Below are 115,586 nucleotides of genomic sequence, written 5' to 3'. Positions count from 1 at the left end.
GTCCACGAATGCACGGACACAGAAGACGGAATGGCAGTCACTGGGGCCTGGGGAGGTGGGAGCCGGGCCTTCGTGCTAGGCGGGGTTGGGTTTCTGGTTGAGTGGGTGAGAACCGAGTTGGAACTGCTATTGTGGTCGCCCAACGTGGGGAATGCACTGGAAGGTACTCTACCGTGCGCCTAAAGACGGTAAACAGTCCGTTTCTTCTTAGGGATATGTGTATATGTATATATGTATATATATATATATATATGTATATATATATATATATATATTATGTATCATGAAAAAACTGTATTTAGAGTTAGCCAGCTGGACTCAGTTTAGATGATCCCAATTTTGTTGGCAACATCCAAAGCATCACAGTCAGGGGCCAGTCCAACCTATGCCTTCTTCTCTCCATCAGGCCTGATTAAGGTGTTGACCTTGGCTACATCCATGTCATAGAGCTTCTTCACAGCCTGTTTGATCCGGTGCTTGTTGGCCTTGACATCCACAGTGAACACAAGTGTGTTGTTGTCTTCTGTTTTCTTCACGGCTGACTCAGTAGTCGGGGGGAACTTGATGATGGCAGAGTGATCAAGCTTGTTTCTCCTGGGGGTGCTCTTTCGAGGGTATTTGGGCTGCCTTCGGAGACGCAGAGTCTTGGGTCGACCGAACGCAGGTGATGTGCGGATCTGCTTTTTTTTGTGACTGTGGACGCCTTTCAGCACCGCTTTCTTGGCCTTCAAAGCCTTTGCTTTGGCTTCGGCTTTGGGAGGGGCAGGGGCTTCCTTCTTAGCTTTCGGCGCCATCTTCGTAAAAGGGATTTTCCCTCTTCTTAGGGATATTTTACCACAATTTTTCAAAACACCGAAAGAGACCTGGGCCCTGACTCTGGGCAGCTTCCTCCCCTGCAAGTGAGAGTTCCCACCGTGGATTTCAAGGAATCCAAATGGTGCCCCAAAGGAAGGCCTCCCTTCCTATGCGAGAAGCCCACGGCGGGGGGGGGGGGCACAGAATGCGGTGTTCCCTACCCAGCTACCACCCGCATCGACGCGGAAGCTTCTGGAAGCCCTGCGGCCTCACTCAGTACAGCGGGCGGCCCTTGGTCCCCGACGGGCTGTGAGTTTGAGCCCCACATCTGACACAGATTACTAAAAATAATAATAAATAGGGGCGCCTGGGAGGCTCAGTGAGTTAAGCCTCTGCCTTCGGCTCAGGTCACGATCCAGGGTCCTGGGATCGAGTCCCGCGTGGGGCTCTCTGCTCAGCGGGGAGCCTGCTCCCCCCCACCTCTGCCTACTTGGGATCTCCCTGTCAAATAAACAAAAATAAAGAAATAAAAATAAAACAAAGTAAAATGTTCCTATATTTTTAAAAGGGGGCATATATTTGTGACTGCGTGGTCCGTTTCTGAGAGAAGACACAGAAACTTTGGTAGCGTGGGGGGCCGTGGAGCGGCCGCACCTCTGAGGCTTCAATATTGCGCAAGTGTCCGCGCACATCAACCTGAGTGCACGTGAACAAAGTCCAGGGACCTGCTCCAGCAGGCACACGCAGGGCCACCCCCCGAATGGGGCCGCGGGCGGGCCGGTCGGAGGCGAGTGGCCAGGCGCACAGTCCCGCACCATCAGGACCTCGGCCCCAGCGCCGCGCAGGTGGAAGCTGGGGGCGGGGCCTGGGCGCGCGGGGGCGGGGCCGGGGGCGGGGCGCTCGGGGCCCCGGGGCGGCTCTCGGACGCCCCCTGCAGGCCGGCCGCTGTCGTGAGTGCGGCGCAGCGGCTGCAGCTGGCGTGTGTCCACGTGTCCGTGTGTCCCGGTAGGGCGCGCGTGTGCGCGTGCGCGCGTGTGCTGGCGCCGGCCTGTCCGCCCCTGCCTCCCTGCAGCTCTGGCGCGGACTCCGTGAAAGCACCCTGGGAGCTCCTCCGTCACCCACAACCCTCCCCTCCTCCTGTCCCCACTGCGCCCCGAACGCGCTTCGCGAACCCTAAGGGCAGCAGGCCTATCTGTGCCCCGTCGGGCGGGTCCGGCTCTCGGAACCCCGCGCGCGGCAGGGCACGAGCCGAGAACGCATGCAAGCGCGCGTCTGCGGACGTCCGGCGCGGTGGGACAGCTCTGTGCGCGCCGGAGGCTGCGGGGGCTCTCGTGACACGAAGCTGAGGCCTGGATCCTGTAGGCCCGCCGTCCCTCCAGCTCTGTCACCCACGGGCCACCTGCTCAGGGCTGCTTGACCCTGGGACAAAGTGCGGAACACCCCTCACGTGATGTGGTCACTGTGGACCCAGGATCAGCCCCAGGGCTTCTCCTCTTTGACCTCATTTCAGGTCAAAGCTTTTGGATAGGACAGGGGCTGCTTTGGGGCACCAACCGCACTGCCTGTTAGCTCCTCCCGGCTTGGATCTCTGGGATTCTGGTCCTCCCAAAAGGTCTTTGAGTGAGATTGAGATCCCCAGGCCAACCTTAAACATCCCATGTCCCTCCCCAAGCCCCAAGCACAAGGCCTAATCCCCCGATCCCTAAAGTCTACTACATTCCCTCTGGTTACGTCTTTCAACTATCTTTATTTGTTTTGTCTTCTATAAACAGAGCCTAGGATTCCAGGCTCATTCTCTCCTGTATGTCCTTCCTGCTATCTAACCTCTTTCTGCTCCACTCCGAGTCTGAGGGTCGGAATGGAGGTTAGTGGTTATGGCTCGGCCCTAGCAACCCCACTGAGTCTGACTCCCAGCTCTGCTGTCCACAAGAGTTTTAGCCCCGAAGTATATCAGGCAGGGTTCCATCAGGAACCGAGGGCTCTCTCAAATCAGATGCACTGAGTAGTGTTTCCTAGCAGGGTTATACCCCACGGTGTGCGCAGATGCAGCTAAACCCCGAGGGGTACAGCATTACATAACAGTGGGCTTAGTACCACCTTTAGGAGCCCAGAGCATGGGGAGAGAATGGGTCCTAGAATCTGGAGAGGGTCCCTGGCAGGAGCTGTGACCTCCAACAACCTGGCTGGAAGAAAGAGAGGGAAAATCCCCAGCCTTCCTCTTGTCTCGTCTTCGATTGGTGCCCCTGGCCAAGCCCGGCAGAAGCCCGGGGCAAGGCCTTCAGCCTCCCAGCCCCAGACAGAGTGGACAAGGGTAGAGGAAGGATCTGGACTGGCAAAGACGCCTAGCCCACTCTCCTAGCCTCGGCCCCCTCGCTGTCAAACCAGCTCTCAATCCCCCTTTCCTTCCCGGTTGTCATGGTGATGGAGAAGCTGCCGGGGGAGATGGAGAACAGGGTCCCAGCCCGCCGCAAGCGCTGTCCGCCTGTTGATTCTAACGATTGATTGGCATCTCGAACGTAGCCTTTCTAAAGCTGAAACCCTGCATGTGTCCCCCGCAAACCTGTCCTTCCCCCAGGCTCAGTAAATGGCACGGCTGTCTACCCCGCTGCTCACACCAGACCTGTCGGCGCCCTCCTTCAGGGGATGGAAGCCTCTCTCCCCCGCTCCCCGCATCTGTCCCTCTGCCCTCTGCGCCTTCTCCAGAGACACCTCAGATCTGTCTCCCTCTCACTGTGCCCACTGCTGCCTTAAGGCTGTCGCCTCCGGACTAGATCACTCCTGCAGCCTCCTGTCTCGCTGCTGCTCTGTGATCTCCACCCGCCAGCCGGAGGGATCGGGAGCACGTGCTGGGTCTTGTCAGTCCGCCGGCTGAACCTGGTGCCCTCCGAGTTCCTGCCTCCAGTCTCCAGCCTCCCAGGGACCGCGCCCCCGAGCCTGCCGCCCCCTCCCTGCAGGCACCCGTCTCAGAGCAGCCTTCTCTGTCTGTCGCACCGGGGCTCTTCCCTCCTCAGAGACGCCGCGGTAGACCCCTAAGCCCACAGAAAACTGCTCGCTGCACGCTGTCCCCACTAGATCCCTCTCGTCCTTCCAGTCTCAGCTGAAATACGACCCCGTGTCAGAGGCCTCCCCAAACGACCTCTTCTGCAGCACGTGTCTCTCTCCTCTCCCAGGTGGCTCTGCTGTTCTGCACCCAGTCAAGTCCTTAAGAGCACTTACAAATCTTGTGCTTGAGGGCACACCTGGGTGGCTCAGGCCCGGGTCTCTTGTGAGATCACAGATCCCTGCTTCCAGCCCTGGCTCAGGGCTCAGCAGGGAACCGGCCTGAGATTCTCTCCCTCTGCCCCTCCCCTCACACACATGTAAGAACGCTCTTTCTCTTAAAAAAGAAAACCTTAGGGGTGCCTGGGTGGCTCAATGGGTTAAGCCCCTGCCTTCAGCTCCGTAGGGATCCCAGAGTCCTGGGATCGAGCCCCACATCAGGCTCTTTGCTCAGCGGGGAGCCTGCTTCTCTTTCTCTCTCTGCCTGCCTCTCTGTCTACTTGTGATCTCTGTCAAATAAATAAATAAAAATTTTTAAAGATTTTATTTATTTATTTGACAGAGAGAGAGATCACAAGCAGGCAGAGAGGCAGGCAGAGAGAGAGAGAGGAGGAAGCAGGCTCCCTGCTGAGCAGAGAACCCAATGCAGGGCTCGATCCCAGGACCCTGAGATCATGACCTGAGCCGAAGGCAGAAGCTTAATCCACTGAGCCACCCAGGCACCCCAATAAATAAAATTTTTAAATAAAAAAGAAAAGAAAAAGAAAACCTTACAAAAACACCAAGTTTGTGGTTGTATGTTCATTTTTTTGGTGCTCGTTTTATTTATTTATTTTTTAAGGTTTCTATCTGTCATCTCGTATTCCCAACTTGGGGCTTGAACTCAGGACCCTGAGATCAAGAGTCGCACGCTCTCTATGGAGTCGCTCTCTACGGAGCCGGCCGGGCGCCCCGTGGTGCTGGTCCCTTGTCAGTGTCCCCACACTGGAAATCCCTTAGAAGAGTAAAGGCCCCGTCTGTTTTGCTCACCCTTGCGTCCTTGGGACCCGGCACAGAGTAGGTGCTCCGCAGATACTGGCCAGAGAGCAAATGGTGGCCTAAGTCACAGTGGCAGTGATGCTGTCGGAGGCCTTCCAGAGAGTTCCACCACACTGCCACGGTGCTCCCCGTCCCCTTCCTTCAGGCTCCAGTCCCCACCGTAACCCCCTCCTCCCTAGATCCATCTAGGACTAACTTCAGCAAAGTACAAAGGAAAGGGGGCCGTATCACCAAAATCTCTATTCAGGCTGATGACAGCATGAATGAACTGGAAACTTACCAGAAAAAATGGATGACAGAGGGGGTATGCCCAACGATGGGGCGGCGAGCCAGCAAGTTGGGGGGTGGGACTCTGTGGAGACAGGGACAGCCTGCTGGGTGTGCCCCTTTTCTTTTCTCTGTCTGCCTTAGATAAGGCCAGCAGTTCTGTCCTCCTCTCTCCCCCTCTCTCCACAGCCTCTCGCTTTGTAAGCATGTCCAGCCAGGAGAACATACGTGCCCAAGAGCTTTACTCAAGGATCTCTAAGTCCCAAAGGGACTTAGCAAAGTCCATTCTGATCGGGGCTCCAGGAGGTAAGGAAAGGGGAAGCCAGTGAACAGGTGGGGAATGAGGGTCAAAATCAGGAGCAGGGGTGGGGACACACGGGACCTAGGCCACTGGCCAAGAGGGCCTCGGTGGTGGGGGTGGGTGTCTCTGCTCACTGGAGTGTCCCCTGTGTTCAGTTTTGGGCTCTGGTCCGAGCCTCTTTCTCAGCCTCTGTAGGCGGGGCGGGGGGGGGGGGGTTGGTTGTCCTGCAGCCTGGGAGCCACGGGGCACTCCCGTGTTGCCTGGACTCTGGCCCCTGGTCGTGACATTTTAACCAGCACCAGGACTGCTCCCTTGGCCCGGTGTGCCTCTCGCAGCCCAACAGCGTGGAGCAGACCCCCAGGGACAGGGGCTCGGGGCCATGGAGGGTACGGCCGGGACTGGGGCTCCTCTGGGCGGGGCCGGGGCAAGCCACAGGGATCCCAGGACTGGAGCAGCATTGAAGGGACTGGGGAAACTCAGACGAGGGGGTCGGGAAGCCAGCCAATTGCAAGGAAGAAAACAGGGAGCTTAGGAAAGGGGACAGGGCAAGCGTGAGGAGCAGCTCCGGAGTAGATAGAGCTGAGGCTGCGGGAAGCCAGCAGCTGAGGGGCAGGGGTGGGGGCTGGGAGGGCGCGGAGAGCTGGCTGGTCCAAACCAGAGCGTAGAGCCGGCCGGGCCTGGACGCGAAGCCCCTCTCTCGGATAATGTCTGTGTAGTGCCCGTCGCCTAGGAAGGGCTCCATGAAACCTGGCACGGAGAGAGGGGACTTGGGGTGTGCTGAGGTGAAGGGAGTGGGGTGCGGCCGTGGCCCACACAGCCCTCTCCTACCGCAGGGCCAGCGGGGTACCTGCGGCGGGCCAGCGTGGCCCAGCTGACCCACGAGCTGGGCACGGCCTTCTTCCAGCAGCAACAGCTGTCGGCCGCGATGGCAGACACCTTTCTCGAGCACCTTTGCCTGCTGGACATCGACTCGGAGCCCGTGGCGGCCCGCAGCACGAGCATCATTGCCACCATCGGTGAGTCCCCCCAGCCCAGAATAGAGAAACCCTCAGAGCACCCCGCGAGGGCTTCTCAGGGTGCTTCCCCACCTGCTGTCTCCTCTGAGACCACTCTGTGTTTGACAGGGTCATTCATTCAGCAAATACTGGCGGGGCGTCTGTAGCCAAGGTTTGGGTCCCTGGGCGCTGACCGGTGATGTAAATGAAGATCCCCGGCCTTGAAGGGCTGACTGTCTAGCTGGGGGAGACAGTAAATACCAAACATACTAACTTAAAAAGAAAAGGATCATTTAATATGTGAGAAAGTGGTAGGAACTATGGAAACAAGGAACACAGCATTGTAAGGGGCAGTAGGGGCTTGGGGAGCAGGCTGCCATCCCCTGTGGGGATCGGGGAACCATTGTTCAGAAAATCACATCTGAGCAAAGGCCTGAAGGAGATGAGAGGAGGCTGCACCCAAGGCTGGGGGGGTGGGTTCCAGACAAGGAAGCAGCCAGTGCAAGGGCCCCTAGTCAAAGAGGCTGGAAGGGTTAGAAACCACCTGGGGGAAAGAGTAGCAAAATGAAAACGTTGTAGGGGAGGAGATCAGGTAGGGCTTACAAGCCATTCTTAGAGTTTGAGTTCAGTTTTCCTCTGAGAGAAGGGGGAGGGGGCTGCCAGTGCTGGAGGGCCAGTGACTCGCTCTCCTGCTGTGATGAGCTGCCTGGGGAGAGGTTGAGGGTGGCCCTGGGGACCAGAGCAGGAGCGGCTGCTGTGACATTTCTGGCTCAGACCAGGTGGGGGGGCAGTGGTGGTGGTCAGACGGGTTTGGACATGGGCAAGGGGAGCAGAGAGGGGCCCAAGGCTTTCAGCGTGAGGCACTCACTAGAAGGACGCATTACCAACGGAGCAGCAAAGAGCTCGGTGCAGAGGTTTCGGGGGGAGATCAGGAGCTGGACTTCGCAGGTGCAGAGCTTCAGATGCGATCAGAGGCACAAGTCTGGGTTTGGGGCAGAGGTCTGAGCTGGAGACGACATGCGGGAGCCATCAGCACGTAGATGGCACTTAAAGCCCTGAGACTAGGTGAGGCCACCCAGACAGTGAAGGGAAGACGACAGAGAGGAGAATGAGGCAGCTGATGTGGGGGCCCCTTGCAATGAGCTTTGCGGCAGAGAAGAGCAAAGGATAGGACTGTGGCTGGAGGGGTCCTGAGGCTCAGAGACTAGGTCATGAGGAAGGAGCCGCGGGGTCCGTGCCGATGGCGGTGATGGACAGCAGGGCGCCCGCTGGTGCACAGGCCGGCGCAGCGCCGACTCCGTCTTCCAGCCGCTGAGAAAGGGCCCCACGCGCGCTGGCTTTGGGCAGGGACTGGAGAGGCCCGCGGGCTCGCAGCGGCCCGGCCAGCTCCGCGAAGATCGCCCCTCCGGGTCGGCCCGGCCTCTCAGCTCTGAGGGCCCAGACGGACCCGGACGCCCTCCCCGGGCACGGTGCCTCCTGCGGTGCCCCCCACGCGCCGGGGGTCAGGACGCCCCCCCCCCCCGCCCCGGGCACGCAGGCGCTGGCCGGCCGGTGCGCGGAGGTTGCGTCCGGAGCACAGGCCGGGCGGCGGGGCCGCGGACGGGCGGACGGCGGTCAGAGCGGCCTCCCCGCTGCAGGGCCGGCCTCGCACTCGGTGGAGCGCCTCAAGGAGATGATCAAGGCCGGGATGAACATCGCGCGCCTCAACTTCTCGCACGGCTCCCACGAGGTCCGGGGCGGGGCTGAGGGGCGGGCGGGGGCGGGGCTAAGCTCGCCGGGGCGGGGCTAAGATCGCCGGGGCGGGGGCTAAATCGCCGGGGCGGGGCTAAAATCGCCGGGGGCGGGGCTAAGCTCGCCGGGGGCGGGGCGGGGGTCCTGGCCGCCCTCCCCGGACATCGCGGCCCGCTCGTCCCCAGTACCACGCTCAGTCCATCGCCAACATCCGGGAGGCGGTGGAGAGCTTTGCGACTTCTCCGCTTGGCTACCGGCCGGTGGCCATCGCCCTGGACACCAAGGGACCGGAAATACGCACCGGCGTCCTGCAGGGGGTGAGAGCCCACCCGGCCGCGGGCAGCCCGAGGCGCCCCGAGCTGTGCGAGGGGCGGGGCTGGGGGCGGGGCGCGGGAGGGTGGGGCACGGGGCGGGTCTCAAGGCCACTCTGGCCCCGCCCCTAGGGCCCGGAGGCGGAGGTGGAGCTGGTGAAGGGCTCCCACGTGCTGGTGACCGTGGACCCGGCGTTCCGGACGCGGGGGGACGCGAGCACCGTGTGGGTGGACTACCCCAATATCGTCAAGGTCGTGTCGGTGGGGGCCCGCATCTACATAGACGACGGGCTCATCTCCCTCCAGGTCAAGAAGATCGGTGCGGATGAGCCCTTGCCCCAGCCAAGCGGGGCCGCGGGCACACTCCCTTCCCTGGGTCCCCTAGCCCGGTAGACCTGCTGCCCTCTCCCCTGGCCAGCACCCTTCCCCTCCCGTCCGCGGAGCTCCTGGGGTCCAGACTTGTGGGCTCAACCGCGGGTGGGGCTGGACTGCCGGGTTCATCTCTTGGACAGACATTCCCCCGGGCCTGTTCCATGCGCAGGCCTGGTGGAGGGTGGAGAGACACTAGGACGTGGGTTCCTGTTCTCCTGGGGTCCCAACACCGGGGCTCCCTCTCTGTGACCATGCCCCTGGCTCACCCACCCCTGACCTGAGTGGGCTCTTTCCATGCCTGCAGGACCAGATGGGCTGGAGACCCAGGTGGAGAACGGAGGCCTCCTGGGCAGCCGGAAGGGTGTGAACTTGCCAGGTGCCGAGGTGGACTTGCCGGGGTTGTCTGAGCAAGACGTCCTGGACCTCCGTTTTGGGGTGCAGCATAACGTGGACATCATCTTTGCCTCCTTTGTGCGGAAAGCCAGTGACGTGGCTACCATCCGGGCTGCTCTGGGGCCCGAAGGACGCAACATCAAGATCATTAGCAAAATTGAGAACCACGAAGGCGTGAAGAAGTGAGGCTTGGTTTTTGTCCCTAGCAGGCCCTAGCCATCCCCACCACCTTCCTCTTCTCCAGTCTTTCTCTCCCTGGAATCTCCTGGCTCTTCCCCAGCCCTGACTCCCCCAACCGCCCAGGTTTGATGAAATCCTGGAGGTGAGCGATGGCATCATGGTGGCGCGGGGCGACCTGGGCATCGAGATCCCAGCCGAGAAGGTTTTCCTTGCCCAGAAGATGATGATCGGACGGTGCAACTTGGCGGGCAAGCCGGTCGTCTGCGCCACACAGGTCTGGAGTGAGCCCTCAGGGCCCCGGGCCTTCTCTGGGTGTCGGGGATGCCTGAGGGCGGGTGCCCACACCTCGGGTCTAAGTACGTTCTGCTGTGCAATGTCCGATCCTCCAACACGAAGTTGGGAAGAGATTCTGTGAGCCCCATTTTCAGATAAGGAACCAGAATGGCATACTTTGTGACCATGACCCTGGCTTTCGGGGCCCTCTGAGGGTGGGAGAGAAGTAGCTGGGGCAGGGTCCCAGGTCAGATGGGAGTTGTAGAGCTCTGATACCCCGATGTCCCCCAGATGCTGGAGAGCATGATCACCAAGCCGCGGCCCACCCGGGCAGAGACGAGTGATGTGGCCAACGCTGTGCTGGACGGAGCGGACTGCATCATGCTGTCGGGGGAGACGGCCAAGGGCCTGTTCCCAGTGGATGCAGTAAAAATGCAGCACGCGGTAGGAGCTCCGGGGGCTGGGGCCACGCCCCTCCCAGGCCCAGGGCCCCGCCCCCAGCTGACTTCCTGGCACTTGCAGATAGCCCGGGAGGCAGAGGCCGCGGTATATCACCGGCAGCTGTTTGAGGAGCTGCGCCGGGCTGCACCCCTGAGCCGCGATCCTACTGAGGTCACCGCCATAGGCGCCGTGGAGGCCGCCTTCAAGTGCTGTGCGGCCGCCATCGTCGTGCTGACCACGACTGGCCGGTGAGATGGACCCTGGCGACACCAAGACACAGCTTTGGGCCAGGGGCAGGCTGGGATGGGCCCCAGGCTTGGGTTTTGTCTTGACGAAGGAGACAAAGAGCTTCATTGGGCGGCGAGAGAAGAGGTAGCTGGAGGCCAGGAGAGGCAGACCTTGGAGCATAGGGACGTGCTACCAGTGAGCTCCAGGGGGCTGGAAGAGAGCCAGGACACTTTAGGGCCCCTGCTTTTAGCCTACAAGCCCTGCAGTGCCGAGGTGTTGCAGAAGGGCCCAGAAGGCCTTAGTCCAAGTCTTTGCTCTGCAATCAGCTATGATCCCCTGCAGATCTCCGTTTTCTCACGGGGTTTCAAGGATTAACAAGAGACATTTGTGAGTTAAGTACTAGGTCTAGGTACTTTCTCAGAAGGGTTTATGCTTCTCAAGAAGTTTCTTATTATCTCCTCTGCTCTGTCCTTCATTGTCTCTGATCTGCCTTGTGTGCTGAGGAGGGCAGGCGCTCTTACGCCCATTTTACAGGTGGGAAAAGCAAGGCCCCGAGGACTGTGATCACCCAGGGCCGCACAGCTTATTTGCGACTCCTGGGGCCCGAAACCCAAACCCATTTTCCAGTTCCACACCCTTTCCCTGTTCTGAGACCTTCTCCACCCCCTTCAGCTCAGCACAGCTGCTGTCTCGGTACCGACCTCGGGCAGCGGTCATCGCTGTCACCCGCTCTGCCCAGGCTGCTCGGCAGGCCCACCTGTGCCGGGGGGTGTTCCCCTTGCTCTACAGTGAACCTCCAGAGACCATCTGGGCGGACGATGTGGATCGCCGGGTCCAATTCGGCATTGAAAGTGGTGAGCCGTCTGCGTTTCCTTCCCTCCCCTCCCCGGCCCTGGACTGGCATCTTCGGTCCCCTGACCTCACCTTCCACACCCACTCAAAGGGCCTTGCCTCTCTCCTCTGGTGCCGGAGTCTCTCCGAGAGGTTTGCAAAGACCCCCTGGCCTCCGGGGGTCGGGGGACAGGCTGGGAGGAGGCAGAGGTGGGGGACAGGCTGGGGAGGAGGAAGGGGCCCCGGGGGGCATGTTGGGGAGGGGGCAGTGGAGGAGAGGTCAACCTGGCTGCTGCCCGCACAGGCGGCCAGAGTAAGAGGTGAGAGTCCAAGGGGGACCCGCCCCCCCAGGCCAGAAGGAAACTGATTTCCTGACTCCGGTCACTCCCCAGCTCTTATTCCAGCAGAACCACAGGGTGGACAGCGTGGCTGCTTAGCCGCATAGCCCACGCCCGCCCGGGACACGCCTGCAACTCTAGCGTCCTCCAGGGGTCCCGGTCCCCACAGCATCACCAGGGCCCCGCAGGGCGGCCCTGGAGGAGGTGGAGGGCGGTGGCGGGTTCTCACAACAGGGCCAGCCTCCGTCCCTCAGTGTCTGACTGTCGCCTTCTCTCTATGCCCCTGCCAGGAAAGCTCCGCGGCTTCCTGCGTGTGGGGGACCTGGTGATCGTGGTGACAGGCTGGCGACCTGGGTCTGGCTACACCAACATCATGCGAGTTCTGAGCGTATCCTGAGACGCTCCGTGAGCCAGCCCCCTCCCCCCACAGACTCCCTGCCCAGGCCACGCTCGCTCCTCTCCCCTTCACGCAGGCCCTGGAGGGCTGTGTCCAGAGAAGCACAGGACATCTGGCAGCGCCAGCTCCTGCACCCTGCGCTCTCAGCTGGGCCCTAAGATGCTCTGATCCCCTAATCCTAGCTTAGCTGCTTAATTCAATTCCCCTGGGCTTCCTGTACCCAGGGGTGTGTGGGGCGAGGGGCACAGGGCAGTCCCTGCAAGATCACCGTCATGCATTCTGATATTCTCTGATGTGGCCCCCATGATGATCTGAGCACCCCCCCGGGGACAGCTCCCCCTCTTCCTCCATTGTGCCTTGCGGTCCCGATGCCCTGCGGCCTTGTCCTGCACCCAGAAACTCCTTCATGCTGTGCTCCCCCACACAAACCAGGAGCCTGAAAGAGTAGCTCTAATTTCCTTTTCAACCCAGCTGTTTGTGAGCAATTATAAAACCCCAGGACACTACACTCAAAAGGAAAGATTTAGGGTCCTGGCCCCCGGCCCCCATTCACTGATACTGTAGAACAGGCATGGGGACAGAGGAGAGGGGCAAGAGATTTCTCTTGGTACTGGCTAGCCGACCCTTCCCCAGGCTTGGATGCCTCGGGTCCTCCCCTTACTCTTGCACCAGCAGGAAACTCAGAAGGGGCAAAACCCCTAAAAGTAGCAAGAGTCCTCCTCCCCGCTTGCTGGGGCAGCTCTCCTGCTGCTCCCGAGGTCGCTCCCTCGTTGGGAGAGGGCTCAGGATTGCTGCTCGGCGTTGGAGCTGAGCCAGGCATGGGGGCCCTGCTCCTTCCTCTGTCCCCATAAGGAGAAGTGGGGAGGTGTGGATAAAGGAAGGCTGAATAAAATGAACTCATGATAAATGAAACTAGCAAATGAATAAATACAATTATGTGATTGAATAATAATAAACAAGAAAGGAAAGGAGGGAGGAAGGAAAGAAAAAATGCCATCTAAGGATTTCAGCCCCTTGCCCCCCACCTGGGGGGATCCAGGCCAGCACATTAAAGAGGGAGGAGCTGACCATCCCTTGGCCTCGAGGGGGACCCCGGCCGGACAGGGGCACAGGGAGGAGGTGGCCCCCGTCTACGAAAAGACAGTTCTAGCCCGGGGGGCTGATAGTGCAAGGGACTTGACAGGAGACATGATCCCCCTTGGGGGGTGATGAGGGGGAAGCCCGCACATGGCAGTGAAGGCAGAGGCCAGACTGGGGAGCCAAGACGTCTGTCGACAGTAGCAGAGGCACGGGGGGTTGACAGTGCCCGGCTGTGATGGGGACACAGAGGACAAACACAGCCCACAGCACCTGCAGGGTCACTGGCGGGAAACAGACGCGTAGTCGCTTGGCAGTGACTGGTGGCAAGGAGTTGTGCTTGGTGAGTTGGGGGCCTGGGCCTGAGCGCGCACCTGGCAGGACCATGCCCCGGGAACACCCTCCTCAGAGGCCTTGGAGTCATTGTACTTGGCAGTGAAGACCAGTTCTTGAGCATGGTAGGCGCTCAGTACACTTGATGAGTGGGCGAGTGGGTTAGGAGGACCTCAGACAGGCTGCAGGGGGCCTGAGCTGAGGACAGAGACCATCTTCTCGGTAGCAAAGGGAGATATTTCCACAGGGCCACATTTTAGGTCTCCTTGGCCTTCCCCAAGAGGTGTCTGCCCTTGGGTACCCACCGCTGCCCCCAAGAGCTCATTCAGGGGTTTCACATGTTGGCAGAGAGCTGGGGGCCCCGAGGAGCAGCTGGCTCAGGCACCGGTGACCTGGGGGGCTGGGCCGTCCCCGGAAGCTTGGCCAGGAGCCCTGAGGAGGACAGGCGTTCACTTCCTGAGCCTTTGCGCCCAGGAGAGCCGTCCCCGGCTGCCCGTTGAGGCAGAGAGGGTTGGGAGGCTGAGAGTGGACGGCCCTGAAGTCCGAGTCGCCGTCCACCTCCTCCTGGGGGGGGACCCAGCAAGGACACCTGGGAGCGCCCGGCCCGGGACAGGCTGGCATGGAGGGTTCGGGCAGGTGGGACGGGCAGGCGGGAGGTAGAGGCCCACGGGCCCCGGGCCAGCAGGGCGCCCACGCGGACGGGCACTTGTGGGGAGGCTGGGGAGCCTGCAGAGCGCCGAGCAGAGCGGGCAAGGAGGGCGGCTGCAGAGTCAGGGGACAGGGGCAGAGGGCCCCGCTGGTGGGTCAGGGCGATGGCCACACTGGAGGTCCCGGCGGCTGCCTGCAGGGGCGCGTGCACCCCTGGCTCCCACAGCACCGGCTTCCCACTGAGCCGGGCCCCTGTGCCCGGGGCCAGGCCCCGAACACCCCGGGCCACGTCCCTGTCCTGCTGCACCAAGTGCTGCTCCATGGTGCCCCCGCTGCTCCCCGGACTGGGCTCAGAACGCTTCCGCTGCAGCACGGAGTTCTTCTTGCCTAGACGGGGTCCCAGCGGGAGGAGGAGGAGAGGGAAGGGGTCCAAGGGGAAGGAGGAGAACAAGACGGAGGCAGAGGAGGGCAGCAGGGTCGGGGTGGGGATGGAGAAAGAGGGTCAGGGCCGAGAGTACAAGACAACATATCGGAGATGGTGCGGGTCGGGGACAGGTACTCCGGGAAGGAGGACTCTCCGCACGGGGACTCCGGGCCGAATCTCCAGGGGCAGGAGACACTGAGTGACAAGGACAGTAAGACACGGTGTTGCAGGTCTCGTGGGGGCATCTGCTGAGAACAGGGTGGGCTGGGGTGTGACGCCGATGCCCTAGAGCCCGGACCCTGGGACGCGGGGGCGCCTTGCTATGGGGTGGGGTGGGGGCAGGCAGAGCAGCCTCACCGATGCGGCGCAGCCGGTCCATGGCCACGGTCTCGAAGGCGCGCCGCATCATGGGGAACTCCTCCAGCACGGCGTTGAAGTGGTCCACGCTGAGCGAGTAGAGACGGCAGTAGGTGTCCGCCCGGACGCTGGCTGTGCGGCGGCCCCGCGTCAGCAGACAGATCTCTGTCCCAGGTGGGAGAGGCCCTCAGAACCGCCGGCCCCAGGATTCCCTCTGCTCCTCAGGCTCCTCCCCGCCCACACCGGGATCCCTAAACACCCCAAGGGCTGTCTTTCTCCGCACAGGGGCCATTACAATCCCTCTCACTCTCTCCAGACTGAAGCTGACTAACGCGTGGGTCTTTCTGGCCCCCACGCGCCTGGTTCCTGCTCCATTTAATTCACACCCACTCCCCTGCTCTGGCCCAAGGGGCAGGCTGGGGCAGCAGATGAATTACAAGGGCAACCCAGGAAAGCAGTGCCCCAGGGCAAAGGGCGACCCGACGGGGGCCAGAGGGCGGCGGGTGTTTGGGGTCCGAGACAGGGCAGAGGCTCAAGCGGCCCCGGGCAGCCTCTGGTGGAACGACTCCCAGTGCCATGGCCTGACCCTTGCATGGTGCCGTGGGGGCACTTCTCCCGGGAGCTCCCGAACTCAAGCCCCTGGACCAGCAAGCTCTATTCCTGTCTTTCCTCCATCTCCTAGGGTTCTTGGGTTTCACTGCTTTGGGGTTCTACAAGGCCCGCTGGCCCAGAAACCGTGAAGCTGGCCGCACACCGTGCGTTAGAGTTAGAGTTAGTTAGAGCCGTGGAGCCCCAGGCCCCGAGACTCTGGGTAAGCGGGCCTGGGATTCTGCACACAGCCAGGCAGGGACCCTGATCCGGGGGAGCAGTCGCCCTCTGGCTTCCGCTCCAGTCCCCCCGCCCTCCCCGAGGCCTGCTGACCCCCAAAGTAGGATCCGTCAGTGAGGCGGGTGTCCCAAGCGCCGCGCGCCAGCACACTGAGCAGCCCATGCTGGATGAAGTACATCTTCCTGCCCACGGAGCCCTCACGCACCACGAGGTCCCCCGGCTGGAAGACCTCAAAGCGCAGCTTGGTGAGCACGGCCGTGACGAAGCTGGGGTCGGCGTGGGCGAACAGCGGCATGTGGGCCACCAGGCCCCGGCACGTGAAGTTGATGATCTCCTGGGCAGGGGAGGGGCCCGTCAAGCTGGCGGTGCCCCTGCTCCGAGGTGCCCCCCTTGAGCTCATGCGTTCCCAGAGGCCCCACCCCTGGGGTCATGGTCTGCCAAAGGACGGGGACGCTGCGGTCAGCCTAGGACAAGCCCTAAGCTCCTGCCTTCAAAGCTCTCCCATAAGCCCCCGCAGGACCGTCCCCCCAAAACAGAGATCCCTGCGGCCCCTCCCCATAAGACCTTCCAGAAAGACCCTAGTCCCCATGGGCCCCCCACAGTCCTGGCTTCTGATGACGTCCTCCGCAGGCCCCGCTCCCTGCAGGCGCACCTGCGGCCCAGCAGCCCCAGCACGGAGGGCAGCCCACAGGCCCCGCCCCACCTCCCGAAGCGGCTCGCTCAGCTCGCCCAGGATGCTCTCCTCGTCGAACATCTTTCCCTGGTAGCGGTGCTCGTAGTACTCGTGGATGCGCTGCCGGGTGTCGGCCGGCAGCTTGTGGAAGGACATGTACTGCTCCACCTGCTTGTACTGGAGGGCCAGCCAGCGGCCCGCGGGCGGCGGACACAGAGCCAGGTGTAGGGCAGGCCACGGGTGGTGGGGCGGGTCCGCGGAACGACGACCCCAGGCATCGGGCAGATCCGGAGAGGTGAAACAGAGACACAAGGGCAGATGGCGGGCCATGGGGAAGACACAGGGCACAGTCCCAGGAAAACCCAGACATGGGCGGAGAAACGCCCAAGGACAGGGACATAGGTCCAAACAAGGAAACGATTGCACACAGGGGCATGGCACAAAGGGACACAAGGCAGGGAAGGGACATGGAGACCGAACAGGGGCATGTGTCAGAACCGGCCTCAGGCGGGGCTGCCCACCTCCGTGGGGCTGCCATGCCCACCCCTCCCTTCTCCCGCCCCTGCTGACCTTCTCCTGGTACTGGCGTCGGGAGGAGTCCAGGGACTGGATGAGCGCTGTGGCGTGGCCGATGAACATGGCGTAGCACGTGGCGCCCACGATCATGCTGAGCATCGTCAGCCAGACGTCGGGCGTGCCCACAGGCGCCTGCTGCCCGTACCCGATGCACAGCATGTGGCTCATGGCCTTGAACAGGGCGTGGGAGTACTGGCGCCCCCACGAGTGGTTCTGGAGGGCAGAGCGCATCACGCAGCTAGGCGCCCCGTTCTCCTCCTGCAACCCCCATCCTTCCCTCCTTCCGCCGGCCCTCCCCCCCCACACTTGGTTCTGGGGGCTTCCAGGGCAGACGCGGCCTCTCTGCAGCAGGGGGAGCCCTCGGTGGCTGCTCCGCACAACACGGAAGCACCTCCTCTAGGTAGTCTCCCCCTTCTCACCTCCCCGCCTCCTGACTCCGGACCCTGGCGTCTGGGAAGAGCCCAGAGAAGGCCCACAAGCGACAGCTGCAGGGAGTTCTCACCACCATGTGGTTGATGGCGACCCAGCAGTCGGGAGGGAAGTCCTGCAGCACGGGCACCAGGAACTGCAGGCAGCCGTCCCAGTGGCACAGCAGCAGCATCATGCCGATGAGGTTGCCGATGCGCACCACGGCACTGGCCAGGTCGTAGGTCATGTGAAAGATCTGAGGAGTCCGAGCAGCGGCTGCTGTGGGCAGGAGCCCCCCCCCCCCGCCCCCGTCCTCCTCTTCTGCCTGGCCCCAGCCCCCACGGATTTCCTTAAGCGCAACTGTTACTGGTGCTAGAGAGCCCCCGGCCCCACGGGAGTCACTGTGTCAGTGCGCTCATCTCAGATACGGAGCCCGGGCCGGTCCTGTGCCCAGAATCACAGTGTCACAGCAGAAACTCAAAAAACTCTACTGCACAAGCTGCCCAGGCTGTGCCCTCTGGGAGAGAGAAAGAGGGTGTTTCTCAGCGCAATGCCCCCAAGGCGTGCACGCGGGCGTCCACGCTGACAGCCGCCTTCCCTCCCAGAACGCCAGCGGGGAACTTGCCGGCGCCCGGCCAGGAGCTTTCCCCGTGTTACTGCCTTGAATCCTTACAACCTTCTCCTGTGTAAGTCTATTGAACATCTTCACTTTATAGAAGAGGAAACCGAGTCTCCTACAGTAAATAGTCAAAGGGGTCAGGATCGCAGGCAATGAGATTGCAGGGCCCACTCGGAGCCACTGAACTCTGCCCCCTTGAAGCTGCAACTCCAGGCCCTTCAGCAGCCTGCTCCCCTCCCGCCCTGCCAGGGGCCGGCTACCCCGCAGGCCTTCCTCCGCAGCTGTGCTCCACCCTCCTCCCCTCAGGGGCGTGGGGGGCCCACCCCGCACCCCCCTCCCCCAAACCCTCCTTGTGCCCCGCGTCTGCCCCACCATCTGGAAGGAGCCCGCCCGGCCGCCTCCCCCCATGAAGTCACCAGGAACCCCACCCGTAGCACCGTCCCAGAGGAGTCCGCCAGCCCCCCCTGCCCACCTCCCCGCCCCACCTCCTCCCACTGGTGGATGTAGCGGATGAGGCGGGAGAGGCGGAGCAGCCGCAGCAGGCTGAGGATCTTGGTGAAGCGCACGATGCGCAGGGCGCGCGCCGTCTTGTAGACCTCGGCGTCCAGTCGCGGCTCCAGCTCCACCACCAGGAAGATGTAGTCCACTGGGATGGAGGAGATGAGGTCGACCAGGAACCAGGTGCGCAGGTAGCGCGACCGGATGGCCCGCGGGGCCAGCAGGATTTCAGCGCCCTCCTCAACGACGATGCCCGTGCGGAAGTTGAGCACCAGGTCGAGCAGGAAGAAGGTGTCCGAGAGGACGTTGAAGACGATCCAAGGCGGGGAGTTCTCCTCCTTGAAGAAGGTGATGCCCACAGGCAACACAATGAGGTTCCCCACCATCAGCAGGAGCATGATCAGGTCCCAGTAAAACCTAAGGTGGGGGCGGGACGGGCAGTGAGACCACGAGGTTGCCCCAGCCGCCAGACGGACAGCAGGGAGGCCGGCGCTGCCACGGCTAGGGGATGGGATGACCCTTCACAGCTGGTGGGGGCGGAAGGTGGGACCACCGTCTGGGAAAACAGTTTGGATTTATCTAATAACTTTACACATTTGCATTCCCTGCAACCCAGCGCTTCCATTCTAAGTAACTGACACTCCAGGGAAGCACGTGGTCCAGGAGAGACACACAGGGATGTCTGCAGCTGCATGAAATCTGGAATTCATCCGAAACATTCACTGGTACAGAAATGTGGAGAACCAGACTAAACAGCGTGGAGTCATAGACAGTGATATGCTCTTGCCCCGGGGGGACCCACAGCCCCAGCGCACAGCCCCAGCGCACTGCACTGCTCTAGTGCTCAGCGAAAGAAAAGACAAAAGGATACGTACTGGGTGATCCCACTTGTGCAAAGGTCAAACACAGGCAAGACTAAACTGCATTATTTAGAGATTCACAGAAAAGTGGTGAAACTATAAAAAAAAAGTAAGGACATGGGTGTCACAGAAATTAGAATAGTAGGTTAGGGCAGGGGTTGTGAGAGCGGTAAGGGAGCTTCTGGGCATGGCCAAGGTCGTCTCTCCTTGTTGGGCGGCTGTTACACGCGGGTGTGTTTTGTGGTTATGTATACATGCGTGTGTGTGTGTGTATGTGCATGCACGCACACATATTTTGAGTATATATGCAATAGAATATTCCAGCATACACTGCACCACTATGTAGATGTCCACTGTATCTGTACCGCTGCTGGGAAGGTGTCTCTACTGTATGTATCCCACTACACACACACATCTCTCTAATATGTATAACATTTATGTGATGTCTTACCACGTGCGTGCTTTATGTCACTATCGTTAAATATTTTTAAAGTTAAAAAAAGATAAAGTACCCCGTGCTAACGCCACAGCGCTGTCGAAAACATACCCCCTGAGGCAATGGCTAAGACAGTGCTGTACGAGCACCAGCTGGTTTGGGGACTCACCCACCTTTTGTTCCCAGATTTCTGAAGAGGCTGCTGCTTCTTCCGTCCCCAGCTCTCTGCCCATTCCTAGTCTAGGACCTCACGCCCTCCCTGCCCCAACCCTCCTTCCCAACACAGCTGGACCCATGGTTCCTGGCTCTCTGCTGGGATCTGCTCGCCTATGTCCCTGGGTGGGGTGGTCTGCTGCTTCCCCTCTGAACTGAGCTTTATAGGGTTGGTCCACGCCCCCCAACCTTCAGACAGGGTTGCACCCAGAGAGGCTCCATAGGAGATCCTGAGGCAGCAAGGCTTAAAGCTCTGCACTCCTTTCCTTCCCTAATCCCCCCGTGCCTGCTAGCGCTCTGGCTGAGCCCACGCAAGGGCACTGGCGGGGAGGGCCACATGGCTGCGGTGGGATTGTGGAAAGAAGAGGTCAGGAGGAAGCTAGGTGAAGCCTTCATTCAGAGATCACTGGACCATCTAGGGCCCCATTAGCTACGGTGGTTTTATTTCTATTTTTAAAGATTTATTTACATACTCGAGAAAGAGAGAGGCAGGGGGAGGGGCAGAGGGAGAGGAAGAGAGAGTCTTAAGCAGACTGAGTGCGGAGCCTGATGTGGAGCTCGATCGCACCACTCAGATCACGACCTGAGCCGAAACCAAGAGTTGGACGCTTAACTGGGGGCCACCCAGGCGCCCCAGCTATGGTGGTTTTAACTCCAGGACACACCTAATCACAGCATCAAACCAGGGCCCAGCCCCTCCCGAGTCTGACTACAAAATCAATCTTTTCAGCTTCTGAAAGAAACACGGGGGCTCCAAAATGCAGGCCTCCAGGAAGCCCCTCAGAATGTGTGTTTTCCATCAACAACAAACCCTTGAGCCCCTCTTCCTCCACCTCCTGGGCCACTGGAGAAATCTGATACTGTGAGCTTGGGGAGGAGAGGAGAGGAGGGCTCGCCCAGCCGTGGAGCTTCTTCACAGCCTGACTCACAGGCAGTCACAAGCCTAGCGGGTGATGCAGGAGAGAGGACGGGGAAGAAGCATGATAATAAGGGGGTACGTGGCTTCTGGGGTTACATCTGAGGGTGAAGCGGAGGAGGGGAGGGAGACCACCGGAGGCTAGAACAGGTGCCCCGGTGAGGTGGGAATGAGGCAGTCAAGAGGGGAGAGGAAGGAACAATGGGAGAAAGAGGAGCATTTAGGGGGAGTGTGTGGTTGTGGACTCGAAGTGCTGTCCAGGTCTCCTACTGTGTTCCCAGGCTCCTGATTCACGCCTCACCCTTCCTGCTCATTCTGCTCCCCACCTTACATGCTTTGGACACATCCTTGCCTCCTCCAAAAGCTGTCCTTCATTTCCCCCAAGGGCAGGGCTGCTCTCCTCCCCTAGCGACCTTGATGTAGAGGTACAGCCTGCTGGGGACTATGAAATAGCCCCACCTCCACCGTCCGTCCCTACGTCTCTCTGATCGTCACCTGGGAGGGCGGCGGTGCCCCAGCGCTGCCTCCTCCATCGCTCGGAGTCCCGACCCTGCCCCGCAGCATCCCGCCTTCAGCACCAGGGACAGCGACAGGAACGGCTGCTGCCCCCGCCCCTCCCCCCCAGCCTCCCTATTTTTCCCGGGTCGCCTGCCCTGCTGACCTGTGCGGGTGCTGGGGGTGCAAGTGCGAGGTGGGAGATGTGGGAGCTCGGCCTCTCCCTCAGGCTGACCCCGAGCCGTGGAACATGACATAATTTCCCAGATCCACAGCAGACAGGACTGCAGGAGGCAGTGGTCCCTAACTCGCGCAGATCCTGTGGTCCAGGGGGAGTGCCGGGTTCCCGGTGTCTGCTCTGGTGTCAGGGCACTCAGGGCCTCCGGCTGGGAATCCCTCGCCCAAGAATTCCCGGGCTAGATCGGGGGAGGCGACTCTTGTCATCCCACCCCAGGACCCCTGGGCCGGAAATGGAGTGTCCGTGGAGGGGGGGCGGACCCTGCCCCCGTGTTGCGGGCCCCTGGGGTGGGATCTGTGTCCCCCGCCCTCCTTGCCGGGCCCCCAGTACCGGAAGTCGCTGTAGGGGTGGATGATCCAGGCCCCCGCTGACTTGACCCTCTCCTGCTCGATTTCCACTGCTTTGTGGCTGCCAAACACGCGAAGGGAGAACTTGTTGACCGTGGGCTGGAGCAGCGTCCCGAGCTGCCTCCGCTTGGGCTCGGGCCCCGAGGCGGGCCCGGGGAGCGGTCCCGAGGCCGCGGCCGCAGGCGCGGGGGCAGCAGAAGGCGCCGCCTCCAGCCCAGGGGTCGCCCGTTCGTCGGCCCCCGTCGTCGGCCGCTGCTCTGCCTCCATGATACCCGTTGGCTTACAGGCTTGGCCTCGTAGACCCTGCAGCGGCCATCCGGGACCCCGGCCCCTCCCGGAGTACGGGCTCCGAGCTGCCGGCGCGCCGGGCGGAGGGGGTGTGTGCGCCAGACTCGCCCGCCGGCGGCCGGCGGGTTGCGCGGCACCCCCTGGCGGGAGCCGCCTCCCGAGGGGGCGGAGCCAACGAAGCCCGCCTCCTGGGAAGACTCCGGCGTGGGCGTGGCCCCGCAGGTGGGGGCGCCGCTCTAAGCGCAGGAGGCGGGGAAACGCTGGCCGAAGTCACGGAGGGGGCGGGGCCTAGCGTCGGTGGGATTTTAGCCAATGAGCGCCAGGGAGGCGGAGCCGCCCGAGCGGCGGGAAAACCCGAAGGTAGTTGAAGGTCCCAGGGCGAGGACTTGGGGACCAGTGGAAGAGGCGGGAATGGCCGCCCTTACTCACGGACTTCGGGCCCTTCACCGTCCTTCTCAGCACTCTCCCAGGCACATTCCTTTCTTTCCGTCTCCTCCACCCTCCTCCCCCTAGTGTTTCATTCCCGAGGTCATCGCGCCGGCCTTCACCACGAGTGACCCGGGTTACCCGTCACGGAGTGGACGCTGAGGACACAAAGATGAATGCCCGGGTCCCAGCCACAAAGCCCGTCTCGCCCATGCCCGCATAGAGACACAAGAGCTAGAAGCTCCTAAACATCTCGAATTCCTCCCCCCCCCGCTTTGATGACCCCCTGGGAAGCCGGGCTGCGCTCTGCCTTGCCCCCAGCCCTCTGCAAATACCCTTCTGCGGGGCATTCCTGCCAGCTCCTCCTGACGGCTGGCTCCCGGGGCAGCGCCTCTAGGAAACCAGAAACGCGTTGCCAAGTCTCCTTTCCCCAGCCGGGGTCTGGTCTAGGCTTCCTACAGCACGCCCGACGGCGGGGACCACGAGGCTTTCTCTCCCATTGCACCCGGGGGCTCTGAAGAACAGGGGCCTTGCGCTGGGCACAACGCCGGACACCTGCCGGACACGCAGTCGGTGCCCGCTGTGCGCACGGACGGTCTGGGCGGTGTTAGCGGAAGAGGGAGGGACCCTCCAGTCTGTCCCGTCAGCCCCTTCATTACGCTTCCTCTCTTATCTTCGGGAGCCTCCCCTAAACCACTTCTGGCTAACTCATCTCATCGCCATCGGACTATCCGCCATCCCGGTCCCCTCTGATCAGTCCCGACTTTCACGTGGTCATACTCGAGCTGTGCCTGCTTTCTTCTGTAAGATCGTATTCTTCATTTGACAGTCACGGCGAGAGAGGGAGCGCAAGCAGGGGGAGAGGGAGAGGGGGAAGCAGGCTCCCGGCCGAGCTGGGAGCCCGATGCGGGCTCGATCGCAGGACCCCGGGATCACGACCTGAGCCGAACGCAGACGCCCAACGACGGGGCGCCCCTCGAGCTAGGCTTTCTTTTCCCTTTGGGACTGTCTCTGCTCCAGTTTGTGTCAAAGTCTCCTTCTCTTTCCTTTTTTTCCTTCTTCAGTTCAGCCGGTTAACCACTCGCGTACCGTCGTGTGCGACGTGTGAGTTGGGGGCTAAGAGCTGTCGCGGGACTTCCCCTCCCAGCACCTGCTTCTCCGTCCCTCCGTCTCGCAGCCTCTCCTCCACGGCTGCACCCCGACCCTCACGGGCATACCGCTTGTCCAGGGCAAAAGCGGGGAGCCCCTGTGCTGCGGTTAGGTGGCCCGACGGCTCCGCGGACTGGGTATCTGCAGCCTGGGCGGGAGAGTCAGACCTCACACCAAGCCTCAAAAAGTGTGCGGAGCGCCGGCGGCCCCTGCACCACGACGTCCGGTTCCTCTCCAGCCCGCACAGCGCGTGGAGTCAGCGGCGCAGGGTCCCTACCAGGGCACGCACCCGGGACGGAGGGAAGCTAGGCCCGGAGGCCGCCCGCCCGCAGGATCTCCCGCGCTCCGCCTCCTCGCCCCGCCCCGGCGCTCCCACGGCCGCGCCCGCCAGCTACGCGAGGACGCGGCGGCGTGCGCGCCGCCCTGGGGGCGGGGCCCGGAGGGTCGCTGGGAGGTAGTGCGTGCGTGCGTGCGTGCGTGCGTGCGTGCGCGCTCGCGGTGGCGGCGGCGGATCGGAGAGGCCAGAGCGGGAGACCGAGCTGGGATCGGGCCCCGGGCGGGGGCGGTGCGAGCGGCGCCGAGCGGACCCTGGGGGCGGGGACGGAGCCGGGGCGGGCGGGACTGGAGCGGAGCCCGGGAACGAGGCGGGAGGTCCCCGGGTCTCGGGGCGGGGGGGTGGAGCCGCACTTCGTCGCCGCGGGGGTGCCGGGACTCCGGCCGCAGTGCCGCCGCCATCACGGACTTCCTGTGGGACAAGCGCACGGGCCTCGCCGCCAGAACGGTGAGCGCGCGGGCTTGCGGGCCGCGGGGCCGCGCGGGAAGATGGCGACCACGGAGCGGGCGGGGGCAGAGTGGGGTTGGGGGCCCGGCCGCGGGGCGCGGGGAGAGGAGGCGGGGAGAGCCCTGCGGGGCGGCGGAGGTGAGGAGCAAGCCCGGCCTGCCCCGAGTGGACCCGGGAGGCCCTGTGGGAGCCCGGGAGGGGCCGGAGTCGGAGGGGGCGACGGAGCGGGATGGGAGGGGCTCCAGAGACGGAAGGGAGCGCAGCCCCAAAGTTGGACCCAGGCTGGGGGCGAGGGGGCGCCGCCGGGGTCCTGGGAGCGCCGCAGAGTTGGACTCGAGGAGTCGGTCCCGGGTTTTCCGAGTGGGAAAGGAGGGTGGGGGGAGGCGTGGAGTAGAGAAAGGTCAAGTGCAGCCGCCTCGGGGTGGGGGCGGCTGTGAGGAACTTCGGCGCGGTGCGTGGTGCGGCGAGACGGTTAGGAGGCTGCGCCCCGCCAGGTGGGAGTACCCGGGGAGCCCTGCGCCCGCACCTTCGCTGCGGGCCTAGTGAGACCCGCGCCGGATCAGGTGTCCCCTCCTCGCTGTTAGGTCGGGCAGTAGCGCCCGGCATGAAAGCCAGACGTTGGAGTCATTAAGCCTTTCCACACCTAATGGCCCCCCCAAGACTTGCGTCCCTGGGTGTATGTCATTTTGTTTTGTTCTCATATCCTCGTCTTCTGGATTGGGAGGGTGATTTGTCTGTGGTTTTTTCCTTCAAGGAACAGAGCGCTTGTGCACCGCGGCCTTTCAGTTTCAGTAACGAACTGGAAGGGGGCCTGATGCTAATTAAACACGGTCGTTCAGTAATTCCTAAACAGGGGAGGAGCCAGATGGGAAGCCCACTGCAGCTTGGGGGGTATTGCAAACTTTTAAGGGGGAGCTGTCCAGTGATGTGAGAGGTGATGAGGGCAGTTCAAGAGGTCAGACGGAAAGCCCTGGAACTTCCTTGCATTTGGTGGATGTCGCTATCTGCAGACGCCCAGTAAACTGCGTTCCTGCCCACAGAATGCCGAGTGGTCTGCTTGGGAAGGCAGATCCGGTCCTAATAACAGTAGAACATTTTTCACGCTGATGTATCCTAAGATGCTGCTCTGTCGAGCTGTGAGGAAGTGAGCAGTGGTACAGGTGTAGTCTAGCTGCCAGCCGAGGACACCCTGGCCGTCTCCGTCAGTTACACGGCCTCCCCTCTCCTGAGCTGTGGCCCAGACCTGAAGCTCTTCCTGGAGCCCCATTTGAGGAGAGTCGGTGGAACAATGAGATGAAGGGGCTGGCTGGGGCGGGTGCTCCCGGAGTTTCCACCAGCGCTCGCGGACTCGCGGACGGTCCGAACCACACTCCGCCCGGGAGAAGTTCTGAGCACAAGGAAGGCGGAGGAAGGTGCAGGTTGTCAAAGGAGGAAAAGGGCTCAAGGCAGCTCAGCATCTCGGGAACAGCCGGGCCTCCGGGTGGAATTCTGAAAACTCAGATTTTCCCCACTATTTCTGTTTTTCCTTCCCTTCCAGATGCCTCATCCCCGAAGGTACCATTCCTCAGAGCGAGGCAGCCGGGGCAGTTACCACGAGCACTATCGGAGCCGAAAACATAAGAGACGAAGAAGCCGCTCCTGGTCCAGTAGCAGTGACCGGACACGGCGGCGCCGGCGGGAAGACAGCTACCACGTCCGTTCCCGGAGGTGAGCTTTCAGGAGGGGAAACTCGGGTCCAGGGTCACTCACTCGTTGATTAAACGAAGATTTCGTGGTTACGCGCTGAGCAGTCGGTAACGTGATGCCCAAGACCGTTACCAGGGGAAGCCGGTTGTGCTGCGCGTGCGTAGAGGAAGTAGACGGTCGGGGCTGGGGAAGCGGCCAGCGGGTCGGATGGGAGCGGGGCAGGGAGAGTAGTTCTGGGACGTTCCCTAGAGAACATGCCATCCAAGCTGGTCTGAAGGACAAGGGAGAAGTGTCTCAGGCCAAGGGACAGGAGGCCCCCACAGAAGGCTAGGGTCTAGAGGGAGCTGCTGACCTAACGGAAGAGACGAAGTCAGGTCTGCATGGTTTCAGTAACAGCGTGTTCTGCAGGAGGGGCAGGGTAGGGCAGTTTGGAGCAGAACCGGACGTTAGGACAGAAATGGCTCTTTGCTCCATTCGTTGTAGGGGAGCCGAGGGGAGGCCCCCAGAGGCGATGGTTGTGTCGGAGTCTGTCCAGAGGTCTGGGTGACATGGCGCTGCGGGCTCCTCCTCTTCCGTCTCTGGTCCTCGGTCCTCAGAGTGGCTGAGAGCAGGTTTTCTGGCGTCGCCACTTGTCCCGTCCCCTGTGAGGACCGTGGCCAGAGCCGGCGCAGCTAGTGGCTGTGTGTTGTCCCCCAGCAGCTACGACGATCGCTCGTCGGACTGGAGGCTGTACGACCGGCGCTACTACGGCAGCTACCGGCGCAACGGTTGCAGCCGAGACCGGGGAGAGGCCTGCTGCGAGCCCGACTACCGGCCCTCGTACGAGTACCACCGGGAGGACAGCAGCTACCGCAGCAGCCGCAGGAAGCACCGGCGGCGGAGGCGGCGCAGTCGGACTTTCAGCCGCTCGCCTTCGGTGAGTGCTGGCCCGGGCCCCTCCTGTCCCCACCGCTCTTCAGCCCTCTAGGACCCCGGTAAGTTCTCGGCTGAGTGTGGGGGCATGAACGCTGGCGTGGGTGCTGAGTCTGCCGCCTCTCTTGGAAGCCCTCCGGCTCTTGGAGGGCCCTGGACCTGCTCTGGCCCTGGACGGGCACAGAGCGTTGGTGAACCGCAGTGCCCTCCTTGGCATGCTGGGCTGACTGCGTGGGGGAGTGGCTCCTGCGTCCCGGAGGCTTCTGCTCTCTCGTGGGGACCTTGCCTGTGAATAGCCTTTTCCCCCACAAGCTCTGGGCTCTGTGGCCCCCTCAGTAGGTGGGCTCGGGTGGGGGCCGAGGGAGATCTGCGCCTGTCTGGAAGGGCGTTGTGTAGAGCATGCGGTTGTGGGTGACATTGGCCACGACACCACTTCTCGGCTCTGCCCGTTCCTCTCCCTGTTCCCGTTTCGGGTTTGGGGACCTGGGATTATGCGCCGCTCTCTCTTCTCACCCCAATCCGCCTTACCGCATCTGACGTGTTCCCTTCCGCTGTCCCCCATCATCGTCTGTCCCCCCTGGCTGGGCGCCTGTGACCGGTGACCCCTCCACCACCCACCCCGCCTCCCTCCGGCCCCCGCTCCGACACCTGGCTTGGTCCGGCCCCCCCCGCCCCCCGCCAGCAGCACAGCAGCCGGAGAGCCAAGAGTGTAGAGGACGACGCTGAGGGCCACCTCATCTACCACGTCGGGGACTGGCTACAAGAGCGATGTACAAGCCAAATCGTAACGATCCTATAGCCTGTAACGGTCCCATAGCCATCCTAACGTCCCGAGCCAACCCAAGTCACAGCCTCTTGCCTTTCCTCAGTGGTGGTGTTTATCTGGGTGGTTGGAGTCGCTGTTGAGAACTGACCTCTGCTGTCCACTCCCAGCTCTCATGGCCCTGGGTTAAAGGTGGTGGGAATCACGCAGGGGCGTTCTCCCCCGTGACCGTCTGTATCTGTTCCCCTCTCCTTCATCTCCTCACCCCAGGTTGCCGTACCCCTTTTTCTTCCTGCTCAGCTCATCCCCCACCTTCTCTCCCTCCCTCTCCCCGACCCTGCTCTTTTTCATTTCAGATGAAATTGTAAGCACTCTGGGAGAGGGGACCTTTGGCCGAGTTGTGCAGTGCGTCGACCATCGCAGGTAGCTACAGCTCCTTCCCTCCCCGCTCCGTGTCCACGAGGCCTAAAGAGGTAGCGAGGGTCATCTGGGGCTTTTTTGCTGATTAGCCAGAGGTAGGATTTCTTAATCCCCGGACGGTCGCGTTCAATCTGAGATGTTTCTGACGACCCAGCAAATGCCTCTTGTGCCGTCCTACAGGGGTGGGGCTCGAGTTGCCCTGAAGATCATTAAGAATGTGGAAAAGTACAAGGAAGCAGCTCGACTTGAAATCAATGTCCTGGAGAAGATCAATGAGAAGGACCCTGACAACAAGAAGTAAGCAAGCAAAGGAGTACGTGGGGAGTCTGAGAGGCCCCGCTCCTGCGCCGGAGGACCTTCCCGGTCTCGGTTAGGCAGGCAGGGGAGTCCTAGACCTTCTCATCCATCCGGTCTTTGTCCATCATCTTAGACCAGTAGAACGGTGGGGCCGGAAGGGAGGGTCTGACGTGCTGTAATCTGCTCCCTTTGTTTCTGGGGCGGTCAGAGTGCTCTGCGGTTTGGGCCAAGGCCAGGATGGCCTCTGTAGGGCTGCGCCCTGGAAATGGCCCTGAGACTGGGAATTCGCATTTCTATCGAAAATCATTTGAGCTTTCTGTGCTGATGAGGCCCAGACATTTGTATGTACTGTTTCAGTCCACGGACTTGGGTAAGCTGAGTAGAGTAAGGGCATGAAGCACAGACACGAGAAGACAGAATGAACGTGGACTCGCTAGTGGCGGTGGTCCGTGAACTCGGGAGTGGGAGCTGGGGTCAGGGTTTAGGAATGACAGTTTGACAATTCAGGGTCCACGCTGGAGCCTGGAACCCCACTCTTCAGCCAGGGGAATCGTTTTAACTATTTAAAACGATGCAGGAAGATGGTGTGAAGTTTGGCAGGTAGTACCTCTCTCCTTGGGTCTGCCAGAAAGGCCGTCCCGCCGCGGAATCGAGTTTCACTGGTGGCGCGAGCTGTCATGTTTTCACACGAGTGGAATCAGCAGCTTCGCGGCCCCTCCTTGCCGGAGGGGTGCTGGGCACGTGGGAGCCCAACAGACCTCCCCCCGCCCCGTCTCTCTTCTCAGCCTCTGTGTGCAGATGTTTGACTGGTTTGACTACCATGGCCACATGTGCATCTCTTTCGAGCTTCTGGGCCTTAGCACCTTCGATTTCCTCAAAGACAACAACTACCTGCCCTACCCTGTCCACCAAGTGCGCCACATGGCCTTCCAGCTCTGCCAGGCCGTCAAGTGTGAGTGCGGCGGGCCAGGGTGGACTCGGGGCAGCCCTTCCTTCTGCTGGACCTCCTCGGTGTCCCTTCACACCGGCGGAGGCCTGCACCTGTCGGCCCGATTATCTGCACTTCTCTTACTGTCGCGTTGACAGCTCCCTCACTTGACTCCGTGACCCGTGTCCACACCATCCCTGATGAGTCTTATCCCGCTCCGGTCGAACAGGAGCTGGGGGAGAAAGCTTTGGAAATCAAAGCATTGAATTACGTCTCTTTTTTGTTCTCATTTTCCTTCCTCGGGAAAGTGTTCAGTCAGGCTGCGAGCGCAGAGAGATAGAGACTTCCACGCTCGAGGTTTGTGCTTGTCCACCCTGAGGTGCTCTCCATTTCCAGCAGAGCAGGTGGCAGCAGGGACTCCTGCGACCAGGGGGCCCGGTGGGGGATCCAGACAAGTACCTGGTTCCTCTGGGGTTTTCACGACTAAGCAGTTTTACAGAGTTGAATTCACAGAATGTCAGGCACGTACGTCAGAAGACGGAAACAATGCGTGGCAGACCCGTGTGCGTCAGTTGAGGATGACGTTCGCGTCTTAGCTGAGGAGCGCGGGGTGTCTTAGAGCAGGCGCCTCACCTGGAGGGGGAGCCGACAGCCGGGCGGCTCTGGGCCTCTTGGTCAGACTTGGGATCGCCGGTGCCGCCCAGCCCCGGCCGCCCGCACCAACCCTGACTTGGTCTTCTCCCCTGCAGTCCTCCATGACAACAAGCTGACACATACGGACCTCAAGCCTGAGAATATTCTGTTTGTGAATTCAGACTATGAGCTCACCTACAACCTAGAGAAGGTGAGAGGGGCTGCAGCCGTACGGCTTCTTTCTCATAGCCCCGTTCCCTCCCTCCGCTTCCTCCCGTGTTCTGTCCGGGTCTGGCGCCGGGGAACCAGAGTACCGGAGCGGGGTGAAAGCGAGAAGTCGCAGAAGACTTAAATTGGAGGAGAACTTGGGAGGAGGACCTCTGCTAACCTTCCAGTAGAGGTCAGGTGCTTCTAAGATCCTTGGCTGAGACTTTCTTCTCTGTGAGGGAAGCTCAGTTCTCTTGACCTATTTTCGGAAACGCTGTATACCAGTCGCTCGGGAAAAGCGCGCACGCACAGGGGCTCGCGTGCCATGTCACGAGCATTCCTTAATCCCCTCCCATTCTTAAATGACCTGCGGGACACGGGGGAAGCTGTGAAGCGGATTCTCCGGTGCGTACGGGAGCGAGCAGGAGGTCAAGGTGCTGCTTTTAGGTCTGAAAGCACTTGAGAGAATTGTGGTAAGAGTCTTGGTCCAAGGTGGCTGGGGCCCATCCCCTTCCTGCTCTGCTCCTAGAAACGAGACGAGCGCAGCGTGAAGAGCACGGCGGTGCGGGTGGTGGACTTCGGCAGCGCCACCTTTGATCACGAGCATCACAGCACCATCGTCTCCACGCGCCATTACCGGGCACCGGAGGTCATCCTCGGTGAGCGGGGCGAGTGGGGGACCATGGTTGTCCAAGTAGGGGAGTGCGGGTGGTGGGGAGGGGAGGGCAGGGCCCCCTAATCACCCTAACACCTTGTCCCTCCTGTCCCCACCCAGAGCTGGGCTGGTCGCAGCCTTGTGACGTGTGGAGCATAGGCTGCATCATATTCGAGTACTACGTCGGCTTCACACTGTTCCAGGTCAGTGGAGGGCACCTTCCGTAGCCCCTGGCGTTCTCCTACCTGCTCTTGTCTGCCGCCTCCACCCCGCCTGCTGTTCTGGAAGCTGGCGCTCAGCAGCCTGTTCCCAGTCCCGTGCTCAGTTCTGTCTTTGCTTCCCAGACCCATGACAACAGAGAGCATCTAGCCATGATGGAAAGGATCTTGGGTCCCATCCCTTCCCGGATGATCCGAAAGACAAGGTGAACGTTGCAGGGAGGGTGGGGAGGACTCGAAACTCTTTTCCTTTTTCTCCACAAAATTGCTCTGTTTCACATCAGTTTCTTTTTCCTTTGAAAGCTTCCCTCCCCCACTGCCCCAGCTACTCAGATGGGGGATTAAGGACAGTATTCCGCAGCAAAAGGAACCTCCTGACCCCTCAACCTTCCCTTCCTCCGTAGGAAGCAGAAATATTTTTACCGGGGTCGCCTGGACTGGGATGAGAACACGTCAGCTGGGCGCTACGTTCGGGAAAACTGCAAACCGCTGCGGGTGAGCCACGGGGTGAGGTGGCGCCTCCCCCCAGAGGCCATTCCCTTCCCAGGGGCTTTGCCTCTGGATGGCCCCTTGCCAGCAGTGTTGTTAGGAAGGAAGAGGAAGGGGGGAAGCTGAAAGCAGACACCTGTGGTCGGTGGGAGAGAGAAGAGGGCGTGGTTTTCTGAAGGGAAGGAGGTTAGACAGCCGTGTCTTTCTTGAGCCAGTGCCCTGGCTCCTTGAGGTCAGACAGGAAAGGACAGTCCCTCTGAAGAGCTTGCGTGTTGGTGAGAAGCTCGAGAGCAGCACGAAGTTGACAAAGACACGCACGCAGAGCTCTCCGGGAGTGTGAAGGAAGTGACTGTACATGTGGGAAGGTACGCGGAGCTGTAGCGTCAGAAACGCTGGTCACGGTGTGCTCGTGGGAAGGCAGTATTCGTGACCGTGTCCCCGGAGGTTGGATGCTAGGGCCTTGAAGGGAAAGGCAGCATTTCCTTGTAGGGCCTCGTGCCTCACCTTTTTCCTGCCCCCCGCCACCAGCGGTATCTGACCTCAGAGGCAGAGGACCATCACCAGCTCTTCGATCTGATTGAGAGCATGCTGGAGTATGAACCTGCGAAGCGGCTGACCTTGGGTGAAGCCCTTCAACACCCTTTCTTCGCCCGCCTTCGGGCTGAACCACCCAACACCAAGTTGTGGGACTCCAGTCGGGATATCAGTCGGTGACGATCAGGCCCCGGGCCCCCCTGCGTCTCCTCCCGCAGTGGGTGTCCACTCCAGGACACTGGTGCTTTTTATACAACACAACAGAGCCGGAGCCCGCCCCTCCTCCTGGCTCCCTGTACACCTGTGAATATGTGAGATAGTGTAAATACCGAAGGACTTGGACCTCTTGCTCCCTCCCCAGCCTTGTACAGAACGCTGTTCCGTCCCGCACACCGCCCGGCCGCCCCTGCCCCCGCACAGTGGTTGGACGGGGGCAGGAGGCGGTAAGCAGGTGGCCCCCCTCCCGTGTTTTATAAGGAATTTTGTACAGTCTTTGTGAAATAAAAATGACGTGCTTCATCGGACCCCCAACCCTTGGGTTTGAGGCGTGGGGTGCCGGGCTGCAGGGATGGGAAGAGTGGCAGCCCCCCCCCCGCCCCCGCCCCCGAGTTTGCGGATGAAGGGGTCCGCCCCGCCCTCCCGAGCGGCCCCGCGGGTTCCTTCCTGTCTGGGAGGATGGTGATTGTGGGAGGTGCTTCTCCCAACAGGCGAGCTGAGCCGGAGACGTTCCGGCGGCGGTGGCCACCGGGCGGAAGGCCCAGCCTAGCCGGAGGCCCGCGGGAGGAGAGCGGCCGGGGCGGGGGGGACGCGGGAGTCCTGCCGGCCGTCTCGCCGGGGCGGGGCGGGCCGGGACCCCAGCGCGGGGCCTGCCGGGAGCTGTAGTTCGTCGGTGGGCGGGGAGGCGGGCCCTGGCGTCACGTGGGTCGGCGCCGGGAGCCGAGGCGCAGGCGCAACGCGCCACCGCTGCGGGGATCCTCGGGGCCCTTCCGGCCTTCGCGGCCAATCGGTGCGCAGCCGAGCGGGTGGACCGGGCGGAGCGGAGGCAGCGCCGGGAGCCGCTGCCGCCGCCGCCGCGCAGGGGCGTGGAGGGCAGGGGCGGCCCAGGCCGCAGTTGCAAACATGGCTCAGAGCAGAGACGGCGGGAACCCGTTCGCCGGGCCCGGCGAGCTTGACAACCCCTTTCAGGTGACGCGCGGGCCTTCTCTGGCTAGCTCGGTGGACTCTGCTCGGTTCTGGACGGGCCCGCTTGTCTTCCCGGTCCTGACATTGGTTCCGGGAAGGGCCGCCACGTGGGGGTGACGGTGACTCCAGACCAGTGGGCACCCTGGGGGGCGGGCCCTGCGCCTATAAGGAGCCGCTGCTGGCAGTGCGGGGTGAAGGATTGGGGGCAGGTGTTGGGACAGCAGCGTGGCCTCCGACGTGCAGTCCTCGCAGCCACAGGCGTCGGAAGAGGCCCCAGCGAGTTCCCCCAGAGGCACCAGGTGCCAGCTGAGCCCAGCTCTGCCCACAGGACCCAGCTGTGATCCAGCACCGACCCAGCCCGCAGTACGCCACCCTTGACGTCTACAACCCTTTTGAGACCCGAGAGGTGAGGCTCTGGGCGGCACAGGATGGCAGGGAAGGGGAGGGTGCGCCTGTGAGCCCGCTGTGTCAGGTACAAGGGACTCCTCTGCGTGCAAACGGTCTTAGCCCCGGGAGAGAGGCCAGTCTGCCATGGCTTGCCTAACCTTTCTGGGGACACCAGGGCGGACGATCCCGTTTGAGCTCTAAGCCTCTGTCCCGGGGGGACTTGGAGACTGGTGACGCCTGGACCAAGGCTTGTGTCTGGGGAGGCTTCTCTGAAGAAGATACAGAATGGGGCTGGTAGGAGTGGAGGGGAAAACCAGTTGTGCTTAGGGGTGCATTTGGAGGGAAGAAATGAGGAGGACCAGATCTGTTTGTCTCACAGAATAGAAGATTCTAAGAGCTTTAAAAAGTGAAGGGGGCAGTTTGGTAGATGAGTGCCTTGAGTCCTGGTCAAGGGATAGGATGTGGGGGCTGACGAGGACTGCCGCAGCTTGGAGAAGACCTAGTTCTCTGCCAGAGGTTCAGCTCTCTTGGCGGGGAGCCTGGGGAATGGGTTCGGGATCTCAAGGTCCTCAAGCAGGCTCTAGACACCTGCGTCGGAAGGGACTAGGTGGTCCTTAAAGTCTTTTCCAAAATCAACAGCCTCCACTGGCCTATGAGCCTCCTGCCCCGGCCCCATTGCCTCCACCCTCGGCTCCCCCGTTGCAGTCCTCGAGAAAGCTCAGCCCTACAGAACCCAAAAATTACGGCTCCTACAGCACCCAGGTAAATAGGGGGCCGGGATGGCAGTGGGGGTGTGGGGAACTGATCTGGGCCCAGGACTCACATCTCCCGCTGTGGGTCCTGAGCAGGCTTCAGCTGCAGCAGCCACCGCCGAGCTGCTAAAGAAGCAGGAGGAGCTCAACCGGAAGGCAGAGGAGTTGGACCGGAGGGAGCGGGAACTGCAGCATGCGGCGTTGGGGGGCGCAGCTTGTAAGTGGGTTCCGGGCTGGGGGCACCGAGGAGGACAGGGAGGCATTTGACACTTTGTTTTTGAAAGATTTTATTTATTCATTTGACAGAGAGAGACACAGGGAGAGAGGGAACACAAGCAGGGGGAGCGGGAGAGGGAGAAGCCGATTCCCTGCTGAGCAGAGAGCCCAGAAATGTCTAGGACTGGGCGGGGGCGGAGGGCTCGATCCAGGACCCCGGGATCAAGACCTGAACCGAAGGCAGACACTTAATGACTGAGCCACCCAGGCGCCCCTATTTGATACTTTTTTTTTTTAAAGGTTTTTTTTTTTTTTTAAGATTTTATTTATTTATTTGGCAGAGAGAGATCACAAGTTGGCAGAGAGGCAGGCAGAGAGAGAGAGAGAGAGAGGGAAGCAGGCTCCCTGCTGAGCAGAGAGCCCGATGCGGGACTCGATCCCAGGACCCTGAGATCATGACCTGAGCCGAAAGCAGCGGCTTAACCCACTGAGCCACCCAAGCACCCCATTTGATACTTTTTAAAAAATATTTTACTTATTTATTTGAGAGAGAGAGAACATGGAGAGGGAGGGTCAGAGGGAGAAGCAGACTCCCTGCTAAGCACGGAGCCCAATGCGGGACTCGATCCCCTGACTCCAGGATCATGACCTGAACCGAAGGCAGTCGCTTAACCAACTTAGTCTCCCGGGTGCCCTGACACTTTTTTTTTTTTTTTAAAGATTTTATTTATTTATCTGACAGACAGAGATCACAAGTAGGCAGAGAGGCAGGCAGAGAGAGGGAGGAGGAAGCAGGCTCCCCACTGAGCAGAGAGTCCGATGCGGGTCTCGATCCCAGGACCCTGAGATCATGACCCAAGCCGAAGGCAGAGGCTTAACCCACTGAGCCACCCAGGCGCCCCTGCCCTGACACTTTTGAAGGAGCCAAAAAACCCTAAGAGTGTGGGCTCTGGAGCCACATTGCCGAGTGTGAATTTGGGCGCTGTTATTTACTGCGCATGAGCTCTTAGGCAAGTTCCTTGATCTTGAGTGCTTCGGTTTCCTTACTTATAAAGCAGAGGTAACATTTGTACCTGTTTGACAGGACTTTGTGGCATTTAAATAGGGTCATCCACACAGAGTGCTGGGCTTAGTGCTCAGCAGTTGTGATAGTAGGAAACACTGTCAGCACTGGTTTTGCTCCTCTCGCACGTCTCCTCGGACCCGCGTTGGAGGATGAAGAGAGAACCTTGGGTGGGAGGGAGGGGCGATTCCTTTGTGGGTCTCTGCCTCACGGCTCGGGCCCTCCTGCTCTCTCTCCGCCTTACAGCTCGGCAGAACAACTGGCCCCCTCTACCTTCTTTTTGCCCGGTCCAGCCCTGCTTTTTCCAGGACATCTCCATGGAGATCCCCCAAGAATTTCAGAAGACCGTGTCTACCATGTACTACCTCTGGATGTGTGAGTAGTGAGAAGCCTGTTTTAGAGGAACGGTAAAGGAAGTGACCTTAAATCTTTCCTGCCCTTGAGCCCACCCGCCTAGAACTCAGCATTTCATCTCTGCTGTTTTGAGTCGAAGGCTAGTTTCTCCAGGAATTTTCCTGGGTGACTCCTTTCATAGTATTTAGAACGTGTTCTCCCACCGTCTAGAAAACATACGATCTTGTTCTTGTCCCCTTTCTCTCGTCCTCCAGCAGACACGTTTTCTGAGTTTAAATGTCTTTGCAAAGGTGATCACGTGGGATAGGCATCTGTCTCGGCGCTGAATGGAGGATTCTGCGGAGGCAGAAGCTCCTCTTCTGTACTCTGCAGCGTTCGGTGAGGTTTTGTGATTGCCTGCCACGCTCATTGTCTGTTCGCCCGTCCCTCAGGCAGCACGCTGGCTCTTCTCCTGAATTTTCTCGCCTGCCTGGCCAGCTTCTGTGTGGAGACCAGCAATGGCTCGGGCTTTGGACTCTCTATCCTCTGGGTCCTCCTTTTCACGCCCTGCTCCTTCGCCTGCTGGTACCGTCCCATGTATAAGGCTTTCCGGTGAGTTGAGGGGCGGGGCTGGTGGAGAACCTGGGATGGGCCCCAGCTCCTGCTCCTGCCCTGACTCTTCTCCCCCTCTCCCTGCTTTTCCTGCCCGCAGGAGTGACAGTTCATTCAATTTCTTCGTTTTCTTCTTCATTTTCTTCGTCCAGGATGTGCTCTTTGTTCTCCAGGCCATTGGCATCCCAGGTTGGGGGTTCAGGTCTGTGAGGCTGCCCTCCAGCCCCGCCCCCCACCACCCCTCCCCTCGTTCCTCTAGACCGAGTCAGCACAAGGTCCTGGGGTAGGAGTTGCTCAGAAGAAGGAAATGTGGTTTTGATCCCCAGAAGGTGCTTGTTGAATGCAGGAGACAGGACCTACGCAGTCAGAACGCTGGACAGCCTAGGTGTGGGGGAGGGAAAGTACGTGTGGTCAATCCTAGCGGGCTTCCTAGAGGAAGCGCCTAAGAGCGCTTCTGAAGAGGGGGTGGGGCCTCCTCCACAGAGAGATCTGTTTGGACCGAGGATGTCGTGGAGGGCCCTGGAGAGGTAGGGAAACTGCCGGGAAGCAGGAATTAAACTTTGAAGAGTGGATAAGGTGTGGGATTGTGGTGCTTGGAAAGTGCCAGACTGACAGGCCGGGGGGTGGGGGGAGCCCTGGTGGGTTGGGTAGGATGGGTCCCGCTTGCTGACCCTGGAGAGGCTGGGGGGGGGGCGCCCCTCTTGACGGCCGGCGCTGTCCCCTCTGGCAGTGGCTGGATCTCGGCGCTGGTGGTGCTGAACACCAACAAGGCGGTGGCCGTGCTCATGCTGCTGGTGGCCCTGTTCTTCACCGGCATCGCGGTGCTGGGGATCGTGATGCTCAAGCGGGTGAGGGGCTGCGCCGAGGTCATGGGCCTGGGAGGGGCACTCTGGAGGCCCAGGAGGGCGCGGCGGCGCCCGGGGCCGGGGCCCAGATTGGGGGGGGGGGTCATCTCGGCCGTCTCCTTGCAGATCCACTCCCTGTACCGCCGCACCGGGGCCAGCTTCCAGAAGGCCCAGCAGGAATTCGCGGCCGGGGTCTTCTCCAACCCCGCCGTGCGAACCGCCGCTGCCAACGCAGCCGCTGGGGCTGCCGAGAATGCCTTCCGAGCCCCGTGACCGCCGACCCCCGCCCCCCCCCCGCCCCGTCCTGGACGTCTCCGGGACTCGGTGAGACGTCACGACTTGGGGTCTCCTCACTGGCGCCCCCAAGCCCGCAGCCACGACTGCTGACCCTGACTTCGGGGTGCGGGGAGCCCACGGGGGCCCCGTCTCGCTTCCCCCGCCACCCCCCGATTGGGCCACACTACTGCCAGCCCTTAGACACCCCACCCGGCTCCCCTCTGCTGTGCCAAGGCTGTGCTTCGGTTATTTAAATAAAGAGAAGGAGGAACTGGAACCGAGTCCCCGTCTCCGGGATCCTTATTGGGAGCGAGGCCGCTGGAAGAGAGAAGGGAGCGAGGCGGGGACGGGAGCGGAAGCAGAGCGTGACCCCGGAGGGGGCGGGCCGTGGCGGGCAGGGCGGCGGGGCCGGCGGGGGCTGCTGAAGGGCGGGGCGCGGGCCCGGGGCCCCAGAGGCTGGGCGGGGCTGGGGTCGGACCCCTGACGCCGGGAGGGCCGCGAAGACCCCCCCAACCCCCTAACCCGGCCCGCGGGCCCGCCCTACTCCCGCCCCCCTGCCCTACTCCCGCCCCCCTCCGCTCCCGGCCCGCGCAGCCCCGCCCCACTCCTGCCCCCCCGCCCGCCCCCCTGCACCCGGCCCGCGGGCGGACACCAGCTCCCGGGCAGCCTTGCGCAGCCCCGCCCCACTCCGGCCCCGCCGCCCGCCCCCCTGCACCGGGCCTGCGGGCCGACGCCGGCTCCCGGGGTGCACCGCGCAGTCCCGCCCCCGCCCCGCCCCCGCCTCCGGGCCGGACCTGCTGCCGCCCAGGCTGGGGAGCGCAGCGTGTTGGGGCGGAGCGGGGAGGGCGGCCCCGCAGCCGGCAGCGCCCCGGCTTCTCCCCGCCGGACTGTCTCAGACCCCAGGACCCCTCCCCTCTTCTTCCCACCCTCCTCGCCTTTACCCTCCCCGCCCTTCCCCGGGGTTCCCGACCGCGGCTTCTCCTCACGCCTGGACCTGCCCTTCTCGGCGCCCCTGTTCTCCAGGGAGATGCGATGAGCCGGCGCCCCCGCGTCCTCATCGCCGTCCCGGGCACGGTGCCCGTCCGGTGCCCGCGGTGGGGAGGGAGCCCCCCGCGACCCCTCCGCGACGCCCCTCCCTTGGGCCCCCGCCCAGCTGGAGGCCCTGGGCCATGCCCCAGGGGACCCATCCCGTTGGTGGGCTCTAGAGCAAAGAGGGTGGAGAGGAGGGAGGACGGGGCCTTGGGCGCCTCTGAGATGCTCCCAAGCGCCAGGGGAGGCCGAGCGAGGCACCGGCAACCGGGCAGCAGGCATGATGCCCTCGCCCAGTGACTCCAGCCGCTCGCTGACCAGCCGACCCAGCACCCGGGGCCTTACCCACCTTCGCCTCCACCGACCCTGGCTGCAGGCCCTGCTCATGCTGGGGCTAGCCCAGGTGCTCCTGGGCATCCTGGTGGTCACCTTCAGCACGGTGGCCTCCTCTGTCACCGCCACCGAGAGCATCAAGAGGTCCTGCCCATCTTGGGCTGGGTTCTCGGTGAGTTGGGTGCCAGTCCTTGGGGGAGGGGGGACAGGTTCCTGGGGCCCTTGCCATACACACTAGGGGCCCATGCAAACGCTGGCCTCCCCTCCCTCTTCGGGGCGGCTGTCTTCTTACAGGGCTGGGCACACCCTGTGGTGAGGGGCTCACTCATGTGCCTCCCCCTTGCCAGGCTGAGCCTGTGCCCACTCTGTCCCCAGCTGGCGTTCTCCGGGGTGGTTGGCGTTGTGTCTTGGAAGCGGCCATTCACTTTAGTGGTAGGTGTTAGGGCCCGGTGCCCCCCGGGAGGCAGGTGCCCAGCTCCGGCGTGTGCCCCCGAGAAGGGAGGGAACTGGCCGTCGCAGTTCATGCCAGCCAGGCATAACTGTGCGGGGGGTGGTCCCGTCCGCGGCAGAGGTTCCCCCCCCCCCCCCCCGGGCCTCCGCCCTGAGTGTGCTCCTGCTTCCCCCAGATCTCCTTCTTCTCCCTGCTTTCGGTGCTCTGTGTCATGCTCAGCATGGCCGGCTCTGTTCTCTCCTGTAAGAACGCCCAGCTAGCCCGAGACTTCCAAGACTGCTCCGTGGTGAGCCTGAGGAGGGCGGGCCGGAGAGACCTGGTGGTGGGAGGTGTGCGGGACCCCTGGGCTCGTCCTGACCTCGCCCTCCCCCCGCCGCTCAGGAAGGAAAGGTCTGCGTGTGCTGCCCCTCTGTCCCCCTACTCCGGCCCTGTCCAGAGTCAGGGCAGGAGTTGAAAGTCGCCTCTAACTCCACCTGTGAGGAAGCCCGAGGAGCCCTCAAGGTGAGTGCACCCTCCCCGATTCAACCACGCCTTTCTCCCACGACCCCATCCCTCTGGTTTTCACCTTTGCCTCCCCTGCTGGAGCCCTCACGGGTCCAGAACTTGTGGGATTCGGCCCTCCCTCAGCCCCGCTCACACCCTCCCTCCTCCCTCGCTCTCAGAACCTGCTGTTCAGCGTCTGTGGGCTCACCATCTGCGGTGCCGTCGTCTGCACCCTCTCCGCCGTCGTCTGCTGCACGCAGATCTTCTCCCTGGACCTTGTGCACACGGTGAGAGGCGGGCCAGGGGCCGAGCCCAGCAGGTGTGATGCGGGGCGGGTGCGTGCGCGTGCTGGGACGGGGCTTGGGGGGATGGCGGCGACTGTGCCGGCTTCTGAGCACCGGGGGCTGCGGGTGGTTGATTAGGCATGTCTAGTGTAGGGATGTGTAGGGGGGTTCGAGGCAGGATGGGGAGGGGAAGGGCGGGGAGTGGGAGAAATCCGTGAGGCCAGGCAGCCCAGAGAGCGGACATGAGACAATGGGACTGCAGACCGGGTGGGGTCCAGAAGATCCCAGATAGGGCCAAGGATAGGGGATCGGTGTTCTCGTGGGGCAGAGAGCAGGTGGCGGTTCTGGAGTGGGTGGGGCCGTGAAGTGGAGAACTTTCTAGATGACGGGGGCAGAGGGAGAAGGTGAGCTGGCTGTGGCATGGGGCAGGGGTTTTGGGGCAGGCCCAGGACGATGTGGCGGCGTCTGGGAGCCTAGAAGCTGCGTTCCCAGAAACTAGGCCCACTGAGCCGCTTGTGCCCCAGCAGCTGGCCCCCGAGCGCTCGGTCTCAGGCCCCCTGGGGCCTCTGGGCTGTACGCCGGCGCCCGCAGCGCCCGTCCTTCACACCACGCTGGACTTGGAGGAATTCATACCGCCAGTGCCCCCTCCGCCCTATTACCCCCCCGAGTACACCTGCAGCTCGGAAACAGACGCGCAGAGGTGAGGCCGGGCTAGTCCTGCCACGGGAACGCAGCCTGGCTTGCTGCAGGGAGGGGGCCGGGGGAGGTTTGTGCAGTACGAGTGCTTGTCCAGGCTCTGTCTTCCCCTCGCCCTACCAGCATCACCTACAATGGCTCCATGGACAGCCCGGTGCCCTTGTACCCTACGGATTGCCCTCCGTCTTACGAGGCCGTCATGGGGCTGCGAGGAGACAGCCAGGTGAGAGCAGGGCTCGGCGTGGCCTGGGGAGCTGGTGACAGAGCCTGAAAAGCTGAGGAGCTGCTGTCCCTGGACAAAGAAGACAGTGGTCCCCTCGGTGTTTGTGGCCCCCGCCATCCGGTTTTCCCTAGAGCGGGGGGAGGGGAGGGCACACAGGAACTATGATTCCTTTCTTCCAGATATGGAAACGCGGGCCCCCATAACTGACCTGTGCAGGGCGGCAAAGCTGGCCTGAATGCTAGGTCTTCAGAGCCCTGCCCTGCACACCACATGGGGGGGGCGGGGGGGGGGCGCCACAGCGGCCGAAGGGCTGCCCCCTGACCGCCGGGTTTCCTGCAGGCCACTCTGTTTGACCCCCAGCTTCACGACAGCTCCTGCATCTGCGAGCGCGTGGCCTCCATCGTGGACGGTGAGCAAAAAGCGGGGAGCGGGGGGCAAGGGCTGGGCTGCCTGGGAGGGCGGAACTGGGGGGGTGCTGGACTCTGAGGTCTCCGAGGGCTGCGGATAGACGGCCGCCCCCGCCGCCCCCCCCCTGCCGCCCACAGTGTCCATGGACAGCGGGTCTCTGGTGCTGTCAGCCATCGGGGACCTGCCCGGGGGCTCGAGCCCATCGGAGGACTCGTGCCTGCTGGAGCTGCAGGGCTCCGTGCGCTCCGTCGACTACGTGCTCTTCCGCTCCATCCAGCGCAGCCGCGCCGGCTACTGCCTCAGCCTGGACTGCGGCCTGAGAGGCCCCTTTGAGGACAGCCCCCTGCCACGGCGACCCCCGCGGGCCGCCCGCTCCTACTCCTGCTCGGCCCCCGAGGCCCCGCCCGCGCTGGGAGCCCCCACGGCCGCCCGCAGCTGCCACCGGCTGGAGGGCTGGCCGCCCTGGGTGGGACCCTGCTTCCCAGAGCTGCGGCGGCGGGTCCCCCGGGGAGGCGGCCCAGGAGGCGGCAGGCCCGCCCCGGCCCCTCCCGCCCGTGCCCCCGCTCGCCGCTTCAGTGACAGCTCAGGTTCCCTCACGCCGCCGCCACCGCCGCTGCCCGGGCACCGGCCTCCCCATCCGGCTCTCCCGCCGCCCCCACTGCTGCTGCTGCCGCGGTCCCACAGTGACCCAGGCATCACCACCTCCAGCGACACCGGTGAGCACACCCCACCCCTGCACACACAGCCCCGAGGGTCTGGAGCCGGCAGGCCGGGGAGTCAGAGGGCCGGTGGTGCCCGCAGGGCTTAGGACAGGTGGCGGTCCCCAAGGAACACGAAGGGCCGAGTTCACTCCTGCGGGAGACACTTCTGAGCATTCCCCTTCTAAACCCACACCGTCAGCAGCTGAGCGGCAGAAAGAGGAAGAAGCTTCCAGCTCCCAGCCGGACCCCATTACCCACACTCTCCCAGGCCCCCCACCTGCTCCTTGGGCACAGGAGCAGCCCCTCGGCCCAGGTGCTGGAGTGACTGAGGAATGAGGGGACCCGACAGCATCTCAGCCCTGGCCTCGTGCTCCGTCCAGGGGGCCAGGGTAGGGTGGGGGGATGCAGCCGCCACAAGACCGCCTTAGTCCCTGTCCTGCTGGGCTGTGCCATCGGGTTTCCGGCAGACATGGGCAGATGTGACGTCTTGGTTGAGGGTGGAGCGTGGGGCTGGGGAAGCTCCTCTGGGCTTGAGTCTCTCCCGGGAGGGCTTGTCGACCCGGCATTTCCACTCGCTCCCTCCCCCCACAGCTGACTTCAGGGACCTTTATACCAAAGTGCTCGAGGAAGAGGCTGCCTCCCTTTCCTCTGCAGATACAGGTCAGGCATGTGCTTGGTGCCCGGGGGAGGGGGTTAGGGGCGTGCTGCCTGGCCCTCCGTGCACCTCCCTTCCCACCTTCTCTCTCGCCAGGGCTCTGCTCTGAAGCCTGCCTCTTCCGTCTAGCCCGCTGCCCTTCGCCCAAGCTGCTGCGCGCCCGCTCAGCTGAGAAACGGCGCCCCGTGCCCACCTTTCAGAAGGTCCCCCTGCCCTCCGGCCCTGCACCTGCCCACTCCCTGGGGGACCTGAAGAGCAGCTGGCCAGGCCGAGGCTTGGTCTCTCGTTTCTTCCAGATGTCCAAGAAGGCCCCAGACCCCAGTGGGAATGGGGCCCATGGGTTTAAGCAGGTAGGTGTTAGGGGAGTCTGGAAAGATACCCAGGAAAGCCGAGAGCTTTAGACTGAGCCACACTGATGCCCAGTCCTGTGTCCCCCTCTAGGTGCCCCGGAGCCCATGGGGTCGGCCAGGCCGAGAGAGCCTCCACCTTCGAAGCTGTGGCGACCTGAGCTCCGGCTCTTCACTGCGGCGCCTCCTGTCTGGCCGCCGGCTGGAGCGTGGTCCCCGCCCCCACAGCCTCAGCCTCAATGGAGGCAGCCGGGAGACTGGGCTCTGACCTGGGCTTCCTGACCCTCTGAACAGATCCAGGTGAATGCTGGGGGCGCAGGCACCGGCTGGACCAGCAACCCCAGCACCCCACACACTGGCCGACACAAAAGAAACCCGCTGAACATCCCCAGAAGTATCCCTTTGCCGCCTACCTCTGGGAGCTCCTGCTGCTTGCCTCTGGCCCTCAGGACTGGGAGAGCTTCTGTCCTATGCTGCATGGGTATCTGGGTATTCAGGCTGTCTGGGGGAGAGGCCCCTGCTTACAGCATGGGAAGAGGAAAAAACAGTCCTACCCCCAGCGTGAGAGCTCTCCGACTGGGCAGCGGCACTCTGGCCGGGGCAGAGGCGTGTCCCAGTGCCTCTGCATAGGGAGCTGTGTGTCTGTGTGATGGGGTGGTGAGGCGTGGAGAGTCCAAGAAACCTGGGTGGCCTTCAGCTCTGCCACGTCTACCTGCATGGCCTTGGGCAAATTATTTAACCTCAACCGCCTGATCCGTAAAACATCGTGAAGACGAATGTTTGTAAAGCTCTTAATACACTCCATAGGCCTTCAATAAATTTGTTTTCCCCTTCTCTTCTGCATCAGTCTTGGCCACCATGGGAAATTTGTTCTGGCATCTCTCGTAGTTAAGAAAACTCTCTCAAGACATTTATTTCCAGCTATCTATGTCTCGGCTCCTTTTCGGAGCAAAATGTTTTCTCTCTGCCTTTCCTCCTCTTCCTGGAACACTCCCATCAGGCTCCATCCCCATCTCTCCCTAGGCACTGCCCTGAAAAAAGCCTTCAGTAACCAAAAAGCTATCAGATCCAATGGCCACTTCTCTGCCTGCATGACACTTGACTTCTGAGGAACAAATTAAGCCAGATAATCTGCATCTTTTCTCTTCAATTTTGCCCTTTCCTGTCTTTGAAGACATCATACCCCTACTTTTCCTCTCTACTCTTTTGGTTTCCTTTGCCAGCTCCCACAACTCAGCTGGATCGTTCAATGCTGGAGAACCCCGGGATTTTCCCCTTGGCCCTCTTCTAGTTTGTCTGCAAATGGCACTACCAAAACCCATGGCTTAAATACCATCTGCCATGGGGCGCCTGGGTAGCTCAGTTGTCAAGCATCTGCCTTCTGCTCGGTCATGGTCTCAGGGTCCTGGGATTGAGCCCCACATCACGCTCCCTGCTCTGCGGGGAGCCTGCTTCTACCTCTCCCACTCCCCGTGCTTGTGCAGTGTGTGTGTCTCTCTCTGTCAAATAAAATCTTAAAATTAAAATTTAAATACCATCTGCCTGCCCATGTGTAACTCTTCTCCTTGATCCCTCTCCGACCTCCAACTGGACACGTCTGTCTGGATGTCCAGTGGACGCCTCAGACTCACCGCGGCCACAGATGAACCCTGAATCCCACCCCCGGCACCTGTCCCCGTCTCAATAAACAGCACCACGATTCACCCGGAGGCACGTTCCAAAGCTTGGGAATCGTCCTGGTTTTATCTTTTCCCTCCTCCAGCGCACCCAGTCCTCACCAGCCCCCCTCGCCCCGCCCTCCCACTGGTCTCCTCCCTAAACTCTCCTCCGCTCGGCGGAGCCAAAGTCGCGTCGGAGCGCCGGCCTCCCGCCGGACCGGGAACCCGCTGCGGGCTCCTGAGCAGAGCGCGGCCGGGCACGGCCCGTCTCACGCCGCTGCAGCCACACGGCCTCCCGCCAGGGCTCGGCCCCGGCTCGGCCCGCGGCGCCCTGCGGCTGCACCCTCCGCGCCGGGCTCCGCGTCACTGGGTCGAGCACTCGCGAGGACCAGGGTTACCGCGTGGCTGTCTAGTCACTGGCGGCCTCTACCAGCGGGCTACCGGGGGCAGAGCCGGCGGGCCGGCGGGGGAGGCGCGCTGCCCGCGGACGGCGTCGGACTGCCCGGCCCGTAGTAATTCAGCCGCCGCAGGCGGGTCAGGGCGCGGCCGGCCCGCAGCACAGGGTAGGAGGAGCTGAGACGGGGGCTCCCAGCGGGGCAGCTTCCGGGCACTGAGCGTCCCCTGTCCCGAGGCTCCGGGACGAGCCCGCTCAGGAACGCAGCGCGGCCTCGGGGAGGGGAGGACGAACGGGAACCCCCCGGCCCCGCCCGTTACGGCCAGCGGGACGCCCAGGCGCATGCGCGCTTCTCGCCGTCCGCGCCCTCGTTCGCGTAGGCTCCAGACGACGCTTGCGCCGCACCCGGACTACGGCTGGTCGGCGAGACTAGTCCGTCCCCAGGACGACCAATAGGCGTGCGGAAGGGGCCAGCGTCCCGCCCCCCAGCGATTGGAGACTCCGCCCGCGGCTGCGCGTGGAGGGGCTGCGCGTGGAGGGGCTGCGCGTGGAGGGGCTGCGCGTGGAGGGGCTGCGCGTGGAGGGGCTGCGCGTGGAGGGGCTGCGCGTGGAGGGGCTGCTCGAGGGCTGGGCTGGGTGGCGTCCTCTCCCGGCCTCTCCGCAGTGCGGGCGGCGCGGGGCTTTCCGTTCGCCTGGGCGGTGGGCGTGGCGGGTGTCGCGCCGTCGCACTCGCTCTCCCCTGTCCGCGGTTGTTACTGTTAGTATAGGACTGGCCTCTGGGCTGCGGGAGAGAGAACAGCGGGGTGCGGCAGAGGCACGAGCGGGCCCCGCCGAGCAGGGAGCGGGTGCGGGGCTCGATCTCACAGCTCCGGGATCCGGACCTGAGCCGAAGGCGGACGCCGAGCCCACTGAGCCCCCGGGCGCGGGGGATGAAATCTTTAAACACGCTCCATCCACGGGGGGTGCGGAGAGACGCTGTGTCATTCGTATACATGTAGCCATTCCACAAGCGCCCACTGAGCAAGGAACCGGCGCCAGCCACGGCGGGGGCCGCCAGGGATGGGAAGGGGCGGGGTGGGGCGGGGCCGACTCGGGGGGTGGCGGGAGGGGGATGGGGCGCCGCGGGGGGGAGGGGGAGGGGCGCTGCGAGGGGGCGGAGCCGGGGAACCCAGAGCCTCCCGGGACAGGGCGGGGCCCCGGCACACAGCGGTCCCTACCCTAGTGGGCTTACCCACGGACAAAGCAACCCCTGGTACGAGTCACTGTAGCCGTGTGAACTGCACCGGCCCTGTAGGGCTGCGAGCTCATGCTGCGAGCCGCTGCACTAAGGAGTCCGACGGGAGGGAGGAGTGTTGCACGCCGAAGAGTCTGCGGAAGGGACGGAGAACGAGGGGGAGGAGGCTGGTCTCCCCTTTGCAGTCTGATTTCTACACAGCAGCCAAAGGGATATTTTGAAAATATAAACCTAATGTTGGCACGTCCCTGCACCAAACTCTCCAGTGAATTTCCATCTTAGAACAAAACTTAGACTCATTGCTGTGGTCACCAAGGCCCAGAGACTCTGGCAACCAACCTTTGCTTCCAGACTCCTGACTCGCCCCCTCCCTGGTTGTGTCCTGCACGCTCTGCCCTTTATTTTGCTTCGTAATTCTCATGACCATCTGAAGTTATGTTTTTTGTCTTCCATCCCCACTTGAATATAAGCCCCGTAGGGTCAAGGACTTTATCATCCCATTCAGTACTGTATCCCCAGGACCTAGAAGAGTGTCTGGGACGTAGCAGATGTTTGATTACTATTTGTTGGGTAGGCGAATTGGGGAGCACATAGCAAGGATGCCTCCTACCCAGTCAGAATTGTCAGGAAGATGATTCTGATGGCAGGCGCTCAGGCTTCCATGATGGAAACGAGTAGCTGTTCCTTTTTTTGTTTTTGTTTTTCAAGAGACAAGAAGAAGAAAGTACTCATGGCCAAAGGGAGCATGAAATACGAGAAAGTGAGATGAAATATGGCAGGAGGAATGTGGTTAGAGCATAAGGTGCAAGTGGGCAGGTGACAAATGAGGGTGGGGCAGGGTCCCACAACCTCTCGGGAGGGGAGTGTGGAGCCGCTAAAGGACTTTAGGAGAGAAAGAGAGGATCCTTCAGAATTTATATTTTCCTTAGAACATCCAGTTTTGGGGGGAATGCATTGGAAGAGAAAATTGGAGGTTAGGAGACCAAGAGAGAGAGGGATGTTTTGGTGTAGAGAAAAAATAATGGGGATTAGGGTACAGAGAGAGGACAGAGTCAAGGATGAGCCCCAGTTCTGGGAGGAAGGGATGGCATTCATGGGGAAAGAGAACACAGGAGGAAGAGTGGATTGGGCTGGAGAAGAGAACCGTCTCGTGATGGTCTTGCTGACCTGTCCATGAGACACCCAGAACACAGGTCCGGAGGGCAGAGTGCCATCAGAGAGTCAGTCCCAGGAGAAAGATTAGGATTGGAGGTGGAGAGTTTGGAACCAACAGCAACTAGGAAATAAAGCCATGGGATTGTCTCCCGGAGAGAGCACGACACAAGAGGAGAGATCTGTGACAAACCCCGAAAGGACACCCATAGAAAGAAGAGGTAAGGGGCGCCTGGGTGGCTCAGTGGATTAAGCCGCTGCCTTCGGCTCAGGTCATGATCTCAGGGTCCTGGGATCGAGCCCCGCATCGGGCTCTCTGCTCCACGGGGAGCCTGCTTCCTCCTCTCTCTCTGCCTGCCTCTCTGCCTACTTGTGATCTCTCTCTGTCAAATAAATAAATAAAATCTTAAAAAAAAAAAAAAAGAAGAGGTAATGCCTGCGAAGGAGAAGGCACAGCGGAAGAAGAGTGTGGAGTCATGAGACAAGAGCATGTGTCAAGAACAGGGGAGTAATGTGTCCATCGAGGTGAAGAAGCCATCAGACAAGGACTGCACTTTGCCCACTGGGCTCAGCAACGCAGAGATCAATAGTGACCTTGGCAGGAGCAGTTCTGGAACAGAGAGGGTCCAGAGATGGCTTGTGGAGTACAGGCAGTGTGCGATGTGGCAGCTCGGTGCCTGCTCCCTCGCACTGTGGGTATTGTTGCATTGAATCCTCGCAACAACGCCTGAGGCAAGTTTTTGGAGCTGCGGGAACCAAAGCTCTGAGAAGTCAAGTCACTTGCCAGGATCTCGGATCTAGTGAGTAAAGGAGCAAGGATTTAAGGCCTGAGTAGTTGCAGGGTCCTCGCTAAAACACTCCTCCATCTTGTCTTGCTTTACGGGGACGAGAGGAATGGTGGCTGCTGGCGGGAGCAGGGTGGCGGGAGGGCTTTGGGGCGGAGGACTCCTGGGACTGTCCCCGCAGGCAGAGTCGCAATAAAGTATTGATTCTTTCATGAGTTTTCCATGGAACTTTCCAGTTCACGGACATTCTTATCTTCTGTGAGCCTCATCCCAGCCTTGCAGGGGAGGCTCAGAGCTGTAGTGGACTTGCAGACAAGTTCATGGGTACTCGGTGTGAGACCCCGTCCTTCCTGTGGCCTCAGCCGCATCTCTCTGTTGGCTGGTGCGGGCTGGGCAGTGTTCAGCGAACCCCCTCCTGCCCCCAGCCCCAGGCTCCTTTGCTTCAGCCCACACCCAGGACAGCACGGAACACTGAGCTTCCGAGCCTGGAAGAGCCTTGAAGAAGCCTTGCTGACCGGACGCACTCATTCATTCAGCAGGCAATGAGGCCCACTGTGCGCTCGCCTCTGATGGAAGAGCTTTGAGGTTTCCAAGAAATAGGAACCAAGAAATTGGCTCCACAGCCTTGTACCAGCTTTCCGGAAGACTGGAGGCACAGCGCTGAGTACCTGGGAGGCGGGAGGCGGGAGGCGGGGGTGGGGGGGGTGGGGGGGTGCTGCCTGGCCTTTCCAGCGGGACAGCCCTGAACCGAGGCTTGACTCTGCCCTGTGGCCTGTGCAGTTGTGGGGCGCGTGGTTGCGCTGGGCACTTAGGAAAGCCTGGCTGCCGTTCCCTAGAGAACTTAGAGGATAACCCACAGGGTAGGGGTACTTTCCCACCGCCGCGGGCTCACCAGGAAGGCTCCGGGTGTCGCGGAAGAGCCGGTCCATCAGACTTTATTGCCGTCATCATGTTGCAGTGTATACCCATGTGCGATCACCGCACGGTCGCCCCAGGCTCATCCACTGTGATATGTCAGTTACATCGCAGTGAGGCTGGCGGCAAAGGGGTTGTTTCATCACATGAACCCAAGGATGAAGCCACAGCCTAGTGAGTGTGGAATGAGAAAGGGCCTGTCTTGGACCTGACAGTGCTGGTCACCTGGGGCTGGGAACGCGTCCCCCCTCCTGGGAGCTGGTCTGAGGACTCCAGGGCAAGGAGCCTGGGGCACGGTCCCTGCCATCTCCAGCGCCGGGGCCTGCATCGCGGACGTCCCCGGCCGCCCTCTCTGGACTTGAGTTCCGTCCTTCAAAAGTGCAAAGGGCGCCGAGGAGCGCGTGTGTGCGGCCCCCTCGCGCGCCCCCCGCCACTGCCGCCCGCAGGCGGGTGCTGGAGGGGAGCCCCGGGGGCGGTGGTCCTCCGTCGCCCCCTAGGGGACGCTCCGAAAACTGCTGTCTCTCGTGGGGACCGCCCTCCGGAGGCCTGCGGTCGCGGAGGCGGGAGCGCAGAGGGCAGGCGCCCCGGCCCGGGCCTCACTGTCCCGCGCGGCGAAGAGCCATCGCTCCTGCGACCTGGCTTTGGGATGTTCTGCTCAACGACATAGTCAAAGTAAAAACCAGACGTAAGCCTTTAAATTCAGGCAGGACTGTATCATTTCATAGTAAAAGGACGTTTTACAGAGGACTTTTGGGGGGAAGCCCCGTAATTTAGAAGATCATCCTGGAGAAGGAAGCGCAGAGACGGTCCGTCTCCCCGAAATTACTGTACCTGCGCTCTCCGCGGTCTACCGCGCCTCCAGCTGCGTACACACTGCTTGAGAGGAGTGGCGGTGTCCTGGGCGGCCCGCAAAAGCACTGAGCCAGCTGGGATACTCTTCCGCGCTTCGTTGAGGTGTGGTCTGCATACCACAAAAGTCCCTCTTCTTCTTCTTTTTTAACCCTAACCCTAACCCCGAGATCATGACCTGAGCTGAAGGCAGAGGCTTTAACCCACTGAGCCACCCAGGCACCCCCCCCCTTTTTTTTAGATTTTATTCTTTTATTTTTATTTTTTAAGCCAATTCTTATTTTTTAATTTTTTAAAAGATTTTATTTATTTATTTGTCACAGAGAGAGAGAGAGCACAAGCAGGGGGAGTGGCAGAAGGAGAAGCCTGCTCAGCAGGGAACCATGTGAGGCTGGGTTCCAGGACTCTGGGATCAGGACCCAGGCGGAAGGCAGCTGCTTTAACGACTGAGCCCCCCAGACGTCGGAAGATTTTATTTTATTTATTTATTTTTTTAAAGATTTTATTTATTTATTTGACAGACAGAGATCACAAGTAGGCAGAGAGGCAGGCAGAGAGAGAGGAGGAAGCAGGCTCCCCACTGAGCAGAGAGCCGGATGCGGGGCTCGATCCCAGAACTCCGGGATCATGACCTGAGCCGAAGGCAGAGGCTTTACCCACTGAGCCACCCAGGCGCCCCCGGAAGATTTTATTTTTAAGTCGTCTCTGCACCCAACGTGGGGTCCGAACTTACAACCCCAACATCAAGAGTTGCACAGTCCCCTGACTGAGCTAGCCAGGGGCCCCTTAATTTGATTTATCATATGTTTTATGTTTTTGTAGCACAATGATAATTACATATTGTGAAAATGACATATATTACCCATAAGTTACTTGCTGTTTTTTTTTTAAGAATTTATTTGAAAAAAAAAAAAAGAATTTATTTATTTGACAGAGAGGGATCACAAGTAGGCAGAGAGGCAGGCAGAAAGAGAGGTGAAAGCAGGCCCCGCCAAGCAGAGAGCCTGATGTGGGGCTCAATCCCAGGACCCCAAGATCATGACCTGAGTCGAAGCTAGAGGCTTAACCTACTGAGCCACCCAGGTGCCCCTATAAATTATTTGTTAACTTGTGCTCTGTTTTGCTTCTATTAAATCCCAATTTATTCCACTTGGGTTTCTGCAAGATCTGACTACATCATGTCTTCTAGATGATGGGGCCTAAGCATTCACGTATTGAAAACATATTTTATAATAAAAAGTTTGTCCCCCCCAAAAAAAGTCCCATTATTCTTTCTTTTTATTCCAATTAAGGTAACTGTATTGATTCTTTTAAAGTATGTGTGAAAGTCCTTAAAAAAAGATTTTATTTATTTGAGAAAGAGAGTGTGAAAGTAAGTCCTTAAAAAAAGATTGTATTTATTTGAGAGAGAGAGAGAGAGAGAGTACAGCGGGGGGAGCTGCAGGCAGACGGAGAAGCACAGGAGCCTAACATGGGCCTTGATCCTAGAACCCTGAGATCAGGGCCCCAGCCAAAGGCAGGCATTTAACCAACTGAGCTACCCAGGCACCCTATAAGTGCGTCCTCTTATCTTTACAGTCATTCCAGCCCAGGAAAGAAGCGTGTGTTAGGAAATATTTGGGACTCAGGCTGCAGAGCTAGGCTGCCCCTCCCAACTGAGAGTCAGTCGGTCCTGCCTCTGGGGAATTCCCGAGGCGGGTTCACGATGCGGCTGCAGGCCTTGACCGATGGTTTTGGAGCAAAGGATCCAGAGATGCTGCCACACAGCCGGGCCATCAGAAGCCAACGCGGGCTTCAACTTGGGCGAGAACACTCCGTGAACACACGGGATGACCTAAAGCAATGGGAACAGTTCCGGCTTTTGAAAATAACCAGCCCCTGGCAGAGTGTGGCACAGCAGAAGCACTCGGGACATCCGTGCTGTGTCGTGGGATTCTGGACATGAATCCAGCTTCTACCACTGAGTGGCCACTGGACTTTGGGCAATTTTTTAAAAAAAAGATTCTATTTATTTATTTGACAGTAGTAGGCAGCGAGGCAGGCGGGGGGGAGGGAGCAGGCAGGGGGGGGGGAGCAGGCAGGCAGGGCGGGGGTGGGGAGGGAGCAGGCTCCCCGCTGAGCAGAGAGCCCGATGTGGGGCTCCATCCCAGGACCCTGGGACCATGACCTGAGCGGAAGGCAGAGGCTTAACCCACTGAGCCACGCAGGCGCCCCTACTTTGGGCAATTTAATGACATTAAAGAGTTTTAAGTTCCTCGTCCTTAAAATGGGGGAAATGGGGACACCTGGTGACTCAGTCCGTTAGGTGCCCAACTTGTGATTTTGGCTCAGGTGGTGATCTCGGGGTCATGGGATCAAACCCCGCACCAGGCTCTGGGCTCAGCAGGGAGCCTGCTTGCGGCGCCCCGCACTTTCTCTCTCTCTCTCATTCACTGTCTCTGAAATAATTACGTAAATAAAGTCCAATCAATCAATAACACAAGACGGGGAAAGTTGTGGTATCCGCCTTGCGAGAACAAAACGAGACATGAAGTAGCACAGGGGCGCGTGGGGGCTCAGTGTGCTGAGCATCTGCCTCCCGCTCGGGTCATGATCCCGGGGTCCTGGGATCGAGCCCCACGCCCGGCTCCCTGCTCAGCGGGGGTTTGCTTCCCCCTCTCCGCGCTGCTCCCCCTGCTGGAACTCTCTGTCAAATAAGGAAAATCTTTTAAAAATCCATAAAGTAGCACGGAATAAGTACTCCATAAACACGAGCTCTTATGATAACCAATATTATTTATTTTTTATTCTTAAAGATTTTATTTTATTGTATTAATTTATTTTTCTTTAGCAATCTCTACACCGGGTTTGGGGCTCGAACCCACGACCCCGAGATCGAGACTCCCGGACTCCACTGCCTGGGCCGGGCGGGCGCCCCCTGCGGGAGAATTTTTACAAACTGAAGCGTAAGAAGGAGACACAGGAAACCCGCAAACTGGGCGCGGAGGGACGCGGGGCGGGGGGCGCTGCGGCCGCGGGCGGGGCGGGGTGCGGGCAGCGAGGCCGGCGCAGGGCAGCGCTCCCTGGGGGAGCAGGAAGTGCAGGGCAGGCGTGACCCGCTGCCTCGGTCTTCCGCGCCGCCGCACCTGCCCCCGCCGGCCCGCGCGCCCGCGCAGGTGGCTCTGCACGGCCTTTGCCGAGCGGCGCGGGCCTCAGCGGGGCGGGGTCTGACGCAGACGCGCATGCGCCCTCCAGCCGGGGAGGCCGAGCGGCCCCTCCGCCCCGCAGGCGGGAGCGCGGCCCCGCGGGGAGGGGTGCAGAGGCGGCCCCGGTCCCCACCGCCGCGCCCCTGCCCCCCGCACCCGTTCGCGCGGCTTCTGAAGAGTCTCTAGAAACGCTCGCAGACTCCGCTCCTCCTCGTCGGTCGGAGCCCATCCCTCTCCGGCCTGCGAGCGGGACCGGGTCGCGCCGGGTCGCTGGGCTCCGGCCAGGGAGGAGGACAGAGAAGGGCTATGGCCGGGCTCTCCGCACGCAGCCTCACTGCGCCTTTGGGGGGCGGCCCTGTTGCCAGGCAAGACCGATGATGTGGGGGGACGACTGGAAAGCTCTCGGTCGCAACGAGGTCGTGACCGTCTCTCCCGAGCCACTTTGTGGTCAGCGGAAAGCGAGGACGCCGGCCGCCACACAGACCTCGCCGTCGGCCTTCCCACCTCTGGGGAGATGGCGGGGCCAGGCCCATCCCGAGGGCAGTGGGTATGGCCCAGCCTGACTGAGACGGGGACCGAAGGTCGCACATCCAGTACTTGGCGGAGCTGGGGCTCAACCCCGCTTGTCCCCCAGCCCCCCGGCTGGCCTCGGTGCTCTCCGAACCGAGAAGAAAGAACCGACTGTGCCTGCTGTGTGTCTGGAAAGTCTTCCCTGAAATAATTCCACAAAAAAGACCCCACAAAGGAGCAGTTCCTGAGCAGCTCCCAGGCTCCAGGCGCTGTGTTTGACTTACTGATCCGGGAGTGACCCTGGGCGGGGGAGACCCCTCCGTCTCACAGAGGAGCGACTGGCCCCACGCTCCCGCTGTATTGTAGGCACGATGGTCTCTGGCCACCATCATGGACAACCCCCTGCTCACGTCCACCGAGGACACAGCTGTGGACACTTCCCGGTTTCTGAACCTCACAACCTCCCTGTTCTGGGGGGAAGGAAACCAGTCATGACAGTCCTCATCTGATGACAAAACATGTCCCAGGAGGCGTGATGCTGGTGACTCCTGCCCTCCAGCTGTGCAGGCCTTCTGCCCAGGCCCATCCTCCCTGCTCTTCCGCCCCTTCTCCTCCAGGAAGCCTTCCTGGGTCACTCCCACCATGAGCACCTGTCAGCTCAGGTTTATCTGTGAGTATCTGCGTAGGCCTCTGACTCCCCCGCCTCTCGAGCCTCTGGAGGGCAAACTGTCCCTTAGCCGTGTCCCAGCATCCTGGGGCCGAACCTGCTTTTATTAGTATCACCTTTATTGGTATTACTTTACTTTTATTTTTAATTTTTCTTTTTTTTTTTTTCCTAAGTAAGCTTGCCCAACATGGGGCTTGAACTCACAACCCCGAGATCGAGAGTCGCACGCCTGCCCACCGAGCCAGCCAGGAACCCCATCTTTGTTAGGTATTCCTTAAAATCTTTCTCTCAAGGAAGCAGTTGCCTGCTGTGGCTCCCGCCCTCTGGGCTTCGGGCGCCGTGACACCACCGTGCGCTCCGCTCTCTGGCCCGCATTCTTCCTGAGGTTGTCATCCACACGTGGCTCCGGCGGCTTCCCGGTGAATAATCGCGGCCGGCCGGGAGGAAGCGAGCCGCCCTTCACAAGTATGGTCGCAGTTGCCTCACTTCCTGCGTCACGTGATGCGCCCGTAGTTGTCACATGACCCACTTGCTCCGTTCTGCCGGACTTAAACCTGCCGGAAGAATTTGGGGTCTGTAGCCGCGGCTGGGACCTGCACCCCGTTCTCGTCCAGTGGATGCTCCATCCTGCCGAGGTTGGAACCGCACAGCCCCCTGACCTGCTGATGGAGCTTTCAAGTCCTCCCAGAGGAGTGAGTGGGCCCGAGCCCCCATCGGTCTTGTCACAGTGCTTCTGGAGTCCCGGCCATCCGGACCCTGGGGTTCAGGGAACGATGGTCTCCAACCCAGGCCATCATGGCTCTTCGATGGAAGGGCAGAGGGAGAAAGGGAGGGAGGGAGGGAGAGAGGGAGAGAGGGAGGGAGGGAGGGAGAGAGGGAGGGAGGGAGAGAGGGAGGGAGGGAGAGAGGGAGGGAGAACCAACCCAGGCCATCATGGCTCTTCGATGGAAGGGCAGAGGGAGAAAGGGAGGGAGGGAGGGAGAGAGGGAGGGAAGGAGGGAGAGGCGGTGGAAAGAGGGGAAGAGAAAGGTCCTGGTTGGGGTGGGCGGCAGCCGGGTGTCTGCGTTGGAGGACGGTGGGAGACTAGGCCATGGGCATCCAGCCCGCGGGAAGAGCCGGGGTGTGGAGAGGGGCTTGCCTTCCAGCCGGTCCTCGTTCTGTTCTCAGGAATGTTCCCGGCCTCTGGACAGGGTGGGTGTCACGGCTGCCAGCCTCACGGGACTGCTCCTCCTTCAGGTGATATCGTGGGCATCAGGTGAGCGAGTCACAGAGACGGGAGGGAACCCCCCAGCTCCTCCTGCCTGGTGGTCCTTGGTCGCCTTCTGGCATGCCAGAGCACCGGGGGTGTCGGACAAACCCTTCGGAGGGACTGAGACCAAGTACAGCGAGGTGAGGGTACCGCGAGAGGACTTTCGAAACCAGCGCGTCCCTTCTCTGTCTTCGTCCTGCAGTCCTGGCCTCTGCCTGCGCTCCCTCCCCGCCCCGTGCCCGGCCCTGCAGCCCTAAAAGCTTCGGCTACAGCTCGGTGGTGTGTGTCTGCAACGCCACGTACTGTGACTCTCTGGACCCCCTGACCCTGCCGGCCCCGGGCACCTTCAGCTGCTACGAGAGCACGCGCAGCGGACGCCGGATGGCGCGGAGTCTGGGGACCATCCGGGCCAACCGCACGGGCACAGGTGACCAGGACAGGCTGGGGTCCCTCCAGAGCTGTCGTGCCAGCGACCGCCACGACCTTCTTTCCTGGGCACTGAGACCCTTCGATCCCTGTGCATGTTCTCAGGGCTCCTGCTGACCCTGCAGCCAGACCAGAAGTTCCAGAAAGTGAAGGGGTTTGGAGGGGCCATGACAGACGCCGCTGCTCTCAACATCCTCGCCCTGTCCCCCGCTGCCCGGAACTTGCTGCTCAAATCTTACTTCTCTGAAGAAGGTGAGAAGGAGGGGGATGAGATGAGAGTGTGGTGGACCCTTCGACCTTTCTGTTGACCATGACTTCCCCCCATCCCACATTTGGGTTCTCTCTCTGTGCCCCGCGGAGTAAGTGTCCACCTGCCTGTCCTTGAGTGTTTAGGGACGCCGAGGCTCAGAAGCCCGGGCTCCCCTGGGCCTGCCTCAGATGTCACTGAGGGCTGAGGGTAGGCCAGGTCACACTCTCCTGCCAACCTGGACCCTCCGGTCTTGGCCTTGTCTTTGTGCAGGCATCGAGTACAACATCATCAGGGTCCCCATGGCCAGCTGTGACTTCTCCGTCCGCACCTACACGTACGACGACACCCCTGATGACTTCCAGTTACGAGACTTCAGCCTCCCCGAGGAGGACGTCAAGCTCAAGGTGGGCTCCCGGCCCTGGTGGAGTCAGTGCCTGCCGGCTGAGGAGCTGCATGCCAGAGCAGGGCACGGAGAGACACAGAGCCTGGCCCCTGCTGTGCTGTGTCCTGGGGTGGGGGGGGAAGGGCGGGGGCCCATGGCAAGGCCTGATGCACTGGTCGGGCCAGTCTGTCCGTATTCCGGCTCTCACAGTCTCTCTCTTCACCTCCACTGTCTCCAGATACCCCTGATTCACCAAGCTCTGGCGCTGGCCCGGCGCCCCGTGTCACTGTTCGCCAGTCCCTGGACGTCACCCACGTGGCTGAAGACCAACGGGGCCGTGAATGGGAAGGGGTCGCTCAAGGGTCAGCCTGGGGATATCTACCACCAGACCTGGGCCAGATACTTTGTGAAGTAAGGAAGCCACAAGGCCATAGGGTCTGGACCAGGTCCTCTCTTGGACACCCTCGTCTCTGCCCCACTCCTGGACCTGGGTCACCCCCAGCTCGGACTGCTCTGATCACCTTTCGACCTCCTGGGCCTTTCGGACTTGGCCTGTCCGTTTCCCCCGTCTTGATGGGCCGCCCGATCCCCTAGGGTCTTGGTCCCCTTTCTTGGTCAGGCTCACTCGTGCCCGTTGCCCTGCCAGGTTCCTGGATGCCTACGCAGAGCACAAGCTACGGTTCTGGGCAGTGACGGCAGAAAACGAGCCTTCGGCAGGGCTGCTCAGCGGGTACCCCTTCCAGTGCCTGGGCTTCACGCCCGAACACCAGCGAGACTTCATCGCCCGGGACCTGGGTCCCGCCCTTGCCAACAGTACGCACCGTGACACCCGTCTGTTCATCCTGGACGACCAGCGCTTGCTGCTGCCCCACTGGGCCCAGGTGGTAAGGCCCCATGCCCCCCCGCGCTGTCCCGGCAGTCCCCAAATCTAGCATCCGGGCGGCTGCCGCCCAGTGTCTGCCCTGTTGAGCTGGAGCCGGGCACCCCAGAGGCTCCCCTGGGATCCCAGGGCTCCACGGTTGTCACCTGGAGCCCCTCTAGTCGCCTGCATCCCACTGCCCATTCTCAGGTCCCCGGTGCTGCTTCCAGAACCCTCCAGGCAGGGCCCAGGTCCGGTGGCCGCTCTCCCAGGAGTGTCTGCCCTTCCCCGCACAGGTGCTGGCGGACCCGGAGGCGGCGAAGTTCGTGCACGGTGTGGCCGTGCACTGGTACCTGGACTTCCTGGCTCCGGCCAAGGCCACCCTGGGGGAGACACACCGCCTGTTCCCCGACACCATGCTCTTTGCCTCGGAGGCCTGCGTGGGCTCCAAGTTCTGGGAGCAGAGTGTGCGCCTGGGCTCCTGGGACCGGGGAGTGCAATACAGCCACAGCATCATCACGGTGAGCCCCGGGAGCCTGCCGGGCACCCCACCGCAGACCCTCTTGGTCGTATGGAGGAAGGGCCCCTGAGCCGACCATCCCCCGCCGGCTTGCTTTCTAGGGCAAACTTTGGGATCTCGGGATTCCCTGTCGTGCCTTCCGTCCCAGACAGGCACGGCCCATGACCCCTCCTCCTCATGCCTGGGTCTCGGGTGGTCCCGTCTGCTGAGTTTCTCAGCTTTTCATCCCATGCGTCCATCCCCAGCACCCCGCCCTCCCGAGCTGTGAGGGTGCAGAGTGCCTCTCCTTGGCCTGGGACACTCCCGTCTGTCTTCCTCACGCGACCCTTCAGGACATGGTCTGGGGACCCCGTGTGGAGCCTTTGTTTCTGCCCCGCTCCCACCCCAGAACCTCCTGTACCACGTGGCCGGCTGGACCGACTGGAACCTCGCCCTGAACCCAGAAGGGGGGCCCAACTGGGTGCGCAACTTTGTGGACAGTCCCATCATCGTCGACATCGCCAAGGACACGTTTTACAAACAGCCCATGTTCTATCATCTCGGCCACTTTAGGTGAGTGGAGGGCGGCCCCATGTCCCGCGCCGCCACCCCAGGCGGGAAGGGAGCAGGATGGGCAGTGAACGCGCGGCTTCGGCCCTGGCTCTGGGGGTGTGCGGGGGAGGAGTGACTTCTCAGCAAGGGGGAGTGGGCCCCACCTGACCACGCCTGCTCCCCCCTCAGCAAGTTCATCCCTGAGGGCTCCCGGAGAGTGGGGCTGCTGGCCAGCCAGAAGAACGGCCTGGACGCGGTGGCGCTGACCCGTCCCGATGGCTCTGCGGTTGTGGTAGTGCTGAACCGGTGAGAGCAGCGGGGCCGGGGGCGGGGGCAGACGGTGGCCTTGGCAGGCTGAGCGCTCAGCTTCTCTGCCCTTCCTTTGCCAGCTCCCCGAAGGACGTGCCTCTCACCATCGAGGACCCTGGCGTGGGCTTCGTGGAGACGCTGTCCCCGGGCCACTCCATCCACACCTACCTGTGGAGCCGCCCGTGACGGAGCCTGGGTGTGCGCATTAAAGGGGTACAGCTCACACGCTGTCCGTGCCTGAGAGGACCTAGGCGGGCCGGGCTGAGCATAGGTGACGTAAGCCTGGGGCAGTGGTTTGAGTGACTCACTCTCCCCCTGGCCGATGCCTGGGGGGGCCCTTCGGGGAGGACAGGGAAGCCCCAGCGCCTCCCTCCCCCCGCCCCCAGCCACGCACTGTGTGCCGGCTCCGCGGAAACTGGGCCAGGGCCCAGGGTGAGCTCACCGTCTGTGCAAACACAGGCTGGGACCAGGGGGGTGGCTGGGGAGGGGAGGGGAGGAGGCCAGGCCCCACGCCGCCCCTTACACGCCGGCTAGGGAAGACGGCGGCCCCATCACCAAGAGAGGGTCTGATTCTGGTCAGTGTGATTTATTGTGGGAGGGGCACCCCCACTTCCAGCCCTGCCGAGGACGGGGGCCTCTGGAATGTACGACAGTAGAAAAGTCAGTCCTGTGGTTGGGCAGGCGTGAGGACAGGTCACTCCTCATCCTCCTCCTCGGCCATGCTCAGGGACCGCGTGCCCAGGGCCCGAGCAGGTGTCGCCCGCTGGATGGAGACGATGCCGCTGAGCAGGGCGTAGCCCACCATGGCCGCCAGGCCCGCCAGCACGGACAGGATCTGGTTCCGGCGCCGGTTCGGCTCCTCCTCAGCGTCCGGGCCCGCTGTCGTCGGGCGGGGGGGGCGGCGCCTCAGCTGAGGACCGGGGAAGGAAGATGGGCACGGGGGCTCGTCCTGGACCCGGGCCCACCTCCCCGGGGAGGCCGCTGTGCGCCCCTCACCTCCGTCGCCGGGGAAGTAGAGGCTGAGGATGTGGGCGCAGTAGGCCCGGAGGTTCTGCAGTCCCCGCAGATGGGCCTGCAGCTTTGCGCTGGGCAGCTTGGCCTGGAGCAGCAGCGCCAAGTAGCCGAAGACAAAGGCGTCCAGGGAGGCAGGGCTGGAGCCCAGAGAAGGGCCGGAGGAGAGACACTGAGGCAGGAGGGGTGGGGACGGGGGGGGGGGGGGCAGCGGGCCCCGGGAGGTGGGCTCTGGCAGCGGAGGGCCCCCAGGGGAGCAGCGGACACCCGGTTCTGGGGCTGGCTCCGGACCTGGCTTGGGGAGGGCTCCCCGGGTGGCGCCAGCCGGGCCCTGAATGGGACTCTATGCCGGGGCTGCATAAAGGGCACATTGAGCGCCGCAGCCCCGCAGCCCCCCCCTCCCAGGCCTGGCAGCCCTCCCGCCTCACACACAGCCCCACTGTCGTTGGGCCCAGTGTCTGTCCCCAGGACCTCCTGTCGCACGCCTGAGCCACCCCAGTCCCTGCGGCGACATCGGAACCCGGATCTCCTCCCAAACCCTCTCCCTTCCCCCGGGGACAGACTCACGCGTCTCCGAAGAAGAACTTCTGGGAGCCCAGGCGTTGCGAGAGCAGGGTCAGGCACTCCCGGGCCTCGTGGTACAGCTGGAGGGCGCACAGGCGGGCTCGAGGCCACGGATGGGAGCCGCCTCCCGCGCTGGGCTGCCCCCCACCGCCTCGACCACCGTGTTTGGGGCTCCGGGCCGGCAGCAGCCCCCCGCCCCAGACGTACCTCCTTCTCCAGCTCCTCCTCGTTCTCGGGCCAGTGCTCCCCGCACAGCAGCTGCAGCCGCTCCACAAACCGCCGCTGCATGCGGCCAGGAAGGAAGAAGTTCAGGGGAAAGGGCGTGGCCTCCGCGTACCACTTGCGGGTCACCTCCACGTAGTTCTTGGGGTCCACCCAGAAAGTGTGTATCTGGATTGGGGGGGCGCGAGGATGAAGCGGCCCGAGCCCGCACAGCTGCCTGACTTCGGGTGGGCTTCCGCGCTGCCCCCGGGCTCCGGGCGCCTGCGTGCGTGTCCCCCCCGCCCCCGCCGCCGCCGCCACCCCGGATGCTGGGAGGTCTGGGCGCACTCACCAGCACCGGGAGCAGCTTCTCCTCCAGCAGGGACATGAAGGCCAAGGTGTCCGCCCCTTGCCGGGCCGACAGGTCGTAGTCAGCGTTGTACTTCTGCGGATGAGATGCCTGTGAGCTGGACACCAGGAGGCTCCAGGGCACGTCCCCAAGGAGTGAGGCATCCTGTCTGGGAGCCCCCTCGCGGCCTCTAAGTGGAGCAGAGCTAGAGCAAGCGGCTTTTCCCGCGGAGGCCCCCTAGCCTGCCCGGCCCGGCCAGGAGCCTGTTGCTGTTGGCGGAAAGCCTGGGCCTCAGAGCCTGCGGGCCATCAAGGTCGGGCGCCCACTGCGGGGAGACAGGCAGCCCAGCCACAAACCAGGAGCAGCTCCCGGAGCCTCCATGGAAAGCTGGCAGCTCGCCTGCTGACGGCAGCTTTCGGACAGGAGCTTCCCCAGTCCAGGCACCGCAGAGCTCAGAGGCCGTGCGGGCCTCCGTCCCTGCCTCAGGAACCAGGGCACGCCGTCTTCAGCCCCAAGCCCCTAGCCTGTTCTCTCAGTGCCGGGGCTATTCTATCTCGTTCTGCGGCCCGGGCACCACCACACGTGCTCTAACCACCCCCACGTGTACTCAGCCTGCCATGCGCCGCTGCAGGCTCCAGGGTCTGGTCCTCAGCAACGCTTTCCACATCCTGAGCAAGTTTTGTCCCCACATAACCTCTGGAACATGATCCTCAAAAAAAACCCCCCAAACTTCTCTGAGCCTCAGTTTCTCCCTTGTAGACTCTTCTCTCAACGTGGCTGTTAGGAGTACGCTCTGCAAACTGGAAAAGCTGTGTTTGTTCCTAAGGACTCAGGGCGGTGGTCCAGTCCCTGCTCGGAACTTTGCCTTCCACCTGGGTCCCCTCTCTCCATGCCTCCCAAGCCTCCCCGGAGTTCCCCAGCTCCTCCTTCACCTTTGGGGAAGCAGAAATGAAGAGGCGGGCGCTACTCCGCGCCACTTCTGACAAGTGTAGAGGAGCCGGTGGATAACATTCTGCCTAAGCCCCCTCCTTTAGAACAAAGACCTTACAGATCCGAAACAGGAAGGAACTTGCCCAAGCTCACACGGTCAAGGACAGAGGGAAGAGCACAGTCAAGGTCTCTCTACTCCTCTTGTCATACTCCCTCAACTTCCCCGTGTTGGCTTGAAGTCTTGTCCATCCCAAGCCCCATATCCAGCCCAACCTGGTCCTGTGAGAGGGACAGGAGCCACCTCTCAGGGCCTCATCTGAGCCACCCCCTTTCTCTTCCCTGTGTCGTCAGCCTGTTTGCCTCTCCCCCCCTGCCCAGAAAAGGCCTTCAGATGCGTCCCCAGCGCCCCTGCTTCATGCCCTGCCTAGTGCTTTACTGCACTCAGCAGCTCTGGCCGGGTCTCCCCCATTGGACAACGTGCTCCTTGAAGCTCTGGGTCCCCTGCTCTAGCCTGGCGCTCATCAGTAAAGGTGTGTTGCCCTGAAATGACTGAGCTGCTCTCACTGGCAGCCCCCCCTACCCGAGCCACCTACCTCTTTCCGAAGGTGGGTGATGATCTTGTGTGGTACCGAGATGACCTCTCCGTGACTGGTCCGGAGGGCAGGCAGAGTTCCTGGCGTTGAGAACAAAGGACGCCCACCAGACCCTTAGCTGCCTTTCCATACGGATTTGCACCACATTCCCGTCCGCCTCCCGCTCCACCCTTCCTCACGCCCAGGAACACGGGGTACCTGAAGGGCTCTGCCAGGGGTTGGTGATCTTGTGCACCTTGAGTGGGGCACCCGTGAATCTGGCATAGGTCTGCAGGGAAGGAAGCAGAAGGCAGAGAGGCCCCCACAGGGGAGTCAGGAAGCGAGAGAACGTGCATTGAGTTCCTTTCGTGCGAGGCTTTGCACGTGCCTCACAAAAGCAGAGGGGGACGTCACAGCTGCCCTTTCACAAGGAGCAACACAGGGCTCAGAGCGACGGCGGACAGGTCTGCCAGTCAGAGCCGCCCGACTCCTCTCCTGCCACCTGCTTGAAGTACACGGAGCCTCCTGAGTTCTTCCTCACCGCGTATTCCTTTCCTTGGAGGCACTGACCGTGTCCTTCTCTAGGAGCCTCTCTGGCCTGCTCCTGCTTAAGCCTTGCACCTGAACACGGTGGTTCACTTGCGAACGTGTCTGCCTTTCTCTAAACAACCACACGGGAGGAACCAAGTCTTGTTCGTCTTTGCATGCCCATGGGTGGTTTTGGAAGAGGCCTGGAAGGAGCGAACGAATGAGGCCAACTCGTCCTTCTGGCCGGAAGGCTCTTTCCACCGAGCCTGGCGGCAACAGTAAACCGGGAAATGGGGTGTAGTGAGCAGGAGGGGGAGGGGGACGGACAGGAATGCCGAGCCCGGAGCCCTGAGGCCGTCCAGGCTCAGTAAACCTCCCGATGAAGAAACAGCGCTCAGAGACGAGAAGGGATGGCCCCAAGGTCACACAGCCGGTACACGGGTGAGCGGGGACTAACACCCATTTCCTGAACCCCCGCCCAGGCCTCTTGCTGTGGCTGCACGAAACCTAGGCTGTCAGACCGTAGGGCACTGAGCCCACGTGCGCCAGACACACACGCAAAAAAAAAAAAAATCTTCGATTGCCTCAGTTTCCCCCAGTGCTCCCGGGCGGAGGCGCCCTAGCGAAATTCGGACGATCGGCCAGTTCGGCTCCCGCCCCAGTCCTCCAGAGCGCAACCGAGGGCGATGGCGCCCCCCCTCACCAGCACGGCCAGGCTGTCCAGGTCCACGGACGGCAGCCCCCAGCCCCCCGACCAGCAGAACAGCTCCATGGGCGCCGCCATCTTGCCCGCCCTCTGTCCCGGAAGCACCTCCCCCCGCGCTTCCGCCCGCCCCGCCCTTCGGGCCGCCGGAGGCGGGGGCCGGAGCGAGCTGCGCTGCGCTGCACTGCGAGGCGGGGCGGGGCGGGGCGGGGCGGGGCGGGGCCGAGGGCTTCGGGGGAGGGCGGCCGCCGCCGGCTCCAGAGGCGGGTCCCGAAGGGGGGAAGGGCTCTCGGCGGACCCGCCGCGCGGAGGCCGGGCGGCCTGGCCGCGGGGATCCCCGGACCCCCGACGGCGCGGGTCTGGGGCGCCGCCTCCGGGCTTTCTCGCAGCCGTGCACGCGGCCCGGGCTGTGCCAGGGCCCCGCGGGGCTCGGCCCGGAGCAGGGGCCGCGGGGGGGTCCCCCGAGCCGCATGTTTTCCACAGCGCGTTATGCTTGGAGCCGGCCCCGCGCCGCCTGTCGCCATGGAAACAAAACAGGGGCGGCGGCGGCCGGAGCCGGGTCGGGCTGGGGCCTGGGTGGGGGAGGGGTGGGGCTCGCGGCCCGTTGCCGTGGTAACGGGAACGGAGGCGCCCCTCCGCTTCGTCCGGGTCGCGGCCTGCCCGCCAGTCCCCCGCTCCCCAGTCTTCCCAGTCTGGCCCCGGCCCCTGGCCTGTCCCCTGGTTTGCTCCTGTCCCCGCTGGCCCGTTGCTCGCGCCTGATTCCTTCCCTCGGACCCGTTCGCTGACCGCCGTGTCGGACGGGCCCTCCAGCTCCCGGCGGAGGCCTTCACGTTCTCCCAGGACGGAGGCACGTGTCAGGGGACCCCCACCAGGAAAGAGCACTTGCTTCGTCGGAGCAGCAAAGTTCAGGCCATGTGGGCATCCCCTGGGCACAGCAGCGAGCTAGTTTCCACCACTCCCTTGGCATCCCTTTCTGCCGAGCTGTGGGACAACGCGCACTGCCTGGCACTGCCCCTGCCCGGGGTTCCTGCCTCCTGCGACTGCGACGTACAGAAAACAGTAGCATTCGGCTGTGGCCCCCCGCAGCGAGATGCCAGGAGGGAGGGAGGCACCTGGGAGAGAGGACCGTTAAGGAGAGGCAGGAGGCAGGGAGGCCTCCAGACTCTTCCCCAGTGCCCTGGATCACGGAGCTGGGGATGCCTCCAGGCTGATTGGCAGCTCTTTGTTTCAGCCCCCCCTCACCCGCCTGCTGGCCCCCCCCTTCAACTCCCCCTTCCAGTCCCTCCGCCCCCCGCTCCTGCTCTCTCCGCCTAGCCTTTTCCCCTCCCAGCCGCCTGCCTGCCAGGGGTAGTGAGCCAGCTGAGCGGCATGGAGACGCAGAAACTTCGGGGGGCCCTGGCTCTTCTCCTCCTTTGCACTTTCGCATCTGCCAGTCAGGACCTGCAGGGTAAGCCTGTCTCCATCCTCTTCGACCCCTCTCGGCCTCCCCTTGTTTGCCCTCAGCCTAGTAGCAGGAAACATGTGGGCAAGGGGAGAGTCGTGAAATGGAACAGGAGGGAAGAGTCCGTGAAATTGTGGCCATCAGGGAAGGAGTGAACACCAGAGGGTAGTGGGTGAGTAGGAACGGGCCAGAGTCAGCCTGAGGCCAGGGCAGAGAGCTCAGGAGCTGCATGCTAGGGCTGCCCGGGCTGGGTTGGTGTCTGAGCTTCCGCAGGGACCCCAGGGTCCAGGAGACCAGGGCAAAGGTGGGCTTCTCCATCCCCAGGGCTGCCGGCTGCCCCAAGACGGGGTGGGGGTGGGGACCGAGAGGTCCGGGCTCTCCCGGAGGTCTGGCTGTGGGATGGGCCTGCGGGTGTGGGAGAGGTGGCTGGAGCGGATGACAGAGGCAGATTCATTACTGGCTGGAAGGGAAACCACAGATTGGCCAGGACAGAGGCGGCAGAGGAGCCGGGTCCCACATTCCCGTGGGAGAGAGGCAGACGGCAGGAGGGTCAGAGCCCTGAGTGGGCAGCTCTCCTCGTCCAGCGTCCAGCGTGTGTGCGCCCAGCCCCGGGGGCGGGGAGGAGGGGCGTTTGGGTGTGGGATGAGCCAAACCCAGCCGCCTAAAGAGAAACTCCTTTTCCATTTCTGCGCTGTGGGCACCAGGTGCTGCTTCTGCTGGGATCAGCACAGTGGCTCCCTTGCGCCACCTGGTGGGGGCATCTCAAGTGGGCCGGGCGCTCGCTCTGTTTCCAAGAGAGCCTCAGGCCCTTCGGGTTCCCAGAGGGTGGCCCTCCGCAATGTTGAGGGAAAGGAGGCACAGCGCCGTGTCTTCTGATAGCAACCGGGGTTGAATTTCAGGAAGGTGACTAACGCTGCCCCCCTGGGGGCGGGGGTGGGGGAAGTGATGAAGGATGCTCCCCCCACACACACCACCCCGCCGCAGGGCTCAGGGGAAAGGGCAGCCTGAGCATTTGACCCCGCTCTCTGACCTTGATAATCCTCGCCTGGCCAGTGATTGACCTGCTGACTGTGGGCGAGTCTCGGCAGATGACCGCTGTGGCGGAGAAGATCCGGGCAGCCCTGCTCACTGCTGCTGACATCTACCTCTTGTCCACCTTCCGCCTGCCCCCCAAGCAGGGTGGTGTCCTCTTTGGCCTCTACTCTCGCCAGGACAACACACGATGGCTGGAGGCCTCAGTTGTGGGCAAAATTAACAAAGGTGACTGGTGGGCATCTCCTTTCCTGCACTGCTGACCCCCTGAGCACTCTCCCTCGTCCCCACTCCCATATCTCTCTCAATTCTCCTCGGCCTCTGTGGGGGTTTATGGGCCCATCCAGCTGTGCACAGGCACTAGGGGCACCCGGAATGGCGTGCTTAGGACGTGCACCGGGAGGCCAGGTACTCAAACCACAGAGCAAGGCCTAATACTTGCAGGGAGAGGGTGTTGTACTTGGGGCTTCCTGAGGGAGGGGGAGGGAGGTCTTCATGTCCCAGCAAGGGTCGTGTCCCAGCAAGGGTCCAGTCCCAGCAAGGGTCCGTGTCCCAGCAAGGGTCCGTGTCCCAGCAAGGGTCCAGTCCCAGCAAGGGTCCAGTCCCAGCAAGGGTCCGTGTCCCAGCAAGGGTCCGTGTCCCAGCAAGGGTCCAGTCCCAGCAAGGGTCCGTGTCCCAGCAAGAGTGTACAGCAGTCCCTCAGCCCCCGACACCGTCCAGTGGGTACAGAACCAGCTGGCACCCTAGCAAGGGACAGAGTGATGGAAGACTAAGGACGTCCTAGTCTCCGAAGCAGTTTGAAAAGTGTTTACTGTGTGCCTGTCACATTCAAGGTGGGCAGAGTGGCCTCGCAGACAAGGGGGCCGGCGGGAGTGCTATCTGGAAGGGTTGATCCGAGCCCTAGCAGGGAGATGGGATGGGGGCGGGACCCATACTGACCTCCCCTCCTGGGCAGTGCTGGTGCGGTACCAGCGGGAGGACGGCAGAGTCCACGCCGTGAACCTGCAGCAGGCGGGCCTGGCCGACGGGCGCACGCACACGGCTCTCCTGCGGCTCCGCGGTCCCGCCCGACCCAGCCCCGCCCTGCAGCTCTACGTGGACTGCAAACTGGGAGACCAGCACTCTGGGCTCCCTGCACTGGCCCCCATCCCCCCCGCCGAGGTTGACGGGCTGGAGATTCGGACTGGACAGAAGGCGTATTCGAGGATGCAGGTGAGCCGGGAGGACGCCCCCCGCCCCCCTGAGCTCCGCGCACGGCCTTCGCAGCAGTGGGAGGAGGACCCGGCGGGTTTGCCCACCCCACTGCTCCTGTCCGCCCTCCCCCCCCAGGGCTTCGTGGAATCTATGAAAATGATTCTGGGCGGGTCCATGGCCCGGGTGGGGGCCCTGAGTGAGTGTCCATTCCAGGGGGACGAGTCCATCCACAGTGCAGGTAACACAGAGCTGGCGTTCTAGACCCCAGAATCACTTCCTGTGGCCTTTGTTGACTCTCGTCTCCTTGACTTCCTCCCTAACACTCATTCCTTCGGCTCACTGGTTCCTGGGGCTTCAGACCCCGTTACCCCCAATCTCCTTCGCCTGTGGCTACAGGCCATCCCGGGGGGCCTGGGTCAGAAAAGTCTCCCTGTTCAGGGGCCCCCACCTCCCCGGGTAGCTGGGAAAGTAGAGCGACTGGAGAAGAAAGGAGCTCCTGAGCGCCCTGTGTGGGGGCCAGACAGCTCACTGCTTGGTCTTGGCGACCCAGAGAAGGGTGTTTGGGTCCTTCTTAGCTGTCGTCCGCAGCTGTCACCTACCAGCGGCCTCTCTGAGCGTGGTCCGTCTGCCTGGTGTCTCTGACGGGGATGCCCAGAGGTTCTTACGCACAGAAGACCCCCACTTCTCCCAGAAGCTGGGTGGGGGAGGGGGACGCAGAAATGGCACGGACAGACTTGGACCCCTTCTGCCGCTCCTAGGCCTGGGAACCAGGGGGATCTGGCTTCTGACTGTGAGGCAACCCTCTTTCAGGGTCGGTCACCCGGTGGGGAGAGCGGTTGCTGCCTGCCTGTCGCCTCTGCCCTCCCGCCATCCAACTGCCTGTCCCTCTTCCGAGATTCCTCTAGGCCTTTGTTCCTGCCTCTCTTTTCCTTCCTCCCCCTCACCGGCCTGGTCCTCTCCACATCTCCACCCTCTGTGTTTTCTCTTCTCCAGTGACGGCCGCACTCCACTCCATCCTAGGTGAGCAGGCCCCCGGGAGGTGGGTGGGGAGGAACCCCCCCCCCCCAGCTGCTGCTGCTGCGGGGCTTGGGCAGGGGCTGGCTGGAAACAAAGGCCTCTTTGGCCAGGAGAGGGGTGGGCTTTGTTGAAAGGCCGGGTGGGGAGCGTGGGCAGGAGCTGGCTTATTACCCCAAGAAGGGGCGAGAGCTGCGGCCCAGTTCTGAGCCTCTGCCCCTGGGGGTCTGACAGGGGAGCAGACCAAGGCGCTGGTCACCCAGCTCACCCTCTTCAACCAGATCCTGGTGGAGCTGCGCGATGATATCCGAGACCAGGTCCGAGCTCGCCAGCGGGGGGCGGCACAGGGCTGGGGGGGGGTGCGAGGAGCCGACCGCCCCCGTCCGTCTGTCCGCCAGGTGAAGGAGATGTCTCTGATCCGAAACGCCATCATGGAGTGTCAGGTGTGCGGTGAGTGGGCGCGTGGGGCGGGCTCCGGACGGCTCCCCGTGCTCCCCACCCCACGGCTCTGGCCTCCCCTTCTGGGGATGGGCACAGCCCCCCCGTGGCTGGCTCTGACCGTGTCTGCCCCTCAGGCTTCCACGAGCAGCGTTCCCACTGCAGCCCCAACCCCTGCTTCCGCGGCGTGGACTGCATGGAAGTGTACGAGTCCCCTGGCTACCGCTGTGGGCCCTGCCCCCCGGGCCTGCGGGGCAACGGCACTCACTGCGCGGACATCGATGAGGTGGGGGCAGGCCGCCTGGAAGGGCGCAGAGAATTGAGAGAGGCCCAAGGATGCGGGGCGGACGCTTGGAGACAGGAAAGGGAATGAGGGGGGAGGGCACAAAGCCCGTGCAAAGAGCAGACGGCCGCATGGGGAGGGCCACTTGGGGGGCAGGGGGCTCGGGTGGGGGTCAGAGCGCAGTGAGGCTAGGCGGTGGGAGCATGGACAGGGTCCTGAGCGCCCCCTCGTCTCTCCCACAGTGCGCTCATGCTGACCCCTGCTTTCCTGGGGCCAGCTGCATCAACACGGTGCCTGGCTTCCACTGTGAAGCCTGTCCTCGCGGCTATAAGGGCACTCGGGTGTCCGGAGTGGGCATCGACTACGCCCGCGCCAGCAAACAGGTTAGCGTGGCCAGAGCGTGAAGATGAGGTCTGGGGCTTGCGGGGACCAGGGACTTCTGGGCTGGGCACGGGGTCCTTGTAAGAAATGGGACGGGGCTACCGGCTGGTGCGCCGGCTTGGCGGGAGGGGCCCGGCTGTGGGTCTGGTTTCACCCAGGGTCTGCCCATCAGGTCTGCAACGACGTGGATGAATGCAACGACGGGAACAACGGTGGCTGCGACCCGAACTCCATCTGCACCAACACCGTGGTGAGCCGCGTGCCTGGAGTGTGTCCGGAGACTGGGGTGTGCGGCTACACACACACACACGTGCACACGCTGCTTCAGAGCTCCCGCTGCACCTCCTTCGTCCCCAGGGCAGGCCACTCTGCCGTGGCTCGTGCCGGCTCCGAACCTGGGTTCTGCTTCTTGCGGCGGCTGGTAGCAGGTCTCCTGGGGTTCAGTATCACCACCTGGAAGCCGGGGCTACGGGACACCCGCAAGGCTGCCAGGAGAGGCCAGAGACCATGACTGCCCTAGTGGGCATCAGGCCGGGAGCACCCATCCCACACCCTTTGGGCGGGACAGCCCTGGTCCCCGGTGCCCAGCAGGCTGACCCTCCTCCCCGACATGCCGCTTCCCCGTTCTCAGGGCTCTTTCAAGTGTGGCCCCTGTCGCCTGGGCTTCCTGGGGAACCAGAGCCAGGGCTGCCTCCCAGCCCGCACCTGCCACAGCCCAGCCCACAGCCCCTGCCATGTCCACGCGCACTGTCTCTTTGAGCGCAATGGAGCAGTGTCCTGCGCGGTGAGCTGGGCCTGGGGCTTGGGAGGGAGAGGGACGGTTTGGAGAACGGGGATCAGGCCATGAGCCTGCATGGGGCCTGGGATGGGGGCCTGCGTGAGAAGGGGCCCAGGAACCACTGGGGGAAAAGGAGGGCTGGAGCAGGAAAAGGCCGGGTTTGAGACAGACCTGGCCCTCATTGCCACCCTTCCCGTGGCCCAGTGTAACGTGGGCTGGGCTGGGAACGGGAACGTGTGTGGGACCGACACGGACATCGACGGCTACCCGGACCAGGCCCTGCCGTGCATGGACAACAACAAGCATTGCAAACAGGTGTGCGGCCAGTGGGCAAGGGTGGGGCCGGCGGGCAGGCGTGAGCAGGTTGGGGCAGGGGTGGGCGCCCAGGCTGGGGCAGGGGTGGGGCAGGGGTGGGCGCCCAGGCTGGGGCAGGCCACAACCGCATCTGGGTTCCTCCCCTGACCTTTAGGACAATTGCCTTTTGACGCCCAACTCTGGGCAGGAAGATGCAGACAGCGACGGCGTGGGGGACCAGTGCGACGACGACGCCGATGGGGACGGGATCAAGAACGTGGAGGTCGCTCCTGGCAGTCCCGTCCCTTGCAGCCCCTCTGCTCCTCTCGGTGCCTTGTCCCATAGCCCCATCCCCTCTCGGTCTCTGGCGGCGCTGCAGGAAGGGCCTCAGTGCCCCGCTCCGGGCGTAGACCCCGTGCCAGGATGAGATGGATTCTGTGGAGGGTGGGTGGGTGCAGACGTGGGCACGGGGCTGGGGTGTGGGTAGGTGCCGGCGGCATAAGGGCAGCCTGACTCTTCCTCTCACCCCAGGACAACTGCCGCCTGTTCCCCAACAAGGACCAGCAAAACTCTGACACAGACTCCTTCGGGGATGCCTGTGACAACTGCCCCAACGTCCCCAACAATGACCAGAAGGACACGGACGGCAACGGGGAAGGGGACGCATGCGACAATGATGTGGACGGAGACGGTGCCGCTGGGGCTGGCGGACTGGGAGGCCCGAGCAGGGGGGGTGGGGGGGGCATGGCTGGGCAGTCTCAGCACCACAGGGGGCGGCCTGAGTGGGCGGAGCGCCCTGGGAATGGGAGGAAGGGGGGCAGGGCGAGGCCGGAGAGGGCTAGGGGGTGTCCTCTGCGTGGGCCGCCAGCTCCAGAAGAGAGCAGGACCTGCTGTAGCGACAGGCTCGTGTGCCCTGCATGTCTCCTAGGCATCCCCAACGGACTGGACAATTGCCCTAAGGTCCCTAACCCACTGCAGACGGACAGGGATGAGGACGGGGTGGGAGATGCCTGTGACAGCTGCCCTGAAATGAGCAATCCTACCCAGGTACCGGGGCTGGGGAGGGGAGGGCCCCGTCTGTGGAGTTATCGGGACGGGGAGGGGACAGGCGTCTCTCTCTCAGACAGATGCAGACAGCGACCTGGTGGGGGATGTCTGTGACACCAACGAGGACAGGTAGGGCAGGCCAAGACACGGTCCTCCCGGCTTCCTTTACTTTCTCGTGGTACGTCGTTTCCTGTGCGGTTTAGCCTGGATTTTCCACGCCTGTTGAGCAGGAAGTCCCCCCCAGTCCAGCCTCCACTCCCGCTGCTGGACGTTCGGCTCACCTAGCGGGCTGTGGGGCACATCCCCGACTCCTGAGCAGAAGGTGGGGGACGGATGTGGTACTTTTAGAGCCTTTATTTGGTGCCTGTTCTGGGCAGCGATGGGGATGGACATCAGGACACCAAGGACAACTGCCCAGAGCTGCCAAACAGCTCCCAGCTGGACTCAGACAACGACGGACTCGGAGACGAGTGTGATGGGGACGACGACAACGACGGGGTCCCAGACTACGTGCCTCCAGGTCCTGACAACTGTCGCCTCGTACCCAACCCCAATCAGAAGGACTCAGACGGTGAGGCCGGGGTCCCTCAGAGGCCTGCACTGGTGGGGACCCTGCCCAGGGCGGGGTGGCAGGTGCCGCTGGGGCTAAGCCAGGAAGGCGAGGCCCGATGGGCGGTGTGGTGGTGCCCGGAGCCCCCCGCCAGGCCTTCCTGAGCCCCCGGCCCCGCTCTGCCCAGGCAACGGCGTCGGCGATGTGTGTGAGGATGACTTCGACAATGACACAGTGGCCGACCCCCTGGACGTGTGCCCTGAGAGTGCAGAGGTGACCTTAACGGATTTCCGGGCCTACCAGACCGTCGTCTTGGACCCCGAGGGAGATGCTCAGATCGACCCAAACTGGGTCGTGCTCAACCAGGTGCTGCAGCCATGGGCTGGGCAGGGGCTGTCAGGCCGCCAGGTGGGGCCTTGGTGGGGCCGTGTCCCCGGAACAGGGTTTTCTTCTTTCCTGCACCCCACCAGGGCATGGAAATCGTTCAGACCATGAACAGTGACCCTGGCCTGGCGGTCGGTATGTACTGGGCACCCGGTTCCAACACTTCCACCTGGAGGAACCCTGCAGGGGCAGGGGCAGGGGGCAGGGGCCAAGCTGAGCACACATGTCGCAGACACTGCTTCCCAGCCCGAGCGCACCGTGGTCCACTGGCGGCTCGGCCAGCCCTGACCCAGATCCCACCCCCCAGGATACACGGCCTTCAACGGTGTGGACTTCGAAGGCACCTTTCATGTGAACACGGTGACTGATGATGACTACGCAGGTTTTCTCTTCAGCTACCAGGACAGCGGCCGCTTCTACGTGGTCATGTGGAAGCAGACGGAGCAGACCTACTGGCAGGCCACGCCCTTCCGCGCTGTCGCTCAGCCAGGGCTGCAGCTCAAGGTCCGCGGCCGCCCAGAGCCCCCGGCCCAGGGCCCTCACCCCAAGCCTCCCTGAGCTTCCCCCCACTGCCTGAGTGGGAGCCCTCCTTCTCAGACATCTGGCCTGGAGGTTGGCTTCCAGGGGACTCCAGAACGCGCTCCCGACCCCCTTGACTTCCTTTCCCGCCTGTGCTTTACCAGCCTGCTGATTGGGTCCCACGGTTGACACCCTGTCTTTGCGGACACCCTCCAGGCGGTGACGTCTGTGTCAGGCCCGGGTGAGCACCTCCGGAACGCCCTGTGGCATACTGGCCACACCCCCGATCAGGTCCGGCTGCTGTGGACTGACCCCCGAAACGTGGGCTGGCGGGACAAGACGTCCTACCGCTGGCGGCTGCTGCACCGGCCTCAAGTGGGCTACATCCGGTGAGGGGAGGGGCTGAGCCCTGCAGAGGGGGGACCCCAGGACCCGCTTGGCTTCGCCTTTAGCTGAGACTCACCAGGGGCTGCCCCTGCACTCTTCTCTTTGGTGCCCTGGACCCTGGACTGGGACCGGGGCCACTTCCCTCTCTGCCCATCCACCACGGATGTCCTGCCTCAGCCCTGCTCTGGGCCCTAGGGCTCGAGCTCCCTGGGACCCATAGGCGATGTGGGGCCATTTTCCCTTCTGTAAAGTGAGGGCATGTTTGGGAGCCTGTAAACCACAGGACAGTCCGTGGAGAGGCCGGTCCCCAGCGGCCCATTCCGTGGTACATCCCAGAAGCCGCCCCATCACCCATGTCTGACCCGGAAGGGGTCGGCATTTGCCAAAGAGTAAACCGAGGCCCAGACTGCACACCTCTGAGCAGCAGGGCTAGGACTTCTCAGTCGGGCGCTGTGGTCACCCTTGCACGCTTCCTAGTCAGCAGGGATGACAGGGAAGGGAGGGGAAATGGCAAGAGCCCGGGGTCCAGGGACTTGGGCTGGTTTCCCTTTAAGGTGCCTGGGGCTGCAGGGTGCCAGGGCAGGGGACGAGGGAGGGGGGACTAGAGCCTGGGAAGCGGGTGACTTCACCCCCCAGCCCATTGTGCTCATTGTCATGGCAACCCAATCCTCGCCTGGAATGCGCCTGGCGCTTTGAGATGCAAAGGGGGCTGACAAAGAGGCAGGGGCCCCAGGCCTGAGAAAAGCACCCCGTCCCTCCCCTTTCCTTCCTCCCTCTCCCTCCTTCCGTTCTCTCTCTGGCCCGGTGAGCTCCAGGGGGGTTGGGGATGAGCAGGGGCCTGGGCTTGATGGCCCAGTGCCCACTGGCCTCCTAGCACCCACGGACGCCCCTGTCCTGGGCAGGGTGAAGCTCTATGAGGGCCCTCAGCTGGTGGCGGACTCGGGGGTGATCATTGACACAGCCATGCGGGGAGGCCGTCTGGGCGTATTCTGCTTCTCTCAAGAAAACATCATTTGGTCCAATCTCCAGTATCGATGCAATGGTGAGGCTCCAGACCCCATTGGCCTGACCTTCCATATGCCCCGGTGGGAGGGTCCTATCTTCCGACCTCGGGTCATTTCTCTACCGCAGACACGGTGCCCGAGGACTTTGAGCCGTTCCGGAGGCAGCTGCTCCAGGGAAGGGTGTGAAGAGGCTGTGGCCCCCGCGGGATCCCGAATCCTGATTTTAGACCCTCTGGCCTTGGGGTCCAGCCTGGAGACCCTGGGGTCTAACTCACAGCCATCAAGCAAACACAGACCCTCCTCCGGCACCCACAGGAGTTCCGCCCCAGAAAGGTGGTGACCCCACAGTTCAGGAGTTGGGAAGTTTTCAAGGGCTATTTTTCTCAGGCACTAACCCCAGGAAAGAGCAGCACGTTGCCATAAAGGTCCAGTGGTTTTCTAAGCTAGTGCTTGTTGCTTCTTTCAGGGCTTTTCCACGCAGTGTGGGGAGCAGGAAGGAACGGAGGGGGTGCGGAAGGGGTTGGTGGGATGAAAGCTGGAGATCTGCAGAAGTTTGGCAGAGCGCGGGCGGGGGGCGGAGGAAGGCGCTGGCCTGGGGCAGTGAAGGATGAAGGGCCGCTCGGAGGATGGCTAAGTCCTCCCAGACCCACTTACTCACGGCGGCAGCGGCGACGCTCCAGTCCATCTCAGGTCGTCCGGATCGACAGCCAGGAGGGCTGGAGCTGGCCCGCTCGGGGCGAGAGGGGGGCCGGGGGGCCGGGGGGGCCGGAGGCCGGGACGAGTGCAATATTGGCGGGGGAAGGAACAACACTGCACCGCGTCCCGTCCCTCCCGCCCGCCCGGGGCCCGGGGTCCCGCTCCGCACCGCCTGCTGCCGGGCCAGCCCCAGAACCGGGGTCGCGCCGGGGGAGCTGGGTCCAGCTGGAGGCCGGAGACTTGGCGCCTGGGCGAGGGGGGAGGGGACGGCGGGGAGGGCGGTGGCCGGAGGGGAGGCCGCGGTGGCCCGGAAAGCCGCTTTCCGACACCCAGCGCTGCGCGCGCTTGCTCTTTAAATACTCGGAGCGCGCGGCGCGGAGCCGTCGCCATGGTGACGCGTGTCCCAGCAACGCGACTGAATGGCTGTTGCCTGGCAACGCCCGGGCGAAGTTTTGGGGCCGCCCACTTCGATGCTCGCGCTTTCTCCCGCGGGCGGGTGGGGGGCTTCGGCGCCCTTCGGAGCCGCGCGCCCCGCTCCAAGCCGCGCCCCCCTCGCCTCCGCCCGGCCGCCCTCCAGCCCCGAAGCCCCGAGGCGTCCTGAACGCCCCTTGTCCGGTCTGCACTCGCCGCGACCGAGAACCGCTCCCGAGGCGGACGCAACTGGGGGGGACGGGCCTGCGGAGGGGCCCGAACCCCACGACCCACGTGCGCTGCGCCCCAAACGTTTCTGCCCTTCGTACTTCTCCCCCCAGCACGCCCCCTCACATACAGTCCCCTGGTCGCCACCACGTGCCTACCCACCCCCAGCTGCCCTCTGCTCCCCGTGACAGCTCGGGGCCCCCAAATCCCACTCCGTCGCCCCACCTAGCTGCTGCCCAAGTGCGTCAGTGCCCCGGCCGCAGCCCCTCCCACATTCCGCCGTCCTCTCCCACACACCTCCGCGCCCGGGGCACGAACCTGCCGCCCCCGCCCCCGCCCCCACGCGCCCCGGGGTCCCCCCAGCGCCGCCAGCCCCTCCGCCGACCGAGCGGCGCGTCCCCGCGCTCTGCGTCCGAGCCCCTGACTGCGCGCGGGGGCTCCGCGCCGCCCAAGCCCCCCCCGGCCGCACTGGGGCGCGCGGCTCCCCCCCACCCCCCGCCGGCGACCCGGGCGTCCCAGTGTTCGCGCGCGGCCGCCCGGCTCCCGGGGGCCGCCAGGGGGCGGGAGAGCCCGGCCCGCGGCCGGGCGGAGGAGCAGGAAAGACCCCGGGGCCCCTCCAGTGGAACTTTCTTCCCCCGCCCCTCCTCGGGACAAGCCCGGGCGGAAAGTCCGGCCGGGGAGGGGACCGTGGGTTTCGGTGCTCTGCGTGCGGAACGGGACAGGGAGCGGCGATTCCGGGAAGTGGCGAGGGGAGGGGTCCGAGACGGGCACCCGGTCCACCCTCCCTCGAGGCTTCCCGCTCCTCCCCACTCGGCACGGCCGGGCTTCAAGGGGCGCCGTGAGAATGGGGAGCGGGGCGAGCGACGTGAGGCGGCGTTTCCTTGGCCTGCTGCCCGGGACCCTGACCTGGCCCCTTCCTCTGTCCCTTTTCTCACCTTGGTTGTCGCCCTGGGGCGAAAACTAGAGCCTGGGAGACCCAGGGCCTTCTGGAGCCAGGGAGTGGCTGGGGAAAGGAGGAGACGGTGTGGAGAGCAAACATGGCCAGAGGGCTGTGACCGCAGCCCAGGTACCCCACCTGAGGGGTCACCGATGGGTGGGGAGGAGGAGGAAGAAGTTGGAGGTAGGGAAAGGGGAGGGGGCGGGGTTTTGTCACCTGTCACCTGCTTTGGCTGAGCCTGGGGCGGGCCAGGGACCGGTATAAAGCGGCGGGCGCCTGTGAGGGCCCCACCTCCGCTGCTGCACCTTCCCGGGACTGTTCCGCCCCCTCCCCACCCTGCTGGCCTCCACCATGACACCGGGTTTCCAGGTCCCTCTCTTCCTCCTGCTCCTGGCATCCCTGCAGCTTCCAGGTGAGGGGCACAAGGTGGGGAGGGGGCTACCTTGCTCATGGGCTCTTCCCAGCCTCCCTGTGGGTTTCCTTTGTTAGCATATGGTACCTTAAGGGGCAGATTGCAGCCAGGGGTGACCTCATATACGCCAGAAAAAGGAAAGAGACTGAGGACTTTCGGGGAGGCAGCCCCTCAGGAAAGCTGGTGTCCGGGGCCACACGGTGACCTGCCGCAAAGCTTTCGGGGACGGGGGCTTTGCTGCACAGTGACCTGCGGCAAAGACTTTGGAGACGGGGTGGGGCGGCGGGAGGGGTTAGGTTTCAGGAGCGGGGAGATGGACAGCTAGGAGCAGAGAGCTGTGGGAAGAGACCAGGAGGCCATCAGCCAGGAAGGAAGAAGACGGCCTACCCAGGGTTTGGCCCACTGTCCAGATCTTTCGGCCCCATTACTGCTCAAGAAGCCAGATGGTAGATTTTCTCCTTGTTCTGGTTTGTCGCCCACCAGCCCTGAGACCTCCACTTCTTACAGCTCGAACTTTAGAGTCTATTGATATCTCATCCTCCACAGCCAGCTCAGCCTCGGGCCCCACCGCCGCCCCGGGAAAGCACGGGGGCACATCCCCGACCCCCAGCTCAGCCTCGGGCCCCACCGCCGCCCCGGGACAGCACGGGGGCACATCCCCGACCCCCAGCTCAGCCTCGGGCCCCACCGCCGCCCCGGGACAGCACGGCGGCCCGACCTCGACCCCCAGCTCAGCCTCGGGTCCCACCGCCGCCCCGGGACAGCACGGGGACACATCCCCGACCCCCAGCTCAGCCTCGGGCCCCACCGCCGTCCCGGGACAGCACGGGGACACATCCCCGACCCCCAGCTCAGCCTCGGGCCCCACCGCCGTACCGGGACAGCACGGGGACACATCCCCGACCCCCAGCTCAGCCTCGGGCCCCACCGCCGCCCCGGGACAGCACGGCGGCCCGACCTCGACCCCCAGCTCAGCCTCGGGTCCCACCGCCGCCCCGGGACAGCACGGGGACACATCCCCGACCCCCAGCTCAGCCTCGGGCCCCACCGCCGTCCCGGGACAGCACGGGGACACATCCCCGACCCCCAGCTCAGCTTCGGGCCCCACCGCCGTACCGGGACAGCACGGGGACACATCCCCGACCCCCAGCTCAGCCTCGGGCCCCACCGCCGCCCCGGGACAGCACGGCGGCCCGACCTCGACCCCCAGCTCAGCCTCGGGCCCCACCGCCGCCCCGGGACAGCACGGGGACACATCCCCGACCCCCAGCTCAGCCTCGGGCCCCACCGCCGCCCCGGGACAGCACGGGGACACATCCCCGACCCCCAGCTCAGCCTCGGGCCCCACCGCCGCCCCGGGACAGCACGGCGGCCCGACCTCGACCCCCAGCTCAGCCTCGGGCCCCACCGCCGCCCCGGGACAGCACGGGGACACATCCCCGACCCCCAGCTCAGCCTCGGGCCCCACCGCCGTCCCGGGACAGCACGGGGACACATCCCCGACCCCCAGCTCAGCCTCGGGCCCCACCGCCGCCCCGGGACAGCACGGGGGCACATCCCGGACCCCCAGCTCAGCCTCGGGCCCCACCGCCGCCCCGGGACAGCACGGGGGCACATCCCGGACCCCCAGCTCAGCCTCGGGCCCCACCGCCGCCCCGGGACAGCACGGGGGCACATCCCCGACCCCCAGCTCAGCCTCGGGCCCCACCGCCGCCCCGGGACAGCACGGGGGCACATCCCCGACCCCCAGCTCAGCCTCGGGCCCCACCGCCGCCCCGGGACAGCACGGGGGCACATCCCCGACCCCCAGCTCAGCCTCGGGCCCCACCGCCGCCCCGGGACAGCACGGGGGCACATCCCCGACCCCCAGCTCAGCCTCGGGCCCCACCGCCGCCCCGGGACAGCACGGGGGCACATCCCCGACCCCCAGCTCAGCCTCGGGCCCCACCGCCGCCCCGGGACAGCACGGGGGCACATCCCCGACCCCCAGCTCAGCCTCGGGCCCCACCGCCGCCCCGGGACAGCACGGGGGCACATCCCCGACCCCCAGCTCAGCCTCGGGCCCCACCGCCGCCCCGGGACAGCACGGGGGCACATCCCCGACCCCCAGCTCAGCCTCGGGCCCCACCGCCGTCCCGGGACAGCACGGCGGCCCGACCTCGACCCCCAGCTCAGCCTCGGGCCCCACCGCCGCCCCGGGACAGCACGGGGACACATCCCCGACCCCCAGCTCAGCCTCGGGCCCCACCGCCGCCCCGGGACAGCACGGCGGCCCGACCTCGACCCCCAGCTCAGCCTCGGGCCCCACCGCCGCCCCGGGACAGCACGGGGACACATCCCCGACCCCCAGCTCAGCCTCGGGCCCCACCGCCGCCCCGGGACAGCACGGCGGCCCGACCTCGACCCCCAGCTCAGCCTCGGGCCCCACCGCCGCCCCGGGACAGCACGGGGACACATCCCCGACCCCCAGCTCAGCCTCGGGCCCCACCGCCGCCCCGGGACAGCAGGAGGGCACATCCCCGACCCATGTCCCCCCGAGCCACAGTGCAGGACCAGCCGTCAGCACCACTCACCGTGGCCCGGAACCTCCCACATCCTCCAGTCGCAGCACTTCTCCGCAGTCTCTCAGGATCTCTCTCTTCTTGCTGTTCTTCTCCATTGAGAACCGTCAGTTTAACTCTTCTCTGGAAGATCCTGGTTCTAGCTACTACCAGGAGCTGCAGAGAAACATTTCTGAGTTGGTGAGTGGGTGAGTGGGTGCCCTTTCTTTCCCGCGCTCCGTGCTGCTCCCCGCAGCAGCCTCCAGGCCACCTGACCTGTTTGCCTCAAGCCTAATTCCTTCTCCTCTCACCACAGTTTTGGCAGATTTATGAGAAGGAAGGTTTTCTGGGCCTCTCTAATATCGAATTCAGGTACCGTTCTGGGTGTGGAGCGTGTGCAGGGAGGCCGTGGGGAGGACTGGTGCCGTGAGGGGCGGCCGGCCCGAAGCTGGGACTGCGGCTGAGTCGCCCGTTTCCCACCAGAGCTGGATCGGTGGTGGTCGAATCGACCCTGGCCTTCCGAAAGGGCGCCACGGATGCGCGCAGCGTGCAGTCACAGTTGGAAAACAACAAAGAAGTTTTTGCCAGATACCACCTGTCCATCTCAAATGTCAGGGGTGAGGCCACTGTCCCCAGCTGCCGCCCAGCACCAATGCCTGCAGGGCCTTTCGCTGCAGCACCTGGGTTCCTGCTCCCCCGGGCGCTGGGAGGGCCCGTCCCTGGGGGGAGTTTTCTGACCACTGTTCCCTTCAGCACAAGAGGCGTCGCTCCTGTCCTCCGGCCAGTCCGGCTCTGGGGTACCTGGCTGGGGCATCGCTCTGCTGGTGCTGGTCTGTGTCCTCGTGGCACTGGCCGTCCTCTGCGTCATTGCTCTGGTAAGTGTTGGGTCCCCAGGCCTGTGCCGAGTTCCCTTGCTGGAGAGAACCCCGTGGCTCCCCCCGTTGCCTCTTGTGTCCCCAGACGGCGTGTCAGTGCCGCCGGAAGAACTGCGGGCAGCTGGACATCTTTCCGGCCCGCGACGCCTATCACCCCATGAGCGAGTACCCCACCTACCACACCCATGGGCGCTACATGCCTCCGGGCAGCAGGCGCAGCCCCTATGAGGAGGTGAGGAGGGGCCCCACCCTGTGGGGAGCTGGAGGCTGGGACCGGACAGGGCTCAGAGTGGACGAGGGGGAGAAGAGGTGAGAGGCTGGGGAGGGCCCGGCAAGGGGCTGGGGTAGGGGAGGCCCGGGGGAGGGGCCTTGGGAGGAAGCGGATCTCAGGAGAGTGTGCCCACCACCAGAATTTCCAGAACCGCACTTCAGCTGCTGGCTGGGACGGGAGGTGCAGCCAATGGGGCGCTGTGCCCCCGGGTGGGGGGTGCTTCATGCAGGACTCACCGGGACGAGCTGCTGGACCCCCACTGAGCTCGGCGGGAGTGGAGGGTCAATTTAGAAAGGCTGGCAGGGAGGGGGGCTTGTCTCACGGGGAGGAAGCCTCATCCTGCCAGGTGAGCTTGGTGCCAGGGGCTTCTTGGAGTCTCAAGGAAGCAAGGAGCCTCCTCCTTCCCCCGCCTGGCCTCTCTCTCCAGGACCTAGTGAATAATTACTTGGGCCACCTGGGGCTGGAGCACCGCTCTGGGTGGGGGAGGGGAGTTTCCTTTCCTTGACCCCGTTTCCCTTCACCCAGGGACTTCCTGCTCCCGGCTCTTTGGAGACGGGCACCCTCGTGTCCGGCTGGAGGAGCAGAGCGTGGAAGGAGAAAGGGCTGGTGGGGGGACGAGGAGGCGGATGAGAGCCAAGAGGAGGAGGAAGGGCGGGGGAGCTGCGGCCCTGGGCCCTGTTTACAGTCACCTGGCCTGGCTGCCGTGGTGTGGTGTGGAGCCGGCAGGGGCCCTCTGAATTAACCCTTTGAGAGTTAGACTCCCCGACTTACTACCGCAGGCTGCGGTCTGATCTGGGTCTGGTCTCCCCACCTAGGTCTCTGCAGGCAACGGGGGCAGCGGCCTCTCGTATGTGAACCCGAGCGCATCAGCCACTTCTGCCAACCTGTAGGAGCACGTCGCCTCCGCGTCCAGATGCCAAGGCCACGTGCCTCCCCCAGGCTGCTCACTGCCAGAGTCCTCTCCGCTCCGCTCTGGGCCACGCTGGTGAGCGGGGAGCTCAGGCGGCTGCTCACAGGCCCCACCGGGTCCCCTAACCCATGTCAGCCCCGCTGAAGCCCATCCGAGCCCCTTGGGGACAGGCCTGGGGCAGTGGCTCCCAGGAGGGCCGGCCCAGAAAGCCCCAAGATGGAAATGTGAACGGGACTGAGGCCAAATAAAAGGGGAACCTCACCTTCGGGTCTGTCATTGTGACCCCTAGACTGGGGGGGAGGGGCAAATGTGTCCATATGGGGCTTCAAAGGGGTCTTTGCGGGAGACGGAGGGAAAGGCTAGAGTAGGTTTGTTCGGAAGGCAGGAGATGTGGAGAGATGACATGGGCACGGGTCACTTCTTCCCGTCCCTGGTGGCACAACAGGAAGGAGGAAGCGAAACTGAGTTGGTTTGGAGGCCTGTGGGACCCGTGACCCGAGGCCAGTGTGACCCAGCTCTACCTGCCCCCGAGGGAGGGCTCCCCTGCTCCGGGCTGGGGCTGGCCACGCCCTCACCTCCCCTTGGCCCGGTGCCCCGGCAGCTCTATTCTTAGCTGCCAGGGTGTGAAGTAAGCGTGGGCAGTGATAACAGTCAGAGTCAACACCGTGGTGATAAGCACAGCGTCAAAATCCCGACGCTGGCGCCCCGCCCGCCCGGCCCGGCCCGGCCCCCTCCCTGGCTGGCGGGGTCTGCTCTAGGCACCCTGGGAATGGGGAAGTGGTTCTGGTTCCCTGACCCCTCTGGGCCCAGGCACAGCGCTTGCCCGGCTTACCACATGCCCTAGGGGCCTGGGCCCTGGCGTGGCCAGCACGCGGTGCGCCCCCAGTAGCCCCCCTGTTGGTTGGCCGGGGCTTGAGCCAGAGGCTCCGGGTTAGCTGCTTGGGACCTCCTTCCCTCCAGCACCCCTGCTCCGAGCAGCCCCGGGCCCCCTGGATCCTTCACACCTGTTGCGCCCGGCGCAGAAATGCAAAGGGACGGTTGGCTTCAGGGAAGGCACAGATGTGCCCAGAAACCTAGTTTATTGTTTATAAACCATGAAAATACCAGCTGTTGCTCGGCTCAGGCCTGGCAGTGCTCACTGCAGGGGGCACCAGTGGGCCCCGGAGGCCTTGCCTCGCTCAACCCGTCGGGGCACCTGCCCTCCACTGGGGCCCCCAGGGAGACTTGGCACGTTGGCGTGGGGGCGCGGGACAGTGAAGCATGCAAGAGGGAGGAGGAGAGATACAGGCATGCGGCCAAGGGCTGTGGGGACCCCAGCAACTCAAGCAGGACGGCAGGGCCCTCTTCTCCTCACCAGGGAGGGCCTGGGCAGTGTCCGGCCGAAAAGCCCGCCCCGCCTGTGGTTCAGCATCAGCGGGGCGGGGAGCTTGGCAGGGCGGAGAGAGCGCAGAGCTAGGGGTCATGCCCTGTGCTCCAGGTGCCTTCCCTCCCAACCAGCCGGGGGGTGCATGGGACAGCGATGGGGAAGGGGCTCTCTCCGTGACTCGGGTGGGATGCCAGAGGCGGGACACGGGCGAGACTCGATGGGGGCTGGGGCCTGGCGGAACAGGCAATGAAGAGAGGGGGGGACGTCCAGGAAGGTGAGCAGAGGAGAGTCCCTCGGTCAAGAGAAGGCCCAGGAGTACAAAGACACAGGGGTAGGGACAGGACAACATGGCAGGAAGTCTAGGGAGAAGCTGTCGGAAGACTAACCCGGCTCCAGCAGGCCCGAGGGCGCAGGGCCAGAAAGGGTCAGTCCAGCTTGGCAAAGCCCCCGATGGTGACCTTTCTCTCAGGCTTAGTGCCCACAGGCTCCTGGAGCTGCACCGCCCCACCCCCAATGAAGCAGAAGGCAGGGCACACGGGCCCCGAGCAGTCCAGGGGGCACTCCAGGAGCCCGCGGAAGGACACGGCGTCCAGGAAGGACACACGGCCCCGCTCGTAGTCCAGGCAGATGCCCAGGCGGGGCGGCAGCGGCACGGTGCAGCTCGCCGCGGGGCCGTCCCGGCCCGTCAGCCCCGCGTTGGAGCCAGCCCCGGAGCCCAGCAGGATCTTGCCCATGCCGATGGTCAGGAAGGCGAAGGGAGGGGACGCCTCCACTGTGGCATCCTCAGCGCCGCTGTCGTGCCCGCTGTCGGGGTCGTACCTGCAGAAACGGAGTGGGGGGCAGTATTGGGGGAGGGGCAGGGGAGCGGGGCTCAGCAGGGGTCAGGGGCAGAAGGCTGAGATGTTGGGAGCAAGGGATGTTGGGGAGCAAGGGTCTGCAAGGGTCCATTTGGGGTACGGAGAGGACGTGTGGCCGACACGAGGGTTAGAGTGTCCGGGCTCTGAGAGCAGTGCGAGGGGAGAAGGCTGTCGAAAGCGGATGCATTGGCAGGAGTGGAGGGAGACGGCTGCAGCGCTAGGGGGAGACCCGGGACGAGGTGGGAGGAGACCCACGTGGGGACATGGTGCTGGGCAGGGTCTTGGGGAGGGTTCGAGAATGTCGAGGGTGAGGGCTTGGTCACTGAGGGGCTAGGGAGAGAAGGCTGATGGGCAGGTGGGTGTTGGGGGCAGCACGGGGCGGGGGCACGGGTGTTGGTGGGAGAGCGCTAAGAAACGGGGTGTTCAGGGACAGAATGCCGGAGGGAAGGTTCGGGGAGGCGCGCGTGTGGGGCCGTTGGACAGCACGTGGGCGATGGAGGGGATGGAGGTGGACACGGAGAGGGAAGGGGCTCGGGATGTTGAGACCCGATGGGGTGAGGTGGGGAAAGTGCCCTGGCAGGGGGGGTCGGGAGATGCAGAGGCTCTCGGAGAGGGGGTGTGGTCGTCCTGAGGGCAGACGGGAGCAGGTGGCCGTCTCCTGCAGCCCCCTCCCCAGCCGCTTGCTCCTCTGAAAACCAGTTCTTCAAGCCCTTGGGCTAAGCCCAAGGTTGCCCTGGCCACAGACTCCTGCCTGGCGCCCACACTCCAGAACTCCCCTGCTCCACCCAACCAGCGTGAGTGCCCCCTGCCAGCCCCGTCCAGTCCCCAGCTCCCCCACCTGGGACCCCCACGCCCCATCCCCTCCAGAGGAGCCTGACCTGGGGCTGATCACATCTGGGGCACCCTGGAAGCTTTCTTGCAGCTTGCTCTCCAGCCCGACGCCCACCTTGACCAAGTAGGAGGCTGGGTCGACGGCACAGGCCCAGTAGCTGCGGCCCTGGGTCACAGCCACGTCTCCCAGCACCACGTCCACGCTCAGGTGGCAGCCGGTGAGCAGCCGCTCGGCAGCCAGCAGCAGGGGCAGCCCTGGGACGCTCCGCACCGCCCTCTGGTCCTTGCTGATGGCCAGCCGCTCTCGGCTCGTGCCCCAGCGGCCATCGAGGAAGAAGTGCAGGACTGCCGTGGGGTGGGGGTGACAGAGGAAGGACTTGAGGGACAAACCCAGGCCGTGGAGGCCATGAGGTGTCAGCCAAGGACGCTGGCAAATCTAAGAATGTGAAATAAGCTGCAAGGGGTGGGTGGGGGCTCCAGGGACCGGGGCCTGGAGAAGTGCCGTGGGGGACCTCCCGAACGGGCATGGGACCCCAGGGAGACTCTTAGCGGGGATTAGTGCGCCCAGACCAGCTGACCTGCTGCGCGTCCTCCCACCCCTCTCCCATGGCTGGTCCCCCAGAGTCCTCGCTGGGGCCCCGTCCCACTGGCTTCACTCTCACCGCAATGACATTGTTGTTACCGCTACGGAAGAGGGACTTGGGGCTCAGAGAGGGCAAATGATTTGTCCAGAGCCACGGCTGAGGCCGAGTGAGGATTTGATCCTAAGTCGTCTAGCTCCAGGGCTGGTGAGTGCGGTCCCCTGTGTTCCTCCGCGGGCAGCCTGGGCTGTTAGCGCGGTGAGCTGGTCCCCTGCTCCCTGCCTGCCCAGCGCCTGCCTGCCCGCTCACCGGGCGCCCGGGGTGGGGGGTTTGAGGGGGTTAGGGGGTGTCCCTGCCTGCCCCATGCCCGCCCGCCCGCTCGCTCGCTTGCTTATCGGGTGCCCTGGGTGGGGGGATGGGGGTACCCCGGCGTGCCCGCCCGCCCGCCCGCTCACCGGGTGCTCGGGTGGGGGGATGGGGGTACCCGGGCGTGCCCGCCCGCCCGCTCACCGGGAGCCGGGGGCGTGTGCAGGTGCACGTCCTCACTGTACTCGCCGTAGCCGGCCTTGTTGCAGCCCCGGACGCGCAGCACGTACACGGAGCCGGTGTCGGGGTTCTCCAGCAGGGCGCTGGTGCCCCTCACCTCCTCTCGCCGCTGCCAGCGTGCGGGGCCCGGCTGGGCGGGCGCGTCGGTGCGCCGGAACTCCACGGTGTAGTGCCAGGCAGGCGGCGAGTGGGGCGGCAGCCGCCAGCACAGAAATATCTGGTCGTAGGCGAAGGTGCGCTGCGTGTCGATGACCGGCGCCTCGGGCACTGTGGGAAGAGACAGCGGCGTCAGTCAGGGCCTGGCCACGGGCCTAGCACGGAGGACAGGCAGGAAGAGGGAAAGCAGCGGGGGCCGGGGGGATGAGTGTGGGTGAGAGGGAGCTGGGGGCGAGGCCATCGGGCGCTGGGCGGGGAGCGGCAGGGCAGAGCCCCAGGGAGCCAGGGCGCCGCGGGAGCGCAGCGGGCAGGAAGCCCTGGTGGGGCCTGCGTTCTCCCACCTCCAGCCTTAGGGCCGTTGCTTCCCAAGTCTGGGCCTCAGTTTCCTCCTCTGTCAAAAATGGTCTTAGACCAGACGCGGACGCTTCTTTCTAGGATCTTTTTAATTCTATGAATAAAGAGGAGCCCCAGGGAAAGGCAGGCAGAGGCCACTGGAACCCGGGGAAAGAGCACTGGACAGGAAGGAGGGGCCGAGTGGGAGGGAGACAGATGCGGGAGCAGGAAACGGGGACAACAGAGGACGGGGGACAACAGAGGACAAGCACAGCTTGACGCCGGGAGGAGAAGAAGGTCAAGAGGAAGAGAAGGCAAGTCCAGAGGGCAGAGGCCCGAGGACAAAAGGTGAGAAGGGCAAGGATTAGGCAGGAGCTTAGGGCGGGCAGAGAGAGACAGAGGGCACTGGTCGGGGTGGGCGAGGGGGGACCGGGAGTCTGGTGAAGGCAGGACAGAGAAAGAAGCAGTGAATGGGGGGGCGAGCTGTGTGGGGGCGGCAGGGCAGGGCCCCCGGGGCAGGGCCGCTGACTTGCCTGGGGTGCTCCTGAGCAGAGTCCGCGGTGGCCACAGCCTACAAACAAAGAGACGGAGAAGCAGCGCTGAGCGCGGTGGGCGGTGTGGCCGGTGGGCGAGGTGGGAGGGGCGGCTGGCCAGGCTGGGCAGGAGGCCAGGGAGGTCCCTGGTGGGCGCTGCCCCCCGGGCCCGCTGCTGGGGAAGAAGGGAGGGAGGCTGTAATCGGGTGCGGGGCCACCCGGCCACCTCCTTACCTTGCAAGAAGTTAAGCTCCGTCAGCAGCTTCATCTCACGCCCTACGTCCAGCTGACAGCGGCGGAAGCAGGAGCTGGCGGCCGGCCGGAATGTCTGGAGGGCCTCCGTAGCTCGGGAGATCCTGGCACGGGGCAGGCAAGGGTCAGGCACCCCCAGCTGGGCAGCTGCCCTTCCCCTTGATGCTGCTTCGCCTGTCCCTAGAGCCTGGGCACCTGCCTTGGGTCACCTCCTGGTCCCTCCAGCAAGCTGGCTATCAGTGTGGCCTGGTGATCGTCCTCAGGACCCATGTCTCCACGGGGCAGCGGCGCAGACAGCAGCTTAGCCGCCGGCTACGCCTGTGACACCTGGGCCCCCCCGGAGCCTGTGCCCCTACCTGTTGTGCAGCTGCTTGGCTGCTTGCACAAAGCAAGGCTGGTCTGTTTCCTTAAGAACCTCCTGGGCATAGCCCACCAGACCTGAGCCATCCAGCAGGCTCCGGTGCTCCTGGATCTGGGCGCTGAGACGGGCCAGGCGCTCCTGCTGGCACTCCTCAATGGCCTGGAGCAGGGACACCCGCTTCTCTTCCAGCACAGCCCCTAGTCCCCGCACCAGCTGGGACACCTCCTCCTTGGCCTGCTGACCGCTCACCTGCCCAGAGAGCAACACTCACTATCTTCTCGAAGGCAGCCCTCTAGACGGCCTCCCTCGGATCACCAAAGATCCGGGGAAATCCTACCCAGCCAGGCCACCAGGGCCAGGCCCACAGCTCCAAAGGCACCTGTCCACCCAGAGGGGCTCAACGCCTGGCACTTTGTGCCACCCTTCCTGGAGCCCCACACCACCATCCTGACCCCATAAGGCTCCCCCAAACAAAAGAGAACGCGACTGCACGAATGCCCACTTGGACCACACCGATGGCCTCCGCCTCCCGGCCGTCCTTCCTGTCCGTCCCCTTGTCAGCAAATTCAAGCAAACTGGCAGAAGGTGCCAGAGACGGAGCCTCGCCCTAGCTCCGGGGATGTGTGGTGTCCTAAGTGGGCAGCTGAGCCCCAGGGCATCTGAGCTATGTCCCCCGGGGGCTTTCCAAACTGTCCTGGTTCTGGGTGACAGCCGCAACCCGGGGGACACCTGGTCTGGGGCACTGATGTTCCTGCCGGCCTGGTTTAACCAGAGCCTTGACACACCCACGGACCCTGAGCTGCCAAGCAGGGGACTGGCCGTGCCCCCCACACCCTTCCTGCTTCCGGTCGTGGGCGGGGCCCAGAGCCCAAAGCCGCGGCCTCCCTCACCTCGGTGTGCCTCGCGGCCTCCTCCAGCTCACAGATCTGGGTCTGCACTGTGTCCTGGTTTCCCAGGATGTACGTCACGCTCTTTGTCAGCTTGTCCTGAGGGGGAAGAGAGAGGTGGGCATCGTGCCTCGCTCGGTGGAAGCCGGCAGTCAGGAGGAGGTGGGAGAGGACGTCAGTGCGGTTGGTGCACGGCGGAGTGAGGCAGGGTCCTCACCTTGAGGGCCTGGTAGGCGCTGAGAACAGGTGTGATCTTGTGCCCACTGTGGGTGCGCCTCACCCGGCAGAGTTGGCACACCAGCCGTTGGCATGTCTTGCAGTAATGGGTCACCTCTTCCTTGTGGTCCGGGCACATCAGGCCCTAGGGACAGAAGGAGCAATGACATCATCAGCCAACGGTGGTTTTAAGGCTGCTGACCTGGGGCAGAAGCAGTGTGCAGCCTGGGCAGCGGGCCCAGGGGAGAGGGTGAGAGGCGGGAGAGTCCAGCGGGGAGTGCTCCGCAGTGCCACCTGGTGGCGCGCAGCGGCATCGACGGGAGCGTCCAGGCATCCTCCCTCCCTTCCACCTCCCCAAGTGCGGTAACAGCAAGAATAATGATTATTAATCTCCACCTTGTGGCTAATAATTAACCTCGTCCACCTTGCTCCCTGCCTATTCCCAATGCCGAGAATAGCCCCAGGCACATGGACGCTGGATAAATATTTGCTCAGTGAATGAGTGAATGCGGACAGACCTTTTTAGCTAGGGGTGACTCTCACAAACCACCGCCCGGGACCCCCAACAACCGCCCAGGGCGTGGGTACTGCAGTGCAGGTCTTATCCTCACTCAGCAGACAAGGAGAGGGGGCTCCGAGAAGTTTAAAGACTGACCCAGTCCCTTTCTGTCCTTGTTTCGGACCACGGAGCCTGGCAGGGGCCACCTCCGCCCGCCTCCCTTGGGAAGCCCACCGAGCCTGCTCCGCCAGCACCCCCGCCACCGCCAGGCCCCTCTCCCCGCGGGCTCACCTTGGGGCGGAAGGAGAGGGTGGGCAGGGTGGGCTCGTGCTGGGCCTTCTGGGTGCCCCAGGGGTGGAAGAGCTTGAAACACTCGTTGCAGAAGGTGGCCCGGCACTCGGTGCAGCCCTTGGTGGCCTCTAGCGGCGGCGGCTTGCACAGCTGGCACAGGACGGCGCCGCCCACACTCAGGCTCCGGCGGTAGCGCTCCACCACGCGCTCCAGGGTCAGGTTCCGGAACAGCCCCGCCAGGCCCCGCTCCCCCAGTTCCACGTCGCCCTGGCAGGCCGGGCACGGGAACACGACCACCTGGGGGTGCAGAGCCCCTCGCTTCCGCCCGGGATACGTCCCAAAGCCTGTGGCGGGGCCAGAGTGGGGGGAGGGGATCTGTTCCATCAAAACGGCCATTCTGTCCGCTAGAGCCCGGGGGAGCCGGGTCTGCAGAGGCCCCCGCCCCGCGCCGACGTCCCGGCGTCCCCGCCCGCGGCCCGCAGCAGCCAGGCCCACCTGACTTAAGCAGCCGATCCAGGCGGTCTGGCTTGGGTGCAGCTCTGCGGGGGAGGCGGGGGCTCCGGGTGGAAGGCGTGGAGGCGGGGGAGGTGGGCTCGGAGCTGGGGTCCCCGCCGGGGCCCACGTAGCCTTGCTGGCCCAGCACCTCCCGGGCACAGGCCTGGCACACATTGTGGGTACAGGGCAGCACCAGAGGCTGCTTGTACATCTCTTGACACACCGGGCACAGCAGCTCCTTCTCCATGTTCTTCATGCTGGTCTGCGGAGGGAGCAGGAGGTCGGGGGGGAGCCCGGCCCCCCGGGGCCACACCGCAGCCGGCCTCTCAGGTGCCCTGACAAACCCAGGGGGGTCTCAGGTGGGGGCAGGGCAAGCTACCTGGGGCTCGTCCCCCCACCCGCCCGGGCCTGATTCACAGACCTTCCCGGCTCCGGCGGCTGCCCGTCTCCCTCCCGCGGAGAGCTGGAGCCTCCGCCGGGCGGCCGGGGCTCGCGGCCCGGGCACCTGCCTCCCCCGCCTCAAGCCCCACCCCTTCCACTCCCGGGGGCGGGCGCGGGGCCTGCAGCCCCTCTCACCTGGCCGTTGCCCCATCCCCCCATCTCCGGGCCACCAGCTTCTCTCAAGGACACCGCCCATTCTGCAGCTCGGTGCAGACCCCCGCCCCCTTTTCTGGCAGCCCCCCCTTTCCCGGCGTGACTCCTCCCTACAGCCAGCGCCGCGCGCTCTCCATCCTCCTGCTCACCGCGTCCGTCATCCTGCCGCGGCTCCGCCGGCGGCCGCGCCAGCCTCCATTCCCCATCCCTCCCTTCCCCGGACGTCCCCTCGGGTCCCCAGCACGAACCCATTCCCTTTGCACCCCCACCGTCCGGCCCTCCCGCTCCTTCCCCCGGCTCGGCCCGACTAGCCAGAATCCCCTCCCCAAGCGAGGGGGAAAGAGCGCCCGCCTACTTACCCCCTCCCCACCGGAAGTACCCCTCCCTTTTTTGGTGGAGGGGGTCCTCAAGCTATGCCCCACCCCCACACCTCACCTTGGTCCCTCTCTTCGCAGCCATCCCGGTCAGGGGCGCAGCTGACACAAAGGAGGGAGGGACAGGCAGGGAGGGGGAAGGAAGTGGTGGGGGGGGAGCAGGGTTGGCACCGCCCCTGGGAGAGCCGGGCACGGGTTGCCATGACAACCGCGGGCTCGGAGGCAGCCCCGAGTGGGGGCGCGGTGGGGTGGGGTCTCGCCGAAGGGTCCAAATTTGGAACTGCACCCTGGGGGCGGTTCCTTCTTCGCCCCTCACCGATCCTCAGTTTTCTTGGAAAATATCCAAGCTCACGCACGCCCCCTCCTCAGGGCATAGCCCCCTGGCCCTGCAGCCCCAGCCCTGGTGCACTGCTGGCGGCCAGCCCAGCCGCTGCATCCGGGCAGCTCCCGGTTCCTTGCACCCCAGCAGCTGGACGCCTCCACGGGACTCACCTCCTGGCTGCCCCGGGATTGCCCTCTCCAACCTGCACCCCGACCCCCTCCCCCAGTCCTTTCTGCCACCCCCAGCCCCCTGACTACATCCGAGCATCTTGCCTCATGTCCACCGGTCCGAGGTCCCGGCCTGCCCTGGACCCCTCTACGCCCCCCCACCTTCCCCTCGACCCCACCTTAACTCACACTGATGCGGACCAGTGCGTCCATGACGGAAGTGAAGGTCTGCATATCCTCACCCTCAGCCATGGCCCTACCATGTCCGCCCGCCCCCGGTGCCCGATCCCGGCTGCGGCTGCGAACCCGGGCTTAATGCAGGAGCCCGTGGGGGTGTGCGGAGGGGTGGGGGTGAGATGCCACTGCGCATGCTCCAGGGACAGCCTCGCACAGCGCCCGTCGAGGCAGGAGGTGGGAAATAGTTCTCCCCACGTGGTTTTCGGAGGACGGTGGGGGAGGTGACACGGAACGGCGTGGGGGGGCATTTCTAATGTGCGCGTTCTTCATTGGCTCCCTCGTCTTGCTCCGATGAAACGGGAGGGTAGTTTCGGAGAAAGATGCGCTCCAGACGCGAGCGCTAGGTTTTGGCTTGCGAAGAGTCCCCGGGAGATGCGAGGCAGGGCTCGTGCGGGAGGCACGTGTCAGGAACGGGCACTAGAGATGACACGTGCGGCGAAGGAGACGGGGTGGGCTAGAGGCAACGGGCCTTGGGCCCAGCGGCTGGCGCTGAGGGCGGCAGACGCCCGGGGAGCGGGAAGGGCCAGGGACCAGGGCGGTGGCCAAGGCCGCTCTCGGGCGCAGTGTCTCCTCCCTGCCGGCAGGGGCCGCTGTGGCCAGGCGCCGAGAGGGCGCGCGAGCAGCCCGGGGGAAGCGAGTCGGCGAGGGGGGCTGACGCGTGCGCACGGCCGGCCGCCCCGGTTCGGTTCCCCTGTTTCTTGGCCTGAGGCGCCGACTGGGCCGGGGGCAGCACGCGATGGGTAACGGGACTGGCGGGAGTCCCCGACGGACAAGTGGGGTGGGGTGGGGTTGGGGCGGACCGGCTATCCCGGTCCTCTGCCCGCAGAGCTGACGTGTCCGGGGCCCCGGGGGAAGGCAGGGGGTCGCGGCGGCGGGGGTCGCGGGGGGGGGGGGGTCGCGGGGGGGTCGCGGCGGGGGTGCGCGGCCCCGGGGACGCCGGGGGCCGGCTCGGCCTGCGGCGCTGGCGGCAGGGAGGGCCCGGCCCGACCGCGCGGCCCGCGTCCTCGCCTCCCCCTGCAGCCGTGGGCACGGGCACGTCGCTGGCGCTGTCCTCCCTCCTGTCGCTGCTGCTCTTCGCCGGGATGCAGATGTACAGCCGGCAGCTGGCGTCCACCGAGTGGCTCACCATCCAGGGGGGCCTGCTGGGCTCCGCCCTGTTCGTCTTCTCGCTCACCGTATCCTTCCTGCGCGGCGGCGGCGGCGGGGGCGGGGGGCGCGGCCCGGTCGCTCGGCCTGCCCTTAACTCCCTCGACCAGGCCTTCAATAATCTGGAGAATCTGGTTTTTGGCAAAGGATTCCAAGCAAAGATCTTCCCCGAGAGTAAGTGAAGATGGGGGTCGGGCTTCAGCCTTCCGCCCTAGCCGCTCCCGGCACGGTCCGGAGAGGTCAAGTGCCGGGTCGGTGAAGGTTGCTCAGAAGCGAACAGGCCTCCTAAGACCGCGCGGAGGCGGCGCCGGCCTCGGACGACCCTCCCGGGGCTCTGAGGCCTTGGTGCGGGAAGCCTAGTTGCCAGGGGTCCCCGAGGACACCGGGCCCTGCAGGCTGGCTTTGCAGAGCCCGTGGGAGGTGTGGGGAGGAAGCAGGACTGAGTTCATTGAGGGGTTCTGATGTGAAGTTGAGCCGGTGTTAGTGGGTTCTGGTTTTTTTTTTGGGGGGGGTTCTGTTTTTTTGAGAGGATCGTGAAGGGCTTCAGTATTAGGTTTTTAAAAATTTCATTTATTTATGGGGCGCCTGGCGGCTCGGTGTTATGTGGCTGCCTTCGGCTCAGGTCATGATCCCAGGGTTCTGGGATGGAGTCCCACATCAGGCTCCCTGCTGGTGGGGAAGCCTGCTTCTCCCTCTCCCTCTGCCACTCCCCCTGCTTGTATTTCCTCTCTTGATGTGTCTCTCTCTGTCCAATAAATAAATCTTTTTAAAAAGATTTTATTTATTCATTAGAGCACAAGCAGGGGGAAAGAGTAGACGGAGAAGCAGGGATGCGGGACTCCATCCCAGGACCCCAGGATCCTGACCTGAGCTGAAGGCAGACACCCACCCAACTGAGCCACCCAGGCGCCTGGGCTTCAGCATTGGAGACACCGGATTTCTGTGTCAGCAGGAACCCTGACCAAGTTAGAATAAATGCTAGGTTCTTCTTTGACACGATGCTCGTTACTGCTCACGTGATGGAGAATACGTGATTTCGTTATTTATGCAGAATCAAGATCATAAAGCAGCTGAGGCATCAAGGCGGGCTCGCCTAAGGAATGTCATTCGCTGCCTCGTGAGGAGCCTTCATCGGGTAGAACATAGGCCTGCCCTCGTGGCCCTCGTGGCCCTCGTGGCCCTCGTGTCTTTGCACTCCTGGCTCCTGTAGGTCCGCACCCTCCACCTAGCTCTGGGGCAGCTTTCCAGAGCTCCTCCCAGCGGGCGGCCTCCAGACCTCTGAGATCTTGTTTCCCCATGGTTGTCTTCCGGTGCTACGGGAAGAAACCTTCGTTGTGGGGCCGTGTTCTTGACCCCCTTTACCCTCCCCAGCTGGGCAGGTGGTGTCGGCCCTGCCGACCACCTCCCACTTGCTCTCCGGTCCTCTGCTAGATACCCCGAGACCCTTTCCTGCCTCCATGGGCATGTGCTTGCAGACACCCAGCCCTCCAGCCTGCGTCCGGGGAGCGAGGCCCCCAGCTTCCGCCCCTGGCCAGCCAGTTTCACGAGTTGGTCCTCAGTGGCTGGTTTGTGTCGGAAACGCCTTGCCTCCCCTTCCCAAATGGGAGCAAACCTCGTCTTTCAGACCCGGAATCACTTTTCCTCGTCCTTTATGTCGGAAGAGAGCCAGGATAGGGAGTGATATTTGGGACAGAGCTGGTAGCGAGCACGTGTCCCCTCCCTCCATGTCCTGGCCATGGTTCAGGGCATCTGAAGTCCTCCTGCTGATGTCATGCCATATTCCCCGACACAGGGTCCCCAGCTTCAGAGGCCCCCCGAAGTCTCCTAGCCTCCCCGTGTGAGTGCCTGGTGTTACCACTTCTGACCTCCACCCCCTTGTCCCCTGTTGCCTTCCCAGTTCTTCTCTGCCTCCTGCTGGCTCTCCTTGCATCTGGCCTGATTCACCGAGTCTGCGTCACCACCTGGTAAGGGCCTCACAGCTGGGGCAGGGGTGTCCTCAGCCCGAGCCAGGCTGCCTCCCCGGCCACTGCTGTGTGCCGAGGGGGTGCCGGGCTGGCGTGCGCCGGTGCTGTGACCTCTCTGTCTTCACGGTGTAGCTTCATCTTCTCCATGGTCGGCCTGTACTACATCAACAAGATCTCCTCCACCCTGTACCAGGCAGCAGCTCCCGTCCTCACCCCAGCCAGGGTCACGGGGAAGGGCAAGAAGAGAAATTGACCCTGAATGTCCAATAAAGTTGATCTTTGTAGCTCTAGGAGTTGGCATTGTGCTGTGGCGTCTTCTGCCCAGGCCTGCGGGGGTGGGCCGAAGGTTGTGGCAGTCAGATACCTGCTGCTTTCAGACCTCGGGGATGGGGGGCTTGCCTTCGTCGTAGGTTCACTTCTCGTAGATGTTTCTGGACAGCCGTCGGTGCCATAAGTGTGAAAGTCTCGGGGTGGAAGAAAAGTGCGTGGGTGCTCTGCCGTCTTGACCTTTCAGAAACGGGGTCAAGGCTGTCGTGCAGGAAGCCTTCCTTTCCCATCAGAGGCGAGTAGACCCTGGAGCAGAAGAACTCTCCCCCCTGCAGCTCCCCCGGGAGTTCCTTTACACCTCTGGGGCCTTGCTACTCTGACTTCCCACCCAGAGCAACCAAGCCTCCTGCCCTTTCTGCTCCAAGGCCTTGTGGGGGGCGGGGCAGTGCCCCCTGACATTGCCCTCCTGGACCATCCGCTCACCTCCAGCACAGGCAGATGGCTGTGTGCTGAAAGACTCCAGCGTTGATCACTGCCCCATCTTTGTTCAGGTGCCTCCGTTTCTCTTCTCTGTCTTGTAGCCAAGAGATCAGGGACTTGCTACACTTTAGCAAAGCGTATGAAATGACAGGGACCGCGCCATCAGCCTGGGAGCCAACCATGATGGGAATAAGGATGTAGCTTCTCAGGTCCTGCTCTGTGCTCTGCCCTGAGGGGCACCTCTCCGTCCAGAGTGCCTGTCCTCTGAGGCCACGGCACAGCGTCTCCCCTGCTGGATGACATGGGCTTCAGTGTCCACAGCTTCCTGTCCTGTACAGTGCTTGGTCGTGGGCAGTGAAGACGTGGGTTGGTTGGCAGAAGCTGCCCTTCTGGCAAGAAAACACTGTAAATGAGATGTGTCAGTAGGGATGGAGTCCCCGTGGAGGCGAAGAAGTGAATGGAGGGGGTCCTGGTCAAGGATTAGAGCCCCTCCCTCTAATGAGAGGTCACCCCACCCAGGCCTTGGTTCCTCAGTCCCTAGCTTGGGAGAGTGGCATGCAGCGTGCCCAGGGTCCCTGCAGAGGGCGCCATGAGCTCACACCTGCCGGTCAAGCCTGCCCCGAGGCGGGGGAAGGTTGGGTTGCGGCTGGGTCTCAGGGTTCTGGCCCAAGTCTGCCCAGCCTCCCAGGCCCTGAAGCACTGGCGTCTTGGAGGCTGGAGTCTATTGGCCCCTGAAGCACGTGTCCCTGGGAGCGGAGGCAAAGCATTCCAGGGCCCAGAGCCTCCCTGCAAGGGGATGGTAGCTCTAGGCTCTAACTGACCTGGTGATGGTTCGGGGCTGTGGCGTGTGGTGCCTTCTCGGGGAGGATGACGAGTTGTCAAAAACAGACCCTGGATCCAAGGGGAAGCTGAGCTGGTTTTAGGGTGCCCTCTGTCAAACCCTGATGTTCTCCTAACGGCTGGGAGCCGTGGGCAGAGGGCCAGATCCCAGCCAAGGGGACATCGACATGGGGGGCGCAGGGATCTGGCCACCTGAGGGCACCCTGACTCCAAGATGAGAGTTTGGATACCGGGCCAGGCTCAGGAGGGGTGGGGAAGAGCCGGGGAGCAGGGCCAGGAACCTGCCAGGTCCCCTGCTGCTTCCCACGGTGTAGGCACCAGGCCAGCAGGTGGCTGAGGGGTAATGACCCCCTTCAGCGAACAGGTGCATTTACAAGGCCGATTGGGGACGGCCTCGGCCCTCCACCCAGCCTGTCTCGGGGTGCCTAGTTGTAGGTTGCAGGCTTAACCTACCAATTAACCCTGACAGGGTACCCTACCCACTAATAAGCATCATTAAGTAAGGGGGCGTGAGGTCGTCGTGGCTTCTGGAGGCCTGAAGGTGGGAAGGGCAAAGGCGCTAACCTCTTGGCCCCTGCTCTCCGGGGCTCCGCTCCACCCTGGCGGCTGGAGGCCCTGGGGACGGGGAGGCAGCGGCCCCTGGAGGACAGGGGGAAGCCAGATGCTTCCTCCTGCTCCCTCACACGTGGCCCTGACGCCCTCCCGCCCGCCAGCACCGCCACCAGCTCCGGAAACAGGAGTAAATAATACAGGGGGACGGGGCCTTGGGCGTGTGGGGAGCCCGGCAGAGGAGGCCACTGCAGCCCCTCCTGCCCTGGAGGCACGGGTCTGGGGGCCTGCGGTGCTGCCACCAGAGAGAAGGGCAGTGGGAAGGGGAGGTAAGAGCGCTCCCTAACCCCCGGCAGAGGCTGGGCCCCTTCTGGACTGGCGCTGGAGGGACGGGACACTGCAGGGTCGGACGGGGGGTAGGGGGCGCCCAGGACAGGCGGGGAGCGACAGTCCGCGCCAGGCCTTGGCTCCAGCCCTTTCCGGCCCTTATTGTCCTTGGTGAGAACAGGACACAGTCTGGTTCCCACTGCCCGGCCCCCCAGCTCTGCTCCCCAGGGGCTCGGGAAGGATGTTGGGAAAAAAGAGAGCCAGAGACTCAGAGAGACAGAGATGCTGAGAGACGCAGAGACATATACAAAGGGGAAAGTTTCAGTCAAAAGCCAGTTCTTTGTGAGCAGAGAAGGCCCTGGGCGCTGTGGGAACCACAGAAGAATGGGAAGCCAGCCGGAGGCCCTGCCCCCTCGGGGGCCTCCGGGAGGGCCTGCCCGGACACTCTCCTTCTTGACTTAGGTGGTCGCAGAGCCGCCTTGGGCCGACAACGGCCGGAACCGGTTCGGGGCCAGTGGTGGCGCTTAACTGTCCGGCTTCAGGTCGCTGTCTTCGCCTCTCCCGGCAGAGTGGAAGCTCCTCGGGGGCAGGCCAGGATCCTCCTCCCTGACCTTGCCTCCCCAGCCCTACCCCGGGGCTGCAAGCAAGCCTGCCACACAGAGCTGGTGGAGAATACTTGCTCCCGTTCCTAGAGAAGCAGGGAGGGAGGCCCCTGGTGGCCCGGGAGGGAGGCCCTGGCATCACCTGCCGTGACAGCCAAAGGCTGGCAGCACGTGCCCTGGGCCCTCCCCCAGCCCCTCTCCTGGCAGCCTCCTCTCCCCTGCCCCCTCTGCCCTGCCCCTCCCCCCAGCCTTTGCAACCCCATGCCTGGGGTGGGGTGGGCGCCCTTGCTTCCAACCGAGTCTCTTCTACCGGGGCCCACGCAGCTTCCCCCGGCACACAGGTCCCTGGTATCTGGTGAGGCTCCAGATAAGCCTCAAGAATGAACAATGGAAACATGTTTGAAGTGTTTACGTTTCACAGACGAACGCTTCTACTTTTTTTTTAACTTTTTAGTTTTCTGTTTATTTTTTTTTTTAATTTTATTTATTTGTCAGAGAGGGAGAGAGCGAGAGTGTGAACCCGAGCAGGAGCAGGGGGAGCGGCGGAGAGAGAGGCCGGCTCCCGGCCGGGCAGGGAGCTCGAGCAGAGCGGATTCTGGGACCCTGGAATCATGATCTGAGCTAAAGGCAGACGTTTAACCGACTGAGCCACCCAGACGTCCCAAATGAACACTTTTGACACAAAATTACAATATCATACAATCATGCTAGTAACAAGATTATTACGGGATTTTTAGGAAGTTTTCCTTCACCGGGAGCTGCAGGCCCTCTTTGTACAATATCAGGTCCTGTGATCATGGGCATCTCAGGTTCATGTGGTTCTGTCTGTACGTATTTGGAGATCCCGAAACAGCAGGTCGGGTCCCTCGTATGGGGGTTCCTTCTGTCCCGTCAGAGGGCTGCAGGCCGAGAGAACATCAGGCTTCAGACAGTGGCCTCCAGGTGTGAGGAGCTCTTCTCCGCAAACGGCCCTGCCCTCGGGCCGGAAGAGCGGGGGCCCTGCCCCTTTTAGGGTGAACTTGCACTGCAGGAGTCGGGGGGCAGGAAGCCCCCCTGCCCCTCTACTGCGCTTTGCTGGGCCCCCGGGCTGCCGGGGCTGACCTCAGGCTGCTTCACGGGGCGTTCGTAGGATGGAGGCGCGTGCGCCGGTGCGTGAGGGTCTGGGGGAGCCCACCCCGAGCCCCTCCTTCTCCTGCCTCAGCCTCCAGCCCCCATTTCCAGCCTCTGTGATTCAGAGTTCCAGGTTCCAGACAGGACTCCGGACGGTGGGACTTGGGGCTTCAACTCGGGATGACCTGCCTTCTGGTTTTGTTTTTGAACGCTTAGCCGGCGGAGGTCCTACAGCTGAGTGAGCTCAAACTGAACCCCGACGGGAGCGAGTTCACTTCCCTCACTGCCATGCGGACGGTGAGCACCGGCGGCAGAGAAGGTCAGGCCCGGGCGGAGGGGCCGAGCAGTGCCGGGGCGCGTTCCCACGAGGACGTACCCCTGCCCCGCAGCAGCCTTCAGACTTGACCCCAGCCCTCGTGCTGCCCCGGGTCTCCAGTCTGCGGGGTTCCTGGGGGTATCCATGCTCACCCCTGTGGCCTGGCCCTCTGCCTCCTGCTCCCCACCAAGGTCAGGAGGAAGTCAAGGGTTTTAGTTTTTGTTTTTAAAGATTGTCTTTATTTGAGAGAGGGAGAGAGAGAGTCTGGAGCCGACTCAGCCCTGAGCTTGGAGCCCAACGTGGGTCTTGATCCCATGACCCTGAGATCATGGTCTGAGCCAAAACCAAGAGCCGAGCCTCCACTGACTGAGTCCCCCGGCAGCCTGGAAGTCAAGTTTTGACAGAGTGAGACCCTGTGGGCTTTGGATTTGCCAGTCACTGTAACTGCATTAGCCAATTCCTTAAAATAAATCTCTTTCTGCATAACATATGTTGATCCCATGAGCTCTGTTGCTCTCGGGAACCCCGATGGATATACCATTTTCCTGAAAGGACACGCAGGAAGGTGAAGGAGAAGTTAAAATAAGCTGCTCAAGAGTGTAATGAAGGCGTGTCTGGCAGGCTCAGTTAGGAGACTGCGTGACCCTTGATCTTGGGGTTGTGGGTTCAAGCCCCACAGTGGGTGTAGAGATTATTTAAAAGTTAAAAAAAGGGGCGCCTGGGTGGCTCAGTGGGTTGAAGCCTCTGCCTCCGGCTCAGGTCATGATCTCAGGGTCCTGGGATCGAGCCCCGCATCGGGCTCTCTGCTCTGCAGATAGCCTGCTTCCTCCTCTCTCTCTCTGCCTGCCTCTCTGCCTACTTGTGATCTCTGTCTGTCAAATAAATAATAAATAAAATCTTAAAAAAAAAGTTAAAAAAAAATTGCTACGTGAAGGCAGGGCTGCGGCTGAACTTCAGACCCGGGGGTGCCCGCCAAGTTTCTTGAGCCAGTGAGGGCAGGCACGGCCCAGCTCCCCCCACGGCCTATGCTCACCCATCCCAGCTTGGCCTCCTCCGCTCCCGGTGCCCGGGCCGCACTGTGTGCACGGCGCCCTCCGTCCCCCTCTGCCCCTTACCTGACTCTCCTTCCCCTCCTAACGCCGCTCCCTACTCAGCACATTAAATACTGATGTTTGTCTGTTTCCCACCACTTACTTCACCGAAGCAGGAAACGTATCCGTTTTCACCGAATGCTTCACTGAAAGCGGGCGGTTTGTCTGGTCTGTTCCCTGGAACACGGCTCCAGGGAGGACAGGTGCTTGGCACGCATGTGTTAAATAGACTCGGGGTTCCTCGAGCAGCACACCATGGTCACGCCACATTTTGAGCTCTTCAAGGGAACTCACCTTCCCCCCCTGCATCAGTTCCAAATGGGCCCAAAGACCAGAATCAGCCAGGTCTGTCTCTCTGCGGCCAGGCCTGTGACGGGGGCCTCCTCCCTCAGGCTAGCATCCCCTCCAGCTCACCTCGGGGAAGCCCTGACTCACCCAGCCCCTCTGCCCCACCCGAGCAGCAGCGCCATCTCCAATCTCCCCTGGCCCCTCCAGCCTGGCTATAACGTGGGGAGTGTCCCTGTTAATTACACGTGTGTCTGTCCTGTTGCCTCTGCGGAGCTCTGCGGGCCCTTGGGACAGGGTTGGAGGCCAGGCAGCCCGACTAACTGGGGCCTCCCCCAAGGACTCAGTAATCAGCTTGGCCCCTGTGGGCGCCCAGAACGCTCAACCGCCTCCCACCAGACACTCAGGCACACATGGGGCTCATGCACTCTTCCAGGGCTGAAGGTGCCCGACCTCAGGGACCAACACCCGCCCCACAACTCACATCCTTTCAAGGGGCCTCTAGAAGCCCCCCCCAGCATGCCTTCCGGCCCCATCTCCGCCACTGCCCCGCGAAGCAGTCTTCGTCCAAGACACAGCCACGGAGAATTACACCCCGCATCTGGGCTTTGTTCAGGGTTCCCTGGGCCATGCGAGCCCTCCCCACCTGAACGACTCTCACTCTTTGCAGTATCAGCTGGGGCGTCTGGGCCTGTGAAGTCAGCCCTCCCTCTGGAAGTCAGCCCTCCCTCTGTATGGGTCTCATTGGCAACCCCCCCCACACCGTAGACTGTGGAATAAGGGCTCCCAGATTTGGAGCGTGTCTTTCTCTAATACCAAAGCTAACAAAAGCCGAAAACCCACACAAACGAGCTGAGCCACCCACGGGAGTAACTTACCTCCCAAGATGGAAGGGAGCTGGGAGGGGCGCCCTCAGCCCCGAAAGGGGACCAACTCCCAATGCTGCCCCTGCGCACGCTCTGTCGTCAGCATCCCGCCTGCTTCAGCTCCTGTCCTCTCCAGGGCCACCCCAGGAGGGAGGACCACGGCTCTCATACGCTACTGTAATCACGTGCAGCATGCCGTATGGCTCCAGAAGAGGGATGGTCTGCGAAAAGACTGCAGAGAAAGGAGTTGGATGGTAAGAATCTGCCGGCTTCTGCCGAGCACTATCCAAGGCCAAGGACGCTGTGTGCAGCAGGTGGGAGGGAGTCTCTGGAGTAGTTCTAGTTCATGGGCCCAGGAGAGCTGGGTCGGTCTCCCTGGACACCATCAGATGGGAACCTGTCCTTCCCTCTGTCCCTTCGGCTTTACTTTTAGAGAAGCGTTGTTAGGTTTCTCACACTGTGCTGGGTCCTGGAGCCACACTGTCCCTGGGCGGGGCGCACAGGGACGAAAAACTGATCATCACGTTTAGTGCGAGCTGTGGAAAGAGCCCGGGTGCTCAGAGGAGGAAGATGATGGCCAACCCTGAAATCTTGGAGGACATGAAGCTTGAGTGGAACACAGAGAAATAGGGACCCACATTTTCTTGTGGCGTATTTACGGTCTCACTTTTCACATTGTGTGTGTGTGTGTGTTTAATGCACTGGGAATTTATTTTGGGATAAGGTGTGAGGTTAAAATCTAACTTAACTTTTTCTTTTTTTTTTAAAAGATTTTATTTATTTGACAGAGATCACAAGTGGGCAGAGAGGCAGGCAGAGAGAGTGAGAGGGAAGCAGGCTCCCTTCAGAGCAGAGAGCCCGACGTGGGACTCGATCCCAGGACTCTGAGAACATGACCTGAGCCAAAGGCAGCGGCTTAAACCACTGAGCCACCCAGGCGCCCCTGCAGATGGTTTTGAAACCCTTAGTCTTCTCCTACTTGCTAGAGCTACCGTCTCTATTATACAAAAATCCATGTCTTCACTTTTTATTGTGAGGCACTGATCTAGGGAGAGAAGCACTCTACTGGGGCGGCAGAGTCGGCAAGCTCGGAGGTCACATGACGTGGGGTTTGTGTCATGGTCTCATTTGTGACATGGACATATAGTCCCCACTCCATACGGGGCTGTGAAGACCGAATGAGACAATGCACGACAGCCTCAGCCGGCGAATATCCGTAGCCGTGATGACCCCTCTCTGCCCCCTCGTGGACCAGGAACCGGGAGGTTGAAACCACTCAGCACCGAGCCTCGAGAAGGATGGCGTGGTTCTTCTCACTATCTGCCGGACCGTGGGCAAGTTACCATTCACCATCTGTCTGTTTTAGCTTCCTCATTTACATATGGTGATAGAAATGATCTACTGCAACATTCTGTGAGAATTAAACACGACAATGTCCCATAGGGCACAACATATCATAGCCCTTCAGTGAACAGCTGATTATTATTATAATGCTGTAATTTATTATCTGTCTTTATGTGTTGTAGGGCAAACCCCTTCTCATTATCTTTCCCAAAAAACTGTTCTTGGGAGTGGCAGTCTTTCTGGGCAAGTCTACTGGGGATGGACAAACAGAATTTCTGGACCCACAGAGCTGACAGCTGGCCACTGAACCGCTCTGGAAGGGATTATGACCAGGGAGGTCTTGAGTGAACAACAAGGAGCGTTTCAGATGGAAAGGGAAGTGGGTGGAGTGGGGCTTTGAAGTTCATATAGCAAAAAAAAAAAATGTTTTTACGATTTTATTTACTTTTTTGACAGAGAGCGCACAAACAAGGGGAGGGGCAGACAGAGGGAGGTGAGAATGAGGGAGTCCAATGTGGGGCTCGATCCCAGCACCCTGACATCCTGACCTGAGCTGAAGGCAGACCCTTAGCAGATGCTCAACCGACTGAGACACCCAGGTACCCCTCTTATAACAAAAATTTTTTTTTAATCTGGAAGTTGTTTTTTTTTTAAGATTTTATTTATTTATTTGACAGACAGAGATCACAAGTAGGCAGAGAGGCAGACAGAGAGGGAGGAGGAAGCAGGCTCCCTGCTGAGCAGAGAGTCCCATTCGGGGCTGGTTCCAGGACCCTGAGATCATGACCTGAGCCCAAGGCAGAGGCTCAACCCACTGAGCCACCCAGGTGCCCCTCTTATGGCAAATTTTTATAAAGGTTTTTGTCTTTTTGCTTTAACAACAGAATCTGCATTGTGTAAAAAGCAAACTCGTTTTCCAAAGGCACTTAATGAAAACCCCGTCCCCTGGTGTCCAGTTCTCCTGGGCACTGCTCCGTAAGCCCGGCCCGGGGCTCTTGGCGGCTTCCCTGGGTACACATCGGATTTCTCAGTCTGGTGCTCATGTGTTCCTTTCCTCTCTTCCATTTTAGACCTAGCTGCCCGCCTGCCACGGAAGGTGAGGCTGTGGGCCTCCTTACCCACGACCCCCCATCTCCCCTCCCCCACCCACTCAATTCAAACGCGCCCCGCGCTTCCGCCGCTCGGTGCGGGGGAAGGGGAAAGCAGTCCTTCCCCGCACCGAGGGGCGGCGGCTGCGTAAAAACCGCTCTTGCTAACCGGCATCAGGTGCGGGCGGCTGCCGCGCGGGTCTCCGAAGTCTGAGCCGCGGGTCGCCCGGCCCGAGGCGGCCTCCGTCTCCTCCCTCCGCGCAAAGCCTCGAGTGGGGGCGCCTGGACGCGACTCCGTGCTGCCTTAACTGCTGGGGATCGACTGTGGTTCTCCACATTATGCCCGAATCCTGCGGTCACCAGCTGGACCCTCGGCCCCGGCTTGCCGATGCCGTCGCCGAACTCACGCTCGGCTTGAACCCGCCTTTACCTCGGCGCTGAGCTCGGCGCTTCCCACCCCGTCCTGGCCGGTTCCGGGTCAGCTGAGTGGCCCGCGCCCCCGGGTGCGCTCCGGTCGGCGGCGGGGGCGGCGGGGCGCGGGGCGGGGCCCCCGCGGGCAGCTGTCGTCCGGGCCCTTCCCCGGAGGCCCCGCGTCGCCCGGCCCTGCCCACGCGCCGCCGCGAACCCGATCCCGGCTGGGGCCGCCCCCGCGGCTCCGCAGGCGCCCCCGGCCCCACGCGCGTCTTCCCGGGAGCCCCGCGGCGCCCGCGTCTCGTCCCAAGTGCGACGACCCCGTCCTAACGGCGCTCTCGAGGCGCCGCGGTCAGTGGTCCAGGCCGCTCGGGGCCGGGGTCCAGCCCGGTGACCACGAAACGTCCAGCGAAGGCAAGAAGACGTGCACCAGATCACAGGCCCATCTCCCGGCAAAGTCTGAGGCTGTCCTCGGCAGGACGCCAGCCAGCGGGAGGCGGGGCCCCCGGGCCCTCGGGCCGCAATCGCACGCTCGGCCAAGGCAGCGGCCACTCACGCGGCGGCCGCCCCTCCCCCAGGCACCACCGCGCGGACTACAGCTCCCAGAAGGCCGCGCGCAGGCGGCGCGAGAGCCGCGTCCGCGCGGACTACAGCTCCCAGAAGGCCGCGCGAGCCGAGAGGACTTCCGGACGCTGACGTCGGAGCCGCGCCGGGCCGGGAAGACCGCGGCGGAGGTGAGTGCGGGGTGAGGCCCGAAAGCGGGGCGCGAGCTGGGTGCAAGCCGCGGCGGGGTGGCCCTGGGGGCGGCTGTTACGGAGGGTGCGTGAGAGGGACAGAGAACTGGCCTCAGGCAGAGAGGGGGTGGCGGGGCGGAAGGGACCGCGAGCCCCGCTTTCTGTCCCCGCAGTGCCCATGACGAAGTTAGCGCAGTGGCTTTGGGGACTGGCGCTCCTGGGCTCCACCTGGGCGGCTCTGACCACGGGAGCCCTGGGCCTGGAGCTGCCCTCGTCATGCCGGGAGGTGCTGTGGCCGCTGCCGGCCTACTTGCTGGTGTCCGCCGGCTGCTACGCCCTGGGCACCGTGGGCTACCGCGTGGCCACTTTCCATGACTGTGAGGACGCCGCTCGCGAGCTGCAGAGCCAGATCCGGGAGGCCCGGGCCGACTTGGCGCGCAGGGGCTTGCGCTTCTGACACCCCGGCCGCGTTCCCCCGCGGCCCATTAAAGAGCAGCTTATTTTCTAACTCTGTCTCGTTTGTGGGGAGCGGGAGCCGGGGAGTCCGTCCCAGCCGCGGGGGAGGGGGCGCCTTCCGGGCGTCACCTCCGCTTTTATCTAAGCATCCTTGCCTGTGTCCCGCCTCCTTCCTTGTTCCGAAGGGGCCAAGACCCCGTCTCGAGGAACTGTCATCTCACTGTCTTGGTCCTTTTGACCCCGACAGGAAGGCCTTCTGGAAGTCCTGATTCTGTTCTTCATTACACCCAGGCTCCCACCTCCGAAGGCCTTGCTAGGGCTCTTGGCTGCCCTGGTTCCTTCAGATTCCTCTTCGGAGCCCACCCCAGCCCATGGAGCAGCTGTGGACCGGGCAGTGCAGCTCCTGCCCTTCACCAGGGCAGACAGGTTGAGAATCACCAAACAGACTACGCTTTGATGGGCAGGGGTAGGGAACGATTTATTTTAAGGCACATTCTAAGGATTTCACCTCAACCTCCACAATTTAAAAATATAATCTATAAAAAATAAGTGATTCATCTCCCAAGTCCCAACCAATCTTCCAAGCAAAACACTTTCTTTGGTCCCTCGGTTTTCAGAGTTGTCTTTTTCCTTCCCACGACCCGCTGTGCTCACGGAGCCGGTCAGCAGAACAGCTGCGACACGGAGCTTTCTTTGGTAGCAGGTGGGCCTTAAGGTGCCCAGGGGTCGGGTGACTCCTTCAGGTCTGCAGGAGCGGGTGGTTCCTGTCCTGCTCCCGGGAATACTTCCAGAAAAGCCAGAGGCGAATGACGCTGGTGAGGATCCCTGGTAGGTTGGGCACCTGAAGTCACAAGACTGCTATGAGGACAGGGGCTGATTCTCCACCGTGCACACCTGTCCCCCGTCCCTCTCTGCTCGGCTTACCATGATGTAGGGATCGCCTAGCCGAAACCCATAGAGGGTCCAGGAGGCGGAGGTGAGGAGGGTAGCAATGGTGAGTGGGAAGGAGAGACGCTGGGTTGATCTCGTCTGAATGATCTTGGCCTGCGGAACGAGGTTGGACGACCCCTATTGCGGACACCGTACAGCTCCACTTGTCTACGAATTTCCTCAGAAAAAGGGTCAAACTCCTCTCTGACCTTCTGTTACCTAGCCTTTCCCTCTTGCCTCCCACTCACCTACCACTACTGCCCTGTCTTCCAGGGTCTTCTTTCCTTCGGAGGGTAAGCTACAGCCTCTGGCTACGGGACCCTGACCCTCATTGCCCCCATTTCCCTGGACAGCCCCCACTCACCAAGTCAGTCAGTGGGGAGAGGTACATGCTGATGGTGAAGACGCTGCAGAAAAGGCCCAGCTGCCGGAGCCGGGCCTCAGGGTTGGGCACCAGGAGCCAAAAGTAGCCAAAACCCAGGAGAAGGACCCCCAGCAGGGTCGCAGTCTGGAGGAGCACGGGACGCTGCAGGGGAGAGAGTAGCCTTCCTTCTAGATGTTTCCAGCAGCCCTCTTGGACTCACTGACCTTGGGCTAAGCCTCTTTCCCACCAGTGACACACACATGTCTCATCCCCCACAGCCCTAGCGGCTTCTAGGAGAGAAGGGGTTGGTTTTTGTTTTCCGTGTGAATGGGTACACACAGTAGTAACTGAGTGCTGGTATGACTGGGGAAGCAGAGCTAATCAGCTCATTTCTCAGCCACTGGCCCTGACTGAAGGACCTGTCGGAGACAGGCCCGGCCCCTCGGCTAGCTGGGCGGCAAGGCCCCATCAGGCCAGGCACAGCTACCAGCCCGGCAGGGGCGCGGGGCGCGGGGCTCTGTGAGCGTCAGACGGCGGCTCCACGGAGGAAGGAGGGCTGCGGGGCTGCAGGGCCTTCCAGGAAAAGGTGGCAGCGCCGGCCTCTCTAACCTTCTGGGAAGGCCGGCAGGGCGCGCGGCGGAGAGGCGGGTCCGCGGGCGGGCTCTACCTTCCGAGGGCAGTAGCGCAGGTACACCAGGATGTACGCGGTCTGAAGCACGGCGCCCGTGGCGTTGACGAAGATCACGGTCCCGTCCCCCTTCAAGGCCCCGTAACTCATCCAGCTCAGGTTGCTGCAGGGTGGTCAGGAGGATCGCTCGCCACGGGGATGAGGATGGGAGGGGGACCCAAGGGGCCTCTTCAGCGTCCCCCCCAACCTTTCCCGCCGCAAACGTCGCCCCTCTCACTTGATGTCGGTGGTGAGAAAGGGCAGGAACTGGACACTGTCCACGCTCCGGGTCGTCCGCATTTGCCTGAGGTCCGAGCTGTAACGGGCCCCGAAAGCAGAGGTGAGAGATGGGAAGGGAGAACCGAGCTGCTGCGGAGTCGGATCCCCGATGCCTGTGGTCGTCCTCGGACAACTGCAGGTCCCGCCCCCGCCCGCAGCTCTCTGGCTTCTCCCTCCAGGCCCAGCCTCGCCCATGTGCCCTGGCTCCCTCGACCCGAGGTTTCGGACGCAGCCCGGTCCCTCTCCGTCCCCGCTCTCCCTTCCTGACTTCCAGTCCTGCCCAGCCTCGCCCGGCCGCGCTCTCACAGGCCGGTGGAGTACATGGCGAGCGTGAAGAGCACGCAGGCTCCGGAGAGGAGCGAGTCGGCCACGCCGCCCGCCTCCATCTCCCCCTGCGTCGGATCCTGCGCCCCGCGCCCGCGTCCGCTTACTGGGCCGGAGCCCGCGCCGCCGCAGCCCCGCCCCTGCGCCGGGGCCCCTCCCCCCGCGCGCCGCCGTCCGCCGGAAATGGACCCGAAGCCCCGCCCACAGGACGTCCAGCCGGAATCAGGCCCCGCCCCTGCGGGCCCGCGCGCTCGGGAGGCCTGGTTCGGTGTTGCCCCTCCAGGTCCGGGCGGGTACCAAGCCCCGGCTCCGCGGACCTGCCCGGGACACCCGCCGCCCCTCACTCTGCTCACCCCTGGCTCACCCGGACCCCATCCTCAAGTCTCTGGCGCGTGAGCCGTCGTGGCCGACCTCAGTTGCCGGACCGGCCCCGCCCGGGCCCCGATGGCTACCTCACCTGCCCGGGCTCGGCCCTGGTTGTTGACGCCTCGTCCCAGCGGCTCGCCTGAATCCGGGGCTTGCTGGGAACCACGTCTGCCGGGCCCTGCGTCCCGCCACACTGCCAAGTCCGGGTGACCGGGCCGGGGGCTGGCGCACTGCCGCTGACCCCAGCCCAGCCGACGGGACCTGCTGCTGACGGCCCTCCCTGCGGCCGCCCCCGGCCCACTCGCCCCGGTCGCTGCGGCTGCGGGACCAGGCGGGACCAGGCGGCCGGCCGCGCCTCAGCCCGTGTGCCCCGGCGCATTGGACAGCAGGAGCCCCCGGCCGTTTGCCAAAGCCCAGCGCTGCGGGAGTGGGGCGCAGCCTGGAGCCCGAGACTGCCGCGCGGCGCACGGAGGAGGAAGCACCCCACCCTTCGGTGCTGGCCGCGGCGTGTGTTCTTTCCTGAGGGAGGGAAGAAAATCCAAGCCCAACTGCTACCTGGTGTCCCACCGAGCCTGGCACATGGCGGGGACTCAGTGGTCCTACGTTAGCAGGGGGTGTGGGAGCAGACAAGTCCAAATAAAGAAACTACACTGCTTTATTTTTCAGTATAAAAAAACTCCAGTTGTAGAAATCACAGACACACAACAAGTTTGTGTACAGATCCTGTACGCGCGGGCCCTGCCCTTGCAGCTACACTCTAGGCACGGGGTGGCTCAGCCCCCCTGCGGACACCGCTCTGGGCCGTGCTGCCCCCAGCTGGGACCCGACGCAGTGCCCGGTTACAGAGCTCTCCATGGCAGCTCCAGAGACTTCCGGAAGCCTCGGGAGAGACGCTGGGTCAGCCCAAGCACGCTGCCTCTCTGCTCTCTGGCTCCCAAGCATGGAACTGTCTCGTGCTTTTCCGTCGGTCAGTTCATCTGGGCATCCCAGTTCTCTCTGGAGGGCATCTCTGCCAAGTTCAGTGTCCGCCTTCGTGGCCCCAGGCCCCTTCCAGCTCGGCCCCTACAGTGCCCTTCTTAAGAGGCCACATCCGCACGGCTCGTTTCTTTGGCTTGAGGTCAGGAATGGTGGGGAAAGGACTGTCCCCGCTTCTTTGTCTGTCCCTGGGGGTGGAGCCGGGGAAGGCACTGGCAGCTTCGATGAGCTCCTTTGGGTCGAAACCCGTAATACCCATTTTGAGGCTGCTGAGTGGCAGCTTGTGCTTGTGGTGGGAACGGTTCCCAGGACCGGTGAGGGACGCCTCTGTCCTGCCTCCTAGCCCCGCTCCCATCATCAGGTCGGTGTGGCTCACCCCCTCACGGGGCCTGCAGCAGCAGCAGAGGCAGCAGCAGCACCGCCCAGGCCAGTGGGAAGAGGCGGGGGGCAGCACTGTGACCGACGCTGTGGAGAACCTGTGCGTCTGGATCATCTGCAAGGCGAGCGGGCCAGTGCCCCCAAGGTGAGCGGCCCTACTGCGGCCCTGGCCCCCGGCTCCACGTGGCTCCCCCAGCCCCCGCCTGGCAAGGGAGCCGCCTTCTCTACCCGGGTGAGCAGACCCCAGGCCCAGTCTGCTCCAGCTACCTACCTGCCAGAAGCCTCTTCTCCTGGGGGTTGACGTGGGCCTGGGGACTGTGAGCTGAAAGGCAAGAGTGGTGGCTGATCAGGGCCTGTCCTGGGGCGGTGGGTGGGCGGGACTTCCCTGCCATCCCAGGTCACTAGCCCCCCCCCCCCCCAGCACACAGCTGGAGGCGCACAGGGCTCTTAACACTCACTGATTTTGCCATTGACGATCACCTTCAGCCTCAAGCACTGGTCTTCCTGGAGGTGGATGGGTTTGGCTGCAAGACAGACCCGGGCAGAGCCTTAAGGGAGGAAACTTCTTTGGGAGGAAACGCAAGTGCAAATGCCCCCTCTTCCCGCTCATCTGTGAGTCTCACCTTCCTTGTTTGCCCCCTTTCTGCCTCCTGTTCAAGCTCCCATTCTTTGCAATAGACTCTTGGCTTTGGAGGTGGCGCTAAAAAGCACACAGACCCTGTCCTCTTGCCACAGTCCACCCTTCACTCGCCCCAGCCTGAAGTTGGCAGAGGCCTTCACACTATGCTCCCCTACCCAGGCCCCACTGAGCAGATTTTCTAATTCCTGAAGCCACCAGGGCCTCTCCACCGGCCTTAGGATGGAAGTCCAAACTCCTCCGCACTTCCCAGGCCCCTGGGATGAGCCCTGTTCGCCTCTCCTCACTTCCAGGGTCCCTCCTGCTGCAGCCAGACAGAGCCACATGGAGTTCCCTGAAGCCGTCATGGTCCCTCTGCACATGTCCCCTCGTGCCTAGCCAGTGTCTCTGCTTGCCCTAAACTCTTGGGTCATCTGCCCTAGGAACACATCCCTGAGCCTCCCGAGCCTGGCAGGTACCCACATCCCTTCCCCAAGGCTATGAATCTTCATAGCCCGCTGTTCTAATGGTCAGTCCCCCGTGTGCATCACTTTCCAGCTTTCTGGAGGACAGGGACCCTACAGTGTCTTATCTCTGTGCCTGTCGTGCAGAGTGGAGCGCCTCATACACAGCAGTTCACACCACACTGTCACACGAACGCACGGAAACAGTTCGGGATGGGAAGGAGCCACGTGCGGCTCTATACTGAGCACATGCCTCCCGCTGGCCTGGCCCCAGGTGACCGGCGCAAACCGGGGACTCACAGATATAGTAGTAGCTGTGTCCCTCCTTGAACTCCTTGCCCAGGGTGAAGGGCGTGAAGCGCTGGAATTTCTCTGACAACTTCTCCGGGCCGTGCCTGGCGCTGGGCTGGTCGCACTGCCAGCGGACCTGGTCTCTGGAGCGGGGCTGGCACAGCCGGTACTGCTCATGCTCCACCAGGTACAGGGTGTACCGCTCCATGGCGGCCTCCGCCACCGTGTCGTCCTCGTAATGCGGGCAGATGATGTCCAGGTAGTCGTTCAGCTGCACGTGGACCGTGTAGTCCTCACTCCGGAACCTGCGTGAGCGCGGTGAGAGACAGCCGGCGGTCACTTGGGAGCCAGCTGGGGCTGCGAGCTTCCAAATGGTCACTGGGCCCCGCGAAGATTTTTCCAGAATCCCAGCTCCCCGTATTTATGGCTCTTGACCTCTTCAGGATCTTTACACCATCTTCGAACACGCCCCCCCCCACACTAGCTCTCGCTGGCCCTCTGAATAGCGTCTGCTTTAATGCACTTCGTGTGGCCACAGCTGCGTCCTTAGCTCAAGCGTCCTTCTCCGGGAAGCACTTCCCCAAACTGTTCTCCCTGCGGCTCTTTAAAATGCCATCAGCCCTCAGTCTGAGACGCTTCCTGGCCATCGGGGCCAAGGAACCCCGGCTCTCCCAGCACCCGCGGCTTCAGGATCCCCCACTCCTGGCCGTCGCCCCCCACCCCCAGCCCGAGCCCCTGGGTGCATTCACAAGGGTCAATTGAACCGCCATCCCCAGCACGCCGGGCCCACAGCAAATCCCCCTGCCGGCTCCTGGGCTCTGGGCTCAGGCCTCCTCCTCCGCTTCTCCCAAAGCACCCCAGACCTCCCAGTCTCCTCACTTCCAGAGCCACACTGCCCCCTCCGAGGAAGAGCGCCTGGAGGCCTCGGTGGGAGGCCTCTTCCACCCGCCAGCCCTGGGGCAGCCAGCTCCCTCCCGCAGGCCCCTCGGGCTCCAGCCGGGCGGCCGCGACACCTGGCTCCAGCCGGGGCGGGGCGGGATCCTGGCGGGCGAGGGGCCTCCCCCGCCCCCCTCCGAGCGGGTCAGCGACTCTGGACTCCCCGGCGCTGCCAGCCGGACTCAGCACTGTTGGCTGCCAACCGACGCCGCGGCCCGGCTGGGAGGAGGGCAGGAGGTCGGACGGGAGGCCTCTGGGGTGGGCACCCCTTCCCCCACCGCGGCCCGGCCTGGGGGCTGCGTGCCAGCGCTCGCCGGGCCGCCCCGGGCTCCTCCCCCACGGGGACGCGGCGAGGGGGGAGTCGCGGCGGCGGAGGGGGAGGGGAGGGCCGCGCGAGAGAGGGAGAGGCTTTTAAAATTCCTCTCTGGAGAGATAAACAGAGAAGCCATTTCAGAACAGGTATTTCAGCTCTGGGCCTGGCGTCCTTCCCCCATTCCCGTGACGGGCACTGACTCACTCCTCACTCACCCCTGCCAGCCGCCCCAGCACTCAGGAGAACCTGCGAGCATCTACCTTGCCCAGCGTGCGTGGCCCCCCCCAGACCCCGGGGCCACGACCTGCCCTGGGCCCGGTCCGGTCCCGCAGGCCCGAGGAGCTGGCGGGTCTGAGTGGGCGGGGCACCGAGGAGCCCGGGGCGCGGCTCTTGGCAGCCCCGCCCTCCTGCCCCTGCCGCGCACCCCCCACCGCACGCCTGGGGCCTGGAGATCCCGCCGATGCCCACTGCCCTGAGTCACCCCGGCCGGCCTCACCCCCGACCAGCTCCTCGCCCCCTCATCCGTGCTGCAAGCTGACCCGGCCTGGCCGCCTGTGCACTGCACTCTGCCTGGCTTCTCTTCAGTCCTGGGGCTGGAGGAGAGAGAGTGTGTGTGTGTGTGTGTCCGCTGGAGGAGAGAGAGAGAGAGAGAGAGAGAGAGAGAGAGAGAGAGTGTGTGTGTGTGTGTGTGTGTGTGTGTGTGTCCGCGCGCCCGTGTGGCCAGATGGACAGGGCAGAAGCTGCGCTTGCTGCGGGCACCCATGACTCCCCTCTTGGGAGCGCAATCTGTTCCACTCAGTGCTCCTCTGACTCTGGCTCCCGGTCTGGGAAAGGGGGGCAGCGGCGGCGTCAGGGAAGGCTGGGAGGGGGGCAAGGAAGAGGCTCCTTCCTGAAAGAGAGGAAATCTGGGAGCTTGGGAACGGAAAAGGCCAGGTTCCCCCCTCCCTACTCATGGCTTCCTGCCCCTCCTCCTCCTCCAGCCAGCACCTGGCATGGGCATAAACAGGGACTTCGCTCTCTCCCACTAGGACCAGATCGGAGCAAGGAGCTGAAGAACAGGAAGCCGGCGGCGGAGAGGGCTGCCCCGGGCTGCCCCTGTGGCCAGTGGGCAAAAGGGCACTGGCCTCTGGGGTTGGCAGCTGGCTGTTCCCTCCCAGACCCACAAGCCCCAGCCCACAGACCCCCACCAGGCAGTGTGGCCGCAGGGTCAGAGGAGTGTCACAGTGTCACAGGGAGGCTGGCACAACATTTTTCTCAAGGGGGGGGCGGGCGTGCTGGGGCTGGGGGCGGCCAAGCTGAGTGGAGCGTTTTTCCTGACCCCAAGCGGCCCAGCCCCCTTCTCCCTGCCCCACCCCGCCCCCCCTCCCCTCTACCCACAAATATTGTTCCCACAACTTCAGAAAACTCAAGGGCAAGAACAAAGGGTCCAATGGGGCTTCTTCCTCCCAGTACCACTTGCCTCCCAGCTCTAAACCTGCCGGGGAGAAATTAACTCCTTCCTGCCCAGAGCCCTCTGTCATCCTTTTAACCCATTCCACTCCTTCTGAGCCTTTCCCCTGCCTCCCTCTGCCCCCCCCATCTCATAAACAGGTGACTCCCTCAGCCTAAGTACACACCGCATGTGCCCCTGTTACGCCGGCTGGGACGACCCCTTGTGTGCGGAGGGGGGCTCCCCAGGGTCATCTCAAACACAGAACACAGACGCTAAAAGTGAGAAGGCCAGGGCCTGCGGGGGCCTGCTGAGGGGTCCTTCCAGGACTGCAGTGACCTTTCTGCTTACGCCTGATGTCACATCAGGTACCTGTCCATGTGGGCAGACGTCCAAGTGACACACAGAAGCTTTTGTGGCAGAAAGGCCTAGAACAAGAGCCCTGTCCGGCAGGAACTGTTCAGCAAGCGCCCCTCACTTCAGGGTAACAGAGGTGCCCGAGAGAAGGAAAGGAAGGGCACAAAGATCCCTGCGCAAGTAGTGGCGCCCGGTTCCTGCCCAGGGGAGGCGTACTCCCCCGGGAGAAGGGAGGGGAAAAGTCTACGGAATCCCTCCCGCCTCTGGTCAGGGGCTGGCCGGGACAGCTACCGGGCCGGGGGGGGGGGGCTCGGGGTGGGCAGTGCCACCCGGGCTGCCGGCCGGAGACTCGGGGCTTACTTGGGGTTTGAACTGTTCCAGAAGACGGTGTGGCGGTCAGCAGCGGCCAGACTGCAGCACAGACCCAACAGCGGGGCCCAGAGGAACTCCATAGCGCTGGGCCTGGCCCGGCCGGGCGAGGACGAGGGGCTCCTCCGGTCCGGGTTCCCGCGGGCGGTCTCGGCGGCGCCCTCCGCACCGCGCACCGCTCTGGCCCCTCCGCCAGGCGACTCCGCCTTTTGGGCCGGCGCCGCCCGCCACCCCGGCCCGCCCCCGGCCCCGCCCCACCCCGCCCGGAGCGCGGCGGCCGCGGGGCTTGGGGGCTGGGAGGTGGGGGAGGGGGAGGGGAGGAGGCGAGGGCCGCGGAGCCGAGCTGGCTCTGAGCGCCGGCCGCGACCAAGGTGCTCGGGGCCGCGACTTCGCTCGCTTGCGGCTCTGCAGGCGACCCCGTGGGCCTGTGCGGGGCGCTGGGTATGTGTCCCCCGGC

The 115,586-nt window shown here is 63.2% G+C and overlaps 16 protein-coding genes across 33 annotated transcripts; 10 read left to right on the top strand and 6 right to left on the bottom strand.

Annotated features, from left to right (window-relative positions):
- Nucleotides 1-318: 318 nt before the first annotated feature.
- LOC123928484 (60S ribosomal protein L23a-like) lies at nucleotides 319-805 on the bottom strand. Its single transcript, XM_045983692.1, has one exon. The coding sequence runs from the start codon at nucleotides 792-794 to the stop codon at nucleotides 384-386; it is 411 nt and encodes a 136-aa protein (XP_045839648.1). The 5' UTR covers nucleotides 795-805; the 3' UTR covers nucleotides 319-383.
- Nucleotides 806-5,330: 4,525 nt separating this feature from the next.
- Nucleotides 5,331-12,842, top strand: PKLR (pyruvate kinase L/R). Of its 2 annotated transcripts, none has more exons than XM_045983527.1 (11): nucleotides 5,331-5,445; nucleotides 6,274-6,456; nucleotides 8,073-8,164; nucleotides 8,352-8,483; nucleotides 8,610-8,796; nucleotides 9,154-9,424; nucleotides 9,546-9,696; nucleotides 9,987-10,139; nucleotides 10,218-10,384; nucleotides 11,037-11,218; nucleotides 11,824-12,842. In XM_045983527.1, exons 1-11 carry the CDS (start codon nucleotides 5,346-5,348, stop codon nucleotides 11,928-11,930), a joined length of 1,725 nt encoding a protein of 574 aa, XP_045839483.1. In that variant the 5' UTR covers nucleotides 5,331-5,345; the 3' UTR covers nucleotides 11,931-12,842. The 2 variants fall into 2 exon arrangements, with proteins under 2 accessions (XP_045839483.1, XP_045839482.1); XM_045983526.1 differs by lacking the exon at nucleotides 5,331-5,445 and adding an exon at nucleotides 5,715-5,826.
- A 78-nt stretch (nucleotides 12,843-12,920) lies between these two features.
- HCN3 (hyperpolarization activated cyclic nucleotide gated potassium channel 3) lies at nucleotides 12,921-22,221 on the bottom strand. Of its 2 annotated transcripts, none has more exons than XM_045982616.1 (8): nucleotides 21,860-22,221; nucleotides 18,359-18,788; nucleotides 17,349-17,510; nucleotides 16,841-17,059; nucleotides 16,301-16,447; nucleotides 15,691-15,931; nucleotides 14,770-14,934; nucleotides 12,921-14,375 (listed from the first exon to the last, which is right to left on the bottom strand). In XM_045982616.1, exons 1-8 carry the CDS (start codon nucleotides 22,141-22,143, stop codon nucleotides 13,675-13,677), a joined length of 2,349 nt encoding a protein of 782 aa, XP_045838572.1. In that variant the 5' UTR covers nucleotides 22,144-22,221; the 3' UTR covers nucleotides 12,921-13,674. The 2 variants fall into 2 exon arrangements, with proteins under 2 accessions (XP_045838572.1, XP_045838573.1); XM_045982617.1 differs by having other exon boundaries at nucleotides 21,458-21,994.
- Nucleotides 22,222-24,229: 2,008 nt separating this feature from the next.
- CLK2 (CDC like kinase 2) lies at nucleotides 24,230-32,786 on the top strand. 5 transcript variants are annotated; one of them, XM_045982624.1, is made up of 13 exons: nucleotides 24,230-24,520; nucleotides 26,058-26,227; nucleotides 26,906-27,122; nucleotides 27,801-27,888; nucleotides 28,238-28,304; nucleotides 28,482-28,598; nucleotides 29,384-29,550; nucleotides 30,276-30,370; nucleotides 30,896-31,025; nucleotides 31,142-31,224; nucleotides 31,366-31,445; nucleotides 31,644-31,734; nucleotides 32,257-32,786. In XM_045982624.1, the coding sequence occupies exons 2-13, from the start codon at nucleotides 26,058-26,060 to the stop codon at nucleotides 32,440-32,442; spliced, it is 1,491 nt and encodes a 496-aa protein (XP_045838580.1). In that variant the 5' UTR covers nucleotides 24,230-24,520; the 3' UTR covers nucleotides 32,443-32,786. The 5 variants fall into 5 exon arrangements, with proteins under 5 accessions (XP_045838580.1, XP_045838579.1, XP_045838578.1 ...); XM_045982623.1 differs by having other exon boundaries at nucleotides 26,903-27,122; nucleotides 27,804-27,888; XM_045982622.1 differs by having other exon boundaries at nucleotides 26,903-27,122.
- Nucleotides 32,787-33,232: 446 nt separating this feature from the next.
- On the top strand, nucleotides 33,233-38,210 carry SCAMP3 (secretory carrier membrane protein 3). Its single transcript, XM_045982628.1, has 9 exons — nucleotides 33,233-33,447; nucleotides 33,773-33,850; nucleotides 34,471-34,593; nucleotides 34,680-34,800; nucleotides 36,109-36,237; nucleotides 36,648-36,807; nucleotides 36,908-37,009; nucleotides 37,538-37,655; nucleotides 37,779-38,210. Exons 1-9 carry the CDS (start codon nucleotides 33,382-33,384, stop codon nucleotides 37,923-37,925), a joined length of 1,044 nt encoding a protein of 347 aa, XP_045838584.1. The 5' UTR covers nucleotides 33,233-33,381; the 3' UTR covers nucleotides 37,926-38,210.
- Nucleotides 38,211-38,726: 516 nt separating this feature from the next.
- On the top strand, nucleotides 38,727-44,374 carry FAM189B (family with sequence similarity 189 member B). 2 transcript variants are annotated; one of them, XM_045982619.1, is made up of 12 exons: nucleotides 38,727-39,462; nucleotides 39,666-39,722; nucleotides 39,917-40,027; nucleotides 40,123-40,242; nucleotides 40,404-40,511; nucleotides 41,036-41,208; nucleotides 41,328-41,427; nucleotides 41,767-41,836; nucleotides 41,973-42,551; nucleotides 43,128-43,196; nucleotides 43,321-43,541; nucleotides 43,633-44,374. In XM_045982619.1, exons 1-12 carry the CDS (start codon nucleotides 39,238-39,240, stop codon nucleotides 43,804-43,806), a joined length of 2,007 nt encoding a protein of 668 aa, XP_045838575.1. In that variant the 5' UTR covers nucleotides 38,727-39,237; the 3' UTR covers nucleotides 43,807-44,374. The 2 variants fall into 2 exon arrangements, with proteins under 2 accessions (XP_045838575.1, XP_045838574.1); XM_045982618.1 differs by having other exon boundaries at nucleotides 38,728-39,462; nucleotides 43,288-43,541.
- A 10,723-nt stretch (nucleotides 44,375-55,097) lies between these two features.
- GBA (glucosylceramidase beta) lies at nucleotides 55,098-59,636 on the top strand. Its single transcript, XM_045982621.1, has 11 exons — nucleotides 55,098-55,579; nucleotides 56,055-56,142; nucleotides 56,339-56,563; nucleotides 56,668-56,814; nucleotides 57,083-57,216; nucleotides 57,433-57,605; nucleotides 57,841-58,078; nucleotides 58,350-58,574; nucleotides 58,962-59,125; nucleotides 59,294-59,410; nucleotides 59,494-59,636. Exons 1-11 carry the CDS (start codon nucleotides 55,505-55,507, stop codon nucleotides 59,597-59,599), a joined length of 1,692 nt encoding a protein of 563 aa, XP_045838577.1. The 5' UTR covers nucleotides 55,098-55,504; the 3' UTR covers nucleotides 59,600-59,636.
- A 348-nt stretch (nucleotides 59,637-59,984) lies between these two features.
- On the bottom strand, nucleotides 59,985-64,758 carry MTX1 (metaxin 1). Its single transcript, XM_045982627.1, is given in 10 exon segments — nucleotides 59,985-60,311; nucleotides 60,313-60,323; nucleotides 60,410-60,564; nucleotides 60,992-61,068; nucleotides 61,196-61,378; nucleotides 61,542-61,634; nucleotides 63,062-63,141; nucleotides 63,260-63,329; nucleotides 64,272-64,457; nucleotides 64,459-64,758. Coding segments are annotated over 10 exon segments (1,344 nt in total). The 5' UTR covers nucleotides 64,744-64,758; the 3' UTR covers nucleotides 59,985-60,107.
- A 61-nt stretch (nucleotides 64,759-64,819) lies between these two features.
- THBS3 (thrombospondin 3) lies at nucleotides 64,820-75,459 on the top strand. The gene is made up of 23 exons (XM_045982608.1): nucleotides 64,820-65,718; nucleotides 66,766-66,972; nucleotides 67,700-67,956; nucleotides 68,074-68,176; nucleotides 68,932-68,958; nucleotides 69,187-69,269; nucleotides 69,351-69,402; nucleotides 69,528-69,676; nucleotides 69,916-70,056; nucleotides 70,227-70,304; nucleotides 70,686-70,838; nucleotides 71,037-71,147; nucleotides 71,302-71,409; nucleotides 71,658-71,817; nucleotides 72,055-72,173; nucleotides 72,250-72,302; nucleotides 72,551-72,744; nucleotides 72,911-73,089; nucleotides 73,194-73,242; nucleotides 73,415-73,611; nucleotides 73,843-74,015; nucleotides 74,916-75,055; nucleotides 75,145-75,459. The coding sequence occupies exons 1-23, from the start codon at nucleotides 65,640-65,642 to the stop codon at nucleotides 75,201-75,203; spliced, it is 2,871 nt and encodes a 956-aa protein (XP_045838564.1). The 5' UTR covers nucleotides 64,820-65,639; the 3' UTR covers nucleotides 75,204-75,459.
- An 86-nt stretch (nucleotides 75,460-75,545) lies between these two features.
- On the top strand, nucleotides 75,546-77,407 carry LOC123928220 (basic proline-rich protein-like). The gene is made up of 2 exons (XM_045983301.1): nucleotides 75,546-77,217; nucleotides 77,349-77,407. Exons 1-2 carry the CDS (start codon nucleotides 75,546-75,548, stop codon nucleotides 77,405-77,407), a joined length of 1,731 nt encoding a protein of 576 aa, XP_045839257.1.
- On the top strand, nucleotides 77,059-82,558 carry MUC1 (mucin 1, cell surface associated). Its single transcript, XM_045982641.1, has 7 exons — nucleotides 77,059-77,701; nucleotides 78,248-80,442; nucleotides 80,558-80,613; nucleotides 80,725-80,858; nucleotides 80,995-81,116; nucleotides 81,202-81,348; nucleotides 82,203-82,558. Exons 1-7 carry the CDS (start codon nucleotides 77,641-77,643, stop codon nucleotides 82,275-82,277), a joined length of 2,790 nt encoding a protein of 929 aa, XP_045838597.1. The 5' UTR covers nucleotides 77,059-77,640; the 3' UTR covers nucleotides 82,278-82,558.
- Nucleotides 82,559-83,340: 782 nt separating this feature from the next.
- Nucleotides 83,341-96,074, bottom strand: TRIM46 (tripartite motif containing 46). Of its 7 annotated transcripts, none has more exons than XM_045982614.1 (10): nucleotides 96,056-96,074; nucleotides 90,502-90,763; nucleotides 90,007-90,350; nucleotides 89,218-89,361; nucleotides 89,004-89,099; nucleotides 88,109-88,362; nucleotides 87,735-87,856; nucleotides 86,443-86,745; nucleotides 85,399-85,696; nucleotides 83,341-84,482 (listed from the first exon to the last, which is right to left on the bottom strand). In XM_045982614.1, exons 2-10 carry the CDS (start codon nucleotides 90,755-90,757, stop codon nucleotides 84,089-84,091), a joined length of 2,211 nt encoding a protein of 736 aa, XP_045838570.1. In that variant the 5' UTR covers nucleotides 90,758-90,763; nucleotides 96,056-96,074; the 3' UTR covers nucleotides 83,341-84,088. The 7 variants fall into 7 exon arrangements, with proteins under 7 accessions (XP_045838570.1, XP_045838566.1, XP_045838569.1 ...); XM_045982610.1 differs by lacking the exon at nucleotides 96,056-96,074 and adding an exon at nucleotides 92,148-92,359; XM_045982613.1 differs by lacking the exon at nucleotides 96,056-96,074 and adding an exon at nucleotides 92,138-92,250.
- On the top strand, nucleotides 92,483-95,593 carry KRTCAP2 (keratinocyte associated protein 2). Of its 2 annotated transcripts, none has more exons than XM_045982639.1 (5): nucleotides 92,483-92,592; nucleotides 93,216-93,370; nucleotides 93,452-93,515; nucleotides 95,239-95,305; nucleotides 95,438-95,593. In XM_045982639.1, exons 1-5 carry the CDS (start codon nucleotides 92,487-92,489, stop codon nucleotides 95,556-95,558), a joined length of 513 nt encoding a protein of 170 aa, XP_045838595.1. In that variant the 5' UTR covers nucleotides 92,483-92,486; the 3' UTR covers nucleotides 95,559-95,593. The 2 variants fall into 2 exon arrangements, with proteins under 2 accessions (XP_045838595.1, XP_045838594.1); XM_045982638.1 differs by lacking the exon at nucleotides 92,483-92,592 and adding an exon at nucleotides 92,782-92,935 and having other exon boundaries at nucleotides 95,134-95,305.
- A 9,395-nt stretch (nucleotides 96,075-105,469) lies between the features above and the next one.
- On the top strand, nucleotides 105,470-106,123 carry DPM3 (dolichyl-phosphate mannosyltransferase subunit 3, regulatory). Its single transcript, XM_045982640.1, has 2 exons — nucleotides 105,470-105,615; nucleotides 105,789-106,123. The coding sequence occupies exon 2, from the start codon at nucleotides 105,794-105,796 to the stop codon at nucleotides 106,070-106,072; it is 279 nt and encodes a 92-aa protein (XP_045838596.1). The 5' UTR covers nucleotides 105,470-105,615; nucleotides 105,789-105,793; the 3' UTR covers nucleotides 106,073-106,123.
- Nucleotides 106,124-106,523: 400 nt separating this feature from the next.
- On the bottom strand, nucleotides 106,524-108,779 carry SLC50A1 (solute carrier family 50 member 1). 3 transcript variants are annotated; one of them, XM_045982632.1, is made up of 6 exons: nucleotides 108,743-108,779; nucleotides 108,271-108,348; nucleotides 108,033-108,156; nucleotides 107,366-107,527; nucleotides 106,996-107,115; nucleotides 106,524-106,912 (listed from the first exon to the last, which is right to left on the bottom strand). In XM_045982632.1, exons 2-6 carry the CDS (start codon nucleotides 108,330-108,332, stop codon nucleotides 106,811-106,813), a joined length of 570 nt encoding a protein of 189 aa, XP_045838588.1. In that variant the 5' UTR covers nucleotides 108,333-108,348; nucleotides 108,743-108,779; the 3' UTR covers nucleotides 106,524-106,810. The 3 variants fall into 3 exon arrangements, with proteins under 3 accessions (XP_045838588.1, XP_045838589.1, XP_045838587.1); XM_045982633.1 differs by having other exon boundaries at nucleotides 108,618-108,777; XM_045982631.1 differs by lacking the exon at nucleotides 108,743-108,779 and having other exon boundaries at nucleotides 108,271-108,609.
- Nucleotides 108,780-109,638: 859 nt separating this feature from the next.
- On the bottom strand, nucleotides 109,639-115,335 carry EFNA1 (ephrin A1). 2 transcript variants are annotated; one of them, XM_045982636.1, is made up of 5 exons: nucleotides 115,121-115,335; nucleotides 111,735-112,030; nucleotides 110,807-110,878; nucleotides 110,626-110,676; nucleotides 109,639-110,469 (listed from the first exon to the last, which is right to left on the bottom strand). In XM_045982636.1, the coding sequence occupies exons 1-5, from the start codon at nucleotides 115,210-115,212 to the stop codon at nucleotides 110,357-110,359; spliced, it is 624 nt and encodes a 207-aa protein (XP_045838592.1). In that variant the 5' UTR covers nucleotides 115,213-115,335; the 3' UTR covers nucleotides 109,639-110,356. The 2 variants fall into 2 exon arrangements, with proteins under 2 accessions (XP_045838592.1, XP_045838593.1); XM_045982637.1 differs by having other exon boundaries at nucleotides 110,813-110,878; nucleotides 115,121-115,334.
- Nucleotides 115,336-115,586: the final 251 nt, after the last annotated feature.

The sequence above is a fragment of the Meles meles genome, chromosome 17, assembly GCF_922984935.1.
Source record: "Meles meles chromosome 17, mMelMel3.1 paternal haplotype, whole genome shotgun sequence".
Classification (NCBI taxonomy): domain Eukaryota; kingdom Metazoa; phylum Chordata; class Mammalia; order Carnivora; family Mustelidae; genus Meles; species Meles meles.
The sequence above is the reverse complement of the archived record's forward strand: the minus strand, read 5'-3'. Positions and strand labels throughout refer to the sequence as shown.

Bases quoted from the DNA above. Each gene is read 5' to 3' on its own strand.
- LOC123928484 (XM_045983692.1), bottom strand. From the start codon at position 794: ATGGCGCCGAAAGCTAAGAAGGAAGCCCCTGCCCCTCCCAAAGCCGAA.
- PKLR (XM_045983527.1), top strand. From the start codon at position 5,346: ATGTCCAGCCAGGAGAACATACGTGCCCAAGAGCTTTACTCAAGGATC. The intron at 9,697-9,986 runs GTCTGGAGTGAG...GATGTCCCCCAG, and splicing joins CGGTCGTCTGCGCCACACAG to ATGCTGGAGAGCATGATCAC. The intron at 10,385-11,036 runs GTGAGATGGACC...CACCCCCTTCAG, and splicing joins GTGCTGACCACGACTGGCCG to CTCAGCACAGCTGCTGTCTC.
- HCN3 (XM_045982616.1), bottom strand. From the start codon at position 22,143: ATGGAGGCAGAGCAGCGGCCGACGACGGGGGCCGACGAACGGGCGACC. The intron at 17,060-17,348 runs GTGAGAACTCCC...TCTGCCCTCCAG, and splicing joins TCGCCATCAACCACATGGTG to AACCACTCGTGGGGGCGCCA. The intron at 14,376-14,769 runs GTGAGGCTGCTC...GACCCCGTCTAG, and splicing joins GGACCGGCTGCGCCGCATCG to GCAAGAAGAACTCCGTGCTG.
- CLK2 (XM_045982622.1), top strand. From the start codon at position 26,058: ATGCCTCATCCCCGAAGGTACCATTCCTCAGAGCGAGGCAGCCGGGGC. The intron at 30,371-30,895 runs GTGAGAGGGGCT...CTCTGCTCCTAG, and splicing joins TCACCTACAACCTAGAGAAG to AAACGAGACGAGCGCAGCGT. The intron at 31,026-31,141 runs GTGAGCGGGGCG...GTCCCCACCCAG, and splicing joins GGCACCGGAGGTCATCCTCG to AGCTGGGCTGGTCGCAGCCT.
- SCAMP3 (XM_045982628.1), top strand. From the start codon at position 33,382: ATGGCTCAGAGCAGAGACGGCGGGAACCCGTTCGCCGGGCCCGGCGAG. The intron at 33,448-33,772 runs GTGACGCGCGGG...CTCTGCCCACAG, and splicing joins AGCTTGACAACCCCTTTCAG to GACCCAGCTGTGATCCAGCA. The intron at 37,656-37,778 runs GTGAGGGGCTGC...GTCTCCTTGCAG, and splicing joins GGATCGTGATGCTCAAGCGG to ATCCACTCCCTGTACCGCCG.
- FAM189B (XM_045982618.1), top strand. From the start codon at position 39,238: ATGATGCCCTCGCCCAGTGACTCCAGCCGCTCGCTGACCAGCCGACCC. The intron at 39,463-39,665 runs GTGAGTTGGGTG...CTCTGTCCCCAG, and splicing joins CATCTTGGGCTGGGTTCTCG to CTGGCGTTCTCCGGGGTGGT. The intron at 40,243-40,403 runs GTGAGTGCACCC...CCTCGCTCTCAG, and splicing joins AAGCCCGAGGAGCCCTCAAG to AACCTGCTGTTCAGCGTCTG.
- GBA (XM_045982621.1), top strand. From the start codon at position 55,505: ATGCTCCATCCTGCCGAGGTTGGAACCGCACAGCCCCCTGACCTGCTG. The intron at 56,143-56,338 runs GTGAGCGAGTCA...TTCGTCCTGCAG, and splicing joins GGTGATATCGTGGGCATCAG to TCCTGGCCTCTGCCTGCGCT. The intron at 57,606-57,840 runs GTAAGGAAGCCA...TTGCCCTGCCAG, and splicing joins TGGGCCAGATACTTTGTGAA to GTTCCTGGATGCCTACGCAG.
- THBS3 (XM_045982608.1), top strand. From the start codon at position 65,640: ATGGAGACGCAGAAACTTCGGGGGGCCCTGGCTCTTCTCCTCCTTTGC. The intron at 65,719-66,765 runs GTAAGCCTGTCT...TCGCCTGGCCAG, and splicing joins TGCCAGTCAGGACCTGCAGG to TGATTGACCTGCTGACTGTG. The intron at 72,174-72,249 runs GTACCGGGGCTG...TCTCTCTCTCAG, and splicing joins AAATGAGCAATCCTACCCAG to ACAGATGCAGACAGCGACCT.
- LOC123928220 (XM_045983301.1), top strand. From the start codon at position 75,546: ATGAAAGCTGGAGATCTGCAGAAGTTTGGCAGAGCGCGGGCGGGGGGC. The intron at 77,218-77,348 runs GTGAGGCGGCGT...TTCTGGAGCCAG, and splicing joins TGGGGAGCGGGGCGAGCGAC to GGAGTGGCTGGGGAAAGGAG.
- MUC1 (XM_045982641.1), top strand. From the start codon at position 77,641: ATGACACCGGGTTTCCAGGTCCCTCTCTTCCTCCTGCTCCTGGCATCC. The intron at 77,702-78,247 runs GTGAGGGGCACA...CATCCTCCACAG, and splicing joins GGCATCCCTGCAGCTTCCAG to CCAGCTCAGCCTCGGGCCCC. The intron at 80,859-80,994 runs GTGAGGCCACTG...TGTTCCCTTCAG, and splicing joins GTCCATCTCAAATGTCAGGG to CACAAGAGGCGTCGCTCCTG.
- TRIM46 (XM_045982609.1), bottom strand. From the start codon at position 91,138: ATGGGCGGTGTCCTTGAGAGAAGCTGGTGGCCCGGAGATGGGGGGATG. The intron at 89,362-90,006 runs GTGAGCCCGCGG...TTCTGTCCCTAG, and splicing joins CCCTCTCCTTCCGCCCCAAG to GGCCTGATGTGCCCGGACCA. The intron at 84,483-85,398 runs GTCAGGCTCCTC...CCGTTTCTGCAG, and splicing joins CCAGATGTGATCAGCCCCAG to GTACGACCCCGACAGCGGGC.
- KRTCAP2 (XM_045982638.1), top strand. The intron at 93,371-93,451 runs GTATCCTTCCTG...TCCCTCGACCAG, and splicing joins TGTTCGTCTTCTCGCTCACC to GCCTTCAATAATCTGGAGAA. The intron at 95,306-95,437 runs GTAAGGGCCTCA...TTCACGGTGTAG, and splicing joins CGAGTCTGCGTCACCACCTG to CTTCATCTTCTCCATGGTCG.
- DPM3 (XM_045982640.1), top strand. From the start codon at position 105,794: ATGACGAAGTTAGCGCAGTGGCTTTGGGGACTGGCGCTCCTGGGCTCC.
- SLC50A1 (XM_045982631.1), bottom strand. From the start codon at position 108,506: ATGGGCGAGGCTGGGCCTGGAGGGAGAAGCCAGAGAGCTGCGGGCGGG. The intron at 108,157-108,270 runs GTGAGAGGGGCG...ACCACCCTGCAG, and splicing joins TTTCTCACCACCGACATCAA to CAACCTGAGCTGGATGAGTT. The intron at 106,913-106,995 runs GTAAGCCGAGCA...TTGTGACTTCAG, and splicing joins TAGGCGATCCCTACATCATG to GTGCCCAACCTACCAGGGAT.
- EFNA1 (XM_045982636.1), bottom strand. From the start codon at position 115,212: ATGGAGTTCCTCTGGGCCCCGCTGTTGGGTCTGTGCTGCAGTCTGGCC. The intron at 110,677-110,806 runs GTTAAGAGCCCT...CTTGCCTTTCAG, and splicing joins CAATGGCAAAATCAGTGAGT to CTCACAGTCCCCAGGCCCAC. The intron at 110,470-110,625 runs GTAGGTAGCTGG...CTCGCCTTGCAG, and splicing joins GGAGAAGAGGCTTCTGGCAG to ATGATCCAGACGCACAGGTT.